Genomic DNA, 143,007 nt, shown 5'->3' with positions numbered 1-143,007 from the left:
TGTGAAGCACTTGGCATCATGGCTGCAATCAGTCAGCATTAAGTATAGGATCTTTTCACAAAATAATTTTTATTACTGCAAAAGACTATTTCAAGAGTGGCGTGGAGGATGCACTAGAGGGGCCAAAAGCTGCACACTGCAGGCCTGAACAGTGGTTTTAAAGATTTTGAAAACTGATTGCCAACCTTTGAAAATTGTGAAACTTCATCTAAAACTCAGATTTGGGCTTCTTTTTAAAAGATTGATGGTCTGGGAAGCTTGTGTTTCATAAAGTGCTATTGGCTATTGTGCTAGAGGCAGTCTCTTTATTTATAGTGTGTTTTCCTATGTCTTTTGCAAAATGCTGTTAATTGTTTTACTAGAAAAAAAAACTCTTGGGCAATTGCCCTGTTGCAAGGGTCTGTAAGGCAAATTTATTTTGAAAGCCAGATATTATATTTAAGTTGTGGTTATTGATTGCCTTGGTTTTAAAATGTTGCCTTCTGGGACATCTCCTTTAAAAAAAAGATTTCTTAAACATGTCAGAATGGGGCAGTTCATGTCATTTGCGTCCCCTGAACCAAGAAAAGATCTGAAGTCCTTTGCGTTTTCACAGCTGGGCTAGAGGCCAGAAGTTAGTGATTAAGTGGAAGGTGTCGAGACCTTACTAGGAAGTGGAGTGGAGATGGAGCGAAAGAGCAGACAGGTGTCAGGAATTTCAAAAGTAGAATTGACAGCATGTGGGGAATGGGGGAGAAAGAGGAGACAGGTTAACTCTTGGGTTTCTGGCCTGAGGGAATGGGTGGAAGGTAGACCCATTCACTGACCCGAGGGTCCAGAGGAGGGGAATGAGTTTGTTTTTAGCCATGTGGGGTCTGAGAGTCAGCATCAGTCATGAGATCAGTGAGGTATCTCAGATCTGGTGCTCAAAAGAGAGAGCCAGCACTAAGACACACCGTTGGTGAGACAGGAGGCCTGGTTAAATCACCCCGGGAGGGGGGGTACTTCCCTGGTAGCGCAGTGGTTAAGAATCCACCTGCCAATGCAGGGGACAGGGGCTGGATCCCTGGTCTGGGAAGATCCCATTTGCCGTGGAGCAACTAAGCCCATGCACCACAACTACTGAAGCCCACGAGCCTAGAGCCCGTGCTCCGCAACAAGAGAGGCCACTGCAATGAGAAGCCCATGCACTGCAATGAAGAGTAGCCCCAGGCTTCCCTGGTGGCGCAGTGGTTGAGAGTCCGCCTGCCGATGCAGGGGACATGGGTTCGTGCCCCGATCTGGGAGGATCCCACATGCCGCGGAGCACCTGGGCCCGTGAGCCATGACCGCTGGGTCTGCGCGTCCGGAGCTGGTGCTCTGCAACAGGAGAGGCCACAACAGTGAGAGGCCCGCGTACCGCTAAAAAAAAAAAAAAAAAAAAAAAAAAAAGTAGCCCCGTCTTACCACAACTAGAGAAAGCCTGCGTGCAGCAACCAAGACCCAATGCAGGCAAAAAAAAAAAAAAAAAAGAAAAAAAAAATCACCCCAGGGATGTGTGGGAAGAACAGAAGGCCCAGGATGGATCCTGAGGACCTGTTTACATTAAGGGATGAAGGCACTGAAGGAATTGGAAGATGTAAAAGGAGGAGGAGAGGAGCCTGCAAGACTTTGCGGGGTCCAGAATCTCTTCCTTTTACGTCCCCTGCCTTGCCAGGGGGACTTATCCTCCATCTGCAGCGCTAGACCTCTCCCCAGTATCTCACCGCAGAGGTGGACTAAAGAATAGTTAAGGAGGAGGGGTCCTGACCAGAGCCTGATGTAGCCTGAATGGCAAGATGGGGGCAAGACCCCAGTCAAGTTCAGAACACCTAAGTGCCCTTCAGAAGCTCCTTCCTGCCTCCCAGGGTCACTTGGAGGGCCTCTAGAACGCTATTGGGAAGGGGAGCTCCGAGGAAGGGCCCAGTTGGGCCCCTCTGGCTGCAGAGTGAGCAAACAAGGCACCTAGGACATTCTCAGCTGTGGGGAAGTTGGGAGTCCAGAGGTACCTGGAGCTGCCACATGGTAGGATAACAGGTCAGGTGAGGGGACCCCAATCCTTGTGACCAAAAGGTATTGCGACTGTTATTGGTAGAGGCCAGTGATCTTACTTGGAAGCCAGAGATCCGGGCTGGGGCAGGGCTGAGCTTTGAAACATGCATTGCCTCTTACTATGTGCCAGGCACCATCACGCATGTTTTATCTGATCGTCATAAAAACGCTATGGAGGAAATGCAATCTTCTCCATTCTACGGAAGGAGAAACTGAGGTGCAGAGAACATAAATAACATGCCAAGGACATTCAGCTGGTGAGAGGCGGAGTTGGGAGGACAAGGCTGGAGCTCAGGCTCTGTCCCTACGCTTTCTCCTGGGGTGGCCCCACTTCTGTGATGGCTTCTCAGTCTCCCTGACACTTGGGCTCTACCTTGGGTATCCTCCTAGGCCTCATCGTCGCCCTCACACTCAATCAAAAACTAATTACTAAATCCTGTCGATCCTACCCCTCTACAGACCTTGTATCTGTCCGCTTCCCTCCAGTCCTTGAGTCACTGCTCCAGTTTGGGCCTTGTGATCTCTTGCATTGGCCTTTCCATCAGCCTCTTCCTTGGTCTCCCTGACTTCCAGTTCTCCCACCTCCACCCCAGTCCCTCCTCCACATGAGCAGCCGGCGGTCTCTCCTAAAACCCAAGTCTGGCCACGTCACTGTCCTTAACACCCGCCAACGATATCCCGTTGCCCTCTGGATAAAGTGCAAATTCCGTAGCGGGTAACCAGGCCCTCTGGGCTCTCATGCTCACTGCTCCCCGGCCTGCTCCAGCCAAACAGGATCTACTTCACCCTCCTCTGAACAGACTCTGGGCTGGGCTTTCTTGACTCTGGACCTTTGCACCCACTGCCTACTTGGCCTACAACAATCTCCTTCATCCATCTCTGCTGACTAAAGTTCTAGCCATCGTCAAAGGCCCAGCTTCATGGAGGGCCCCTTTGCCAGAATCAAGTTACCTTGGATTAAAGTTCTTGGTGTTCCTGACTCTCTCTCCCCTACTGGGTAGCATGAGCTCCTTCCAGCGTGTCTCTCCCTTTGCACCTAGCACAGTACCTGACGTACTGGGGAGGTTCTGTAAGCACGAGCTGGGACTCCCTTAGCCTCCATCCCTCAATCCCACTATCCTGGCTCTGGCTGCAGTTTCAGTCCTTGATCTGGCCTGGATTCACTCCAGCAACAGCAGCTCCAGGTCCACCTCCTGGCTCAGTCCCAACACTGATTCTTACTCTGACCTGCTTCAAGCTGTAGCTCCACCTCCTGGCCTAGCACCAGCTTTGGCTCTATATCTAAGACAAGTATAGGCTTAGCCTATAGCATTGGGTCCAGACTCACAATCCAGCCAACTGTTTCCTACCCTCCCAATCTCCAGCTCCACTTTCCTGGACTGAGGTTTCCTGCCTCAATACTCCCCAGTTAGAAGGAGGGAGAGAGCGTGGGAAGAGACTAAACAGAGCCCCATACAGCCTGCTCACTTCTGGGGTTACCCCTGCCCTCAAGCCACATTGCTGCAGTATCCCAGCTCAACGTCAGGGCCCTGACAAGTGCTATGGGGACAAACAGTCCCAAGTTCAAAGCACGAGCCTGCCATTTACTGGCTGTGATCCTTGGGGCCCCGATTCTCTTGCCTATAAAATGGGACAACAGTGATGTGAGACTGGCAGGAGACGAGGCTGTGGAGTCCCCACAGGCATGGCACCTAGAGGAGAGTAGATGTCAATAACCATGAAAGCCTTTCTTCTTCACCTTTCCCCAGGTCCATTGGGTCAGTTCCTTCACATTCCCGTGCCCGTTGCATAAGGGTTTTCCTGCCACTATGACATTGGTAGGCCTGGCCCAGCCTTGTTTCTACGGGACAGAGCCAAATCACCCTACTGGAATACTGGAGCCCCTGCCCAGAACTACATGTCCCTGACGTCAGGTGCAAACATGAGTCCATAGAGTAATAGGGGAAAGGCCAGTCTTCTTTCTTTGTTGGGGGCTGAGTATATATATCTCGGTTGGGGAGGTAGGGTGCCTCCTTCTCCCCTCTGATTGCTTCACTGAGTCTCTGTCCCATCAAAGCTCAAAAGGCAAGGGTTCCTATGGATAAGGGAACTTGGGGACCCTGTCCCCCAGACCCAGGAACCACCATCAGTGGGGGTCTGGGTGTGATGTGCAGGTGTGTGCATGTGTAGGTATTGATGCGTATGTGGCATGGTGTGTGGTGGGTATAGGCATGTTAGAATATCATGTGTAGTGTGTATATGTCTGTAGGTAATGTGTGTGTCTATAAATGATAGGGGGTAGTTGGTGGGCTGTGCCTATACCTAGCATGTGTGTGATGTGTATGTGACTTTTGTGTATGGATAACTGTATATGTGGAGATAGGTGTGTGGACCTGAGTATGTGGTCCAAGCAATGTGTGTATGTGGTATGTCTGTATGTGATGTGGGACAGGGGGAGAGTGTGAGCTGGAGAGCTCTGTTGGGCAGTGGGCAGTGGGGAGGTGTTGGCATATCTGGAATTCCCCGCTGAATTCTCTGAGGTGACCCGGGCCAGGGTCATTGTCCACTTGCTGAAAGAGCAGAGAAGGGCAGCATGCGCCGAGTCAAGGGGGTTGGGTCTATTCTCCAGAGAGCCAGATGCTCCATGCCCAGCTGACTGCCCTGCCCTGATATCTGCAAACAACCCGGGGAAATAAATATAACCTTTGGAAGGCCTGGTGATGTGTCTGGGGAGGATGCTACAGCTGGTAGCTCATGTGTGCAGTGCCCTGCCTTTGACCAGCGGCCGAGGCTGCTGAGGCCAATGGCCTTGCTGCCACTAACAGGTCCTAGATGATTATCTCGAACTGCAGCCCAGCTCCAGAGCTTCCAGAGCCTCCCTGCTAAGCAGGGCACCCAAGTGCAAATCAGCATCTCTTGGACCTCCAGGCCGGAGAAGGCAAGTCCAAGCCATATTCAGGCAGCTGATCTCTGGAGGAACCTAATTTTAACTCAGGCTGGTTCCTCCCTGCCCTTCCTCTAGGTGTGCCTCTTTCCTCAGAATGGGCCATGCCTCCCCTCTCAGAATCATTCTGTAGATAATGTGATCTTGTGTCTTCCCTCACTCCATGATGGAGACACCCTGAATCACTTGCATTTCCAACAATGCACTCTGCAGCCCACTGCCTAAAAGACCCTACTCTGCCTGGCTGACTCTGACTCATCCCTCACAATTCAGGTTAAGCATCAGCTCATCAGGATGCTTTCTGAAGTTGAAGCTACTACTTGTCCCCTAATATCCATTACCCTGCTTGTCCTTAGTCACAGAACATTGCTCTTTAGCTGGGCACAAAGTTTGCCTGGAGTAAAAGCTCTATTTTCCAGAATTCCTTGCAGGTAGGTGTGGCTCTGTGACTAAGTGCTAGTCAGCTTGTGAGCCAGAAGGATTTTGTGCAGCCTCCAGGAGCTGTTTCTAAAGGGAGAGCGTGCTGCTTTCACACCTTCCTCCTTGGGACTGACTGGAATGCAACCGTGATGACCAGAGCTTGAGCAGCCATCCTGGACAACGAGGCAGAAGCATTGTGTTAAGGATGGCAGAAGATGGTAGAGCAATAAAACAGAAAGCACCGGGTTTCTGATGGTCATGGATCCACCATACTAGCTCTGGACTAGTTATTTCCAGACTTCTAACTGGTTGTAATGACTGTGATTTGGAGTTTTCTGTCACCTACAGCCAAATCCAATCCTAACGGATACACTTTCCTTGGATCGGCTATCTCTCTTGTCCCCTCAGCTCTGTCTGCCAACACCCTCCATTCTAATTGCCTAGTTCTATTTGCTCAGCAGATTGTGAGCTCACGAGGGCAGGGTCCATGTCATCTACCAAGCACAGTGTCTAACAAATCAAAAAAAGTTAGTTTTTATCAACAACCGTATGAAATATACATTGAGGCATCCAGATTTGGGTGGAGCTGTGATTGAGGAGTTATTAGTATATTAGTATAGAATATAATACAGTCTATTAGTATAAATATGGTCACTGAAGTGGTGGGAGAGGATGGGGTAAACAGAAAAGAGGGTTAAAGGAAGAGGTCCTTTAAGGTCATGCTGAGGGGGAAATGCCCTAGAATGAGGCTGAGAAAAAAGCCTGAGAGCTGGCAAGGATCAAGCAAAGGGCTGTGGAGCAGGTGAGCTTGGAGACCACATGTGATTCTGGGGTTTCCTCTTGCAGATTGCAGTAGCCTGGCATAGAAGCAGAGAAAGCAATCAGTTGGGTTTGACCCAGGATGAGGACAGGGGAATGTGTCTGCAAAAGAAATGCCAGCCCTGTGGAGGAAAGACAAGTAAAACTAGGAAGGGATGCTAGGTTGGGAGAGGATGGGGGTGTGTCAAGGGATGGGAGGTCATGATGGGGTTGAAAAATAGGTGGCATGGACATGCAGACATGAGAGACCTGAAGAGAATTTGACATCTTTTCAGGGTGTAACCATGCCTAGGATAAAAACACAGTCACCAAATTGTGTGTGTGTGTGTTTTTCTGGTTCTGCAGGACCCCAGCCTCCCTCAAAGTCCTCCTGGGAGCTCTGGGAATCCCAGGGGCTTCTCACACATGCCCGGAGAATTCACTCATGAGGCTCCCTCCTCTTTTTCCCCTTCTGCTTAGGATCTCAGTGGAACCATTGACTCTTGTCAATGCCGATGGCCAGTGAAAGCACTGCTGCTGGCGAAGCCCAAAGGGGGGCTAATGTGACTGCTGGTGCCCACCTGGCTCTGCACTGAGGCCACCCCTGCCCAAAGCTAAGGGAACTAGTGTTGAGAGAAGCAGTGGTCAATGGCTCAGGGTTCTAGAGTCCAAGACATCTGAGTTTCCATCCTGGCTCTGCCACTAGCTCTGTGACCTTGAGCAAGTTAACTAACTTCTCTGTGCTTATCTGCAGAGGAGAGGATATTAAAGAACTTACTTCACGGGGATGTGGTGAAAATGAGAAATTCACTGAAACCACTTAGTACAGTGCCTGGCGTAGAGTGAGTGGTTAACAAATGTTGGTTATTTATTTATTTTTTTTTTTTGTGGTACGCGGGCCTCTCACTGTTGTGGCCTCTCCCATTGCGGAGCGCAGGCTCCAGATGCGCAGGCTCAGCGGCCACGGCTCACGGGCCCAGCCACTCCGCGGCATGTGGGATCTTCCCAGACCGAGGCACGAACCCGTGTCCCCTGCATCGGCAGGCGGACTCTCAACCACTGCGCCACCAGGGAAGCCCCAAATGTTGGTTATTATGATTTTTGTTATTATAGTCCTTCCTGCATTCATTAACTCATTTAACAACAAGCTCTCGGCATTTCCCCTCATGTGCTCTGTGCTTCAGCCAAAATGGATTTCCTGACACTTCCTAGCACTTAGCATCTTGCCTCACCCCTCTGTGGCTTCATACATGCTGTTTGCTCTATCTGGATGGTCCTTCACTCCTCGTCTGCCTGGCAAACTTGCCCTTCGAGCTCCAGCTAATGCCTGATATCCTCAAGGGACTTTACAGACTGGATCAGATGCCTCCTCTGGGCTCGCACATGACCTGGGCAGTCTCGTTGCACAACTCTGGAGGGACCCATCATATAGACCCCCAGACTTGTGCAACGTGGCAACCCTGCCCATATCTCTCCTCTGTTTCCCTCTATCATAATTTTTAAAATCAAATCCTTACTGTAATGATTTATTTACCTGTTGGTTTCTCCCTCTAGACTCTGAACTCCTTGAGGACTCTGCCTGACACAAAGTCAGGGCTCAGTGAATGCTCATCTGAATGAGGGGATCTCGGTCTCATCCTTGTATCCTGGGGCTCCTGAAGACTGGGAAGACAGAATGAACAAACATGAAACATGTTAAGAACTGAGCATGCCCAGGAGGTTCACAGCCCTGTGTGTTTTAGGTTGAGACTTTTTTTTTTTTTTTTTTTTTTTGCGGTACGTGGGCCTCTCACTGCTGTGACCTCTCCCGCTGTGGAGCACAGGCTCCGGACGCGCAGGCCCAGCGGCCACGGCTCACGGGCCCAGCCGCTCTGCGGCATGTGGGATCCTCTCGGACCGGGGCATGAACCTGTGTCCCCTGCATCGGCAGGCGGACTCTCAACCACTGCGCCACCAGGGAAGCCCCCGGTCGAGGCTTTTTTTTAAGACAAACAGAGCTGTAAGGGAGGATGCAGTGGTCACAGTGGGGGACAGGAGCTGAGATGTACAGAATGAGTATGTACTTGGAAAACCCAATGCCCCACACTTCTGGAATGCTTCGCTTTGGGACAGGAAGAATTCAAGCCCTCCATTCCCCATGATTTTCATCTGGTCCAAAGTGAAGGAAGTAATCATTTCAAAGCTCTTAACGGGACTTGCCTGGTGGTGCAGTGGTTAAGAATCCACCTGCCAATGCAGGGGCATGGGTTTGAGCGCTGGTCCGGGAAGATCCCACATGCCACAGAGCAACTAAGCCTGTGCGCCACAACTACTGAGCCCACACGCCACAACTACTAAAGCCTGTGTGCCTAGAGCCTGTGCTCCACAACGAGAGAAGCTACCGCAATGAGAAGCCTGCACACTGCAACCAAGAGTAGCCTCCACTTGCCGCAACTAGAGAAAGCCCATGAGCAGCAACGAAGACCCAATGCAGCCAAAAATAAATAAATAAATAAATTTATTTTAAAAAACCCAAAAAGCTCTTACACGGACATTAGATACCCAAGAGGAACTATCATAGGTTAATGCTCTTTGCAGGCTTGTTGTTTTACATGGTAGTCTGGGGCATAGCCTGAAACAAGAGGATGTGCTCAGAGGATCTGTCATTGCTCTAAAAGACAATTCGAGTTATCCCCACTATGGGCAGGGACCCAAGTATAGGGCTCTTAGGAAAGTGTTTTTCTTCCTCAATATGGATTTAGACTATACTGTTGCTGAGAATAAACACTTGTATTTTATAGGCGTATGTGTGTATGTGTGTATTTGATCTGCATTTAACCACTCCATCCCCACCCCGCCATCTCCACTCACCCAAAAGGCCAAATCTGAACAATGAGGAGGAGCCATAGCTTGTCCCTTACAGCTCTGTTTGTTACTTCTCATTGGTGGAAAGACTTTAAAGGGACAGGACACTGAGAATCAAAATTGCCAAGCCCACCCTAGGCTGTTTGGTGAAGGCCATTTCCTGTACCTTTGCATGCTCTTGCTGTGAAATTCGTCTAGACTGAATAATTCAGACTTTGGTGAGTATTCAGCTGAGTGTTTCTTTTTTTTTTTTTTTTTTTTTTTTCCGGTATGCGGGCCTCTCACTGTTGTGGCCTCTCCCGTTGCGGAGCACAGGCTCCGGACGCGCAGGCTCAGCGGCCATGGCTCACGGGTCCAGCCGCTCCGCAGCATGTGGGATCTTCCCGGACCAGGGCACGAACCCGTGCCCCCTGCATCAGCAGGCGGATTCTCAACCACTGCGCCACCAGGGAAGCCCAGCTGAGTGTTTCTTATCCTGTTGATTTGATCCCATGTGGTTTAGGGGGTGAGGTTTCCTGCACAGAGCCTAATGGAGACTTTGCCCAATGGAGAACTGAAAAGGTGGTCTCTTTCTGTGGGTGTAAGGGAAGGAAGATCTGAGACAGGAGAATAAAGTTAGGAACTGAGTGTACTCATGAGGGGACATCCTGTTAACAGGTCTTGGTTGTTTTTCCCCTCGGGCAGTCATGTGTCATGTACAATTTTAAATGATTTTTTCCAGTTGTATTTCCCTACAGGAATTCCTGCTCCTTCAGTGAATTCTGTCACCAGCACATGGGCCTTGCATTCATGGCAGCGTCATGGAGTGAGCATGTCCAGCATTGGGGCTGGGGAGGAGTCCTGCTGGGCAAAAGGCTCCAGAGCAGATGGGGGAGGAAGGGGAATAAAATGTGGAGAGGTCCATTGTAAGGGAGAAAGCAGTCAGGGTAAGGGGATGGACTTGAGCAAAGGCTTCGGTGAGCCCTGGAAATTACCTCTTCTGGGTTCCAAGAGCTTCAAGCCCAACTCCTGGCTGGAACAGAGGGTGGGGTGACATCTCGGGGAAAGGAAAGGAAAGGTGGGGGTAGGAACCCCTCGCTCTCACCCCATGGTTGCTATGAGCTGCACCTGTGCTTCCTCCCTACACTCTGCTGTGTGGGAAGGTCCTTGATAACAAGCAGAATAGATCCTGCCCACCTGAGGACACCTCCACATGCCACCTGCCCTACCCCTCACTTCTCATTCTTCCTGGTGACCAGGGAAGTCTTCGGCACCTCAAGGAAGGCTACTACCACCTTCACTTTGGCCTTCTCCTCTGGCAGGAGGAATTAAAGCTGAAAATCTCCAGGAAGAGAAGTGGCGCAAAGGGAGAAGCTCAAGAATTTGCTACTCTCCCTTCTGTAGCCCCCTCCTCCCACCCAATGTAAGCCCAGAGCCTGGAGTTCAGAGGACAGAGATCACAGCTTACCACCTAAGTTTTAGTACTCAGCCCACCCCAGCCCCAAAGTACAGCTCAGAGCCTTGAACCCAGAGCCCAAACAAGCCCAGCCCTGGTCCAAAGTCCAGCCCAGAACCCAGACCACAGAGCCCAGAGCATAACCTGGCTCAAAGGCCAGCCAGAGCCCAAGATCAGAGCTCAGAACTTAGAGCTGGACCCTCAGCCTATAACCCAGGTCACAGCCTAGAACCCAGAGCCAGAGGACCCAAAGCTCAGAGTCCAGAATTCAGGTTAAAACAAAGCCCCAAATCTAGAGCCCAGAGCAGCCTAGAGTCCAGCTCAGAACCTGCCCCAAAGCCTAGAACCCAGCACAGACTCATCTTAGTTCCAGAACTGAGTCTAACCTACTTAGTTAGGGTGGCCTAGAACCCCACACTCAGCTCAGAGCCTAGCAGATATTTGACGCTCCTCCTAGAGGCAGCCCCAAAGGCAGAGATCAAGACTGCAAGCTGAGGTGGAAGAATTCCAGATCTCAACCCTACTCCTGGCAGGAGGGAACAAGGAGCTGGTGTCTGTGTGTGTGGCACGGGGACTGTTCTGTGGTCCTCCCAGTCCTGGTCTGGAGGGTCCATCTTGGGGACTCAGATACCAGGCAAAACATGGCCTGGGGCTTTCTCTGCAAGGGCTGGCCCTCAGAATCCCAATGGGATGGGAAACAGAGTCCCACCGCTGCTGACTTGCTTTGTGACCTTGAGCAAGTTCCTTCCTTTCTCTGGTCTCACTTCTACCAGAAAGGAAATTAGGAAGCGCTTTATGTAGACCCATAGGCCCAGAAACATGGAGGAAGGGGCTATTACAGCCCCTTCACTCATTTAGTCTTTCACTCATCAAACATTTATTGAGGACTTCCCTGGTGGCGCAGTGGTTAAGAATCTGCCTGCCAATGCAGGGGACACAGGTTCGAGCCCTGGTCCGGGAAGATCCCACATGCCGCAGAGCAACTAAGCCCGTGCACCACAATTACTGAGCTTACGCTCTAGAGCCCATGAGCCACAACTACTGAGACCACGTGCCACAACCACTGAAGCCCACGCGCCTAGAGCCTGTGCTCCGCAACAACAGAAGCCACCACAATGAGAAGCCCGCGCACCACAATGAGGAGTAGTCCCCACGCGGCACAACTAGAGAAAAGCCCACGTGCAGCAGTGAAGACCCAATGCAGCCCCCAAAAAATAAATAAATAAATTTAAAATAAATCAGTCAACAATAGGGGGATGAAAAGGTCATATTTGTTTTTAAAAAATTCATCTGTTGGGGGATTCTTGGCAGTCCAGTAGTTAGGGCTCCGCGCTTCTACTGCTGAGGGGATGAGGGCCCGGGTTCGATCCCTGGTCGGGGAACTAGGACCCTGCAAGCCACATGGTGAGGTCAAATTAAAAAAAAAAAAAAAAAGATTCATCTGTTGTTGGAGATTGGCTCAGAGGGGACCAGTTAGGGCATTGCTGCAACAGTCTAGGAGAGATGAGATGAGGGTCTGAGGATGGCTAGTGACAGTGTCATCTTTATAAAGTACAGATGTGGTCATTTTACTCCTCTGCATTTAATCCTTTTAATGGCTTCCCAGTGTCTTCAGGATGAGAATACATGGCCTCTTTCCATCTTCTCAGCCTCAGGGATTACCAGATCCCCAGCCAGCAAATGCGCAGCCAGTCCAAGCTGCTCAGTGTTCCTGTACCCACCATCCTCCAACACACTTCCATGTCTGTGGTGTTCCCTGTGGCTGGCATACCCTTCCCTGTCTCAGGAACTCTTACTCATTCTTCAGGGTTTGGTTGCATCACCACCTCCTATGAAGCCTTCGCGGACTTCTACCCCCCAGACAGAAGCTGATGTTTTCAAATGTGTACTCAGACAGATCTCTATGAGGCCTTTGTCACATCATTCCATAACTTAGTCTGCTTACACTTGTCTCTATGATGAAATGTTACTTTCTCAGAGGATAAGATTATCCATGCTTTATTCATCTCTGTGTTGTTGGGTGGACCCGAATAGTCTCAGTGAAAGTACTGACAAGACCACCTTTACAGCTTCCTCAAGTATCCCTTTTTTTTTTTCTTATTTTAGACCCTCAACCCTTAAGTTTTAAACCCAGATCAGAAAGTGTTTTTCCACTGTCTATTAATCAGACATCTTGCCAATCAGAGAGATCAGAGGAAAGAAATTAACATTGAAAAAAATAAATTTATTTATTTTTGGCTGCGTTGGGTCTTCGTTGTGGCACGCAGGTTTTTCATTGTGGTGGCTTCTCTTGTTACGGAGCACAGGCTCTAGGCGCGGGGGCTTCAGTAGTTGTGGCTCGCGGGCTCTAGAGCGCAGGCTCAGTAGTTGTGGTGCACGGGCTTAGTTGCTCTGTGGCATGTGGGATTTTCCTGAACCAGGGCTTGAACCCGTTTCCCCTGTATTGGCAGGGGGATTCTTAACCACTGCACCAGGGAAGTCCCAAAATTAACATTTGTTGAGAGCCAACTGTAAGGTTTGTTTTGTACACATACATTGTCTCACCTGATCTTATAGCAAGATGATCTGATAAATTACAGATCAGATAAATGAGACTTAGAGAACTTAACTGACCTGCCCAAAGTCACAGAGCTGGCTAGAGACAGAACTAGATTCAAACCCTGAGGAGCCTGACTCCAGGCCACACTCTCTAAGGGCCCCAGCTATGCTTATCTCTTGCACCTAATCACCAGGAGATCACAGGGTGACGTGTCTGAAGGTAGCCACCAAAAGCTGGAGGTCTCTGCATGCCAGTGGAAGTGGAAGCAGCCACTGCATGGTGTTGGGCTGTCCAGAGTGCTTTTTGTATAGATAGGTAAAAGGAGGTAAAAGGAGGCCCAGATGGGAGGTGGAGCCTCGGGCAGGTTCTGCTTCTGCCAAGTTGGTCTGAGTCCAACAAGTCACTTACTCTGAAAGAGTCTTCCGGCTCTCAGAGGGTCAAGACCAGCAGACCAAGGCACAGCTGCTATGCAGGAATATGGAATGAGCATAAAGAGAAGGAGGGCAGAGGCCTGGCCAGCCTGTAAGAGAGAAGTATCACTCAGGCTTCAGTCCCCAACCCTTCTTCTGAGGCCAGGCTTTGGGCTTCTGCCCAGAGAGCACCTTGCTTGATCTTGTACCCCACAGCCTACCAGGTAGGTTGGTCCAGACCCTGGGGTTCCCTCAGAGCTGTGCCACGGCGTGGCTTTCTGAGCCAAGGCTGACCTACCCAGCTTCTTCTACTCCATCATTCTCATGTCACCTCAACAGTCATAGTCTTCCTGGGAAATAGGGCTGTCTCTCTCTTCTGGAGAGGACCTTGAACCTGGGGGAGTCGAGGATGAGAAGATGCAGAGGCACTAGGTAGGGAAGGGGGCACCAAGTATCCCAAGGAGTCTCTGGGCACTCTCCATGTCCCTCAGCCCCAACTGAGGCTCAGAAGTTAGACCCATCACCCAGCCCAGTCCTGAAACCCAGATAGGAGGCTTCCCTGTGGAGTGATCAGCCTTGAGTTGGGGGATCAGCCTTGAGGCCTCTCCTGTCTCTCAATTGCCCAACCAACATCCAGGCAGGAACTGGTAGCCTCAGATGACTTCAAGGGCCCTCAGCTACTTCCTTCCCAAAGAGCCTCTCTTGGGACCCTCAAGAGTCCCTCCTTCTTACTTTCTGCCCTTCCATCTCCCCCAGGGCAAACAAAAGGGCTACGTGGGGGAATAGGCTCAGGCAATAGCTTGCCCAGCCCTAAGCTCTTCAACCTGGCCATTCCCTGGCCTCAGGCCTCAGACCACCACCACCACCTAGAGTATAAACTTACTGGTGGCTCTTGAGATAAGTATGTTTTAAGGCGTGGGCTGGGCTCCTTTTCTCCAGAAGTCAGGGTGGTAGGTCTGCCAGTTAGGGACTAAAGAGATCTTACCATTGGATAACAGGCTGCAAGCAAACTGTCCCACTTGGCAACACTGGCATATGACAACACCTTCACTTAGCAACAATCTCCTAGCACCAACACCCCAACAGCTCTACCTGGTAATCCTGCCCTTGGAAGCATCCCACAGGGCTAGAAATACCACCTTGAATCACCAGATATAAATCTAGCCCCTAGTCATTTACATCAAATTTTCTTCCCTCTGACTTAAGTGGCCTTACTTTGTGTGGCTTCACCCAGGATACTACTAATGATGATGATGGTGGTCATGATGTTAATGATGATGATAAAACTTTTTAAATGCTTACTATAGGCCAAGCACTGTTCTAAGGACCCTACTTAATCCTCATGATAACACTGTGAGATACACAGAATTATTATCCCCATTTGACAGGTGAGGAAAGTGAGGCTCAGGAGATTTTGTAATTTGCCCAAGAGTAAACTGTATGGTAGAGATAGGCTATGAAGCCAGGTGACCTGTCCTGGGAACCTTTGCACTTAATTCTGCTGCTCTGTCTCCCAAAAAGATCAGGGGACCTGGTGGCCTTCCCCAGAGGCCTTCCGGGGAGTACGCTAGGGTATGATGAAGCCCACCAGGCTGGGCATGGTGCCCTGTGAGGGCACAGACAGGTGGAGAGCAACAAGGGGGTCTCTGAAATGTATATATCCTTGACTGTGAGGCTGGGCTAGATCCAGAAAAGGTCAAGGTTGGCCGCAAGGATAGTACCCCTTAGAGCGGGGAGCTGCCTTTCTGCTCCTAAGGGAGAAGCCCTTGTCCTCACTGCTCTCCTAGATGAAAAGAATGTTGCTATGAAGAATGGGCCCAGGTCTCTGCTCCAGGCTCCTGGGGCTAATGGAGCTGATAAGGTTGCCCTCTGCCTACCTTGGACCAGAGCCTCAGCAAAGCCTCTTGGGCCCCAGGCCTGGTGGTGTGGGGGAAAGGGGGTAGGAACGAGAGTAGCCAAGAGGGCCATGGAGACATGTGGTCAAGACTGTGTGTAGCCAGAGGACAACATCTCTAAGTGATGAGTTTACAGCCAAGCTCATGGTCTGAAAAAGAGGCCTGACTCTGGGTGTATAAAACTGGACGCTGCTTTCCATCTCTTAGCCTCAGGTTCATCATCTATAAAGTGGGGGTAAAGAAAACTACCCTCCCCAGTTATGTTGTGAGTAAATGAGATGGTATATACCTAAAGCACTTAGCACAGTGCTTGCCCAGCAATAATTGGGAGCTGTTGTATTAGCAGGGCCCTGATTCGGTCAGTGGTGAATGAGTGTCTCTAGTGATGTGTTATGGGGCTCTGCCTTGACCAGCAGGCTGGATGGTATAGTTGGAGTCGCAAGGAGCAGCCTGGATCTAAACTTAGAGAGGGAGAGAAAACAGGGGGCAATAGAACCAGCATTCAAAACAATTTTGACAGGCTGGAATAAGCAAGATGACACTGTTGTTCTGTGAGCTTCAAGAAGGGGGAGACACTACACAAAGCAGAGGATGAGGGAGAGACCTGACTTGACCCCAGCTCCAGTGAAAAGGATCTGAATGATTTAGTTGACCACAACCTGATGGGAACTAATCATGGGAGAGAAAGGCTCCAAAGCCCAGCAGTCTTAGGCTGCATTAACAATGTGTCGTGTCCAGACTGGGGAAAATAATAGGCCTATTGTGCTGGCTTGGTCAGGCCATATCTGGAATCTTATACTGCTATGCTGGCAGTCTGGAATCGGGCCAGGAGGGGGAACCAGCCCAGCCTCAGCTCCCAGGCACTTGTGCTAAGCACTTCCCCTGCATTTTCTTGTTTCATATCTGCAACAGCTCTATTAGGTAGTCACTTAATATCTCCACCTTATACACAGGGAGGTTAACTGAGTTGCCCAGGATCAACCACACAACTAGTAAATGGAGGAGCCTGGGGCTTTTCTGAATGGGCTGCCCTTATGCTTGTACCTGAGGGAGGCTGAGAAGGCATCACTGAACACATCTGAGTCAGGCCCCCGCTAGTCAATGGGGATATGGCCGTGAAAAAGATGTGGTTCCTACCTTCCCAGAGCTCACGGTTTGGTGGGGGTCTAAATCATTTGTGTTGTAGTGTGATCCCATAGGACTGAGGATGTTAGGGCTGGAAAGGATCGTACAGTCACCTCAGCCAACTCAAGCCCAGAGAGGGGAAGAGACAGAACACTATCACACAGCTCATGGCAGAACCATGGGGGCCAGTTCAGGCCCTTTTCACAGAATTCAGCTGCCTCATCTTGGCTCTCTTAGGCTCAGCAGTGGCCAAGATCTGTGTGCCAAGATGGGGATCTGCTAAGGCAGATGAGGAAGCTTGGTGTGGCCATCCTGGGGCAGCCAGACCTCATCTCTCCTGCTGGCAATCAGATTTTATGAAAGAAAAAAGGAAACTGACACTGAGCAACCACAGGCACAGGAGTGAGTAGCCTTTGAGCATCCCAGCAATCACTTCACTCGTCAGTGCCAACTGGCCCCCTCTCAGCCTCTTGAGTGCCTGGGAAGCCAGGGCTGATGGTGACATAAGGGACCCAGAGGTGGTAGAAGACTGTTTTCTGGCATCTGGGTCTGGCCTTCCATCTTCTTTCTTTTTTTAATAAATTTATTTATCTTTGGCTGCGTTGGGTCTTTGTTGTCACATGCGGGCTTTCTCTAGTTGTGGCGAGTGGGGGCTACTCTTTGTTTCCGAGCGCGGGCTCTAGGCACGTGGGCTTCAGTAGTTGTGGCAGGCAGGCTCAGTAGTTGTGGCTCGAGGGCTCTAGAGCTCAGGTTCAGCAGTTGTGGCGCACGGGCTTATTTGCTCCGTGGCATGTGGCATCTTCCCCGAGCAGGGATCGAACCTGTGTCCCCTGCATTGGCAGGTGGATTCTTAACCACTGTGCCACCAGGGAAGTCCCCCATCTTCTTTCAAGGACCAGATTATTCAGCACTCTTTCAAACCTTTCCTTGATTGTTTCAACCCAGAGCTTTGTATCTCCCGGGGCTTCTTTTTGGCCATGCCCCGCAGCTTGTGGGATCCCAGTTCCCCGACCAGGGATCCAGGAATTGAACTCTGGTCCTCGGCAGTGAAGGCACAGAGTCCCAACCACTGGACCGCCAGGGAATTCCCTCTCCCAGGGCTTCTTCTTGGGGAGACAGGTTTAGCCTTCTCATAATTTTTGCTGAGAGGGATAGCGCGGGGCTGTGGAGAGGGAAGGATGTGAAATGGGGCAAAACCTTATAGGCCTGGCTCTGCCACATGAGAGCTGTTTCATTTCTCTGAGTTTTCCTTCCCTCAGCTGTAAAACGGGGATAATAATAGCACCATCCTCACACGGTGGTTATGAAGGTTGAGTTAGATCACGTTAAGCATGGAGGAAGCTCTCCGTAAAATGCCTCTGTTATCATCATTGTGTGCTAATGGCTGTGGTCCCCACTCCTCTCCACAACTTAGGAGCTTCCTGCCGGCAGCGACTGCGTTGCCTCGTCTTTCTTCCCCATCGCGAGGGCCCCACAGGTGCCCATGTCAGGAAGAAGAAGAAAAGGTCCGTCTTGGGGGAGGGGAGAGGGGCGTCGGTTAGGAAAGTGTCAGCGCTATCTGCTCCAGGTTTGGAGCAGAGGGAGACTCGAACTGACTCCAGACGTTAAAGGGGGCAGTGGGTTTCCAAGCCCCTGCCTTTCCTAGGCCTGGGGGCCGGAAGTCTTGGGGTGTAGATCTCACTCAGGTAGAACTCACTCTGGGGGACCAAGGATAGGTCACTTTTAGCCTTGGACCTCAGTTCCTCGTGCTTGTCAAGTGGGTCTCCGGCTTTAACCCCGGGGTTGCGCGGAAACGCGCAGCCGGATGCGGGTTCCAGGCTGGAGAACATGGCTTGGTGGCACAAGCTGCAGAGGGGTTTGGGACGGCGGGAGGACCGACGGGCTCCAGGACTGGCTGGCGGCGGTGTAGCAGAGCTCCAGGATTGGCCAGTTAGAGAGGGCAGGGCCCAACCTTTTAAGAGGCGCGTGGGGAGTGCAGTGAGCGAGTCAGCGGCGTTCGTAGCGGCGGCGGCGGCTACAACTACAACGCGAGCCCGGGCGGAGCGGAGGCCCGCGGAGCAGAGGAGCATCGCGGAGCAGAGGAGCATCCCGGCCTCCCGGTCCGGGGCGGCGTGGCCGGCGGCTCATGGCCAAAGGAGAGGGCGCCGAGAGCGGCTCCGCCGCGGGGCTGCTGCCCACGGGCATCCTCCAAGCCGGTGAATGCCCGGTCCAGGTGAAGGTGAGGGCCGGGCACCCCGGGTGGAGGGTCAAGGGTGGGCGGCAGGCTGAGGTGGGGGCGTCACGGGATAAACCTGGTTCTGGGACACCTTGGGCTAAGCCGGGAACAGGAGGACTCAGAGGCAGGAGAGGGCCCTGGGGTGCCCTGGAGGCAGGGAGTGATGCAGAAGGTTTGTAGGCGCCGGCCCCCTCTTGCCCACCCCCCAGGTGCCTCTGGGGAGCGGGCCCACCGGGGGCTCCAAGTGGTGCCCGGCTCTGCTCTGCCTAGTCGGTTTCCGTTCCTCTGTGATGAGCCGCTTAATTTTGCTGCCCTAGACGCCAGAGAGACCCCAGAAATCTGGGAAACCCACCTTGGTCCCCCCATCTCTTATCCCCCTGCTCTCCACCCCCACATGCTATGCCTGCTTCTCAACTCCGCTGTGAGGGCCGCTCAAGTTCATTCATAAGAGCAAGGGCTCTGCTCTTAAAGGAGCCGCATTCCGCAGGCGTTTGTGTGAGTGTAGGTGTCGGCCCGCGCTCGGCGCTTTGCGCGTCTTGACCTTCGGCCCCATTCCCAGCTCTCTGGAAATAATGAAGGACCCAATGACATCAGGCGGCCCCAGGGAGGGATCCCAGGCAAAAGATATCCGCCTAGGAGGTGACTGCCTTTTCGTTTTAATTTTATTAACCGATCCTTGGAAGAAGCCTGGGTAAGCAATTATGCTGCTCCCATGTATGAGTAATCTACTTTCCCTGGGCAACCTTAACCTCCCTAGTGCCCCACCCAGAGAGGGTCCAGCCCTGCACCTAGTGGCCTTTCCTCCCCTCTCCAAGATCCCCTGGGAACTGGGGAGGGGGACAGGGAGAGAGGGAGGGTAGGACAGCTCCTGGGTTTGCCTGAAGGTCTGGCTGCCTCCAGGGGCCAGGGAGGCTCTGGGACAGATATAAGGAACAGCTGGGCCTACAGCCAGCTGGGCTGGGCCCTTCGGGATCTCTAGAGCCCTCACTCAGTAGGCAGGTTCACTAGCCTCTGAACCAGGGCAGAAGCCAGGGCTGGGCTTAGGCAGCTCTTGGCGGCAAGAGGATTTTCAGGTTGTGGCAGCTGGTGCCAGGTGGGGACAGGTCCATTGCTGGAGCGTGCTTCCCCTCCAACTTGGAAAGAAACAGAACTGAGGTCTTGGGGGGAGTCATTCAGTGGAGACGGGCTGATAAGGATCTGGGTTTGGGGTGGGGTGGCTTAGGTGCTAGTTCCTCAGTATGGATTCCCCTTTTCCAGATTTTTAAGAACAGAGAATACCTTTCATTTCTTGTGGGAAGTGAACTCTCCCTGGGTGGGAATAGGGCAAGGCAGACTTGTTCCTCCTGGCAGAGTTCCAGAGTTTCCTGTCTCTGGAAACTTCTAGGATGAAGGCCAGGATCGTGGATCTCTTTTTCATTCTTTCCTCTTCTTCCCAGAAGGAATCGAAGAAGAATAACCAGTTGTCCATTTGCAACAAACTTTGCTATGCAGTTGGGGGGGCCCCCTACCAGGTGACGGGTTGTGCCCTGGGGTTCTTCCTGCAGATCTACCTGTTGGATGTAGCTCAGGTGAGTGAACTGAGCTCGCTAGGGCTCCTCCATCACCCCAAGGTGGGAGAGACTACGGAGTCCAGGGTAGGGTCAGTGTCCCCAACTGTGAAGTGGGACTGGGAATCCCTACTCCCCTGCCTCTCAAGAGTCACAGCGGATGGAAATAAGAAGGCTTTGGAGAGTATCCAGAAGGGGAGTCTCTGCCCCAGGAGTCTTAGCTGGCAAGGTCAGCTCACCCCTCCTTGCCTGGCAAGAGCAACAGAGCCTGGAGGGGTAGGCGGTGGTGTGATAGAATGGAGCCTGCTGTGATGTTCTTAGAAGAGACTGGCACACAATGCCCCAGCTGGACAGCAGTAGCTGGCTTGGCTCAGGGGTTGGTGACTTTGCAAGCAAGTCATCTTGTATTCACTTAATAGATGGGGAATCCTAAGCCCCAGAAAGGACAAATGACTTCATTTAAACAGCTGGTTTTTGAGCAACTCCCACGGGCCAGGCCCTAAATGTGGTGCAAATATGGGGAAACTGCTGTCAAAATGTAAAAAGTTAGAAAGGTCAGACTGGGGAAACTGCAGTGTGGGAGAGGCCTCTCCAGCTTCCTGGAGTGATGGCAATAGTAGAGCCTTGATGGATGAGGAAGAGTTCAGAGAAACTGTCTATTTAGGCCTAGAAGGTTTGGGGGGAGGGGGATAGCTTGAATGGGTAGTGATAGTAACAGTCTACTTTTTCAACATTTTGTCTATTGATTCCTTTTTCCACATCCAAGATAGAGCTTGACCCTGTAAGATAGGGATCATAACCCCATTATACAGATGGGGAAATTGAGGGCCACTGCGGTGACCCAGCAAATGCTATTTCTGATATCAGGTGGTTGGGGCTTGTGAGAGGGAGGCAAGGAACTGAATTCTGGATTCATTCTAATAGATGGGAGTGTTTTCAAGGGCAGTGGAGGGGAGGACGTAAGGGGAAATATCTGGGAAAGTTTCCAAGGAGACACACAGTGCTACTTCTATTGGGAAACTGTTGTTGTCATTATTAACAAGGCAAGTAATGATGCTTAAGGCCTGGGTGGGAGCAGCACAGGGTCCTAATGGCCAGGCTGAAGTGGGGAGGGAGCCCTGCTTTTGCCCGTCGGTGAGGGTGGATGTTGCCCATCAGCTGAAGGATGAGGGAGTCATCTTTTGCCTGTTCCCCATCCCAGGTGGATCCTTTCTCTGCTTCCATCATCCTATTTGTGGGCCGAGCTTGGGATGCCATCACAGACCCCCTGGTGGGCTTCTGCATTAGCAAATCCCCCTGGACCCGCCTGGGCCGCCTCATGCCCTGGTGAGTAGAAAATGCTCCTTCTGAGGTGGTAGAAGGCGGGGCTTCTGACATGTCTGCTACCCTGTGGTCCTTCCACATGGTTTGTCACAGGCTGGGGGGTGAGGAGAAGGAATGATGCAAAAACCCCAGCAAGGCCTCAGCTGCCCCAGGCAGGGCACTGGAACTCCTGCCAGTTCATACCCAGGCTGGTCGAATTGCTAGACTGGGCAGCTTCCCCTGGCCCAGGCCCCATTCCTCCCCAAGGTCCTTTTCCTTTCCATGAAGCTGGAATTCTAACTTCTCCCGCTCCGTCACTCCCCATAATCGTTGAAAGGTTACACTCTGGAGCCAGCCTGCCTCAGTTTGAATACCGACTTCGCCACTTAGAGCTGTACGACCTTGGGCAAGACATTTAACATCTCAGCCTCAAGTTTCTTCATCTGCAAAGTGGGGATAATGATTATGCCTGTCTCACAGGGTTGTGGTGAGAATTGAATTTTTTAATACGTAACGTGCTTAGAACCATTTCTGGCACTTATTAAGTAACGTATAATTTGGCACCCCTGCAGAGTGGCTCCTGGTGGAGGGGTAAGCGTGGAAGGTAAAGCCCAGAAGGGACAGCATAACCTCTGTCTCCTTGGACCGTGAGAACTACCTTTTCCTTTGATACAGAGCCTACACGCCTCAGCCTCAGGCTTTGAGGCAAGGCTGGGGGTGGTGGTGCTACAGATCAGATGGCAAAGGCAGGCGCAAGGGACAGGCTGACAGGCCAGAGCTCTGGTTCCCTCCAGGACATCCTGCTTGGTGGTTGGGGGGCGGGGGGGTGGGACATGCCCCTTTCATCTCTAGCCCATCCAGGCTCGAGTGGGCGCCTTCCTGCCCCAGGGGCGCCCATACCTGGTCTCCGGCCTTCAAGGCCTTCAAAGCTCTTCCCACAGTCCCTGCCCCCCAGCACAGCTTCCTTTCCCACGAGGTCCCCCTCCCACTGAAATCCCGCCAGCCCCTGGCAAAGGCCCAGCTTGGGGCCTTTGATCCAAGCTTCAGGGCCAGGGGGCAGGAGAGTCTGCCTTACCTGCACAGGCTGCTGGGGCTCCCGGTGAGCCAGCCCCTGAGACTGGGCCTTGTACCCGCCTCCCTGGCAGCCACCCAGGGGCAAGGCTGCGCTGCCACATCCCCTCATGAGACACAGCCAATGGCAGTCAGCTGCCCCGGCCAGCTTGAAGCAGCAGCAGCAGCCCGGGTTACTCCCAGTCACATTTGGTTCCACAGCCCCGGCTGCTTGGATGGAGTGTTTGGTGAAGGCTGCCAGAGGAGCCCTGGTTCTCTGAGGATTTGGGAGGGGTGGGGTAGGGCAAGGTGGGGAGAGCAGAGGAAGCCCTTCCTTTGGGAGGTGAGATCTGAGGACGCCTCGCCCACGCAGGCACGTGTGGCAACCAGCTTGGTGAAGTAGCTGAGGGCCCTTCAGGCTGGTTTGTGATTCAGCACATGGCCTCAGCTGTCGGGGTGGGAACTCCTGGCGATACCTCTGAGTGGTACCCCCACCCCTGTCTGAGCGCATGCTGAGCGCTGCCGTGTAATGTGCATGACCCTCCTCTTCATCCACCCCCCGTTAGGACCTGGGACCTGGCACCCCTTCTCCTTTCGGTGTAGAAAGAGGCTGGGCCTTCCAGGGCTCATGAGCCCTGGGGCCCCCTCTCCTCCCAGGCCTCAGACCAGCCTCTGCCCTCAGCCAACATTTAAATCCTCCTTTTAAGACCTGGAGGACTCTGACGAACACTTTCCTGGAGTTCTCGGCCACCCATTGAGAGGCAGGGTCAGCAGGGTCACATGGGAGGTGCAGCAGGGATGGGTCTGAGGTCTGATTCCCAACCCAGTGCTCTGGGCAGCTCCCTGAACTCTCCCACTGAGCTTTCCTGGTGTGATAATCACAGCAAACACTTGCTGTGTCCCAAGAACTGTTCTACATTTTAATATCAACTTAAGTCTCAAAACTACTTCAACCCTGTGAAATAGAGCCAAAGTCCTCACCATGGCCTATTGAGCCCTGCATGACCTGGCATCCCATTTCCTGTCCAACCTCATTTCCTAATTCCATCTCCCATGCTCACGCCATTCACTCTGGCCCCCTGGCCTCCTTCCTACTCCCCAGGCCTGCTGGGGCACATTTCCCACCTGAGCACTGTTGCCCCGCGAGCTCTGCCAGGCCAACTCCCTCCTCTCGTTCGAGGCCTGGCACAGAGGTCACCTTCTCAGTGAGGGCTACCTTGGCCACCTGGTTGTGAATTGTACCCACATACTCCTCATCCCCTTTAGCCTGCTTTCCTTCTTTTTTCTACAGCACTTAATCACCGTCTACTACGTTATATAGCTTTTTTGGTGTGTGGTAGAATACACTATTTAAAAATTTTTTAATTTACCATTTTAGCCTTTTTCAAGTGTACAATTCCGTGGCATTAAGTATAGTCACATTGCTGTGCAACCGTCTCCAGAACTTGTTCCAAACTGAAACTCTGTACCCGTTAAACACTAACACCCCATTCCTTCCTCCCCTCCAGCCCCTGGCAGCCACCTACTTTCTGTCTGTGAATTTGACTCATCTAAGTGGGATCATGCCAGATTTGTCTTTCTGTGTCAGGCTTATTTCACTTAGCATAAGGTCTTCAAGCTTTATGTTGTAGCAAGTGTCAGAATTTCATTCCTTTTTAAGGCTGGACAGTGTATATCTTAAGTTTATTTTTTGTTTGCCAACTAGGATGTAAATTCCACAAGGGCAATGACTTGTCTGTTTTGTTTACTGATACGTCCCAAGTCATTAGAATCGTGCTCAGCACAGAGCTGGCACTTGAATATTTCTTAAGTAATTGTTGAAGGTAAGGTAGGTGCTATTACTATTATCGTTTTACAGATGTGAAAATGAACCTCAGAAGTTAAATAACTTGCCCAAGACCAAGTTATTTATAGTTACTGGTAGAGCCAGAACTGGATCCCGGAAGTGTGGCTCCAAAGGCCTTTTCACCATGGTTCTCTGCTGCCTTTCTATACTCATGTGTGCAGTTGGACCATCCTGAGATCTAACTAGGATGGTGTGGGGCTCACATGTGGGGAGGCACTGGGCCCAGTCCTCCCCTGTGGCTGCTCCAGAAGGAGCGCCTTCACCTGGATTTGACCTCCCCGACTCCTGTGTATGCACACATGGGTGAGATCCCACTGGGATAACTCCTCCCCCGCTGCCTCCTTGCCCCACTATCTGAGGTTGAGCCTGAATTCTCAGCCCCTTGACCCACAGTAAGCCCCTGTCTTTGGAGCCTTCACACATGGGGAGATGCAGGCAAGACTCAGGAGGGTCTGACCTCATACCTTATGCTCAGGATTGTAGGCCGGGGGCCCTGCCTCAGTGTGCCCTTCTGGGCTGGACCATCAGTCCCTTCCCAGAGACCCTGGGGCGGGTGCATCCAGGGGGGAGGAATTGCCTTCCTGCCGGGTACCCTGTGAGGCTGCAGAGCAGTCCAGCCTGGGCCCTGTTCCTGGGGTTTGGGCATCCTGCCTCCACTCAAACCCTCCCCTTCCTCAGGATCATCTTCTCCACGCCCCTGGCCATCATCGCCTACTTCCTCATCTGGTTTGTGCCTGACTTCCAACAGGGCCAGACCCTGTGGTACTTGCTTTTCTACTGCCTCTTTGAGACGCTGGTCACGGTGAGTATGGGCAGGGGTGCAGGAAGTCCCTGAGGCCTCCGGGGTTGGTGCCCGAAGCCACATCTGTCTGTCCATCGCCTGACTGGCCGAGGGCCTCTCTTCCATACCAGTGTTTCCACGTTCCCTACTCAGCTCTCACCATGTTCATCAGCACGGAGCAGGGGGAGCGGGACTCTGCCACTGCGTTTCGTAAGTCTCCCCAGCCCACTGGTCCCACCCACCGGGGGCCCAGGGCCCCCCACTCCCTGACCCTCCTAGCATATTTCTTCCCTCGTGGGCCCAGCTCCCTGCTCTCGGGAGTGGGTGTGAAACCATCTTAAAAATAACTTATTGCTCTGGTGAGACCAGGGAGGTGGAAGGACCAGGGAGAGGTCACACAGCGAGGCCATGAGTTTAGGCCAAGGTACCATCGACCCCAGTACCCAGCCTATCTGGAGCTGCTCCTATCACCTGTGGCTAGAGCTGGGCTTATATCCCTCTGACCTTCCTCCCTGGGGGCCCACAAGCCGTGCAGCCCCTCAAAAGGACTTGCTTTTTCCTGCTCAGGGATGACCGTGGAGGTATTAGGTACAGTGCTGGGCACAGCAATCCAGGGGCAGATTGTGGGCCAAGCACATACACCTTGTGTCCAGGACGCCAATGCTTCTACGGTAGCCTTGGAAGGTGTCAATCGCACGCAGAGCGCCACCTCGCTCAGAGAAACGGTAAGCCCCTGGCAGGGCAGGGGTGGGGGAGATGAGGAACGATGGGGGTGATTTTGCCGTTATCCTCAAAATATTAATAATGGCTAGTGTTTGTAAATGTTGGGCATCTGTTCTACAAAGTGTTAACACGTCCACTTCGCAGATAAGGAAACTGAAGCACGGGGAGGCTAAATAATTTGTCCAGAGTGATCGAGCTAGTGAGTTGCAGAAACTAGATTTGGGGAGATTTGAACTGTGGGCTCTCAGACTCCACACCCTGGCCTTCTTAACCTTTTGTTCATCTGGACTTGGCCTTGGGAAGCAACAGCAGGCCCAGGCTGATTTTCCCATTTCGCGGATAGAGACAGTGAGGCCCCCAGAGAAGGGACTGATCCGGGGTCCTTGGGTAGAGCTGCTGGGAGCTGGGATGAAATCAGACTGACTGTTTCTCTATGTCACCTTTACCCTCTTTACAGCAAAACGCATACCTCCTGGCGGCAGGGGTCATTGCCTCCATCTATGTCATCTGCGCTATCATCCTGACCCTGGGTGTGCGGGAGCAGAGAGGTGAGGGGTCCTGGGGAGGGGTGCAGGCCCCAGCGTGGGGTGGTTTTGTCCCTTTGCCTGGGTCTCAGGCTTGGGGAGGGGCCTCTGCTCCTGCCTCACTGTCCCCTCTGGCCCCCAGAACCCTACGAGACTCAGCAGGCCAAGCCGATGCCCTTCTTTCGGGGCCTCCGGCTGGTCATGAGCCATGGCCCGTACATCAAGCTTATTGCTGGCTTCCTCTTCACCTCCTTGGCTTTCATGGTGAGTCGGGCTCACCATGCTCAGCCTGGGCAGGAGGGGGTATATGGAACGAGGGGCGGGGTAGGCCTCGGACTTAGGATGGGACAAAGCCCAAGGGACAGGTGGAATGGAGGCGGGGTGAGCAGGGGTCCCTGGAGCATGCGGAATGTCATGGAGGCTCAGCCCCGACTACATCACCTGTTTCCTTACCTTTCCTTCCCACCACGCTCTCCTGTCCCCCAGCTGGTGGAGGGGAACTTCGCTCTGTTTTGCACCTACACCTTGGGTTTTCGCAACGAATTCCAGAATCTGCTCCTGGCCATCATGGTGCGTGTGGGGCCCCGAGGGTGGCCGAAGTGGCTTAGGCTGCGAGATGGTTCTTTGGATAGCCAGAGGACGTTTCCCAGACTGGCCCAAGGTCATGAGGGATGAGGGAGGCTTCTCAGAACGTTTGGATCTGACCTACCACTGCTTAGGTAGGACGATGAAAGAAAGAGTTTGGGTACATATATCAAACCTTTATGTTGTACACCTCGAACTAGTACAATGTTCTATGTCAATTATATCTCAATTACACTGGGGGAAGAAGAAGAAAGGGTTCGGGGTTAGATGGTCAAGTAGAGAGCATAGCAAAAGCAAAGGTGTGGAAGGCAGAACTTCCGGAGCTCTGTGCTCAGAGAAGGCAGGAGATGAGATTGGGACTCGCTCTCAGCTCCCCTGAAGAGCTGTCGGGTGCCTGTCCTCAACTGTCCAGATGATGTCATCTGTCTCTTGAGCAGCGCTGGGAGCACCTTTAGAGCCCTGGGAGGAGCAGGGGGGATTCCATGGCTCTAACCCACCTCCCTCTCCGCCCCCTTTGCCCATCCACAGTTCTCGGCCACAGTCACCATCCCCATCTGGCAGTGGTTCCTAACCCGGTTTGGCAAGAAGATGGCTGTGTACATTGGGATCTCAGTGAGTGGGGCTGAAGGACAGAGCCTGGGCTGACTTGGGGGCTGCTGATGGGAGCCTCCCAGCTGACTCATATTCCTGTGCCCGCTCCCCTAGTCAGCAGTGCCATTTCTCATCTTGGTGGCCCTCATGGAGAGTAACCTGATTGTCACGTATGTGGTAGCTGTGGCAGCTGGCATCAGTGTAGCAGCTGCCTTCTTACTACCTTGGTAAGTAAATATAGGCCCAGCTGGGTATGTTCCCCAGCCTCCCACCGCCCAGTTCTGAAGCTCCTTAGGGAGAATCCTGTGGGGCTTCTCTCCCTGTAGGCCATTCTGTGGGTCCAGGTTGGGGGTGGGGCAGGTCTTCCCAGTACAGTTGTACAGGTTGTGAACTGCACAACCACATCTAGTCAGGGTGGGAAATGGGGGCTCAGATCTAGCCTGCACTCTATACTTGCCTAGCTGAGCAACTAGATCTGGGGCTACTTCATCTTGGAGGAAGGGGCCTTCTTTTTTAATTCACATGAAGTTGCCCACTCCTCACTGAACTGTGTGTGAGCTGTGGGACTGCAAACTCTCAGAGGACCACTCTTATTGACACGGACCACATGGGCTAGTGGGGGTCTGGGGTTGCTAGGTGGAAGCGTGCTCACGGTTGCCACCACCGTGTACAGGTCCATGCTGCCTGACGTCATTGATGACTTCCACTTGAAGCAGCCCCATATCCATGGGACCGAGCCCATCTTCTTCTCCTTCTACGTCTTCTTCACCAAGTTTGCCTCTGGAGTCTCCCTGGGCATCTCCACCCTCAGTCTGGAGTGAGTGGGGTGGGGGTCTGGGCAGTGTTGGGCAGGGGTAGGTCCCAGGTGCCCCATCCTCACCACTCCCCTAACCACTGGGTCCCACAGCTTTACTGGGTACCAGACCCGTGGCTGCTCCCAGCCAGCACGTGTCAAGTTCACACTGAAGATGCTGGTGACCATGGCTCCCATAGTCCTCATCCTCATAGGCCTGCTGCTCTTTAAGCTGTACCCCATTGACGAGGAGAAGCGGCGGCAGAACAAGAAGGCCCTGCAGGCCCTGAGGTGAGTGGGGGAAGGGACAGGGAGGTAGACGAGGGGACATCATTCCCTCGAGTCTAAGCCCTCGACTAGTGCCTCCTGGGGTCAAAGCCAGATTTGCCTTCTGCACATCTTCCCTGGACAGCTCCTCCTCTGCCCTTTCCTCCAGCCGATTCATCACCCTGGCAGTTAACATTTCTTGAACACAGGCTGCCTGCCTGTGCTGAGTGGTTTTACATTTATTCATTCAACAAGTACTTAATGGGACGCCTATGTGCCAGGCATTGCTCTAGTGAATGAAACAGATAAATCCCTGCCCTCAAGGAGTTTACATTTTAGAGAATGTACTCATGATCTCCTATGGTCATCCAACAACCTTGGGTGTCAGAGATTCCTATGATTCCCACTCTGCAGATGAAGACACTGAGGCTTAACCAGGAAGAGTGACAAGTGATAAGGGGCAGAGCTGGGGTTTGAGCCCTGGTGTTCTGACTCCAGAGCCCACACTCTTCTCGGCTCTCCTGGTGTGCAGGACCTCAGGTGCGGAACCAGAGGGCAGGGTGGAGTGAGTTGTGCCAGCTCATCAGCTCGCCCAGGCCAGAGCGTGGTACTGGGGCTTGGGGTGCCTTGTGGGCTGCAAGAACAGCAAACAAGCCTACCAGTAGTTTCTGGGCTGAGAGTGGGAGTGAGCAAACTACGTCCTGTGATTTAGACCAGCCTGACAGTGAGCTAAGACCTCAGAGCCAAGATCCTGCGGGGAACAAGCAGGTGGGTAAGGGTGCTTCCTCCAGCCCGTCTCCTCTGGGTTTTGCAGGGAAGAGGCCAGCAGCTCGGGCTGCTCTGACACAGACTCTACAGAACTAGCCAGAATCCTCTAGGGCCTGCTGGGTGGCCCGAAGCCACCATGCACAGGGCCTGGGTCACCAGGCCACATGAGGAATCTGGGCCTGCTTGCCTGCTCACTGAACAGCTGGAAGGGAGCCAAAGACTCGAGAGTGAGCGACCCAGGATGCCTCCTGTGCCCATCGTGAGGTGGGCTGTTCATACAGCCACCAGCCTCCCTGTGTCCACCCCAGGGGCCAAGCCCAGGGGCTGCTGCTGTGAATATGCCGCAAGGACTGATGGGGCCTAGCCCGGAACACTAATGTAGAAACGTTTTATACAGAGACTAATTAATAACTTAATGACCATGTACATAGCAGTGTGTTTGTATATGTCTGTGAGCTATTAATGTTATTAATTTTCATAAAAGCTGGGAAACGGAGCTGCCTGTTTTCTGTCTTTGTCCTGACACTGAGCCCTTCTGTGCCAAGGTGCAGAAAGTGAGAGGGAGTGCTCAGCCGCAGGTGCCCTAGGGGGCGAGAATGTGTGTGGAGGTGTGATAACAGCATCAGCTAACATTTACTGAACACCTGTCTGTACCAGGCCCAGGTGTGGAAGCTTTCCTCTCACTTTGCTGATGTTCTCACTTAATCCTGGGAACCATCCTGCTAGGTCAGGACTGTCCCCATTTTAAAGATGATGAAACTGAGCCCCAGTGTTGAGAGGGACTTGGCTAAACTCACACAGCCAAGAGAGACCTAACTGGAGTAACATCCCAGGTCTTTGAGACTCTAGTACCTTAACCACTACCCACTGCTCCCGAGTCTGAGAACAGCCAGTTTGCTCTGCTCAGGCCCGCATGCTCTGCTTCCCACCCTAGGCTTGCCTGAGCGTGCGGCGCTGGCTGAGCTGGGGCAGACTCTGTGACTGGGCCCCTGTGGGGTCCCCAGAGACCTGTGATTCTTCCTCCACCACTGATAATGACAGGGTTGGAAGGTGGGAATGTACCCAGCTGGGTGTATGTGTCGGTTTAGGGGAAGGTGTCTCACCGCTGGTGGCGGGGAAGGCCTAGTTTGTAGCATTTGCCTATTTCCAGGCTGTAAATATTCTCACTATAGCCAATTTCAAGTTACCAGCAGTTGTGCTCTCCTGCAAAATTCCTGAAAGTTTAATAACTTGCCCTCAAAAGCTGGTAGGAACTTGCCTCAGCAAGTCATTGGGTTTTACACACTTAGATGAAACTCCAGAAAATCAGGAAAGTAACACTGTCAGGATCAAGAGGCTACCAATCCAACCTCTTTATTTTATATAGATGGATAAATGAGACCCAGAGAAGAGGCATGCTTAGACTATTTAAACTTGGTTTTTACTTTGGGTTTGAGGCTTTTTTTTTTGAGTTGGAGCTCCATTTTTTTTTTTTTTTGAGTTGGAGCTCCATTGTGTGTGTGTGTGTGTGTGTGTGTGTGTGTGTGTGTGTGGTACGCGGGCCTCTCACTGTTGTGGCCTCTCCCGTTGAGGAGCACAGGCCCTGGATGCGCAGGCTCAGCGGCCATGGCTCACGGGCCCAGTCGCTCCGCGGCAGGTGGGATCCTCCCAGACCAGGGCATGAACCTGTGTCCCCTGCATCGGCAGGCGGACTCTCAACCACTGCACCACCAGGGAAGCCCGGAGCTCCATTTTTTGTATGAAGTTCTACTCAACCACTTTAAAAAAAATTTATTTCTTTATTTTATTTACTTATTTTTGGCTGCGTTGGGTCTTCCTAGTTGCGCGCAGGCTTTCTCTAGTTGTGGTGAGCGGGGGCTACTCTTCGTTGCAGGGTGTGGCCTTCTCATTGTGGTGGCTTCTCTTGTTGCGGAGCCCAGGCTCTAAGATGCATGGGCTTCAGTAGTTGCAGCACGCATGCTCAGTAGCTGTGCCTTGCAGACTCCAGAGCGCAGGCTCAGTAGTTGCGGAGCACGGTCTTAGTTGCTCTGCGGCATGTGGAATCTTCCCGGACCAGGGCTCAAACCCGTGTCCCCTGCACTGGCAGGCAGATTCTTAACCACTGCGCCACCAGGGAAGCCCTCAACCACTTTTTAAAATTTATAAAGTGTTAATAACAGACACTGTTACACATGCTTAATAAATATAAATTTAATTAGTCCTCATAATTTCCCTCTGAGTGAGGTAGGTACATTTCCATTCAATAGTTTTGCCACCACAAAGCCAGGTCCTGCTGCTGCCTTTGGAGCTGCCCTCAGGGTCAGAGGCTGCTCTGGTCTGACCTCCATAGCTGGAGCGTTCGAGGACTCCAAGATGACATATGCAGAGGTCCACTCACACCTCCCTTCTCCCTCCACTCTGATCACTAACCACCAAACCCCATCTTTAAAACAGAAATTTCCTAAACCACCCAAGCTTACTTCTTTTCCATCCCTGCAATTACTTCTCAGGTCTTATCTTCTCTCACCTTGGATGATTATACCAGCGTCCTCACTGGCTGACTGATTTGATCTCCTCAAATCAGATTTGATTCCTTCTGCAAGCTATCCAAGATAACCTAGTAGATTTCCTGTTTAGAAACTCCTTTGAGTCCCCATTGTCTTCAGGAGGAAATCCAAGACCCCTGCCGACTTCCCCAGCTCTAGATTTAGATGCAGCCCTTTTTGCAGGTCACCTGCCTGGCCCTGGAACACACCTCTGGCCCTTGGTCCCCTTGGCAGGCTCTGGTCCAGTGTGCCTTGGTTCCAGCATGCCTCTCGGAAGCTATACCTGTCCCTTGCATCTTCGGGGCAGCTCTGGGAATCCTTGCCCTCATCATGGTTGCCCACATGGCACCCAGGGCCAGGCATGGAGGGGAGGGGTGGGGCGTGTGGAGCTGAATGAATGAGCTAAGACTAGAGAGGGCTTTGTCAGCCAGACCCAACTCCCACTGACCCACTAGGAGGCTTCCCCGGTCTCAGTTTCCCTCCATTGTACCATGGGGATTTGGAATTGAAAACACTTGCCTCTCCAGTTTCATGTTCACAGAAAATTGTTCTCCTCAAGGACCCTTTGCTGACTCTTGCGGGTGCGATTTAGGAGGCTGGATAGGTGGGGGAAGTGGGAAAGCGATCTGGGATCCCAGGGACTCCTTGGATTATTGGCTGCTCCAGGTGGCTTCTGGACAGCTCATAGCTTCCTGTGCTTTGGGAGACACTGTCACCTTGACTTCCTCTACGCTTGGATCCAGCAACACTACAACAAACCCTGCCTCTCCCTCTTCACTGTCTTGCTGCCCTCAGCCAGGCAAAGCACATACCCCTCCACTTCACCTCTGCTGAGGACCAGATGTGGCTTTGACTCCACCTGCTGGAAGAAAGGGAAAACACCTTTTAACATTGCAAAGAATGATTTCCAGATCTGTCCTTGACTGGCTCTAGGACCTTGGTTATCCATTTATGGAACAAATATTTATAATGGGCCTACTATGTGTCATGCATCGATTAGGCTCTGAGGATAGAGTGGTGAACAAAACAAAGCTTACATTCTTAGTGGGGACCAATGACAAATAAATGGACATGCAAATAAGATAATTTCAGATTGCAATAAGCACCATGAAAGAAATAAGCAGGGTACACTAATAGAGGGAACTGGTATGGAGGTTATTTTATTTATTTTATTTGGAGGTTATTTTAAATCAGGTGCTCAGGAAAGAATGTTCTGAGAAAGTGATGTTTGAATCAAATCACAAAGGAGGAGAATTAGCCAGACATTTGAAGAGCTTGGGGGAAAGTATTGCAGGTAGAAGCGACAGCTAGCATAAAAACCCAGAGGTAGGAAAAAGCCTACTGTATTTGAAGTACTGAAAGAACACTGTGCAGCCAGAGAGTTGTGAAGGAGAGGGTAGATGGTGTGATGTGGATTTGGAGAGCTAGGCGGGAACCAGCTCGCCCAGGGCCATGCAGCCCACAGTGAGAGTTTCAATTCTATTTTGAGAGCAGCCAAAGCCATTGAAGAGGTTTAAAAATTGATTTACATTTCTACAAAATTGATTTACATTTCTAAAAAAGTGTAGGCAGAGGCAGATGGCACAGGGCTTTGTGAACCATGTGAACCAAAAGGATTTTTGTCTTTATCCTAAGAGCAGACAGAAGCCATTGACAAGTTTTAAGTAGGGGAACCATATGATGATTAAGAGTTTAGAAAGACTGTATCATCTGCTTTGTGGAGAAATGATTGAAGGAAGTGAAAGTGGAAGCAGGATGACTAATGAAGAGGCTGCTCTTGAAATATTCCTGGGTAATGAAGACCAGACAGAGTTGGTGGCAGTGGAAACAGAAAGAAGACAGATTTGGCAGCTGTTTGGCCTGTATAATTGACAGAGAAAGGGTGAGAGAGGGAGTGGGAAAGAGAGAAATGAAGGTGATGTCTAGATTTCTTTTTTTCTTAACAAATTTATTTATTTATTTTTGGCTGCATCGGGTCTTCGTTGCTGTGAGTGGGATTTATCTAGTTGAGGCGAGGGGGGCTACTCTTCGCTGTGATGAGAAGATTTCTCATTGTGGTGGCTTCTCTTGTTGTGGAGCATGGACTCTGGGCGTGCGGGCTACACTAGTTGTGGCACGCAGGCTCAGTAGTTGTGGTGCACGGGCTTAGTTGCTCCACGGCATGTGGGATCTTCCTGGACCAGGGCTCGAACCCATGTTCCCTGCATTGATAGCCAGATTCTTAACCACTGTGCCACCAAGGAAGTCCAATGCCTAGATTTCTAACTTAAGGAACAGAGAGGGAGCAATAGAGGAGCTCCCTCTGAAATAGAGGGGACACTGGAGGAGGAGCAAGCTTGGGGGACAAAACAATTCATTTGTCACCTGTTTGTATCATTTTCATATAAAAAAAGGAAGAAATCACACGTAGAAATACGACTAAATCAGAAACAAAGATATGCACTATTACCACTATTACTGTGTAACCTTTCATTGGAGATATTAGCCAATGCAATTAGATAAAAAAAGAAATAAAATTGGAAAGTAGGTAAAATTCTATTTATTTGTCAATGGTTGTATTTCAAGAGAACCCAAGTGAATCAACAGAAAAACTGCTCTAAACAAGAAAAGTCCAGAGCTTCCCTGGTGGCGCAGTGGTTGAGAGCCCGCTTGCCGATGCAGGGGACACGGGTTCGTGCCCCGGTCCGGGAAGATCCCACATGCCGCGGAGCGGCTGGGCCCGTGAGCCATGGCTGCTGAGCCTGCGCGTCCGGAGCCTGTGCTCCGCAGTGGGAGAGGCCACAACAGTGAGAGCCCCGTGTACCACAAAACAAAAACAAAAACAAGAAAAGTCCATAAGGATATGGGATATAAAATTAACATACAAAAATAATACAGCGAGGGCAGACAGCAGAAGCAAGAAGAATTACAGCTCTGCAGCCTGTGGAAGGAAAACCACATTCACAGAAAGAGAGACAAAATGAAAAGGCAGAGGACTTTGTACCAGATGAAGGAATGAGATAAAACCCAAGAAAAACAACTAAATGAAGTGGAGATAAGCAACCTTCCAGATAAATAATACAGAATAATGATAGTGAAGATGGACCTCAGATAAACAATGGAGGCAAAGATCGAGAAGATGCAAGAAATGTTTAACAAAGACCTAGAAGAATTAAAGAACAAACACCTAGAAGAATTAGAGAACAAACAGAGATGAACAATACAGTAACTGAAATGAAAAATACACTAGAAGGAATCAATAGCAGAATAACTGAGGCAGAAGAATGGATAAGTGACCCAGAAGACAGAATGGTGGAATTCACTGCCACAGAATAAAGAAACAGAATAAATAAAGAACAGAATAAAGAAAAAAGAATGAAAAGAAATGAAGACACCCTAAAAGAGCTCTGGGACAACATTAAATGCAACAACATTTGCATTATAGGGGTCCAAGGGGAGAAGAGAGAGAGAAAGGACCAGAGAAAATATTTGAAGAGATTATTGTCAAAAACTTCCCAAACATGGGAAAGGAAATAGCCACCAAAGTGCAGGAAGTGTAGAGAGTCCCAGGCAGGATAAAACTTAGGAGAAACACTCTGAGACACATAGTAATCAAACTGGCAAAAATTAAAGACAAAGAAAACTTATTGAAAGCAACCAGGGAAAAATGACAAATAACATACAAGGGAACTCCCATAAGGTTAACAGCTGATTTCTCAGCAGCAACTCTACAAGCCAGAAGGGAGTGGCACAATATATTTAAAGTGATGAAAGGGAAGACCCTACACCCAAGATTACTCTACCTGGCAAGGATCTCATTCAGATTTGATGGAGAAATCAAAAGCTTTACAGACAAGCAAAAGCTAAGAGAATTCAGCACCACCAAACCAGCTCTAAACAAAGGCTAAAGGAACTTCTCTAAGTGGGAAACACAAGAGGAAAAGGATGTAGAAAAACAAACCCACAACAATTTAGAAAATGGTAATAGGAACATACGTATCAATAATTACCTTAAACGTGAATGGATTAAATGCTCCAAGCAAAAGACACAGGCTTGCTGAATGGATACAAAAGCAAGACCCATATATATATGCTGTCTACAAGAGACCCACTTCAGACCTGGGGACACATGCAGACTGAAAGTGAGGGGATGGAAAAAGATATTCCATGCAAATGGAAATCAAAAGAAAGCTGGAGTAGCAATACTCATATCAGATAAAATAGACTTTAAAATAAAGAATGTTACAAGAGACAAGGAAGGACACTAGATAATGATTAAGGGATCAATCCAAGAAGAAGATATAACAATTATAAATATATATGCACCCAGCATAGGAGCACCTCAATACATAAGGCAACTGCTAACAGCTATAAAAGAGGAAATCAAAGTAACACAATAATAGTGGCAGACTTCAACACCTCACTTACACCAATGGACAGATCATCCAGACAGAAAATTAATAAGGAAACACAAGCTTTAAATGACACAATAGAACAGATAGATTTACCTGATATTTATAGGACATTCCACCCCAAAACAGCAGATTACACTTTCTTCTCAAGTGCACACAGAACATCCTCCAGGACAGATCACATCTTGGGTAGCAAATTAAGCCTCGGTCAATTTAAGAAAATTGAAATCATATCAAGCATCTTTTCCAACCACAATGCTATGAGATTAGAAATCGATTACAGGGAAAAAAACGTAAAAAACACAAATACATGGAGGCTAAACAATAAGTTACCAAATAATCAAGAGATCACTGAAGAAATCAAAGAGGAAATAAAAAATACCTAGAGACAAATGACAATGAAAACACGATGATCCAAAACATATGGGATGCAGCAAAAGCAGTTCTAAGAGGGAAGTTTATAGCAATACAAGCCTACCTCAAGAAACAAGAAAAATCTCAAATAAACCATCTAAACTTAAAGGAAGGTTAGAGAAAGGAACTAGAGAAAGAAGAACAAACAAAACCCACAGTTTGTAGAAGGAAAAAAATCATAATGATCAGAGCACAAATAAATGAAATAGAAACAAAGAAAACAATAGCAAAGATCAATAAAACTAAAAGCTGGTTCTTTGAGAAGTTAAACAAAATTGATAAACCTTTAGCCAGACTCATCAAGAAAAAGAGGGAGAGGACTCAAATCAATAAAATTAGAAATGAAAAAGGAGAAGTTACAACAGACACCCCAGAAATACAAAGCATCTTAAGAGACTACTACAATCGACTCTATGCCAATAAAGTGGACAACCTGGAAGAAATGGACAAATTCTTAGAAATGTACAAACTACCAAGACTGAACCAGGAAGAGATAGAAAATATGAACAGACCAATCACAAGCACTGAAATTGAAACTCTGATTAAAAATCTTCCAACAAACAAAAGTCCAGGGCCAGATGGCTTCACAGGTGAATTCTATCAAACATTTAGAGAAGAGCTAACACCCATCCTTCTCAACTCTTCCAAAGATTTGCAGAGGAAGGAACACTCCCAAACTCATTCTATGAGGTCACTATCACCCTGATACTAAAACCAGACAAAGATACTACAAAAAAAGGAAATTACAGACCAGTATCACGGATGAATATAGATGCAAAAATCCTCAACGAAATACTAGCAAACAGAATCCAACCACACATTAAAAGGATCATACACCATGAACAAGTGGGATTTATCTCAGGGATGCAAGGATTCTTCAATATATGCAAATCAATGTGATACACCATGTTAACAAAATGAAGAATAAAAACCATATGATCATCTCAATAGATGCAGAAAAAGCTTTTGACAAAATTCAACACCCATTTATGATAAAAACCCTCCAGAAGGTGGACATAGAGGGAACCTACCTCAACATAATAAAGGCTATATATGACAAACCCACAGCAAACATCATTCTCAATGGTGATAAACTGAAAGCATTTCCTCTAAGGTCAGGAACAAGATAAGGATGTCCACTCTTACCACTATTATTCAGCATAGTTTTGGAAGTCCTAGCCATGACAATCAGAGAAGAAAAAGAAATAAAAGGAATGCAAATTGGAAAAGAAGAAGTAAAACTGTCACTGTTTGCAGGTGACATGATACTATCCATAGAGAATCCTAAAGATGGTAACAGAAAACTACTAGAGCTAATCAATGAATTTGGTAAAGTTGCAGGATACAAAATTAATGCACAGAAATCTTTTGCATTCTTATACACTAACAATGAAAGATCAGAAAGAGAAATTAAGGAAACAATCCCTTTCACCATTGCAACAAAAAGAATAAAATACCTAGGAATAAACCTACCTAAGGAGGTAAAAGACCTGTACTCAGAAAACTATAAGACACTGATGAAAGAAATCAAAGATGACACAAACAGATGGAGAGATATACCATGTTCTTGGATCGTAAGAATCAATATTGTGAAAATGACTATACTACCCAAAGCAATCTACAGATTCAATGTAATCCCTATCAAATTACCACTGACCTTTTTTACAGAACTAGAACAAAACATCTTAAAATTTGTATGGAGACACAAAAGACCCCGAATAGCCAAAGCAGTCTTGAGGGCAAAAAACGGACCTGGAGAAATCAGGCTCCCTGACTTCGAACTATACTACAAAGCTACAGTAATCAAGACAATATGGTACTGGCACAAAAACAGAAATATAGGTCAGTGGAACAGGATAGAAAGCCCAGAGATAAACCCACGCACCTGTGGTCAACTAATCTATGACAGAGGTAGCAAGGATATACAGTGGAGAAAAGACAGTCTCTTCAATAAGTGGTGCTGGGAAAACTGGACAGCTGCATGTAAAAGAATGAAATTAGAACACTCCCTAACACCATACACAAAAATAAACTCAAAAAGGATTAGAGACTTAATGTAAGACCGGACACTATAAAACTCTTAGAGGAAAACATAGGAAGAACACTCTTTGACATAAATCACAGCAAGATCTTTTTTGATCCTGCTCCTAGAGTAAGGGAAATAAAAACAAATATAAACAAATGGGACCTAATGAAACTTAAAAGCTTTTGCAAAGCAAAGGAAACTGCAAACAAGACAAAAAGACAACCCTCAGTATGGGAGAAAATATTTGCAAACGAATCAACAGACAAAGGATTAATCTCCAAAATATATAAACAGTTCAGGAAGCTCAAGACCAAAAAATCAAACAGCCCAATCCAAAAATGGGCAGAAGACCTAAATAGACATTTCTCCAAAGAAGATATACAGATTGCCAACAAACACATGAAAAAATGCTCAACATCATTAATCATTAGAGAAATGCAAATCAAAACTACAATGTGATATCATCTCACACCAGTCAGAATGGCCATCATCAAAAAATCTACAAACAATAAATGCTGGAGAGAGTGTGGAGAAAAGGGAACCCTCTTGCACTGTTGGTGGGAATGTAAATTGATACAGCCACTATGGAGAACAGTATGGAGGTTCCTTAAAAAAACAGCAATAGAACTACCATATGACCCAGCAGTCCCACTACTGGGCATATATCCTGAGAAAACCATAATTCAAAAAGGGTCATGTGGGCTTCACTGGTGGCGCTGTGGTTGAGAATCCGCCTGCCAATGCAGGGGACACGGGTTTGAGCCCTGGTCTGGGAATATCCCACATGCCACGGAGCACCTAAGCCCATGCGCCACAACTACTGAGCCCATGTGCTGCAACTACGGAAGCCCACATGCCTACAGCCTGTGCTCCACAACGAGAGAAGCCACTGCAATGAGAAGCCCGCGCACTGCAACGAAGAGTAGCCCCTGCTCTCCACAACTAGAGAAAGCCCACGTGCAGCAATGAACACCCAACACAGCCAAAAATAAGTAAATAAAACAAATAAATTTATTTTAAAAAAGCGTCATGTACCAGAATGTTCATTGCAGCTCTATTTACAATAGCCAGGACATGGGAGCAACCTTAAGTGTCCATTGACAGATGAATGGGTAAAGAAGATGTGGCACATATATACAATGGAATATTACTCAGCCATAAAAAGAAATGAAATTGAGTGATTTGTAGTGAGGTGGATGGACCTAGAGTCTGTCATACAGAGTGAAGTAAGTCAGAAAGAGAAAAACAAATACTGTATGCTAACACATATATATGGAAATTAAAAAAAAATAGGTCATGAAGAACCTAGGGGCAAGATGGGAATAAAGACGCAGACCTACTAGAGAATGGACTTGAGGACATGGGGACGGGGAAGGGTAAGCTGGGACAAAGTGAGAGAGTGGTAGTGTATATATGGACATATATACACTACCAAATGTAAAATAGATAGCTAGTGGGAAGCAGTTGCATAGCACAGGGAGATCAGCTCTGTGCTTTGTGACCAGCTAGAAGGTTGGGATAGGGTGGGTGGGAGGGAGACGAAAGGGGGAGGAGATATGGGGATATATATATATATATGTATAACTGATTCACTTTGTTATAAAGCAGAAACTAACCCACCATTGTAAAGCAATTATACTCCAATAAAAATGTTAAAAAAAACAACAACAACTGCATCGTTTGACATGATAACCACTACCATGTGTGACTATTTGAATTTAAATGCAAAATAATTAAAATTAAATGAAACAAAATTCAGTTTCTCAGTCCTACTGGTTACATTTTAAGTTCTCATTAGCCATGTGGGCTTAGTAGCTATTGTATTCATGTAATTATAGAACATATCCATCATTGCACAAAGTTCTATCGTCCAGTGCTAAGTTAGAAGATAAGGTGAAAGAGAAGACCACACTTATGAGAGCAACAAATTACCTAGGAATAGGAAAAAAATAGCTCTCTGTTAAACCACATGACTTATTTGGTCACAGGCCCCCTGTCTAGACCTCTCTGTATTTCAGGTCACAGCCAAAGTCTCATCTCTTTGGGAATCTTCCCTGACTCTTCCAGGCTGACTCAGAGGTTACTCCAGTACCCCCCAGTGCAACATACAGTTGATTCTCATTATTTGCAGATTCCATGTTTGCAAATTTTCCTACTTGCTAAAATTCATTTTTAACCCCAAGAAGGGGGGCAGGAGAGGGGAGAAGAAAGAGATGATTTATTGTACACATGTTACACTCAGCCACAAGTGAGAACAGAACTAGTCCAGAATGTCAAAGGTCCAGGGCAAAGGACCAAAAGGGACCGTTTTGATATGAGCAATGAGGTTCTCTCAAAGGTGGCCATCGATGTTCCAGATCCACTGAGACAAATTCTAGACAGTAGGCAAGCAGTCCAACAATTCGTACCAGTGTCCCTGGCCTCTGGCTTCCCTTGTTTCTGCTCCTGTGGCTTCCTAGAGCCTCTCTCTTTTTCTCCAGGGCAGCTGTGAGAGGCAGGGTGGGGCTCACATCTCCAGGGCAATCAAGGAAGTGCCTGATTGCTATGGCCTAAAGTGCTTTCCATTTTCCGGGGTGCGGCCTAAGCCCTAAAGCGACCCAGCCTTGAGTAAGTTCTGATTGCTCACCCATCCGGGAAATTACCTTCTGTCTGGCAGAGATTCTGTTGAAAATGACTTGGGGTGGGTGGAATGGGTCCCCACTCCAAGGTGATCCAATATGGCCTGGATAGCTTGGAAGGAGTCTGGGATATCTTGGGGTGACCTAGGTCAGAGAAGCAAGGAGTGGGCAGGACTGTCTGCCCTTATAGTGATTCATCAGAGATGAGAGATGAGGCCTGAAGCCTCGCTGTCTCCCGTGGCAGTGACCACAGTCACTCAACCCAGTACCTTTCCCTTAGGACCCCCATGCAGCCTCAAAGGACATCTGCAATGGGGAAGGTAGGGGAACCACCCAGGGCAGCCCGCAGGTTCAGAGAGGGCAATGGAGTCACACAAGGTCACACAGCCAACCAGAGACAGAAGCAGAATGGAATCTAGTTCTCACTCCCACACTCAGTTATTTTTGTTTTCCCTCCAAATTGTCAGTTTCCTTTTTTTTGTTTTCAGTATTAATGCTTTATTTCCTAAACAGGGTAGTGGTTTCACAGGTGTTTATTACATTAGTCCTTATAGCCTCTGTATGTCTGAAATACATCATAATTTTAAAGGGGGTAAATGGTTAAATTTGTAGAATACAAGAACAGTTTAGAGGAGAGCTTGCTGAGGGAGGGGGCATAGGGGTGAATAAGTAACAGTCGTGTCTCAGGGCTGAGGAACTGATCTCCATCCCCTTCCTCCCCACTGCAGTTTCCTTGGTTCAGGTTTTCATCTTTTCAGTAGCTTCCTGTTTGTTTTTCCTTGTTAAAGTCTTGTTCCCCAGAATTTATTGTTTATAGTTCTGAGTGGAATTGTCAGTTTCTGAAGGACCAAGACTCTTGTCCTGTGTCAGTCCCTTCTCCTTTACTTCCACCAGGGCCCAGACTCCAGAGCTAGTTTCCTAGCAGATGGGTTTGGTCATTTCTGTTAACACCCAGGCGAGATGCAGATCCACTCCCTGCTATTTCTTTTTCTTTTCTTTTTTTTTTTTAAACATCTTTATTTGAGTATAACTGTTTTACAAGAGTGTGTTAGTTTCTCCTTTACAACAAAGTGAATCAGTTATACATATACATATGTTCCCATAACTCTTCCCTCTTGTGTCACCCTCCCTCCCACCCTCCCTATCCCACCCCTCTAGGTGGTCACAAAGCACAGAGGTGAACTCCCTGTGCTATGCTGCAGCTTCCCACTAGCTATCTAATTTACATTTGGTAGTTTGTATATGTCCCTGCCACTCTCTCACATCGTCACAGCTTACCCTTCCCCCTCCCCATATCCTCAGGTCCATGCTCTAAGGGACTCACGCACAGAGGCCACAAGGAAAGAGACTAGGTTGTCTAATCCAACTGCCACCCGATGCTTGGATGCCGCAACGACATTCCTGCCTGTGGGTGGCTGGCTGCATTTTGCTCACACACGCAGACAGTTCATTATGGTTCAAGTCAGTCTTTGTATTTCTAAAGAAAGGTGTAAAAAAGATGTTCCTCATCCTAAATGGAAACTGGGTGCTTGTGGTTTGCCCCCCACATACCCTGGATCTGCCTTTGGAGTCTGCACAAAACACAACCTCCCTCAATCTCATCTCAAACGTGCAGAGAGTTGAAGATAGACTCATGTCGCCAGAAATGGGTTCAAGGCTTGGTTTCACTCCTTTGGTTTCTTTAATTTCCTGTAAAGAGCATGCGTTTATTTGCTTTTGTAATTATAAAGGAAGCTCCTTATTTAAATTTTTTTTTATTATGGTAAATTTCATGTAGGAAAATGCACAACTCTTAACTGTATAGCTCAATTTTTCCCTTTGTATACACCCACATAACCTCCATCCAGTTCAAGATATAGAATATTTCTATCTCCCTGGAAGTTTCCTCGTGCCTTTTTCAATCAATACCCAATCCACCAGAGGTAGCAACTATTCTGATTTCTGTCACCATAGGTAAGTTTTGCTTATTCTTGAACTTCTTATGAATGGAACCATATAGTATGTATTCTTCTGTGTCTGGTTTCTTTGTCTTAGCACAATGTTTTTGAGATTTATCTGTGCTGTTCTATGTACTAGAATTTTTTAAAATTTTGATTATTGCTAGTAATATTTCATTTTGTGAATACATCACAAAGTGTTTTATTCTCCTGTTGATGGATATTTGGATTTTGTCCAATTTTGGCTGTTGACTAAAGTTGCTATGAACTTTCCTGTACCAGACTTCTGACAGACATGTGAACTAATCTTTCTTGGGTGTATGTCTGCATGTGGAATTGTTGCATCATAGTGTAGATGTATGTCTGGCTTTTTAAGAAATTGCCAAATAATAACATATGAGAATTCAAGTTAGTCCACATCCTCAGCAACCCTAGATGACAGGTTTTTTTTTAAAGCCATTCTTCTGAATGTATCAAGTATTGCATTGTTGCTTTGATTTGCTTTCTTTGATGAGATATTATTTTAAGCAGTTTCATACATTACTGGCCATTTGTCCTTTGTGAAATGCTTGTTCCAAGTCTTTTACTCATTTTGAATTGAACGTTTGTATTTTTCTTAACGATTTATAAGGGTTCTTTCTATATTCTGGATATGATTTATCAGTCTCTACCTTGCTGATTTGTTTTCTTAATGATATCTGTTGATGATTAGATGTTTTTAAGTCCAATTTATCAATTTTTTAATAGCTAAGTGCATTTTGTGATCTGATTAAGAAATCTTTACCTACCCCAATATTAAAAAAAAACCTTTATATATTTATTTAGAAGTTTGAGTGTTGAAGTTTTTACATTTAGGTCTATGATCCACCTTAGAATTATTTTTTGTGTATAGTTTAAGGGTCAGGGCTCTTTTTTCTCCATATACATCTAATTGTTCCAATATCATTTATTAAAATGCCATCCTTCCTCTACTTAATTACAATGACACCTTTGATGAAAATCAAGAGAGCATACACGTGTGGGTCCATTCTAGACTCTTTATTCTGTTCCAGTGATCGTATTTGTCTATTTTTGCTCCAAAATCTCCCTGCTATTAATTACTATAGCTTTATAGTAAATCTTGAAATCTGGTGATGTAAGTCTTCCAACTTTTTTTCAAGAGTTCTTGGATATTCTGGGCTTCCCTGGTGGTGCAGTGGTTAAGAATCCACCTGTCAATGCAGGAGACACGGGTTCGAGCCCTCGTCCGGGAAGATCCCACATGCTGCAGAGCAACTAAGCCCATGTGCCACAACTACTGAGCCTGCGCTCTAGAGCCCACGAGCCTCAACTACCAAGGCTTCGTGCTGCAACTACTGAAGACTGCACGCCTAGAGCCTGTGCTCCGCAACAAGAAAAGCCACCGCAATGAGGAGCCCGTGCGTTGCAACGAAGAACAGCCCCGGCTTGCCACACCTAGAGGATACAACTAGAGAAAGCCCGCATGCAGTAACAAAGACCCAACGCAGCCAAAAAAAAAAAAAAAAAAAGTTCTTGGATATTCTAGGTCCTTTAATTATCACATAAATTTTGCTATCACCTTGTCAATTTACACACACACACACACACATACTACACACATGGCTTCTTGTGGGAATTTTAATTGGATTGCATTGAACCTATAGACCAATTTAGAAAAAATCAATAACAATATTGAGTCTTCCAATTTATGAACATGGAATATCTGTCCATTTACTGAGGTAATCTTTAATTTTTCTCCAGATATATTTTATAGTTTTCAGTGTCAAGGTCTTGCACACCTTTCAATAGATTTATTCCTAGGTATTTAATATTTTTCATGCAGTTACAAATAGTAGTTTTTAATTATGAAATTTATTTTCTTATATAAATTATGTATTTTTCTGGGCAGACAACCTTTGCCTTATTGCATTAATAGCACATCTGTAATACCAAGCTACAGGACAAGTCTTAACAAGGTCTGTATTCAACATAGAACTTGTCTACCAGGCACTGTAGAAGAAGATGAGGAAAAGCCAGGATTGATCTCAGGTGAAGAATGGGGAGGGGGCAATGTGTCTCCCCTCTGACAGTTGGTTTTCTCCTGGGAAGGGGAACATGCAAAGTTATGTCTGGATTCTGGAAGGGGGAGGAGATCTTGGAGGCTGAGAAGCCCAATGCAACACTGCAGCTCAGCTCCCTTTATCTCTGAGGGGAACAGGGACTCCTCTTTCACTCATCTGTAACACATCACTCTGGCCTAGCTGATGCTTTGGGGAAACAGGGACAGGGGTCATCCTCGAATTAGCAGCAATTAAGAACAGGCCATACACTGTCACAGTGTGCCACAGTCCCTGGGGGTCCCTGGTCCCAGGGACCTGAAAGCTGTGTATCCTAGGGAGAGGTGCCACTCAAGACTCAGAGATGGCTCTGGAAGCCTCTATCTAATGGAGCTGGAGATGATGCTTGGACCTCCCCATGACCACACTTAGCTAGCAAAGCTCTGGTGTTGGATCTTCTAACCATTGGTCAAAGCTGTAATGAGACTGAGTCTGTAGGCAGAATGAAGGGATGCCTGAGTAGGAAGGGGGAGGAGCGTGGGGATGGGGGCGGGTAATGGGCAGTGATTGTAATATGATTAGGTCCTTCTTGCAGATGGAAGCTGGGCTGAACTGGGAGTGGGGTTAGGAGGGGCTGCAAGCCCCCGCCCGGAGCTCCTTTCACTATGCCTTTGAATGACACTGAAGACAAGTTGCTCACATGCTCTAGAACACGTTCTTGATACAGGGATGGGGGTTTGGGGGGGAAGTGGTGATTTGGTATTGGCCAAGAGCCACATTAAGCCTTTATGAGGGCAACCACCACAGTCTTGGCATTGAGACAGCATAGGTCACAGTAGATCTGGCCAGTGCCCACAAAGACGATGTGTTTGCTTGTGATGTAGGTCATAGAAATAGCAGCTCCCACCTTGTGATCGATGGTATCAAATTTGGTGATGACACCGAGGTGTCTGGGCCATAGAATGGTCAGCCAAGGTTCTGTTGAACTTGACCAGCTGGTCCATGGCCTCATTGCTTACTAAGGCCTCCCCCACAAACAGCAGCAAGTTGGGTGCGTTGACAGTAATGAGCTTGGCCAGGGCAGTCATCAGAGGGGCATTGTCTTGCATGCGGCCAGCTGTGTCCAGTAGCACCACATCAAAACCTTGGTTATGTGCAAAGGCAACGCTTCCATGGTAATGCCAGCAGCATCCTTGCCACAGCCTTTCTCAAACAACTGCACCATGGTGTGGCTGCCATGATTCTCGGGGGGGTGTAGGGCACTCAAACGCCGGGTATGTGTCCGCAGCTGCTCCACAGCCCTGGCTCGAAATGTATTGCAGGCAGCAATGAGGACACTGAAGCCATTCTCTAACATCCAGAAGGAAATCTTGGCAAGATTAATAGATTTCCCCACATTATTCACACCACAGAAAGTGACCACATAAGGGCGCTGATGGTGCTGTGCATCCAAGATATACTGGAACATGTCTACACAGCGCTGTGGCTGCAGAATCTGCACCAGGGACTCCTGGAGAGCTTGCTTTACGGTGGAAGTCACCATGCTGAACATTCCCATCAACTTCCCTTCCAGCTTGTTGGCCACAGATTCACAGAGTTGCACTACAATGTCTGCTGCCACGTTCTTAGCAATGAGATGGTCATGCATCTTGTCCAGCATAGATTCCATGTCTTCACAACTCAAGCTCTTGGAATCCTCAAGGCCCTTCAGCATCCCAACCATGCCACCCAGTTTCCCCTTGGTAGCACTAGGTTTGATGGAGTTTTGAGCAGCCCCTTTGTCATCTGAGCTGCTGCAGTCCAGATCCTGAAGCTGCCTCCCAGACCCAGTCCCTTGAATCAAGTTGATGCCCTCGGCCGGAGCCACCTTGGGGGCACCATTGGTGGTGGGAGTGCAATAGTCCAGGACTTCTCTGTTAGCAGAGCCACCCAGTGCCCACACCCCGGGCACTTTTTTGTCCTTCTCCTTGGGAGCATCTGACTTACTGGACTTGCCGGACTTCTCCATACCCCTCCCATGCTTCTGAATGAACTCTTTTCACTTCCTGCGGATCAGTTCCTCTTTGGAAAGTTCTATCCTGTTCTCAGGCCCCACTGGGAGACCTGACTTTTCTGCAGGGACTGCTTTGCTGGTAGCCAAAGGGCCATCAGAACCTTCCTTCTTGGTCCCCTTGGGGTTTTTTTGTTTTGTTTTTTGTTTTTTTGCTGTTCTTGGCTTTTTCCTTAGGCTTTTCACCCCTCGTCTCAATCATGGACCTCACAGGTTTCTTGGCCTTTTCAGAATCTTCAAATTTCTTCATGGTTGTGGCAGCACGTATCTTACTGCTCTCCTCTGCTTCACGAAGGAGCCGCAGAAAGTCATTCTGGCAATTGAAAGTGCCATTCAATAGACTTAAGGCACTTTGCTGTTGGATCTCATTGCGGTACTTGTCACAAAACAGCCGGTGCACAGCGTCTATCACCTTGCCTGCGTATGTCAGTGTTAGGATCTTCTGAAAACCTACCACAAACACCAGCTCAAACTGGTTGTCCAGTTTATACCCGAGCGTGAGTGCCTCATGGCTGAAGGAGTTGTTACCTCCCCTTTCCTGCCGCAGTACCAAACGAATCAACGCGTTAATGAGCCGGGTGCATGAGTTGCTCACGCCCCGGAAGCACCAGAGCACGAGCCGCCTTTGGAGAAAATGGTGACGAAGTTGAGCGTGGCGGCAGCGGGAAAGGAGACGGGCCGGCGCCGGGAACTCAGGCCGAGATCGTCGTTGCTTCCTGCTGCGCCAAGCGCTGGACACGTCCCACCAGTGGCCCCGGACACCGGCTCCAAAGGTATTGTTTTGTAAGTTTCATTTTCCAATTGTTTCTTGCTAGTATGTATCGACAGAAATACATTTGTTTTGTATATTGACCTTGTATCCAGTAGCCTTTTTCAATTCACTTATTAATTCTATGAAACTTCCACATATTTAATTTGAAAAACATCTTAATCGATCTTAAAGTTCCAGCTGGTATTTTCATTATTTTAAAGCATCCCATTTATTGACCACCACCGCTTATCTTTCTGGCTCACTCTCTTAAATATCCTGAATCCATTAACTTTCTAACCTCTTCAGGACCTCCAGCCCATTGACCCTACTACCTTTTCATTGCCCTTCACCTTGCCTACTTACCACTTGGTTTCCATGGTCTCATCATTATCATTACTTTCTTGCCCTCTTTCCTCTATATAGATCTTGCTTGGATACATTCCTGTTTAAATCCAAATCCCAGGCTCAACATGGTTGAGAAAAAGACACAACGATATTGGCTAGTTTCACTATAAATGGGCCTGTGATGCTACTCATTTCCCCAGTCCATTTGTTCGTCTACTCTTAACCGACTATCTTATACCCTCTGTCTTCTCAAACCTCCAAAGCCTCCTCTCCACCCGCACTCTCAAGTGGTGATCTTGCTTCTTATTTCATTAGAAAAGCAATCAAAAGAGAACTTCTACATTCTACAACCACCACATCAACCTACCCACCAGTATCTGCACTCCTTTATTCGAGCACATTCCTCCTACAATAGTTTTATCTCTCTCTCTTTCACATCTTCCATTACTCCCTCTCTAATGATTCATTCTCAGCAGCTTACAAACAGGCCATGTTATCTCCTGTCTTAAAAACCAAATCCAGGCTTCCCTGGTGGCGCAGTGGATAAGAATCTGCCTGCCAATGCAGGGGACATGGGTTCGATCCCTGGTCTGGGAAAATCCCACATGCGGTGGAGCGACTAAGCCCGTGTGCCACAACTACTGAGCCTGCGTTCTAGAGCCCGTGAGCCACAACGACCGAAGCCCGCGTGCCTAGAGCCCGCGCTCGCAATGAAGAGAAGCCCCCACTCACCGCAACTAGAGAAAGCCCACACACAACAACAAAGACCCAACGCAGCCAAAAAAAGAAAAAAAAAAACAATAACCAAATCCCTCCTCTGACAGCACACTTTTTTCTAGGTACCGTCTCATTTTTCTAATCTACTTTATAGCAAAACATCTCAAAAGATTGCCTTTATCCTCTCTCTCTACTTTGTCTACTCCCATTCTCTCTTGGACCCACTCCAGTCCACTTACCCTAGCCGCAGGGAGTGCTGTAACAGGGAGCAGAGAAAAGAGCAGTGTCTAGAGAGAGGGATGATTGGACTCTAATCCAGTCAGGCTTTGCCCCAACTATTACACCAAAACTGCTCTTATCAAGGTCACCAATGACCTCCATGTTGCTAAGTCCAGTGGTCAGTTGCCCTCTTACTTGCTCATCTACAGCCCGGATGATCACTTCCTCCTTGAAACTCATTTGACCTCACAGGGACACCCTTCTCTCTTTGTTCTCTTTTTCCCTCCCGGGCTTTCCTCCCATCTTCCCAACCTCTACCTGAAGTGCCCAGGACCCAGTCTCAGACCTCTTCTCTTGTCTACACTTGGTTGATGATTCTCAACCCTATCAGATCCAATGTTCCCTTTTAATTTAATTTAATTTAATTTTAAAATGTTTTATCATAAATAATGTCAAACATACAAACGAAAGTGGAGAGAATAGTATAATGTATTCCCATATATCTATTACCTGGGTTCAATATTTAACAATACTTCTCCCCATTTGCTTTATCTATCCCTTTTTCTCTTTTTCTTTTTTCTTTGCAGAAGTCTGGGATTTGAAAGCAAATCCCAGACACCAGTCATCATTTCACTCCGACCTACTTCAGTATGCATTTCTTTTTTCTTTTTCTTTCTTTCTTTTGTAATTCAAGCAAGATCGATATGCATTTCTTAAAGACATGGGCCATTGTCTTGCAAAACCACAATGCCATGACCATACCTAACAGCATTTAAAATAGTTCTTTGGTATCATTTAATATCCAGTCCATAATTACACTTTGCCTAATGTCTCAGATATGCCTTATTACAGTGGATTTGTTCAAACAGGTCTCCACATTACATTTTGCTGCCGTATCCTTTCAACTTTATTCATTGTCAGCAGTCCTCCTCTTCCCTTTATTTTTCATACCATTGACTTATTATAGAAACCAGCTCAATTGTCCTGTAGAATGTTCCACATTCTGGATTTATTTCTTTTTTTTAATAATAAATCTTTTGTAATTTGCCCTTTACTGTCCTGAAATCAAATTGAGAAATAATGTAGCTACTGTATTAGTTAGGGTCTGGCAGGAAACAGATGGCACACTCAAGCTGAGTCCAGTCAAGGCCAGTTTTATGAAGGGATTATTGACAAAAATTGGGCAAAGTTAAGGGAACCAACAAGAAATGAGGAAGCACTAGAGGACGTGTCTGCCATCCCTGGGCCTGAAGAACCAAGATGAGGGAGTGGTATCTCCCTTTGGCTGAACCCCACAGGAAGCCACTGGGCAAGGGAGCTGGTTGATGTCATTTATGAAAGTTGGCCTTCTGGGGCAGGTAGCAGGGTGCAGAAGAGCAGAGAGTAGGTCGGGTCCAGAGGGACAAATGAAGTATACCCCTCAAAGCAATCTACACACATAATTTCAAAATAATGAATTGAATTTCCTGCATTACAAGGAGAAACAAGAGGAAACTAATGTATAAAGTATTATATATTTGAATACGCAAAAATTTTGCACAACTTCACCAGAAGCCTTAATGGAATCATCAGATGCTTGCAGCCGTTTCTAGAATCACTGTGTCTGCCAAAGCCGCACATGCAGACTGATCCAGGAGAACTGGAGTGGCATTTCAAATACAGAGAGAAGCCGTGTTGTTGATTTTCGAATCAAGACCAAGCACCCTCTTGCATCAATTACAGGGAAATGGCGTTCCTGGGAAACTTGGTGAATATTAAAACAATACCCTGAATACTCGGTGTTTATGTGGAGAATAGATTCAGGCTCTACGTTAAGATAAATAATAAACATATTTTTTACCAAATGAATGTCTGATAGAACATTTGAAAATCATATGGAATGTGGGACAATTTCTGTTATGCAGGACTGTCCCGTGCATTGCAGGATGCTGAGGAGCCCTGGCCCCACCCACTAAAGCCTCATAGTGCTCCCCACCTTAATCATAAATACATAACCTCCCCCCGCAAAAATGTCCTGGCAATTTTCCAAATTTTTTTCTAGTGGGTGGGTCATCCTGTTGGAGAATCATTGGCTTAAGTGATCTCCTCCGGTCTCATGGATTTCAGTACACTGACGGCTTCCAAATTATTCATTGTCTCATCCTCTCTCCTGAGTGTACACTTGTAGATTAAATTTCTACTTCATGTCTCTTTTTACACCACTAACTGGCATCTCAAAGTTTACATGTTACAACCAAAACCTTGAACCTACTCCTGAACACAGGCACCCCCAACCTTCTCCTCCCCAAGATTTTTTTTTTTTTTTTTTTGGCTGCATTGTGTCTTCGTTGCTGCGCATGGGCTTTCTCTTCATTGCGATGCGCATGCTTCTCATTGCGGTGGCTTCTCTTGCTGCAGAGCATGGGCTCTAGGTGTGCAGGCTTTAATAGTTGTGGCACATGGGCTCAGTAGTTACGGCTCGTGGGCTCTAGAGTGCAGGCTCAGCAGTTGTGGCGCATGGGCTTAGTTGCTCCAAGGCATGTGGGATCTTCCCAGACCAGGGCTTGAACCCATGTCCCCTGCATTGGCAGGCAGATTCTTAACCACTACACCATCAGAGAAGTCCCAAGATTTATTTTAGTTTAATAAGTAACAATTTAATTCTTCTAGTTGTTCAGGCCAAAAATATTAGAATCATTCCCAACACCTCTCTTTTTCTCATACTCCACATGGGATCCATCCGTCAATTCAGTTGGCTCCACCTCTGAAATGCATTCCAATCTGATCAATTTTACCATCCCCACCACCACTTTGGTCCAAGCCATTGTCATCTCCCAAAACTGTTACAACAGCCTCCAAAAGGGTCTCCTTGTTTCCACCCTGGTCTCTACTTTCTATCTGCAACATGGCAGCCAGTGAGATCACTTAAAAAATGTGAGTTAGATCAGCTCATGCCTCTACTCAAAACCCTGCAAGGTTCTAAGTGAAATGGGAACCTCTGGTATCTCTGTGTCTCCAAATTCCTTCTTCCTGTAAGGACGCCAGTCAGATTGGATTAGGGCCCGTCCGAACAGTCTCTTTTAACTTAAACACCTCTTTCAAAGTAGTCCATTCTGAGGTACTGGGGATTGAGCTTCAACATATGAATTTTGGAGAAACACAATTCAGCCTATAACAACATCCCTATTCATATGAGGGATAGTTGCATTGTATTAAGGAAAACATTACTGTTCTTTGAAAGTTAAATATGGACAGAAGAATGTATATGAATTTCACTGACTAGCTAAAGGGGTAGACCATATCAGATTGTTGGCATCTCAGCACCATTCTCACTTCCTTCTAAGATTCATCCTCACTTCCCCTATATTTTGGAGGCTGGAAGCCTCAAGACTGTTTCCCAGATTCCCTCGACAGCACAGTTCTGGGTTGTGTCCTGCAAATGAGAGGTGCACGTGTGAGATTTTCAAAGCAGAGGAAAGGAGAGACTGTTATTACTCTGTCAGTGGTGACCAGGCTAGGGCTTCTACAGGCGGCAGGTGGAGGTTTGGAGTGTAGCTTCAGGCATCCTCCTGTGAATCACCCACTTTGTGTCTCTGGTAACTGAGATCATTGGTGTTGGTTCTTTATGATTTCTGCACTTCCTGATTGCTTAATCATTAGCAGACATGTTTTTGGCTGCAGGATTCTTTGCAAGATACTTCTCAAAATCTTGTATTATCATTACCAAGCCCTCTTCTTCTTCCTCGATTGTACAGGCATGGAGGCCCAGCTGGGCAGGCCAAGTTGCAGTAGCCTAGTTCTCCAACTGGGAGCAGAGGAAGAGAGCTGTTCCTTACCAGCTTTCATAATACCCTCAAGGCTTGAGTTCTAACATTTTTCCCAAGGAAACTCTGCACTGGTGGTTGGTTGCAGGACATTTAGGGTGATGAATTAAATATTGCACATAGGATTGGAAGACTTTTAGTTCTAGGCCCAGCCTAACTATGTGATTACTACATGGCCTTGGACAAAACCCTTGACTTTTGGGGTCTTACTTTCCCCATTTATAAAATGGGAGAAAGAAGAAGAAAACAAATTTGAGTAATAGCTAACATTTACACATTACTTTCTATGTTCCAGTCATTATTCTGAAGACTTTTCACATAGCCACTCATTGAATCATCATAAAAATCATATGAGAAAGGTACCATTTCTATCTTACATTTGAGGAAACAGATATTAAGAAACTTACCCAAGTCACCCAGGAAGTCTGTGTCCTTGTTGGGGCTTTTAGCCATTAAGCTGTTTGGCCTCTTGTTTCATGAAAATGTGTGATAAATGGCAATCGATTTACAGTTTGGAAATGACTAGTTTGGGATGTAGTGGCCTTTGTCCCAAGTTCTTTGGCCTCCCAAAGTAGGAATTCACTGGATCCGGGAACTAAAGACATTAGGAATTGTCCTATGTCTTCCTCTCGTGTGACTCTCTGCATAACTTTGCTCAGCATTTTGTTCCACTGGCAGGAAGAAGACGACCAACCCATAGCTCTGAAGCATATTTCTCTGTTCAGGTGACTCCACTGATTGAGTTGGTCACTCCTGATTCTAATTATGCGTTTCCCTGAGAGAGAGAGAGAGAGAGACCCCATTAGCCCAGCTAGAATCTGGAAATGACTGCTCTCCAATCACTTGGAGGTGGTACGTTCACTTGCTGGACTCTAGAGATATTTAGGTCCTTTTTCACCAGCTCAGGGACAGTAATATGTCTCTGTCCTTACGGCAAAATCTCTTTCTTCTCCAAGCCTGGCAGCCAGCCTCAAACTTCCAGGAATAGCTCATTTATAGTGGAAAGAGCCTTCCATGCAACCTGAAGTCCTGGGATAGGATCGACGTCCAGATCACCGCTTACTGACTATGTGACCTCAGGCAAGTTATATAACCTCCCTGAGCCTCTGTGTACTCATTTCAGAAAAATCAGAAAATGCAAACAGTTATAACTAGAAAAAGAAAACCACCCTCTTTGTCCCCTTCTTTCTCCCTTTCACTAGGCTCCTTTTGATGTAACACACACAGGCACAGATGGGAGGAGTCTAAGAGTTTAGTTTCAAAGCTTTGGCAGGGCCTTTGTGTCTTTGTAGAAAAAGGAAAAGGCATTAAGAAGTACCTGGCTCTTCAATAGCCTTGCTCATTATTCCCAGTGGCCTAAGTGAACACAGTTTGGGAGGCCAAGGATCAAAGAAAGAAAATAGAACTGTTCTGCATTGCAGATAGAAGTCCTACCCATTGTGAGAGAGGTGGCCTTGAAAGTTACGGGGGTAGAGGGGGTGAGGTAGCTAAGTCAGGAACAATTACTGAAACCCAAGAGCAGAGAATTGTATAAACCTCTAAGGGAAGGTAGGCCACTAGGACAAGTATGGGAGGGGTAGGTTTCCCCTTCCTGTTCTGACCCAGTCAGTGGCAGCAGGCCACCTCTAATCTAATCTAAAAGAGCCCCTTAGAGGAAGTCAGTAAAGAGCACCCCCTCCCTGAGTGGATGCAGCTCTGTGCCAGGGTGCAGGGTTCGGTGAGCGGAGTGTGAGCTGTGCACCTTACACACGTTCATGGTCTCCATGGCTACGCTCAGCAACCCTGAGTGCCAGTCCTCAGTGTAGACTAGTGAGCTGCAAGGAAGGTCTGCTGAGAGGACGGACCCAAATGGAGCCCAAACAAGGGTGATGCCCAGAGCTCTCCCCGCATCTCAAGACACACCTGGTGGGATGAGAAAAGGAGAGGCCAAGCGAGCAGCCCAGCTCCCTATCCTCTGAGATTACATAAAATTGCCTCTACAAAAATAAATAAATAAATATTTTTAAAAAGTAAAAAACAAAACAAACAAGCAATTGCCTCTAGCCTCCAATCCCAAACCCTTTGAAAGAAATCCACAGGGCTTCCCTGGTGGCGCAGTGGTTGAGAGTCCGCCTGCCGATGCAGGGGATACGGGTTCGTGCCCCGGTCTGGGAAGATACCACGTGCCGCGGAGCGGCTGGGCCCGTGCGCCGTGGCCAATGAGCCTGTGCGTCCGGAGCCTGTGCTCCGCAACGGGAGAGGCCACAGCAGTGAGAGGCCCGCGTACCGCAAAAAAAAAAAAAAAAAAGAAAAAAAAAGAAATCCACAGCCTTCTTAAGAATCCTGTGAATTCCTAGGGATTACATTCTCAGGTTATCCCACTGGGTTCCTGATCCCTTCCACATGTATGACCTCACTTCTTTCTCCAAGTTTTACAAAAACTACTCATACTAAACATTAATTTGAGTAGTAGGTATAAGATTAGAGGCGGGCAGGGAAATATTTACATTGAAGAAGGGAAAACTCCAATCTTAAAATTCTTTTTTTTTTTTTTTAATATTTATTTATTTGGCTGCGCCGGGTCTTAGTTGCGGCATGCAGGATCTAGTTCCCTGACCAGGGATCAAACCTGGGCCCCCTGCACTGGGAGCTCAGAGTCTTAGCCACTGGGCCACCAGGGAAGTCCCCTGGTCTTATTTATTTATTTATTTAGTTTTGGCTGTGTTGGGTCTTTGTTGATGCACACCTGCTTTCTCTAGTTGTGGTGAGCGGGGGCTACTCTTCGTTGCAGTGGGCTGGCTTCTCATTGCAGTGGCTTCTCGTTGCGGAGCAGGGCCTCTAGGCGTGTGGGCTTCAGTAGTTTTGGCACGCGGGCTCAGTAGTTGTGGCTGGCGGGCTCTAGAGCACAGGCTCAGTCGTTTGTGGCTCACGGGCTTAGCTGCTCCGCGGCATGTGGGATCTTCTCAGACCAGGGCTTGAACCCGTGTCCCCTGCATTGGCAGGCGGATTCTTTTTTTTTTTTTTTTTTTTTGCGGTATGCGGGCCTCTCACTGTTGTGGCCTCTCCCATTGCGGAGCACAGGCTCCGGACGCGCAGGCCTAGCGGCCATGGCTCACGGGCTTAGTTGCTCCGCGGCATGTGGGATCTTCCCGGACCAGGGCACGAACCCGTGTCTCCTGCATCGGCAGGCGGATTCTCAACCACTGCGCCACCAGGGAAGCCCTGCAGGCGGATTCTTAACCACTGTGCCACCAGGGAAGCCTGGGGAGTCCCCCAGTCTTAAAATTCTTTTCAGTTATGCTGCCATTCTATGGGTTTCTCATTAACATTTAACCCCATGTACCTCCAGTCTTCCAGAATTTTGCTGGCTCCCCTCACTCTCCCTTTCCTATATATCCCTCACTCTAGAATTACCTTCTGTACTCCAATTTGCCTTCCTCTATTATGCAGACCAATTCAGCTCTCCCCAACTCTGAATCTGCAACATGGATATCTAGACTCATCAAGTGGGAGATCTTATATTTAATGGAATCCACTCTTCCTATAACACCATACATGTGATACAGTTGTGAGAACCTAAGGGGAAAAAAAATGTTAGCTTAATTTACAATGAAATGCTGGTGAACCTCCTGGGTAATGTGATGTTTAGTAAATAGGAGGCATAGCATATCAGGTAAAGTTGAAGTAGAGTGATTTTTTTTTTTTTTTGGTACGCGGGCCTCTCACTGTTGTGGCCTCTCCCGTTGCAGAGCACAGGCTCCGGACGCGCAGGCTAAGCGGCCATGGCTCACGGGCCCAGCTGCTCCGCGGCATGTGGGATCTTCCCGGACCGGGGCACGAACCCGTATCCCCTGCATCGGCAGGCGGACTCTCAACCACTGCGCCACCAGGGAAGCCCGATTTTTTTTTTTTTTTTTTTTTTTTTTTTGCCAGACTGAAAACTTGAGTTGATACCTGGACCTCCACATTGCTGGGAAATGTGAAATATTCTGCGTATCTAGCTTAGTCAGAAATATACTGATCTTCTATTAACTTGATCTTTAAATAGAAATTAAGGTCTCTCAATAATGAAGCCTTCAAGTTGCCACTCCCTGAAGACAAAGATGGGTTTTGTGGGCCCTGAGGATTATATAGTTTTACTGGGTACTTTTAAATTTTATGTTTTATTTTATTTTATTTTTTTAACCACATGGCATGTGTTATCTTAGTTTCCTGACCAGGGATGGAACCCATACCCCTGCAGTGGAAGTGTGGAGTCTTAACCACTGGACCGCCAGGGAAGTCCCATTACTGGGTGCTTTTTTAAATGGTGGTTCTTAAACATTAAAAAATTATTAGTATAAATATGACTCAGTGAGACTTCAATGTCCTGCGCTGGAGATGATGAAGGAGAGGGGAAGTGGGGAAGTGCTGACTGACACAAGTTAAGTTACTTGTGCAATTTTGCCTAAAGATGGAGCTATCGAAGTCAATGCAAATCCAGAGTATTTTGATTGTCCATGACTTGGGGACAGAGATCAAAGCAAAAAATCTTACTTCTAGTTAAGTTTAATAAGTCAGAGAGTCTGCTGTGTTCCAAGAAGTTCAAATATTGATACATCCTGCCCAGACTTCAGTGAATCACAATTTGTACCTTAGATGGTAGAGAGGGAGGGCCAAGTGGAACTACCTATTACAAACTGGTCTCTCTCTGTTCTGTGGAGAAGAGATGGTCAAGCTGACATAGAAATTCCTAATAAAGATATTTAGGATCATTTTTTTTCAATGGGGTCTTACGGATGACTACACAGCTGGCAATCTGCCAGGATTCTTGGGAATGACAAAAAGTGGTGATTGCTGAGTTAAGGGTGTGCATGTTGAGTGGCTTGGAATGGTTGGGACAGAAGTTCTTTCAGGGTGTCAGCAAAATAGAAGGTCCCAGGGATACAGTATTTGCTGCTCTTTTCCCCCAGCTCATATCATCAACATCCTGAATCTCCTTTTCCTGGTAGCTGTCACAAAACCTGGGGATAAGAGTTGTAAACTCTGTTGCAAATGGCGGGGAGCAAAAGAATACATAAATAGGAACACAAAATTGGGTACAGGATTTTGGAAGGCTCTCAGACAAGGAAGGGGTCCTAAATCTTAAGCTTCATTAATTTTATGTTAAATGTGTGTCCATTTTGACCTGAGTCAGAGAACATTTTTCTGCCCACTGTATTTCTGGCCATTGGTCCTTCTGGAAGGCATCATAGAAGAGGATCAAAATCCATCATGTTCATTCCTGCCAAGTGATGGCATAACATCAGAGCAGCAACCCTGGGCCATCATAGGAGCTAGCCTTTTACTAGTTCATCAAAGGTCAACTTTGTAATGAGAGAAGCAAGTAGAACAGCAGGGATGTATCTGGAAAACACCAGGTTACTATGACTATTTTTTCAGCATTCTCGTGCTGATTGCTCAGAGGTTGTTTGCGCTAGCTGCACAATGAAGGATAGAGGGCAGCCAAGATAATCAGGCCAAGCTCTGCAATGTATAACTTCCCATAAAGTTCTCAGGAAGCAACACTTCCCTCTTTTTTTTTTTTTTTTTAATTTGTTAGGGATGGAAAGTCACACCATTTTTTTTTAGGTGGCCCCTGGCTTCCTACAACATAGCCAGGGATGACACAAGAGGATATGTTTTCCAGTTGCCTTTTAAATTAGTCCATAACTGTATATCTGATGTGATCTGATTTATATTTTGAAAAGTTCTCTCTGGCTGTTGTGTGGAGAACTGATAGTGGGGACATGAGTGATAGCAGGCAGGTGAGTTGCGGGCTCTGCAGTAGTCTAGGCAAGAAATGATGGGGGTTTAGACTTGATAGGTAGGACTTCAGAGAAGAGGTTAGAGTCTTTAAAAAGGAGAGTCGGGCTTCCCTGGTGGCGCAGTGGTTGAGAGTCTGCCTGCCAATGCAGGGGACGCGGGTTCGTGCCCCGGTCCGGGAAGATCCCACATGCCGCGGAGCGGCTGGGCCCGTGAGCCATGGCCGCTGAGCCTGCGCGTCCGGAGCCTGTGCTCCGCAACGGGAGAGGCCCGCGTACCGCAAAAAAAAAAATTAAAAATAAAATAAAAATAAAAAGGAGAGTCAACAGGATTGCTAATGAATTGGATGTGGGGTGAGGGCTGTAGGAAAAGAGGATTCGCAATTACTTCCCAAGGTTTTGGCCTGAACTACTAGATAAGATTTCAGAAAAGGGGAAGATGGGGGCAAGTGTAGAAAAAAGAATCAAGAATTCTCTTTTGATCATGAAATTGATCAAGTCAAGCTCCACAGACTATGGAACAGCTATTCTAAACAATGAAAAATTTCAAGTCAATCACTAAAATATCCATCCATTAAAGAACAAGCTCTATAAAAACCAATGCAAATAATATATTTATATGAATAAATTTTATTTCTTTTACCCTGACACAGAGAAGTTCATGTCCTGTCAGTGTTATAACTAGGTCAACATAACCAAATTCCACACCCTCTGGAGACTTTCAAGATTAAAAAAATAGTAAGTATAAGAAGAAGTAAAACTACAGGAGAAATTAACACAACACTGTAAATCAACTATACTTCATAAAATAAATTTTTTAAAAAAAGAAGTAAAACTCAAATGACCACCATGTTTGCAGGCCAAACAATGATATCTAAAAGGCAAGTCTCAAGGTTTAATTATCAACAACAGAGAATTCTGAAAGAGAATTTTGTTAAATGGGGAAAGTCTTGGGACTTCCCTGGTGGCACAGTGGTTAAGAATCCACCTGCCAATGCAGGGGACATGGGTTCGATCCCTGGTCTGGGAGGATCCCACATGCCGCGGAGCAACTAAGCCTGTGCGCCACAACTACTGAAGCCCGTGCGCCACAACTACTGAAGCCCGCTTGCCTAGAGCCTGTGCTCTTCAACAAGAGAAGCCACTGCAATGAGAAGCCCACACACTGCAACGAAGATTAGCCCCCGCTCGCCACAACTAGAGAAAGCCCATGCATAGCAACGAAGACCCAACGCAGCCAAAAATAAATAAAATAAATAAATTTTTTTTAAATGGGGAAAGTCTTTTACACACCTTCTCATTAACTGATTGATTAATAAATTATTAATAATCTCACATGCAAACAAAAAATGCACTCAACTCCTTCCAAAAGGAGACAATCCATGTCCAGTTATGGCATCCATTCCTTCCCTGGTTACATGTGCTCATTTAACAAACATGTAATGAATGTCTATTATGTACCAGGCACATTGCAAAATTATCGAACATAATTATGAACAAAATATCTTCCTTGTCTCTGTGGAGCTTGTAGTCTAGTTGGGGAGATAGAAATGTAAACACAAGGCAACTTTCAACTTCAGCAATCTGGAATACTAGATAACCTGAAAATGTTCAGATGATAAACACTTAGAAATGCTGACTAAAATTTAAGGAAATGCATAACTGAACTGGTAAGAAGAAAGAGTAATTTCCAGGGTCCAAAGTAAAGAGAGAGCTGAAAACCAGAGTGGTAAGCATGAGAGCAGATGATGGAGCGACCCTGGGAGAAGGCTCAATCCCAATAATCTAAAATATTCTAGGATCTATTCAGTGTGGGAAAGGACTAAACAAGGACATGAACCCCAGGGGTGAGAATCACTGGGTGCTACCTTGAAGGCTGACTACCACAACCCACCTGGCAAAGCACTAGTCCAACCAAGGTACTGACCAATGACAAGACAATCTGAATTGGTGGGAGAGGAGAGAAGTCATAAATACCACAATCAGCTCCATTAAGCGAGGACTGCTGCCTCTACTTACATTTCCTTCCTTGCTGTGCCATGGATATTTTTTCTCTTTTATTTAGATATAACTGTGAGATAACAGAAAATATATATACTGTTCTCTACCCCTGGTTCTTGATACAGAGCTCTAAAACCCTTGTAATATCCTAATCTCAAGGAATTAATTAATTCCTAATTAATAAAGCACTAGAAGCATCTTTCATTCTAATATTTGGTCTTTGACCCCAGGTCCTGACAGAGTTCCTTGGAATTTCCTGAGTGATAGCAATGCCTTTGTTCTAATGAGGTGACTCAGTGGGCTCCTGGATGGGGGCTGATCACCAGAAAGACCAAGCCATGATTAGAATCTTGGAATTTTCCACTCTCTAGAGAGGAAAGAGGGGCTTGAAATGGAGTTAATAATTGATCACGTCTATGTGATGAAGCCTCCATAAAAATCCCAATAGTATGAGGTTCTGAGTGCTTCCAGGTTGGTGAACATGTAGAGATATAGGGAGAGGGGCATGCCCAGAGGGGGCATGGAAGCTCTGTGTCTCTTCCCTGATGCCTTGCTCTGTGCATCTCTTCTATCTGGATGTTCATCTGTGTCCTTTATCATACCTTTTATAATAAACTGGTAAACAGTAAGCGAACAGTTTTCCTGAGTCCTGTGAGCCACTCTAGCAAATTAATCAAACCCTATGAGGAGGTCATGGGAACCTCCAACTGAGAGCCAGTTGGCCAGAAGCACATGTGACAACCTGGACTTGCAATTGGCAGACGAAGTATGGGGGGAGGAGAAATCTTGTAGGACTGAGTCCTTAACCTATGGAATTTGAAGCTAACTCCAGGTAGATGGTGTCAGGATTGAGTTAGACTGTAGGACACCCAGCTAGCATTACAGAGAATTGCTTGTTGTGGAGATAAACCCCACACATCTGGTGTCAGAAATGTTTTGAGTGTGGTACAGGTATGAAAGTAAAGGAGAAACACAGGAGGAAAACTGGGTTTTTCCTTCTCAAGCTGACATAGAGTAATATGCAGAAAGTCAGATATATTTAGAAAGTAATTATCCTTTTCTTTCCTTTTCCCTTCCCCTAGACTCATGTATGATGTGAATTGTGATGGTTATATTCATCATTTTGTCCACAAGTTGCAAAATATGGAGGGGGATCATGATGGAACCAGGGGAGAAACGGATGCCATAACTGGACATGGGTTATTGCCTTTTGGAAGGAGTTGAGTGTATTCTTTGTTTGCATGTGAGATAATTACATTATGTTAGGCAGAGGCATTTAAAAATTGTATATGGTATGAAAAAAAAAGTGGGAGGACGTTGCTTGGCAACCATGGTTGGAATGCAGAGGACATCTGTTGTTTTCCTCTATCTCCTTCTTTCGGAGAATGCCTCCTCCCCCACTATACGCTGGCTTGGTGGGGCTGTCAGTCATAGTTCTCTGCCCTTCCCCAGTCAGGGGATGGTGTCTCATCCCGACTAGGCCACTTGGAAGTGCTTTCTCTGGAAGAATATTTTAGTGGGAGACAAGAGAACAAACAACTCTTCAAGTTGATTCATTCTGGGGCAGTATCCTGAAGGGCCTTTCTGTTTGCTTCTGTTACCTGCATATCCAGAACTGCCCTGATTCCTGATTATCTTGATACTTAACTGTTCAGACTGTCTTTTGATTTTGTGAATTTTCACATTTTCTTTCAACAAATCCTTTGATGTTCCCCCTTAAGTTAGCCAGAGTTGGTTTCTGTTGCTTGTAGCCAAAGAACTTTATTTGGTAGTTGATTCCTTAGTGTTAAGCTCAGTTGGAAGAATCCCACTAAAAAAGAACACTAAATTCAGTTAGAATGGTTTTGTAGTAAAGAGGACCCCCAAATAAGCTGATATTTAGTGATCCAGCTTTTTCAACACATGCATATAGCAATTTCCTCCCCGGGCATACCTCCATAGTGTCTGGACTGAAAAAGGTTTCAGGAAGGGTACCAGTACTTGCTGATACACTATATTCAGAACCACTAACTAGGATATGGCCTTATAGGTTTTGCACTACAAAAAGCTCCAGGGAGTGCCATTCACATAGATTATGATGTGAACGGTGCCCTTGATGTTGTGTAGTGCAGTGACCTATTACTGCCCTCTCATAGTCCCTGTTGCTGGATTTGGCTTTTTGCGTAAGCCCCATACAGTCTCCTCCTCTTGAAATTTCCCCCAAGTGCATAGTTGAATTTCCTTCCAATCAGTCAGGGCTAAACCAATACATCAGATAAGTTTGCATGTGTACGAATCAAATAGTGGACATAGATCAAGACTGATTCTCAGGAGGTTCCGAGGAAATCAGAGAATACACTGACTATTTATATCACCCCCCAATTCATATGTTGAAGCCCTAAACTCAGGTATGGCTGTATTTGATGATGGAGCCTCTAAAGAAGTCATTAAAGTTAAATGAGATCATGAAAGTGGGTTCATGATCCAATAGGATTAGTGTCCTTTTAAGAAGAGATACCAGAGAACTCTCATTCTCTCTCTCTCCACACACATACACTGAGGAAAGGCCATGTGAGGAGGTAGCAAGAAGGTGGTCGTCTGCAAGCCAGGAAGAGAGTCCTTACCATAAAGTGAATTAGCTGGCACCTTGATCTTAGACTTTCCAGCCTCTAGAATTGTAAGAAAATTAATTTCTGTTTTTTAAGTCACCCAAGTCTGTGGTATTTTGTTATGGCAACTCAAGCCAACTAAGACAGATTTAAATAGGTATGTGGAGGTGGAGAGAAGGGCATTAATGACTTTCACTTATCAGAAATACTGACTCCCAAACTGTGTCCAATCGAGCCACCTTGCTACATGAAGAAGATAAAATGAGTTGATTGGGTGTCTTTTTGTTTGTTGTCGGGGAGGACAGGTGAATGGAAAACGTGGGAGAGAATAGAATCAAATCGTTCTATGTTTTATGTTTTCTTCAACATACAATCCATAAATACCTTGTCACTATAGCAAAGTAATTACTATACCATGACCACCACCACAATCACACACACATAAGCATTAGAACAGAAATTGTATTAATCATCAGGGAAATGCAAATCAAAACAACAATGAAATACCACTTTACACCCACTAAGATGGTTATAATAAAAAAGACAGACAATAACAAGTTTTAGAGAGAATATTGAGAAATTGGAACACTGATCCATCGCTGGTGGGAATGTAAAATGGTGAAGCTGCTGTGGAAAATAGTTTAGCAGTTTTTCAAAAAGTTAAACACAGAGTTGCCAAGTGATCCAGCAATTTTACTCCTAGGTATGCCCAAGAAAGTTGAAAACATATGTTCATACTGCAACTTGTACACAAATGTTCATAGCAACACTATTGGGACTTCCCTGGTGGCACAGTGGTTAAGAATCCGCCTGCCAATGCAGGGAACACGGGTTCAATCCCTGGCCCGGGAAGATCCCTCATGCCACAGAGCAACTAAGCCCATGCGCCACAACTACTGAAGCCCACATGCCTAAAGCCCGTGCTCCACAACAAGCCACTGCAATGAGAAGCCCATGCACCACAATGAAGGGTAGCCCCCGCTTGCCACAACTAGAGAAAGCTCGTGTGTAGCAACGAAGATCCAACACAGCCAAAAGTCAGTAATAATAATAATTTTAAAAAATTTTAAAAAAGATATAGCAGCATTATTCATAATAGCCAAAAAGTGGGAAAAAACAAATGTCCATCAACTGATGAATGAATGAACAAAATATGTTACATCCATAAATGAAATAATATTCAGCTACAAAAAAGAATGAACTACTGATATATGCTGCAACATGGATAAACCGCAAAAACATTCTGCTTAGTGAAAGAAGCCAGATGCAAAAGGCCACATGTTGTATGATTCCACTTGTATGAAATGCTTGGGGACTTCCCTGGCGATCCAGAGGTGAAAACTCTGCTTCCACTGCAGTGGGTGCGGGTTTGATCCCTGGTCAGGACAATGAGATTCTGCATGCCACGCTGAGTGTGGCCAAAAAAAAAAAAAATCAGAATAAGCTAATTCATAGACAGGAAGTAGCTTAGTGGTTGTCAGATGCTGAGTGGGAGACATGGGGGATGACTGCTAAGGGGTGTGGGGTTTTTTCTTTTTTTTGGCTGCACAGCATGCAGGATCTAGTTCCCCAACCAGGATCGAACCCGTTCCCCCCTGCGTGGAGTCTTAACCATTGGACCGCCAGGGAAGTCCCAGTATGGGGTTTCTATTTGGGGGTGATGAAAATGTTCTGATTAGATAGTAGTGATGGCTGCAAAGCCTCTTAAATATACTAAAAATGACTGAATTGTACATTTAGAAGGGTGAATTTTATACTATGTGAATTATATCTCTATAAAGAAAACCAGAAAGGATAGCAAGCTGACTTCTATACTTATAGATCTTGGACAGTCAGCCATTTGGTAACACCATTCAACTTTGCATTTTCTATCAAAATGCAAGAAGGAATTACTCAGAGAATAAGGAGAAAGAATTGATTATAAGCCACAGAACATTAATTTTAAAAAATCTATATTGTATACAAGGCTAATTATAGATGCCATATAAAATTCTACAAAATATGAACAATACCTAAATGCATAACGTAGAAAGTTAAAGTCTCCTAAATCCTATTTTATGAGCTAATGTATGGTGGTAGTTTAACAAATCCTGACATCTCAAGTCTAATAAAATAAAAGTTTTATTTATTTATTTATTTATTTATTTTTGGCATGTTGGGTCTTCATTGCTACCCGTGAGCTTTCTCTAGTTGTGGCGAGCGGGGGCTGCTCTTCCTTGTTGTGCACGGGTTTCTCATTGTGGTGGCTTCTCTTGTTGCGGAGCACAGGCTCTAGGCGCATGGGCTTCAGTAGTTGTGGCATGAAGGCTCAGTAGTTGTGGTTGTGGTGCACGGGCATAGTTGCTCCTCAGCATGTGGCATCTTCCCAGACCAGGGCTCGAACTTGTGTCCCCTGGATTGGCAGGCGGATTCTTAAACGCTGCGCCACCAGGAAAGTCCCCTTCCCATTTTAAATGTTGAAAAAAATTGCTGTATTTTTTTTTGTTAGTATGCAGGAGCTCCTTGTCTTTTCTAGATTAAGGACCAGTAAACTATAGCCCATAGACCAAACGTGGCACACCTTTGGTCTTCGTAAATAAAGTTTTATTAGAACACAGTCACACCCATTCACTTACTGTCTATGGCTGCTTTCCTACTACAACAGTAGAGGTGAATAGTTGTGTCAAAGATCATCTGGACTACAAAGCCTGCTTAAATTTTCACTATTTGGTCTTTTACAGAAAGAGTTTGCCAAATCCTGCCCTAGTTAATAATCTCTTATTGGTGTGAGACAAGGCAAATATCTTTTCCCATTTTGTCATCTCTCTTTTGACTTTGTCTATACAGTCCTTTATTGAACCAAAAAGAATCTTGATTTAATGTAATCAAATCCATTGATTTTTCTTTTTTACCTCAAGTGACACTTTTTTGAAGTTTAAAAAACAATTTCTGTTGTGTCTCTAGGTTACAAAATATCTTCCTACTTTTTTTCTTATTAAATTCATAATTTTACCTTTTATGTTTAGGTGTTTAACCCATTTGGAACTCACCTTTATATATGGTATTAAATAGATATCTAGTATTTTTCTCCATATAGTGAGCCAATTTATCAAAAACTATCTACTAAACAATCCAGTTAGCCTCTGTGCCAGTTTTCAATGTACTGCCTCACAATTCCAAATCTACCCTTCATTGCCTGCTCAGCAAAACTTAAGATGATCCCTTCAAATATTTCTCCCTTCTCTATTAGCATCTGGCATAATGTTAAGCTAGTCAGTAGAGGATGCTGGAGGAACACTGAGGAAAAAGATTTTTCCTGATTCCTTCTCTCATCAGGCTCTTGCAGTATGCAGTTTCTCTGACACTGGGCTTGCAGCACATAACTTCTCCAGCACCTGGTTCCTAGATTGTGCAGTGGGCTGCAGTGCCCAGTATGCAGCAGCTTCCCCTGGCACCCTCTTGGGTAGATTTCCAGAAAAATTCACTGGTGCAACTTCATCATCCAGTGAAGAGGACACTCTTTTGTCAACCCATTCTGGGTCTCAGGCTGCCCACTCTTCTGTGGGCATTGTCCTAGAGGTAGTAGCTATTCCTTACATCTGAGATTCTTGTATTCTTTACGTGCTCTTTTTATTTCTTACTACTCAATCTCCTGTTATTTCATCCCCTGATATAGTTAATAGTTCTCTATGTTAAACTTTTTCTGTCCATATTACTATCTGGTGTCTGTCTCTTGCTTGGACCCTGACTGATACAGTCATATTCTCATTTATTTGTGCTATACTTTTATCATATATTAAATTCCCATATATATACATAGATCTATCTCTGAGATCTCTCTTTTGTTCTATTTGGCCTATTGGTCTAATTTAATCTTAAGTGAGAAAATAGGTGCAAAGTATCTAGCCATTACCTATCATATAGTCGGTACTCATTAAACGATATTGATTATGGTAGAGACTGCCCATCTTTGCCCTCAAAGACCAATAATCTGACTTTGGTTTAATTTTATGGGCTGGAAAAAGGGAGTCAGGTTGAGTAGAGGAGAGTGGACTATTTCTCAGTTCAATCAACTTAAGAATGAATGAAAATCCAGAAGTCACTGGATTTTTCTGACTTTAAGCCACTGCTTTAGCCATCAGCCATAATTTAAATTCATGCAGACATTTATTCCCACAAGGATACTGATAGATTTATTCTATAATCTTAAAAATTTCTTAAACATAATAATTATAAATCTGTATAATGTAGCCTCATATAGGAACTCGGATGAATATAATGTATTCCAAGTATACACAATGCTTTGATCCCTTTACATTCTTGTTCCAAAAAGAAAGTTTCTCTCACCAATTAAGTATGACTGAGTTATAAGACAAAATCTAAACAAACAGAAAAACATCTCCTATTCTTGGAAGGGAAGACTTGAAATGTCCAGTCTACCAAAATTAATACATTTAATACAGTTATAATTATAAACTATTTTTTTTGAAATGGACAAAATAATTTTTTACTTGATTTTGTAGACAGTCTCCAGAGATGAGTGTGATCAATTCCCTCCCTTGATGATGCGGAGTTATCTCTCCCCTTAAACCTGGACTGGACTTAATGACTCACTTAATCAAAAGAATAGAATGCTGACTTGCTTAATCAATAGAATGCAGAGAAAGTATCATTCTGGGACTTCCAAGGTTAGATCATAAGAAATACTGCAGCTTCCATGGGGATCTCTTGGAATATTTTCCCTTCAGACACTCCCCCTCAGAACCCAGACACCATGGTGTAAGAATCCCAAGCCACATGGATAGGTCACTTGTAGGCACTTTGATTAACAGCCCCAACTAAGCTCCCAGTAGAGAGTCAACATGAATTCCCAGTTATGTGAGTGAGCCATCTTGGATATCTAGCCCAGTCAAGCCTTCAGATGGCTCCAGCCCCAGCCATCATCTGACAGTAATCACATGAGAGACCGCCCAAGTGAGGAATGCCTAGCTGGGCCCAGGCAACTCACTGGAGCATGAGAGCTAATAAATTATTGTTTTAATTTACTAAGTTTTAGTGTGGTTTGTTATGCAGTAATAGATAACTGGAAAAGAAATTGATACCAGAAGTGTTATCCTGCTGTGACAAAAACCTAAAACATGTGGCAATGGCTTGGGACCAAGGAGTGTTTGGAAGCTGGAAGGGTCTCAGGGAGACCGTTAGTGAAGACTTGAAGGAGAGAAAGGAAATTGTTATTGGAGGCCGGAGAAAAGATAACTCCTGTTAAGTAGTAGCAAAAAGTTCAGAAGAACGTCACCTGTGGTAAAACACAAAATAGAAAATGTAGTTAATGCATAGGTGAATTTGGCTAAGGAGATTGCTAGGTAGACTGTTCCGAGTGCCAACTGGTTTCTTTTAGCTGTCAATGATAAGGTACTGAAAGAGACAGATATGTTAAAAGGGAACTAGTTGGCTTTTAAGAAAAATTTAGAGGCTATTTGAAGGGCTCAGGACAGTTTTTCCAGCCATTAAAAGTTTCTCAAAGGAAGAATACTCTTAAAATAAAGAAGCGGTCAAGAGTGCGTTTGTAAGACTTTTTGTTAAGACTTTAGAAAGTTTTAAGTGCGTGTTTCATAGATTCTCTCAAGTAAATGAAGTGGCTTCTAGGAATGGTAGAATGAATGCCTCTTAGACTTTTTTTTTTACTAGACAAGAGAGCTTTTAAGAATCTTAAGGGTGTTTCCTATAGCATACTGAATCTCAGACCAAGGTAGAGAAGTGCCTATCTTGAAGATATTTGTGGATGTGACTTTTGAGAACCTAAATAAAATTCCCAGAAAACACAACGTTCAGGAGAACTGCATTTTTAGAAGTACCACCAGCTTCAAGTAAAAAGGATGGTTCAAAATGAAAAGAGCCCTTGGAACACCCAAATTCCTATGGGCAGGAAGCAGGCTGTAAAAGCTACACAGCAGAAAATAAAAGCCACTTTTTATGGGAAAGGAAGGATGACTCAATGTGAAGAACCAAGAGTCCAGAAGGCAGACCTCAAAGCCACAGAGAATCACTCCCTGGGAGCAGGACTGAGTCCCAAGCAAAGAAATGGAAACATGTACCTGGCTGGGATTTCAGAATTGCCGTGGAACACTGATTGTTATGTGTGCCCTGTTTCTCCCTTTTAAACAGAAGTATTTATTGCAGTTATTTTATCTCTATAACATCATTGTATGTTGTGTTTGTGTTGCAGACAACTTGATTATTTTTTCATAGATCTTCAGATCAAGAGGAACCACACCCAAAGAGCCACATCTAAAGAGCCTCATCCTGAACTTTGAGCTGATGCTGTAATCAAATGAGATTTTGGGAGTTGTGGGAGAAGGGTGAGTGTATTTTGCACATTCAATGGATGTGAATTGTGCTGTCCAGAGGGTGGGCTGTGGTAGGTAGTCTTAACATATGTTACACCATCAGTCTCTCCTGTAGCTTCTTTTCTACTCCAAAAATTTTGTGTGACTTCTCTTCATCATTTCACCAGAGATTTATCTATTTCATTATTCTTCTCAAAGAATAAACTTTCGGTTATGTCAATCTTTTAAAATTCACATGTATTTGTTTCTTGCTTATTTAGTTTCTCCTCTTACTTTTATTAACTCATTACTTCCATTTTCTTTGGGTTAGTTTTGTTGTTCTTTGCCTAACTTTTCTCTCTCTCTCTCTCTCTCTCTCTCTCTCTCTCTCTCTCTCTCTCTCTCCCTCTCTCTCCCTCTCTCTCTCCCCCCCCCTCTCTCCCTCCGTCTCTCTCTCTCTCTCTCCCTCCCTCTCTCTCTCTCTCTCTCTCTCTCTCTCTCTCTCTCTCTCTCTCTCTCTCTCTCTCTCTCTCTCTCTCTCTCTCTCTCTCTCTCTCTCTCTCTCCCATGCCCTGAGGCTTGCAGGACCTCACCTCAGTTCCTCCACCATGGATGGAACCCGGGCCACATCAGTGAAAGCCCCGAATCCTAACCACAAGGCCACCAGGGAACTCCCTCTTTGTCTAACTTCTTGACTTTAACATTTAGCTCTTTAAATTTTAGCTTATCTTCTTTTCTAATATAAGCACTCAAGACTTTGCATGAAGTACATCCTACAAGTTTCAAAGTCATTTCATTCTAAGTGTTTTCTGATTTCCTATCTGATGTCTTCTGTGATCAGTTAAGCAGTATGTTTAAAATTTTCCAAACATACAGGGCATTTTTAGTAGCTGCTGTTATTGTCCTCTAATTATAATTTAGACACACAATGTGGTAAGTATAATACTTATTCTTTGGTATTTGAGATTTGTTTTTCAACAAGGCTAGAGCATGGCCTAGAGTATGGTCAATATTTACAGAGGCTCCATGGAAATGATCAATGAAAATATATACTCTCTAATATTGGGTAAGTTTTCTAAAGAAAATCTATTAAATCACACCTTAAAAAGAAACTGTGTCTTAGTCTTGGGTCCCCTGTCATGACTGTATGCCATTTGTGACATCTTTTGCAGGGGTAATCCAGTTTTCCTTTTTTGTTAATGTGATATAAAATATTTCAAAATTTTATGGTGTAGGCAGTATGCTTAATATTAAATTATGAATTTATGGAGTTTTACACTTAATAGTTTATTAATATTTTAAGATACTGGTATTTGATATCTTTTTTTGTGGGGGGTGCTGCACTGCCCGGCTTGCAGGATCTTCTTTCCCTGACTAGGGATCAAACCTGGGTCTTCTGCTGTGGAAGCCTGGAATCCTAACCACTGACCACCAGGGTATTCCCCTGATATCCCCTTTATATGAAAAAGTTGAATCCAAATTTTAAGCTGGAAAGTCATTGCAAAATTGTAGAAAAAAATATTACAACCATGTAACTTATAGCGCTTTTCAATACTTAGATTTAGAGTTATGTGCAGGGGCTTCCCTGGTGGTACAGTGGTTGAGAGTCCGCCTGCCAATGCAGGGGTCATGGGTTCAAGCCCTGGTTGGGGAGGATCCCACATGTCGCAGAGCAACTAAGCCCATGCGCCACAACTATTGAGCCTGCGCTCTAGAGCCCGCGAGCCACAACTGCTGAAGCCCGCATGCCTAGAGCCCGTGCTCTGCAACAAGAGAAACCATTGCAATGAGAAGCCGGTGCACCGCAACGAGGAGTAGTCCCCACTTGCTGCAACTACAGGAAAGCCTGCACGCAGCAATGGGGACCCAACGCAGCCAAAAATAAGTTTATTTTTTTTAAAAAAGAATTATGTGCAAACCAGTCATAGTGTCTATGTTCTGATCATCAAACAAAAATAATAAAAAATTGGCAGTGGTTGAGAGTCCGCTTGCCGATGCAGGGGATGCGGGTTCGTGCCCCAGTCCGGGAAGATCCCACATGCTGCGGAGCGGCTGGGCCCGTGAGCCATGGCCACTGAGCCTGCATGTCCGGAGCCTGTGCTCTGCAACGGGAGAGGCTGCAGCGGTGAGAGGCCCGCGTACAGCAAAAAAAAAAAAAAAAAAATTAATTAGGCAAAAATAATAAAAAATTGGTTATAAAAAAGTATATAGTAGTATAGAAATAGACTGAATTCAGGTATACAGGAATTTTAGGAATCACAAAATGGTCATCCTTCCTCAGGGAGGAAGGTATAGTTTATTTAATAAATGGCACTGGGGCTTCCCTGGTGGCGCAGTGGTTGAGAATCCGCCTGCCGATGCAGGGGATACGGGTTCGTACCCGGGTCCGGGAAGATCCCACATGCCGCGGAGCAGCTGGGCCCGTGAGCCATGGCCGCTGAGCCTGCGCGTCCGGAGCCTGTGCCCCGCAACGGGAGAGGCTACAACAGTGAGAGGCCCGCGTACCACAAAAAAAAAAAATAAAAAAAAATAAAAAATAAATGGCACTGGCACAATTAGCCATCCATCAGAAAAAAAAATATAATCAGACTCCCAAACTCACTGCATTCAGAAATATATTCTGGATACATGAAACAAAGGTAAGAAAAAAATTTTTTAAATAATATTTTGGAGTCTAAACATATAATTTAAGATTTAGAAAGACCTTTTATTTTTTTTTTATTTTATTGAAGTATAGTTGATTTAAAATGTGTTAATTTCTGCTGTACAGCAAAGTGATTCCGTTATACATATATATATTCTTTTTCATATTCTTTTCCATTATGGTTTATCACAGGATATTGAATATAGTTCCCTGTGCTATACAGTAGGACCTTGTTGTTTATCCATCCTATATGTAGTAGTTTGCATCTGCTAATCCCAAACTCCCAATCCTTCCCCTTTGGCAACCAAGGTCTGTTCTCTATGTCTGTGAGTAGAAAGACCTTTTAAACAAGAGAAAAATTCAGAAGATCAAGAAAAAATTAGGTTTATTTGAACTCATAAAAATTCTTTTTTTTTAATGGGAAAAGATAACAGAGCCAAAAGATAGATTGGAAAGATATTTGCAATGCATGGAATTGAAAAGGGCTTAATACCTGCAATACACAATGAGAGTCTATAAATTAATATTTTTTAAAAAAGGCAAGTCAACCCTCTGCAGCAATGGGGGCTACATTTCATCCCATTAACCTCCCTCTTCTAAGTTTGCCCTCAGGAAGAGGGGCCTGTGAGAACCGCAGAGGAGGAGCTGCTTTCCAAAGCTGTGTGGAAGAGTGGATCCCCGAACCGTGCAAGGAATGGACTATGTCAGTAAGGGGTGGACTGTTTGCATGACCTCTCAGATCTACATTCAAAAAGAGAAGTTCTGTGAGGAGTGTAGGTGGCTGACAGCTTCCAGCTAATACACTGCTGGCATGTGCCACAACACTCATGCCAAGGCACACTCTCCCTGGATTAGTCCCAGTCATGACTGAGTCCAGTGGGACTGGAGCTGGGCCATTTGTGCCTCATGTAGGGCCCCTCTAATGGGAAATCAGCCTGGCCAAGGCTTTCTCAGAGCTGTCTGCACGGCCTTCTGAGGCTCTTTTTTTTTTTTTTTTTTTCCGGTACGCGGGCCTCTCACTGTTGTGTCCCTCCCGTTGCAGAGCACAGGCTCCAGACGCGCAGGCTCAGCGGCCATGGCTCACGGGCCCAGCGGCTCCGCGGCATGCGGAATCTTCGGACCGGGGCAGGAACCCGCGTCCCCTGCAGACTCTCAACCACTGCGCCACCAGGGAAGCCTGAGGCTCTTCTTCCTCATTCTTCCTTTCATGGGTGCCAGTCCTGTGTCACGCTCTGCAGATCCTCCCTGTCTACTCCTGCTTCCTCTCATTTTTATCTTTCACTGGCATTTACCCTTGAACTTCTAATTCCATCTTCGGCACCTGCTTGCTAGAGGACTCAGATTTAGTTTGGGGTGATTCACTGCACAACAATGGATAATGAAACAGCTTGGTGTGGGTGCTGCCAGAACAAAAGCCTAAAATACTGGCTTTGGAACTGCCCGGCAGAGAGGCTGGAAGGGCCTTGAGGGAAACGGCTTTCAAAGAGCTTCAGTAAGAGTGTGAGCTGAAACCTAAAGGGTCTGAAGGGGGTTGTTGGGGGACACAAAGGAAAGAGAGGAAAGGGGGTCCTTTCCCAGAAAGTCTGGCAATACTGTCACATGAAGTAATACAGCAAATAAGAAATGTCCCTGTTGAACTCAAGGAGCCAATCAAGATTTCTAGGCAGAATACCTGCTACCTGCCTTCTACATGTTGCCTATGATAAAACATGAAAGGAGAGAGATAAACTAAAAAAATAAACTTAGCTATAAAGCAGACCACATATTGTATGATTCCATTTATATGAAATGCCCAGAATAAGCAAATTATAGAAACAGAAAGCAGATTAATGGTTGCTGGGCATTGAGACTGGGGGGAAATGGGGAGTGACTGCTAATGGGTACCGGGTTCCTTTGTGTGTGATGAATATGTTCTAAAATTGATTGTGGTGGGACTTCTCTGGTGGCACAGTGGTTAAGAATCTGCCTGCCGATGCAGGGGACACAGGTTCTAGTCCTGGTCCGGGAAGATCCCACATGCTGCAGAGCAACTAAGCCCATGCACCACAACTACTGAGCCTGCGCTCTAGATCCCATGAGCCACAACTACTGAGCCCACGTGCCATAACTGCTGAAGCCTGTGTGCCTAGAACCCATACTCCACAACAAGAGAAGCCACCGCAGTGAGAAGCCCACGCACCGCAATGAAGAGTAGCCCCCGCTCGCCGCAACTAGAGAAAGCCCATGCGCCGCAACTAGAGAAAGCCCGTGCGCAGCAACGAAGACCCAATGCAGCCAAAAAAATAAAATACAAAATAAGTAAAATTGATTGTGGTGATGATTGTAAAGCTCTGTGAATATACTAAAAACCACCAAACTGTATGTTTAAGTGGGTAAATTTTATGCTATGTAAAGCCTCCCTGTATATCCAGGACCAGGACTTACTAGGCTGAACAAAGATCTGGCAAGCCATGCAGTATGCCTTCCACCCCCCCCCCCCCCCAAAAGTGTCCTTTGGCAAAAATAAAATCCAAGACACAGTTCGGAAAACATTACCTAAAAATGAAGTTAAGGGTTAAAACTTCAAAAAGATCTAAGGAGGGGCCCCATAGAACCTGTCAGAGAGAAGTCTCTCTGAAGATCTTAAGGATGTTCACTCACAGCAGTCTCTCAGGGAGCCCAGGGTAGAGATGAGCTGATCTCAAAGACAGTTGTGTGTGGTTTTTGTTGAATGGAGTGGGTTAAAAATCTATACACAAACCCCCCACAAATCCTTTAAGGGAATTGTCCTGGCAGAAGCATTATCAGCTCAGACTAACAGGGACATAGTACAGAATGAAAAGAGTCCTTTGCATCCCTTTCATGGGCAAGAAGGAGACTGAGAAGGCTACTCAGTTGAAAACTCAATTTACTTTCGGAAAAGTAAGGATGATTCAGAGGGTGGAACCAAGAGCCCAGACACTGGAGCCAAAAACCACAGGGAACAAGAATGACTCTCAAGCAATCGGGCAAAGCTCTAATCCAACAAGCATTTCAGAGTTGGCTCTGTTGTGTACCTCCCGCTTTCCCTCTTTTTGAGGTTATCCTTTGCCTTTCCCACTATGGTATGTACGATGTGTGTAGGGGAGAGATAACTTGCCCCTTTAGTTTACAGATCTGCTATATAGGGAAGGGGTGCGAGGGAGAGACCAATTAGGAGATAAATTCAGAAGCTCATAAGATAGCCCAGGCAAGAGATAGTGGTGGTTTTGAGTAGGCAACAGTGGAAAAAATGATACGTGGTGAGATTCAGAATGTATTTTGAAATTAGAGCCAACAGGCTTTGTTGATATATTGGATTAGGACATGAGAAAAAAAGAAAAGTTGAACATGGCTTCATAATCTCTATCTGGAAGAACAGGGTGAATGAATGCCCCCCTTCAACCTCTTTTGTCTGCCTCTTTTCAGAGCAGAATTTTCCAGAATGACCTACACTGTTGTCTCCATTTTCTCACCTCCCACTTGTCATCCCACTCCTAGCTAGGCTCTGCCTATTACCTCTGTAAAATTGCTATTGACAATATCATCAATGACCACCGTGTTTCTAAATCCAATGGACACTTTCCCATCCTCTTGTTATTTGATCACTCTATTGCTTTGGTACAGGTATCCACTGCCTTTCTGAAACATTTTCTTCTCTTGGCTTTCTTGAACCATGTATTTTTCTGATTTTCTGCTACCCCTCTGGTTGCCCCTTCTGATTCTCCTTTTCTGGCTTTTCTTCTAATTCACTATTAACATAGATCAGTAGCTCTGAATGACCCTTTTCTGGTTTCACTTGATACTCCATGAATCCTAGGATTCCTGAACCAACACCTCCTGGCCAGACTTGTCTTCTGAGCTCCAGTTCTATATGTCTACTTGCATATTCGGGAAATCCCACAGGTACCTCGAACTGAGCTTGTCAAAACAGAAGTCATCACTTTCCCCAACAAACTTACTCTTCCTCCAGGTCCCCAGTCTCTGTAAGGAAATACCATCTACCCAACCACTCAAGCCAGAAAACTAATAGTCTTGGCTACTCACCCTCTCTTACACGTACCCCCATTGATAATCAATCAAGAGCTCCTATACTCACTCTCAAATCTGTCCATTTCTTTTCATCTACTGCTGCCATTGTAGTCCAAGTCATTATCCCTTGCCTGGACTTTTGCATCAGCCCCATACCTCTATCCACTGGCCTCCTTGTATCCACTTTGGCCCTCCATGCTATGTTCTTGTTCAAACACAAATAGGACCGTGCACTCCCTCGGTTTAAAGTCTTTCAATGATCTCCTATATCCTTGGAATGTACTACAAATTGCTTAATATAATTCATAAGACGTTGCATGATCTGGACCTTGCTGTCTCTTCCACCTCAGTCTCATATCATTGCCTTTTTTTTTTTTTTTTTTTCTGTGGCCAGTCACACCGATCTGATCTCAGTCTCTTGGACCTGCCAAGGTTTTCCCACATTTGGGCCTTCACACTTTCCCTCTGCTTAAACAGCTCTTCTCCATTCTCTTTGTCTGGCTCTCACTCATCCTTCAAGTCTCAGATTAAATAGCACTTCCTCAGGGCAGCCTACCCTAACACCCCAGAGTGACTCAGCTCACTCTGTTGTGTGTTTTCTTAACCTTCTGAACTTCTGCTGGGCAGCACTTTGCTTGTGATTCTTGTAATCATTGTAGAGTATCTGTTTCATGTCCATTTTCCCCACCAGAGCATTAGCTCCATTATGACAGACCATGCTTATTTTACTCACCATTGTAGATGAGCATATAGTTAGATGCTCACTAAGTATTTCTGGGCTGGCTGACAATTGGGGAGGGCCCAAGTTGCACTGTTGCCTGAGGTTATAACCCCTCCACCATCCTTTCCTCCCTTAAGGGCAGTTATAAGACCCAGGGCAAATGGAAGTACTGCATGACTTCATGCACTGTCTAGTACAATATGAAAGAATATTCATCACAATTTTACTTATTAGAGTGAAAAATCGGAAAAAGCCAATAGCCCCTAAATATCCAACAATGTGGGAATGGCTTCATATATTACACCAGTGGTTTAAAATAATTGTCTAGGGCTTCCCTGGTGGTGCAGTGGTTGAGAGTCCACCTGCCGATGCAGGGGACACAGGTTCATGCCCCGGTCCGGGAAGATCGCACATGCCATGGAGCGGCTGGGCCCATGAGTCATGGCCGCTGAGCCTGCGCGTCTGGAGCCTGTGCTCCGCAACAGGAGAGGCCACAAGAGTGAGAGGCCCGTGTACCGCCAAAAAAAAAAAAAAAAAAAAAAAAAAAAAAAAAAAAAATTGTCTAATAGATCTAATCCCTATTTTTCAAATAGAACCTGGAATAGGACCCCAATGTAAAATGCACTAAAATGGGGCTATTCTAGTTGAATGTGGGATGGGGCAGAGCTTCATCTCTTAGGCCTCCCTAGCTTTCCCTATCTTTTCCCCTCTCTCACTTTTCATCCTTTCTCCCCCAGGTCTTGAAGACTTTCCAGTTCCTGGCTCTATTCACTCTTTTAAAGCCAGGACATCATTTCTGTTTAGGTTTCCATGAGACACTCCCAAATGCTTTGTTGTGTTGTTGTTATGCTGGCTCAAGTTGGTTTTCTGTTACTTGTAATTTGTAAAAAACAAAACCAAAAAACCTTAAATAATACTGTTGCAGCTTGAGATTCATTTATGTAATGAAAAGAGAATTGGGTTTGGAGACAGAAATCTGGCTTTAAATCTAGGTCCTGACTTCAGGCAAATTAATCATTTTCAACTCAGTTTTCTCATCTGCAAACGGGACTATACTTTTTCAAATATTAAAAACAAACAACACTAATATATTAAAAGGATCTGTATCGAGCAGGCTCTCAACAAATGTTAAATAAATAAGATTAAAGTCTTATTAGAAGTCCCTCCTACCCCCTCCAACTGGAAGGAGTGCATACAGTGTGGCCAAAGTTAGCAAGGTTGCCATCTTGTGGAGATTTACTGACACACTTGTCCAATGTCACTAAGCACATTTGAAGTAAAATGTTCAAGAATCTAGAGCTCCCTAAAAGGATGGCAAACACACCAGAGAGACATTGGAATGAAGCTGATAATAAAAGACACGAGACAAGGGTAATTCACCATTGGAAAGAGCAAGGAATAAAAAACCAGGACTGAACTTTCAGGAACTGTCACGTGCAGCAGAAAAGTCAGGGGAAGGGGCAGGAAGGAGTGACTGATGGAGGACAAGTGCACAAGCATAGCCTGGTGTAACACTCAAGCCATGGTTGACATACCTATCTTCAATGTTAGCTAACCTGATCCTATCTTGTTTTTTTCCAAGATCTCAAAAGGTATTAAGAAAAGCAGTTGGGGCTTCCCTGGTGGCGCAGTGGTTAAGAATCTGCCTGCCAATGCAGGGGACAAGGGTTTGATCCCTGGTCTGGGAAGATCCCACATGCCGCGGAGCAACTAAGCCCATGCGCCACAACTACTGAGCCCGTGTGCCACAACAACTGAAGCCTGCGCTCCTAGAGCCCGTGCTCCGCAACGAGAGAAGCCACCGCAATGAGAAGCCTGTGCACCGTAACCAAGAGTAGCCCCCGCTCGCCACAACTAGAGAAAGCCTGCGCGCAGCAAAGAAGACCCAACGCAAACAAAAATAAATAAATAAAATAAATTTAAAAAAAAAAAAGAAAAGCCAGCTGACACCATAATCCTTATAATACCATTGCTCTGGGCCATTCAAATGCTACCTTTGTCTCTTAAATCAACGCTTCACCCTCCTTTTACACCTTATTACAAGATACCACTGGTAAAGATTTTAGTAATTATGAGGATACTGCATGTTAAGGGTTATCACCACTGCACCAGGAATGGGGTACTCATTAGGGTCTGATCTTGTGCCAGAATCCCATCCTAAGAATCTTCTTTCTAGGGTCACTTCTACCACCAAAACTTTTAGACTTGATTTAAAGCAGAGCCTGAACAAGGGCTTGCAAACAGGTATGTAGTTTATTCTCAGAAGTGATCCCAAGGGACAAGAGTCAGAGATTGACTAGGAAGAATAAAATGGGCAAACCAGGAAAGCCAATCTGAGGAGGAGTGCTCCAGAAGGTCACTGCTTTGGGCACGTAGGGCTCGATTTCCCTGAAGAGGCAGTGTAGGATGTGACTCTCATTTGTTCAACCAAGGGAAGGAAGAGTCGAGTATTTATTCACCAGCTCCTGTTCTTTACTGGTCAAGGGTTTCCTGACTGCTGGTAAACTCCCTTGCACTCTCTCAAGTTGGCACTTTTAGGCTGACACATGAGTCAAAATTATTGTGCAAGTTCTCCCAGGCAAACCCTGAGATGAGTTCCATGAGTGAAGCCCGAGAGCAGAAAGCGAGATATTTGGAGAAAGCAGATGAAGATTTGGACTGTTAGGTCACACTTGCATCCACCTGGTTGCCATAGCAATAGCTGGAGTAGAAGCTGCACCCAGAGGCAAAAAAGTGCCCAATACATGGCCATAAGTAAGAGACAACATCTTGCCAGATTGAAGTTCTAGCCTACATAGGATTCACTATTTGTTCTGAACCAGTAACCAACGTGTGGTAGCACTTCACTCATAGCCAAAATAGATGGATCCGAGAAGAAAAGGGTATATGTGGAGTGACACTTCTATTATACTTAAATGATTACGTTTAAATGTTTATCTTCATGTCTCTGTGAGTCTGACTATGGATATTGACAAGTTTTATTACCCAAGGGAAGAATGCGTCTACTAGAGGACATGAAAATAGTTCCACTGTATTGGAAGGTAAGGCTGCCATTTGCCAATTTGGGGCAAATTTGTCATGCCAGTAGGTGAACAGACCAAAAAAAAAAAAGATTATTTCAGTGGTCTGCTAGAGTCAGCTCATACAGACTTACATGAGTTGATTGAGTATATGTATTAGTTTCCTATTATTGCTATAACAAATGACCACAAATTTACTGGACTAAAACAAAACAAATTTGAGAGGACAGACAGCAGAAGCAAGAAGAACTACAATTCTGCAGCCTGTGGAATGAAAACCATATTCACAGAAAGAAAGACAAAATGAAAAGGCAGAGCACTATGCACCAGATGAAGGAACAAATTAAAACCCCAGAAAAACAACTAAATGAAGTGGAGATAGGCAACCTTCCAGAAAAAGAATTCAGAATAATGATAGTGAAGATGATCCAGGACCTTGGAAAAAAGAATGGAGGCAAAGATCAAGAAGATGCAAGAAATGTTTAACAAAGACCTAGAAGAATTGAAGAACAAACACCCAGAAGAATTAAAGAACAAACAAACAGAGATGAACAATACAATAAATGAAATCAAAAATACACTAGAAGGAATCAACAGCAGAATAACTGAGAAAGAAGAACGGATAAGTGACCCAGAAGACAGAATGGTGGAATTCACTGACACGGAACAGAATAAAGAAAAAAGAATGAAAAGAAATGAAGACACCCCAAGAGACCTCTGGGACAACATTTAACGCACCAACATTCGCTTTATAGGGGTCTCAGAAGAAGTGAGAGAGAAAGGACCCGAGAAAATATTTGAAGAGATTATAGTCAAAAACTTCCTGAACATAGGAAAGGAAATAGCCACCCAAGTCCAGAAAGCACAGAGAGTCCCAGGGGATAAACCCAAGGAGAAACATACTGAGACACATCATAATCAACTTGACAGAAATTAAAGACCAAGAAAAATTATTGAAAGCAACCAGAGAAAAACGACAAATAACATACAAGGGAACTCCCATAAGGTTAACAGCTGATTTCTCAGCAGCAACTCTACAAGCCAGAAGGGAGTGGTACAATATATTTAAAGTGATGAAAGGGAAGACCCTACAAACAAGATTACTTTGCCCAGCAAGGATCTCATCCAGATTAGATGGAGAAATCAAAAGCTTTACAGACAAACAAAAATTAAGAGAATTTAGCACCACCAAACCAGCTCTACAACAAACACTAAAGGAACTTCTCTAAGTGGGAAACACAAGAGAAGAAAAGGACCTACACAAACAAACCCAAAACAATTAAGAAAATGGTAACAGGAACATACATGTCGATAATTACCTTAAACATGAATGGATTAAATGCTCCAACCAAATGACACAGGCTCGTTGAATGGATACAAAACAAGACCCATATATATGCTGTCTACAAGAGACCCATTTCAGACCTAGAGACACATACAGACTGAAAGTGAGGGGATGGAAAAAGATATTCCATGCAAATGGAAATCAAAAGAAAGCTGGAGTAGCAATACTCATATCAGATAAAATAGACTTTAAAATAAAGAATGTTACAAGAGACAAGGAAGGACACTACATAATGATCAAGGGATCAATCCAATAAGAAGATATAACAATTATAAATATATATGCACCCAGCATAGGAGCACCTCAATACATAAGGCAAATGCTAACAGCTATAAAAGAGAAAATCGACAGTAACACAATAATAGTGGGGGACTTCAACACCTCACTTACACCAATGGACAGATCATCCAGACAGAAAATTAATAAGGAAACACAAGCTTTAAATGACACAATAGACCAGATAGATTTAATTGATATTTATAGGACATTCCATCCAAAAACAGCAGATTACACTTTCTTCTCAAGTGCACACAGAACATTCTCCAGGATAGATCACATCTTGGGTCACAAATCAAGCCTTGGTAAATTTAAGAAAATTGAAATCATATCAAGCATCTTTTCCAACCACAATGCTATGAGATTAGAAATCAATTACAGGGAGAAAAAAATGCAAGAAACACAAACACATGAACGCTAAACAATACATTACTAAATGACCAAGAGATCACTGAAGAATCAAAGAGGAAACCAAAAAATACCTAGAGACAAATTACAACGAAAACACGACGATCCAAAACATATGGGATGCAGCAAAAGCAGTTCTGAGAGGGAAGTTTTTGGCAATACAAGCCTACCTCAAGAAACAAGAAAAATCTCAAATAAACAATCTAGCTTTACACTGAAAGGAACTAGAGAAAGAAGAATAAACAAAACCCAGAGTTAGTAGAAGGAAAGAAATCATAAAGATCCGAGCAGAAATAAATGAAACAAAATAAACAATAGCAAAGATCAATAGAACTAAAAGCTGGTTCTTTGAGAAGGTAAACAAAATTGATAAACCTTTAGCCAGACTCATCAAGAAAAAGAGGGAGAGGACTCAAATCAATAAAATTAGAAACGAAAAAGGAGAAGTTACAACGGACACCACAGAAATACAAAGCATCTTAAAAGACTACTACAAGCAACTCTATGCCAGTAAAATGGACAACCTGGAAGAAATGGACAAATTCTTAGAAATGTATAACCTTCCAAGACTGAACGAGGAAGAGATAGAAAATATGAACAGACAAATCACAAGCACTGAAATTGCAACTGTGACTAAAAATCTTCCAACAAACAAAAGTCCAGGACCAGATGGCTTCACAGGTGAATTCTATCAAACATTTAGAGAAGAGCTAACACCCATCCTTCTCAAACTCTTCCAAAAAATTACAGAGGAAGGAACACTCCCAAACTCATTCTACGAGGCCACCATCACCCTGACACCAAAACCAGACAAAGATACGACAAAAATAGAAAATTACAGACCAATATCACTGATGAATATAGATGCAAAAATCCTCAACATAATACTAGCAAACAGATTCCAACAACAGATTAAAAGGATCATACACCATGATCAAGTGCGACTTATCTCAGAGATGCAAGGACTCTTCAATATATGCAAATCAGTGTGAAACATCATATTAACAAATTGAAGAATAAAAACCATATGATCATCTCAATAGATGCAGAAAAAGCTTTTGACAAAATTCAACACCCATTTATGATAAAACTCTCCAGAAAGTGGACATAGAGGGAACCTACCTCAACATAATAAAGGTCATATACAACAAACCCACAGCAAACACCATTCTCAATGGTGAAAAACTGAAAGCATTTCCTCTAAGATCAGGAAGAAGACAAGGATGTCCATTCTCGTCACTATTATTCAACATAGTTTTGGAAGTCTTAGCCACAGCAATTAGAGAAGTAAAAGAAATAAAAGGAATGCAAATTGGAAAAGAAGTAAAACTGTCACTGTTTGCAGATGGCATGATACTATACATAGAGAATCCTAAAGATGCCACCAGGAAACTACTAGAGATAATCAATGAATTTGGTAAAGTTGCAGGATACAAAATTAATGCACAGAAATCTTTTGCATTCCTATACACTAACAATGAAAGATCAGAAAGAGAAATTAAGGAAACAATCCCTTTCACCATTGCAACAAAAAGAATAAAATACCTAGGAATAAACCTACCTAAGGAGGTAAAAGACCTGTACTCAGAAAACTATAAGACACTGATGAAAGAAATCAAAGATGACACAAACAGATGGAGAGATATACCATGTTCTTGGATTGTAAGAATCAATATTGTGAAAATGACTATACTACCCAAAGCAATCTACAGATTCAATGTAATCCCTATCAAATTACCACTGACCTTTTTTACAGAACTAGAACAAAACATCTTAAAATTTGTATGGAGACACAAAAGACCCCGAATAGCCAAAGCAGTCTTGAGGGAAAAAAATGGAGCTGGAGGAATCAGGCTCCCTGACTTCGGACTATACTAGAAAGCTACAGTAATCAAGACAATATGGCACTGGCACAAAAACAGAAATATAGATCCATGGAACAGGATAGAAAGCCCAGAGATAAACCCACACACCTATGGTCAACTAATCTATGACAAAGGAGGCAAGGATATACAATGGAGAAAAGACAGTCTCTTCAGTAAGTGGTGCTTGGAAAACTGGACAGCTGCATGTAAAAGAATGAAATTAGGGCTTCCCTGGTGGTGCAGTGGTTGAGAGTCAGCTTGCCGATGCAGGGGACACGGGTTCGTGCCCCGGTCCGGGAAGATCCCACATGCCACGGAGTGGCTGGGCCTGTGAACCATGGCCGCTGAACCGGCGCGTCCGGAGCCTGTGCTCCGCAACGGGAGAGGCCACAATAGTGAGAGTCCCGCGTAAAGCAACAACAACAACAAAAAGAATGAAATTAGAACACTCCCTAACACCATACACAAAAATAAACTCAAAATGGATTAGAGACTTAATGTAAGACCAGACACTATAAAACTCTTAGAGGAAAACATAGGAAGAACACTCTTTGACATAAATCACAGCAAGATTTTTTTTGATCCACCTCCTAGAGTAATGGAAATAAAAACAAAAGTAAACAAATGGGACCTAAGAAACTTAAAAGCTTTTGCAAAGTAAAGGAAACTACAAACAAGATGAAAAGACAACCCTCAGAATGGGAGAAAATATTTGCAAAGGAATCAATGCACAAAGGATTAATCTCCAAAATATATAAACAGCTCATGCAGGTCAATATTAACAAACAAACAACCCAATCAAAAAATGGTCAGAAGACCTAAACAGACATTTCTCCAAAGAAGAGGTAGAGATGGCCAAGAAGCTGAAAAGCTGTTCAACATCACTAATTATTAGGGAAATGCATATCAAAACTACAATGAGGGGCTTCCCTGGTGGCCCAGTGGTTAAGAATCTGCCTGCCAGGGCTTCCTTGGTGGTGCAGTGGTTAAGAATCTGCCTACCATTGCAGGGGACACGGGTTCAAACCCTGGCCTGGGAAGATCCCACATGCTGCGGAGCAACTAAGCCTGTGCACCATAACTACTGAGTCTGTGCTCTGGAGCTCACGTGCTACAACTACTGAAGCCCACGTGCCTAGAGCCCATGCTCCACAACAAGAGAAGCCACTGCAATGAGAAGCCCACGCACCTCAATGAAGTGTAGCCCCCGCTTGCCACAACCAGAGAAAGCCGGCACGCAGCAACAAAGACCCAACGCAGCCAAATATAAAAATAAATAAATAAATTGATTGATTAATTAAAAAAAATTAACTACAATGAGGTATCACCTCACACCAGTTAGAATGGCCATCATCAGAAAATCTACAAACAACAAATGCTGGAGAGGGTGTGGAGAAAAGGGAACCCTCTTGCACTGTTGGTGGGAATGTAAATTGATACAGCCACTATGGAGAACAGTATGGAGGTTCCTTAAAAAACTAAAAATAGAATTATCATATTACCCAGCAATCCCACTACTGGGCATATACCCAGAGAAAACCATAATTCAAAAAGACACATGCACCCCAATGTTCATTGCAGCACTATTTACAATAGCCAGGTCTTGGAAGCAACCTAAGTGCCCACTGACAGACGAATGGATAAAGAAGATGTGATACATATATACAATGGAATATTACTCAGCCATAAAAAGGAATGAAACTGGGTCATTTGTAGAGATGTGGATGGATCTAAAGACTGTCATACAGAGTGAAGTAAGTCAGAAAGAGAAGAACAAATATCATATATTAACGCATATATGTGGAACCTAGAAAAATGGTACAGATGAACCGGTTTGCAGGTCAGAAATAGAGACACAGATGTAGAGAACAAACGTATGGACACCAAGGGGGGAACGTGGTGGGTGGTGGTGGTGGTGGGATGAATTGGGAGATTGGGATTGACATATATACACTAATATGTATAAAATAGATAACTAATAAGATCCTGCTGTATAAAAAATAAATAAAATAAAATTCAAAAAAAACCCCCCAAAGAAACAAATTTATTATCTTTCATATCTGGAGATCAGAAATCCAAAATGCAGCTTACAGGGCTGAAATCAAAGTGTCAGCCCAGCTGTGTTCCTTCAAGAGGCTCTAGGAGAAAATCTGTTTCTTGCTTTTTCCAGCCCCTAGCGGCCACCTACATTCTTTGGTCATATCACTAGGACTTCTGCTTTCATTGTCACATCTCTTTTTCTGATTGACTCTCCTGCTTCCTTCTTTCTCTTATAAGGTTCCATGTGATTGTATTTGGCTTACCTGGATAATCCAGGATAATCTCCCCATTTGAAGATCCTTAATTTAATCACATCTTCAAAATTCCTTTTGCCATGTAAGGTACTACATTCACAGGTTCCAAAGATTAGGATGTGGACATCTTTGGAGGGCCACTATTCCACATACCACAGTGCATTTTTCTTCAGTAATATAACATTGGTAGCTTAAAGCTGGCCATGGTGGGAGTATTTACCATACAGAAATCGGCAAATGCTACAAATCCGGTATTTTACCCATGGAGGGCATATTGTTAAAGTTTAAATGTATACCTCTGATTATGATGGTTGGTTAGGTGAATGAGCCATTATTAAGGCAAAAGAGAATTGTCACTATGCAATAGAGAGAGGGAGGATTATGATATAATCCAGAGGATACCTAGGGCACCTCCTAGTTCTGCCATGCTCAGTGCAAAAAATTATGGAAATATTATACAGGCAGGACCACCAAGTTCTTCAATCCCTCAAGAAAAAAGCTTTGGGTGACCTATAGAAAATGAGTTATAGCCCCAACTAAGTTATGTGATTAAGTTCTAGCTAATGAAGTATAAGTGGAAGTGATACATGCCACTTCTGGGTCAGGAACTTTAAGACAGTAGCATGCTTCCTTCATGCCCTCTTTTCCCATCGCTATGGCCCTGATGAACTTAGGTGTTGGTTGAAGACAAAGAGAATATGGAATGGGTAGTGGATATGTGAAGTCACAACTATCAACTAAAGCCTTGTGATCAGTTACAGAAAGGTTTCGTGTCATGTCAACTCAGCACCGCAATGAGAAGACTGTGCACTGCAACAAAGAGTAGCCCCCACTTGCCCCAACTAGAGAAAGCCTGAGTGCAGCAATGAAGACCCGATGCAGTCAAAGAAAAAAAAAAAAAAGTTAGTGATATAAAGAGAATTCCCTGGTCCAGTGGTTAGGACTTGGCGCTCTCACTGCCGAGGGCCTGGGTTCAATCCCTGGTTGGGGAACTAAGATCTCACAAGCCGAGTGGCCAAAAAAAAGGTTAGAGATATAAAGAAGCAGATAAGGACTTCCCTGGTGGCACAGTGGTTACGAATCCGCCTGCCAATGCAGGGGACATGGGTTCGAACCCTGGTCCAGGAAGATGACACGGAGCAACTAAGCCCGTGTGCCACAACTACTGAGCCTGTGCTCTGGAGTCCACGAGCCACAACTACTGAGCCCATGGGCCACAACTACTGAAGCCCGCGCACCTAGAGCCCATGCTTCACAACAAGAGAAGCCACTGCAACGAGAAGCCCGCGCACCAAAACGAAGAGTGGCCCCTGCTCACTGCAATTAGAGAAAGCCTGTGTGCAGCAACGAAGACCCAACACAGCCAAAAATAAATAAATAAATTAATTAAAACAAACAGAAAAAGAAGCAGATATTTTTGGTGATGGGGCAGTAGTGGCAGTGCCTCTGGTGGCACCATCCAGTGTGTTGACCCTTCAGACCTTATTTTGCCTCCTGGTGGCCTTCACCAGGGACACAGACAATAGACTCTCTGTATTGAATAATAATTGTTACTACTCATTGCATATTTACTGTGAGCCAAATGTTTTATAAATTTTCTCTCCTAATTGTCATCTCAACCATTCAAGATGGATTTTATAAAAATTTATTTACTTAATTTATTTTTTGGCTGCATTGGGTCTTCGTTGCTGCTTGTGGGCTTTCTCTAGTTGTGGCGAGAGGGGGCTACTCTTCATTGCACTGTGTAGGCTTCTCATTGTGGTGGCTTCTCTTGCTGCGGAGCACGGGCTCTAGGTGCATGGGCTTCAGTAGTTGTGACGCATGGGCTTAGTTGCTCTGCAGCATGTGGGATCTTCCCGGACCAGGGCTCGAACCCATGTCCCCTGCATTGGCAGGCGGATTCTTAACCACTGTGCCACCAGGGAAGTCCCTCAAGATGGATTTTAATATCTTTTTCTAAGGCTAACTGACTTGACCAATATCACACATTAAGTGGAAGAGCTGGGGTTCAGGTTCAGGTCAGAGTGATGCCAAAGCCAGATCTTAACCACTACATTATTATATTGCCAATATCTCTTTTGCCTACTTGTAATTTTTGGACCTGAGACCTTAACTCAGGCTGGAGCCAGGGACTCTAGCCTAGGAGGAGAAGAAAGATGGGCTCACATAGATAGTTGTCTGTCATCAGCCCCTTCTGGCAGGGGGACACAGGATCTGCCCAAATGCAAAGAGGCTCTGGGCCAGGCAGCACAGATGCAGGCGCTCCTCTGAGCCAGGCTGGGAAACACTCCAGATGAACCACCAGACTTCTGTGTCTGAAACTCTGAGCGATAAGGAAGAATCTTGGGTGGCACCCTCAGAGACAATGCGATTCTGCAGGTTTAGAAGCAAAATACATGAAGAGGGGGCATGTGTGAGAATCAATCAACTCTCTGCTGACAATTCTTGTTTGAAAAATGATTAACTGCACTCTTCTCCCTTTCTCTCCCCAGGCTGGATTTTGAAGGTCTGAGGCTGAAAACCCCCAAATCTAGTCTTCCACCCATCTCCCATTCACCCATCTCCCAGTCTCAGAGCCACCCAGGCCCTTCCCACCCTTTTCACTTAGTCACAACTTTCCTGAACTATCCATTGAGATAGATTTTTGTGCTAGAGAGGCAAGGACTCTAACTCCAAGGTACTTAGAGAGAAGAAGATATTAAAAAATAATTGCACAAATAATTATTTAATTAAGATTGTGATATCTGCCAAGAAGGAAAAATAATATTCAATGGGAGTGTATCCCTGGGGAACTAGATCGAGTCTGAAGGTTCATATTCAAATCATCCCGTTTCCATCTGTCTTCCTCCTCCTCCCTAGTCCCTTTATAAGAATGCTATCTCCTGCATTGTCCCCTTTGCTGCATCCCCGATACCATAGCTTTGATTCAGACATCACTACATCTTTGCATCTGTTTTCTGACAGGTCTCCCTGCCTCTTTTTTTTACTCACTCAAGCCCATGCTCTACACCACAGCTAGAATTGTATTTCTAAAATGCGATCTGACCAGCTTCCTCTTGCTTTCACACTAGGGTTTCACCTCTCCTGCCTGGCACAGCTTGCTCAACCTCTTTTTTTTTTTTTTTTAGCCTTATCTCCTATTCCTCTCCTACAGGAACCTCTCACCTCATCTAGACACAGATTCCCATCTCCACTACTGTTTACTCACATTTGCCCTGCAATGTTCTACCCATCCATCTCAGCCCAGGATATGACTGTTCTGAATTCAAGGGGCTCACTGAACATGAGCCTGATGAGAGCCCACCATGGATGAGGCACTGAGTACTGGGCACTGGGCAAGATCAGTGAGGAGGAAAAAACCTGGAAGCCAGTAGTCAGCACATCTAGTGATGCCCTCCCCAGATGGTGATACTGGTTTCTACAATAGACTGTGGAAGGTCCACAAGGGCAGTGACACAGTCTGACTTGTCTACTGCTGTACTCCTAGTTGTGCCTGGTGTAAAGTAGCATCGTGCTTAGCACAGAAGAACTCAGTAATTTTTTTCCGTGTATAAATAAATGAATAAATAAAAGTCATGGACATCCCTGGTGGCACAGTGGTTAAGAATCTACCTGCCAATGCAGGGGACACGGGTTCGAGCCCTGGTCTGGGAAGATCCCACATGCCGCGGAGCAACTAAGTCCGTGCGCCACAACTACCAAGACTGCGCTCTAGAGCCCGTGAGCCACAACTACTGAGCCCGCGTGCTGCAACTACTGAAGCCCGCGCGCCTAGAGCCCGTGCTCCACAACAAGAGAAGCCACCGCAATGAGAAGCCCGCGCATCGCAACGAAAAGTAGCACCCGCTTGATGCAACTAGAGAAAGCCCGCGTGCAGCAATGAAGACCCAATGCAGCCAAAAATAAAATAAATTTATTTTTAAAAAAAGTCACAGATACTGTTCTTAAACTGCCTCCCATTGGAGTTACAAGTACCTGTGTTCAGACTTCTTAAAAGATTAGAAGTTCCTGAAGGGCAGGCATTGTGAACATTGCTTGTTTCTCATTACAACCCCATGAATTATTATCCCCAATTTACGCATAGGGAAACTTTCTTCCTTCTCCTTCCTGTTTCCCACTTTCTCTCCCCTTCCTCTAGGATGCATGTATGGTTTTGGTATTTCCTGTCTCTAATCCGGAAAGAGATTTAGAAGGGCTAAGTGTAGAGCTGATTACGATAAGGGACAGGGAGGCTATTTGCCCTAGGTTACACACACATGAATCACTCAACTATAACCTTTTAATTTTATGTCTGAATAGAGTTGGTGTGCGTGTGTGAGAGACAGTGTTTTTGTTAAATGTAAATATTTAAAAGTTACTGCAGTTTTTGTTCCATATTTTGTCATGTGGTCATTTTCTTGTAAATATTCTGGGAGTCATAAAATTGAGAAGAGGCCCAGGTTCAGAGAAGTCAGGTAACCTGACCCAAGTCTGACCCCTGGTAAGCACCTAAGCCATGACTGGAACCCAGGATGTCTCCCCACCAGGGGCATCACTGCTTCCAAATTGTAGCAAATGATTCCAGTTCGGTCTATCATAGGGGTTAAGTTCTGGGATTTAGTTAGATAGATGTGTCCCCTTCAAAATTCCGACACTTTATGAACTTGGCAAGTAATTCAGCCACCTCATTTGAAAACTGTAGGCCGTAATGGTACCTACCGCAGAGAGTTCGTTATAATTAAATGAAAATGCGCTTGAAGCACTCAGCATAGGCCTGGCATGTACTCAGCGCGCAGTAAATGGTAGCTGTTATTATAAGAATTGTATTTGTTGAATGAGTCACTCTGGCATATAACGCTTGCATTCAACTTGAAGCTTGCAGCCGTCACAGCCGTTCAACTGAAGGGGTGGGAACTTGCCACTTTTTTCTGTAAATAAAATCTTTGTAGGAGGATAATCACTGGTTGGAAAGTGTGAGCCTTGAGGAAACAAAGCTCTGATCCCCAGACACAAGAAGCACGGAAGAGAAGTCTTCCCCGCGCGCCGCGGCCACCGTGCAGAACCTCCCCTGGTCTGAGTGGCAGCCGGCTGGCCACGCCCAGCCGGGCAAGGTGCCTCAGGAGCCAGGTTTTAGCCGAGTGGAGCCGGATCCCTTCTAATTCCGCTCATCTTCCCCCCCACCCCGTTTATCTTATTCTCGGGGACAACACCCTGCGCGCGGAGAGGAAGGACTCCCAAACCGCCAGACGGAGGCTTCCGCGCGGCCCCAGACCTGACCATCTATGGTCACAGAGCGCACCGAACAAACAGGAAGTGGGGCGAACTTCCACCTCCCAGCCCGGGGCAGAGCGAGCGGGGCGGCGGCTGGCATGCCCAGAAACGCGGGGTTGGGACCGAGCGCCCCCGCTGACCCCTCCCCATACCCAGCCTCCGCAGGTCCTCCCGAAACACTGTCCAGAGCAATAGCCTCCCCACGTCACAAACAGGGAAACCGAGGTTTGAATACCCAGAGTGAGGCGGAGCTTAGCCTTGATCCCCCTCGGAGAGTAGACGGCCGCCCGTGATTCCCGCCCTCAGAGAATCCTCCGGCTAGACCCTAATAGGGACTGAAGGGTTGAACCCCTTCCTGACTACTGTGAAAAGGAACCGACCTTTGCCAATGAGGCCAAACTGACAGGAGAATTAACCACTCATCTGTCCTCCTCCGGGGGTGGAGCTTAGCCAGCAATTTCGGCCCTTCATTGGTCCGGGCGATTCCGGCAGCGGCAATTGATAGAAGGGAGCGGCTAGCCTTAGGCACGCCCCCTTCGCTCCCGCCTTGGGGGCGGGACTCTTTTCCCAGGCAAGTGGGGATTCTCTCTCTCCGGCATGGCGAATAGGGGGCGGAGTCAAGAGCGGAGCTGCCAGACTTCCTCCCCGGTCCCTCCTCTGGGCCGGCGTTTCGGCCGGCGGTTCATTTCCGGTGGGGGTGCCGCGCCCAGTGAGGGCACGGAAGTGGGTCGCGCGAAGATTGCTGGGCGGTTCTTGCCGGAAGTGGAGAGCGGCTGATCGCAGTCCCGAGGTGAGGCAGATCTCTGAGGTGAGTGTGCGCGGCGGGGTAGGGACTATGGTCCTCTCCGCGGCCCACTGGCCCCTGGCGTTGTTAATGACCCTTCTGGCCTAGGCGCACGCGGTGAGCCTCCCTGAGGCGGCCGGCGCCGGGGCCCTCAGGCCGACCCGGGATCCTGGGCGCGGTCTCTTGAGGTGGGGCCGCGGTGACCAACTGAGCCAGGCTCTCCTGGGGAGGCCCCTTCCGCTGGACTTAGCGGTTCTGGCCATCAGCCTCAGCGGAGGCCTGATTCCTAAGGTGCTCTGACTGAAAGGAACCTCCGAGACCTTAGAATCTTCTCTATCCCTGGTCTCGCTCCCATTGCTTGGATGGGTAAACTGATCCCCGGAGAGAGGAGGCTGGTCCAAGATCTTACAGCGAGCGACGGAAACAATCGGAATATAGACCTCAGCTCCTTAGATTACCAGCCCCAGATCCTTCCCCCGTTCATTTCCCAGGAACCTTTCTCTACCTTGGGGTGGTCTTCCAATAGCTATCATCTCGCGGGCAGTTGCAGGTTAAAGGCTACCGCTGCGTGGAACTTTTTAAAAATGCAGCCTGTTCGGCACACCTGGGCAGTTTTTTTAAAAAGAGAGGATCGGGTTTTTGTGTTTGCAATCAGAGAGCCTCCCCTTTCTCCTAGTCTATAGCTCTGATCCTGAAAAGCCAAGTTAACTTTGTTGAAGGTGTTGCATACTTTTGGACGTGAAACCAGTTGGCTCAGTTTTGGTCTGGTCCCACTTCCAAGCATCGGTAGCCATAGGCGCTTTGTTTAACTTGTTTGAGCCTCATTTTTGTCATCTTTTAAGTGGAGATCTCTGCTCACCTCACAGGATTAAATTCAGTGTAACAAATTGTGTCTATTCTTTGTTAGGCACTCTGCCACATCCAGGGAAGGCAGAAACAAAACAAGGTAGACCCTGCCCTCACGGAGCTGACAGTGTTTGCAGGGAATTTAACAAATAATTATAAATGTGATGAATGTTAGGAAAGAAGAACAGGGTGCTTTGGCAGTATGTAATGAGGGGCTCAGGAAGATCCCTTCTGCAGAAGCAGGGTTTAAGATGAGTTTCGAAGCATGAAGAGCTCAATGAAGAGAGCAATGAGAAACTTAAAGCAGAAGCTAGTATCAGAACTGTCAGTTGAAGCTCTTTATAGGGATCCCTGTTCAAGTGAAAACAGGGGCAGCCCAGCACATTAATCATTCACCAGCCATTTATTGAGCCCTTGATACGGGTGAGGCACACATTAAATGAGGCACCTAGCCCTGGTGACTAAGAATACAGTAGTTCTCATGGAGTGGAGGAGGAGGCAGACAAGTAAATCAGGGGTGGCTTACAGTGTCATAGTGTGTGAGCACAGGGCTCTTGAGAGGAGGAATACCTGAGCCAGCTTTCCAGGCTTTGGGGAGGAAGTGGGAGGCTAAGTCCTGCAGGATTTGTTTAGCCGTATGGTGAATCTGGGAAAGGGATTTCCAGCCAGAGGGTCCAGTGCAAGGACATGGAATCTGGACATGTGAAAGACCATGACTGGAATTCCAGTAATGCTCAGAGAAGTGAAGGAAGTGGGTGGGGGTGGATCACATATGAAGGCCCTTGTAAACCATGCTAAGGAATTTGGAGCTTACCCTGAAAGCTGTGGGGAGGCTTTGCAGGCTCTTATGTAGGGAAATGTTGTGGTCAGGTTGATGTTTTAGTTCAGCCTGTCAAGGGGGAAGGAACATAATGGGGAAGTAGACCAGTGTTTGGAAGCTTGAACATGGCTTGAACCATGAAGACAATGAGAATGGGAAGGAGAGGAAGGATCGAATTTGAGCAATATTAAAAAGATGGAATCCATAGAGTTGAAGGCTGATTGTTTATGGAAATGAAAAAATAGCAGTAGCTTAGGATGATTGTCTGGTTTTCTGGTTTAGGGAACTGGGTAGCACCATTCATCAATATAGTTACTGTGAGAGGAGGGTCAAGTTGGAGAGGTGACATGGAAAGAAAATGAATTTTGGACATATTTAGTTTGAGGTGTTTGCAGCACATCTAAGCAAAGATGTCTAATAAGGTATCTCAACTAGAGAAAGGTGTGGAGGCAGGAGAGGGTTTATATTGTTCAGGGAAGTACTGGAGCCTGGGGTTTGTAGGAGAAGATAAGACCAGAAAAAAAGGTAGGTGCTGCCAGGTTTGAAGGGCTTTTGATGCCTTGTATGAATGCGTTTGGATTTATTCTGTGGTTGGTATTTTGCTAATTGTTTGACTTGCTGCTGTCCAGTATAAAGAAATTTCTGTTGGAATTTCCCCCCTTTTTCTTCCCCACAAATAGTTCATCAAGCAGATGGACATAATTTATGTTCAGAGGAGTTTAAATAAAATGGTAACTGTGAAAGTACTTTGTCAAGTACAACCTGTGGTATTGTTAAGATTCAGTGAGTATATTTTTGCTTTGAGGAGGTTAGCTGTTTAGTTTGTAAAATGTTGTTTCCAACCTGAAGGATGAACTTTTATTTCACCCCTTTTCTTGCTTATATATACCTTTGTTTAGTTGCAGTTATTTTTTTAACTAGGGACTGAGCCTTTAAAAAGTGACTTCCTCCTTTCAGTTTTCTGTTTAGTATGGTGAGTCAAAGATTCATTTTACTTAAACAAGCAAATGCAGTGTCATTGAAAGTTGAACCCTCTGGTTTGAAATTTAATCCTGAGATTTGAAATCTGAGTATCCTCAAGCTATATCTTAGCCACTCCTAGTGATTATTCCTTTGACTTGTCCTCATCAGTTTCTTTCTTTACTTTCTACTAAACTGGCTTTCGTATCTATACTTCAGCTTCTCTACCATAACCAGACTACTCTTTTAAAAAGAACCATTTTCATCTTGTTAACCCTTCACTGGCTTCATTTTCCCAGAGAATCAAGTCTAAACTCTATTGTCCAATTTACAGAGTTCTCCACAGTCAGACCCTCATCTTAGTTTTCATTGGGTGGTACAGAGTGACATTCTAATTTAGAAAGTTCTAAACTATTACATCAGCATTTTATTTGTACCTCTTGCACTTACCTTTTGCTCATTTTTACATTAGAACAGGGTTTCTCAACCTCAGCATAACTGACATTTTGGGCCAGGTGATTCTTCATTTTGTGGGGTTGTCCTGTGCATTGTAGGATTTCAGCAGTATCCCTGGCCTCTACCCATTAGATGCCAGGGACACTCCCTCAACTGTGACAACCAAAAATGTCTTCAGACATTGCCAAATGTCTCCTGGAGGACAAAATTGCCCCTGCTTGAGAACAATGCATGAGAAAGTATCATAGCTCTGATTGTGCAGTGTCTTATCTCTCCAACTCAGTTCTCTGAGGGCAGGCTCCATGGCCGTGGTTAGCAGTGTATGGCACATGATAAACGATGGGTACCTTGCAAGGAATAAATCATGGGTTTCACTGAGGCATCAAGAATTATTGTTCATTCAAGGAGTTTCTGGGTGGGCCTTGAAGAACTTGCCTTTTTGTGTTTTTTTTCCCTCAGAGGATGTGATCTTAATAGAGAAAGACCATTGTTTAGGCACTCACTAGAAATGAGGTTGGTGTTAGTTGACAGCTCAAGTCAGCAGATTTATATTTCCCCTATACTGAGGCTATATAAATTCCTGTTTTCTTTGCCTGCATTTAGACAGCTTGGTTTAGTGGATAGGGATTATCATTTATTTTACATTGGATGTAGTTTATGATGTTGTTACTCAAGATTTTTTTTTTTTTTTGGCGGTACACGGGCCTCTCACTGCTGTGGCCTCTCCCGTTGTGGAGCACAGGCTCCGGACGCACAGGCTCAGTGGCCATGGCTCACGGGCCTAGCTCCTCTGCGGCATGTGGGATCTTCCCGGACCAGGGCACAAACCCGTGTCCCCTGCATCGTTAGGCGGACTCTCAACCACTGTGCCACCAGGGAAGCCCTCAAGATTTATTTTGACTGATAAAATTGTTATACAGTTGACCCTTGAACAACATGGATTTGAACTGCGCAGGTCCACTTGTACAGGCAGATATGGAGGGCTGGCTGTAAAGTTATTGGAGGATTTCCCACTGCACTGAGGACCAGTGCCCGTACCCCCGTGTTTTTCAAGGGTCAACTGTAGTTTCATCATCCTTAAATTAATGCAGCTCTAGCATTCACCATGAAACTATTTGTTCTTGATATACCATCATGTAAACCTAATAAAAACCACCAACTCTAAAAATACTCCTCAGCTACAGTGCAGCTTTGTTTGCCTTGTATTACCAGACCTGTTGTATCAAATTTTTCTCTTCTGCTCGAAAGTAGTTATAGTTGAAATGTTTAATGGAAGAAGTGAGCTTGCTTTTTTGTTTTATTTTTAATTTTTTTTCCCTCCAGAGGTCATTAAAATTCCTACACGTAAGTTAATTATAGACTTACAGTCGCAGATCTTTTTGTATCTCTAGCTGTAGCTGAATCATGACTAGGGACAAATGGCATCCTTGAATCTATCTTTATGCATGAGAATGGGAAACGCTGTTCTGTTTACAGCAACTACCAGTTGAAATCAACCAATGCAGTTTTTCCTTATACAATATAAAAGATGCCTGCTGAATGCTTGAATGTGAGAGAGAGGGGAACCCTTGACCACACGAAGTTATCTATTTGCATTGAAACAAATAGAGCATAGAAACAGCTAGTTCTCAAGTCTGACTTCAGCTTGTACACTATTACTAGCTTTACTCACTCCTGGAATTTTAGATAGAGGACCATGTTTAATGGTCAGGAGACAAGTGCTGATATTGGGTAGAATTCTTTGCCTCTGCAGGAGACAGGCCTTTCTTTCTGTTTTAATCTAAACCTCAGGTGGCAGTGACTCAGGCACTAAATGTCATTGGTTTCATCAGAGAAACCAAATGCTTGGGGAAGAACAGTGGCTCCTGATTTGGGTTAGATTTAGATGGCATCTTACTGGGGCAAAGTGGTGTCTGTTCTTTGGTTTCTGGGTTAAATCAGCCAACTTGTAAGTATCCTATTAGCATGTGTAGGTTTTGCTCTGTAACATGTTAGAGTCTAGTGATGAGAATTTCTATATTGTTAGGAGTAGAACTAATGCCTTATAGTTTAGTGGTAGCTTAGGAGAGATATCCAAGTGGAGCTGTTTTGTTTTGTTGTCTTCTATTATAAAGAAATTATATTACTATGTTTAAAAAATTTTGGAAAATGGGGAAATTGTCTAAAACGCCATCGCTCGAATGTGACAAATACTGTAAATTTTGTGCTCTTTTTCAGGTCTTTTTCCACAGTGCATTTAGCTCTTCCCCTGTAACTAGAAGTCTAAGCTAACACAGCATTGAACATCTTCATGCCTATCAGTTTTCTCATGTTAGTATTATTTTCTTAGGATAACATCTAGGGAACAGAATTACAAAGCAAAGGCCAACAGAAGCATTTTGGAGCAGATCAGTTAGGCTACCGTAGCATACAGGGTGACTTGTGTAGTTGCTTTCTTTTCGATTTTACTTAAGGGTATGACTTAGAGGAACAACTACCTGACAAAGTAGAAAACATTTTAAGCGTAGCAACTTCTTATGAGTAGAAATTCATTCCACTGCCTTAATTGCCTGGTGAGGAGAGGCAAGAACTGCAGGAGTAACCTGGTTCCATTTACTTCTGAATGACACAGGCAGAAGGAATTGGGTTGCTTGGATTGTTAGAATGATGAGAATATGAAGCAGCTTCAGTAGGAATCACTGACAGTTTCTGATTTTGCTTGGTTTCAGACCACAAAAGAAATTGCTGGAGAATCAAGCTCCTGGTTTCTTTTCGCTCTGCATGATATCCCTCCAAAAGCCTATGCAGTCTCATGACTTTATGATGTTTCCTTGCTGATGACTTTGTAAACATTGATCGCTAGCCTTGATCCTTCCCCAAGCTCATTTCTAACTATTTACTGGACATTCCCACTTGGAAGCTTCATCTTCTGTTCAAACTGTGTATCCGAAACTGACCTCATCTTCTTGCCTTAGCTAGAGTGTGCCAGAAACCTGTTTTTTCCTATAGTGTCATCATTCTCTTACTCCCCTGGATTTGCAACTCTGGAGTCATCTTTGACTCCCTTCTCTGAATGCTACTGTAACTCAGTAGTCAGTACCACACAATTAATACTTGTTCTGTGTTTAATGCTCAGTTGTTTTGTGTGACCTCCAAGGGCAGAACCAAGATCAGTGGGTGGAAGTTGCAGGGAGACTGGTTTTGCCTCCATATAAGGAAGAACTTTTAAATACTTTGAGCTGTGTGAATGGAATGGGCTGCCTCCAGAAGTCTTGGGTTCTCCAAACTGAAGGTGTTTGAATAGAGGCTACCTGACTAATTGCTGAGAATGTTGAAAGGTCTGTTCTGTCATCAGATGGTGCTTTCTAGACTCCCTCCTGATTCTGAGAGCCAGTGATTCAGTGGAAGGTAGCTTTGTTGCTCCTGCTAGACTCCCTCAGGGTAGAAAAACTATTTTACTGTTAATTCAGGTGCCGGTCACTTAGCGGCCTAAAAGTGATTGTTTTTTTTCCTTTGCAATACCAAAAATATTTTTTGCAGTACCCCTTTTTTATTTTGCAGCTAGTTGAGCAACTTTCAACCTAACCTAGACCCTAATATCTTCCCTTTTTTCTCCCCAAACCCATTCTATCAGACAGTACTTGTAAAAATTTTGCTTTCATCATATTATTCCTTCTCTCAAAACCCTTGAATGGCTTCACATTTATCACAACATCAAATTCAAATACTGCCCAGGTTTCAGTGCCCTCCATAACCTAGCCCAGCTTGCTTATTTCCCATGAGACTATGTGGGCTAACCTTCTCTTACTTTCTGTACATAGCCTTCTTGGTCTCTCTTTGCTTTTGATTGCTCTGGAATGTCTTCCCTTTTTTCTTTTACTTTTTCTGTCAGAATGTCCCACGTCCCTCCTGAAACCTCCTGAGACTACCTTTAGTCCTCATTGATTTCTTCTCCAAGCATGTAGTCATTTATACTATATAATTCAGGACCATACAACATTCTGCAAAGAAAAAGCTCCACTGTATTAGTTGGTAACTTTAACTTTTCCCAATCCAAATGAAATTAGTTAATCTCTAACAGAACTTTAAAAAATATAGTCTTCAGTATTTAGTCCACTGGCATTTCATTTGCGTTGCCCTTCCCAATAAGAGTGAAAGCTTCTAGAAGGCAGAGACAGCGGGTCTTCTGTTTCTTCAGTAGCTGTCACAATGCTAAGGACTTTCATGTTATGAGTGTCTTCTGTGTGCCAGGCTGTTCTAGGTGCTGCAGGTTTTGGGGGTGGGGGCAGCTGGGGGAGCAGGGGTGGGGAGAATGGATAAATTGCCATGTTTCTGGAGCCTGTATTCTAGTACATGGTATGCAGCGATAACATTTTACATTTGAACTGCATTTTAAGGCTCCCAAAGTAACTACTCATCTATAAAACCAACTCCTTTGATCCTTACATCTGTGTGCTAGGTGAGGGTCCATTAAATGACTGTCCTAAACTTACACAGTTAATACATGGCAGAATTGGGACTCAAACCTTGGTCTCCTGAATCCAAGTTTTATTTAGCCTTGGGTAATTAGGACTGCCTCTCCTTCTGAAGCTTTTATGATGAATGCTTAAATAGTTGGGAATCTGTACCTTCATTTACAGAGGATTGCCTATAGTTCTTGGCTACTGTCAGTCAGAAATGGCAGGGAGCAAGATTAGGTAGAGCTTTAGTTTTCTGCCCTGGCAATTCTGTATTCTTGGGAAAAACCTTATTTTAAATATTTGCTTTCCAAACATGTGTCGTCTGTACTGAATGTGAAAAAATATTGGCCTCCATAGAGGAAATTGAGGGCAGAGGAATTGAAAGCTGCTAATAATGTGCCTAAACTAAAGACACCATAAAGAGACCTTGAACCCACAGTGCTGTGCTCAGCAGACAGCTGGGGCTGGATGCTGTGATGAAGCCGTTAGTCACTTAATTGCTTAAAAGAGCCTCAGAAAATTTGTGCTGAAGGCTAGGTTCTCTCCCCACCGGTTGTTTGCTATCTAGCAAGCTTTTTAACTTCTGTCAGTTTCTTCATTCTAAAGATGGGGATCAGTATCTTTATAACATACATCACAGAATTATTTTAAGTCTCAAAAGACGCAGCAGTTTGATGATATAAAGCACCTACAACTCTAAGGGAGTTCTGTTTTTAATTAATATTATATCATCTAATAAACAAGGTTATCTGCCTTATGGCACTTGGTTTGAAGATCTCTATATCAATTTAATTTGTGCCCAAGAAGGCAGCATTTATTTGAAAGATGGGAATGTTTGTTAGAGCCTACAAACAGGCAAAAAAAAATGTTTTTTTAAAGAAAGGGAAACCCCTCCCCCCACACTTCTCCCCAGATTTGACACAGAGAGGAGATAACCAGGCCTTGAGGGGAGAGGGGGTAAAGGCACTTAATGTATTTATTTTTCCCAAGGACCTTTACTAACCTATTGTATTTATAGTGCCTACCATGTTTATAGTACTGGAATTACAAAGGCTCTAAGACATGGTCTCTTCTGTAGGGTGACTGATTGCCTGTTGACTATTAAATGATTTTAAACCAGTGTGTTAAAGTGTGGTAGAGATAAGTACACAATGATATGTGGGAGTACATATTGGAAATGCTTCTTGGGGAGGTGATACCTTGGCTGAGACTGAATGGACAGTAGGAATTCTGGAGAGGGGGCAGATTGAGAAGGGAAAACATACCAAACTGGAAAAGCTTCCTAGAGGAGGTGACACCTTAGCTGAATCTGAAAAAGGCAGTAGGAGTTATGAGAAAATGAACAGGTTGGGAAGGGAAAGCAACCAAGCAGAGTGGATAGCACTGTAAAGGCTCAAAAGAGAGAAAGCATAACTCTTTCTGGAAAATGCAGGTAGTTCTGGGTTGCTGTAGAATGTTGAGGAAAGGTGTGGCAGGAGAGAAAACTGGCAGAGTGGTAGGAAATAAGGCAGGGCCAGATTATGGAAACCCTTGCTTGGACTTCACTCTGAATCACTGTGGTAATAAGGAGAATGGATAAAGAGGGTGTGTAACTGGAATTAGAGGAGACTAGTGAAGAGGTTATTGCAGTGATCTAGGCAAAGTCATGATGACCAAATTTTTATCAATCAGGATGAAGACAAGGGGCATCTATTTATTTTTATTTTTATTTTTTTTTTGCGGTATGCGGGCCTCTCACTGTTGTGGCCTCTCCCGTTGCGGAGCACAGGCTCCGGACGCGCAGGCCCAGCGGCCATGGCTCACGGGCTTAGTTGCTCCGCGGCATGTGGGATCTTCCCGGACCAGGGCACGAACCCGTGTCTCCTGCATCGGCAGGCGGATTCTCAACCACTGCGCCGCCAGGGAAGCCCATGGGGCATCTATTTATGATACGCAAGATAGAGCCTATGGATTTTGATGACTGATGAGATTAGTAAGAAGATCATTTAGTTAACGTTTATGGAATCCTAACCATTTTTCAGGACTGAGCGAACCAGTCACTTCCACATGTATTTCCTCTTTTATTCTCACTGCAGCCCTCTGGATTTTATATTGTTGTCCCTGTTTTACAAATAAGGAAGCTGAGGTTGAGAAAGTTTGGTAACACTCAGACACAGAGCCAGTGAGTACCACTATTCAAACTCCCAGTCTCTCTGACTTCTCCAAAGAACAACACTCTTAACCACTAACTATACTGTACTGCTTAACAGTTTCCAGGTTACTATCTTGATTGCTGGTAATGCTGGATTACTGAGACAGTGAGTCTGTGGGAGCAGTGCTAGGGAAAATGATGAGTTCTGTTTTGGACATTTCAGATGTCCTTTGGGACATCCAGGTAGATATGTCTAGGTGGAAGCTGGATCTAAAATTCTGAATCCCAGAAGGATGGCCTGAGCTGGATACACTGCTCTGGGAGTTGTTAGTCTATAGGTGGTTGTGGTGGTATCACTCAGCAAGTGGACTGGATAGTAACGCAATAATGATAGTTGACAGCTTTGGAGTGGACATGACCACCTAAAGAACGAATACGCATACATAAAGAATAAGACAAGCTGTGTCTTTTGGTCCTTCAATTCTAGACATTCTTTCCCATAACATCTCAAATTTCACTCCAGCCCCACCAAAAACAAAAAACTAGGAACTGTTCTCCTATTAGTGGTGGAATGAGATTAGCTATAATGATAGCTGTTTTGTCTTTTCTCATTCTGCTTAAATTAAACAGCAGAACCATAGCTTGTTTAGCATTGAAAGCTTAAAGTACAAGTAAAAGATGGAAAAGAAGGAACCAAAATCCATGAAGCTGTATTATTAAGCTTTTCAGATTGGTAACTATTCACGAACCCTGGCAGCCTTTAGAGATGCTTGTACTGTGTTACCATGTTCACACTGGCTGCAACTTATAGTATCCATTATGTCCGAACGAACATGTTTTATAACAGAGTGGGTGGTATTTATTAATGCAAGGTAGCTTGGGAGTTTATTGCAGTCACTGCCTTTTCCCCTGGGATTTACAGAGTGTGGTGGATTATATGTGTGTGTCCCTGGATAGTACCCAGAATGAACAGGGCAACAGTTTGGATATTTGGGTGATTGTGCCATAACATAAGGGAGAATATATTGGATGCTTCTAGTCTGCTCCATAGTCTGTTCCATTTTGAGTAGAGTACATATTTGGAGGCTTCTGTTACCTCTTCAGGCTGGCGAATGGAAAGGTTTATTTGGTTCGCATTCTTATTTTTTTCCTTGATTCTTTTTTAAACAACATTCTCTGGCAAATCACTGGGCTCTGAGAGATCAGAGCCTGTACATGGAAAAGAATGGACAGGGATGATATTGTCTTCCTTAGTTTATCTTTTGAGTTGCTTCTCTCTTCCACGGGGAAGACAATGTGTGTTAAATGAGATATTCTGTCATGTAGCTGTCTTTGAGGGAATTATAATCGCTATGGTCATTTTAGGTGGCTTCAAGGGAGTTGAGTTCATTCGGCTTCAGTTGCCTGAATAAATTCATGCTTTGAAATGGAATCTCTCCAAGTCAAGTCTTTGATTGTGATTACACTGACTGATTTTGATGAGATCACCTATAGTCTAAAGCACTTTATGTCAATGTATATTGATAACATTAAACTCATTTATGTATATTTGTGGGTAACTTTCAGAACCCTTGTCTCTCTGGAGTTCTGGGATACTATACTTCAGGTTCATTAACTTCTAAAATATTTATTGAACACCTTCTACCTGCCAGGTAGTGGTCTAGATGGTAGAGGATAAAGCTTGTTTAGGAAACAAACCAGAGAAGGTCCCTTCTGTTTTGGAGCTTACTTTCTTTAGGATATTAGACATTGAATGAGGCTAGTTCAGATAAGTTGGTACTTGTGAAAGATCTGTAACAAGCTCTCTGGGTGTGTCTGTTCTCCTTCCCTGCTGCATGTCCAGATCCTACCCACCCTCATTTGAAGCCTGGTTCAATTGGAAGCTTTGCCATAATAGCCTTATCTGATCCTTCCAGCTGATATATTCTTCCCCTCTCTGAAATCCTGTGTTATTCTCTCTGCAACTTATGTCACCTTACTTTTTTTTTTCTATTTGTTTTATGGTTGTTAGTGCACATGTAAAGTCTCCTCTATTAGACTGTAAGTTATTGGGGGCAGGATAAATACCCTATTCATCTTGATTATGGGCATTCCATATGTAGGCAGCAGGATGTTGTAGGAAAAAACACAGAACTTAGAGCCAGAAGGCTTGAATTTGAGGACTGGCTTCCCTACCAGCTAACTGTGAGACTATAGGCAAGTCATTTAACTTCACTGAAATTGTTTCCTATCTCTGAGAGTATAGTAATTATCTTTCCATTCCTAAATAGTTGTTGAGAGGCTTAAACTGAGATAATATATGAGACTGTACTTTGTAAATTCTAAATTCTTATACAAATATTTATTTGGTGATATCATAGTAAATATTCAGTAAGTATTTGAATGAGTAAGCATTTGCTTTCAGTTAACACTGTTTCCTGGGTAGTTCTTTTGCTTAATGAAGTCTCTATGATTTTGCAAATATGCTAGACTATCTTCCATCTTATTCTACTGTGAAATGATTCTGTTTCTCAGAATTGGCATTCTCTTCGCTCCCAGGGCATTCTTTTTTTCTTTTCTCCCTAGGTTCTATGTAATATTAAAACAACAAATGACATTTGATCTGTTTCAGCAGGTGCTACATTATGGCTGACATGCAAAATCTGGTAGAAAGGTTGGAGAGAGCGGTGGGCCGCCTGGAGGCAGTCTCCCAGGCCTCTGACATGCACTGTGGGTATGCAGACAGTGCTGCAAAAGGTAAGCAGCATACAAGCCAGCAGAATACCTTGAGTGGTGAATACTTTGTGTCCTGGCCAGAAATTCTTCTGTCACAGTATATTCCTTCCTTTGGAGCTAACTACCTAAAATGTTTAATCTAGAAAGTTCATTGCCTATAATTCGTATTGCTGTGAACAGATAGGGGAGGAAGTGACTTGTGCAGGGAGGCCTGTGGTTAAGTTATTTTAACACGAGAACTTCCTGCTTGTGTGATATTTCCTGTTCTTTCTTTAGCAAAATGACTCTAGTATAAGTCAAATGACAAGTGATATTAAATTTCCTCTCTCCAAACGATTGGCAAATTGGCCATTTTGCACATGCCCAATTGAATCAGAATGTTAGAGCTAAAAGGAACTTTGAGGGGGATTCCTTTTGAGGGGGATCATTTTGTTTATTTTCATTCTATTGACAAAGAAAATTAAGCTCGGCAAGAAAAGGGGACTTAGCCAGGGTCGCACAAGAAGTTAATGGTGGTTCTGGAGCTAGAACCCAGGCTCCTGACTCATGCTCCAGCCTTCTGTTTACTGTGTTACCTTGCCTCTCTGCTTTCAAGTGGAAGTGCCTTTAACAAATCCTCTTTCTGATGTGTGACCAATTCTTCGTGGTGTGTCTGTCTTCAGCAGGAACGACTCCATATGTGCAAGCATTTGACTCACTCTTGGCCGGTCCTGTGGCAGAGTACCTCAAGATCAGTAAAGAGATTGGGGGAGATGTGCAGAAGCATGTAAGGAGGTTTGGCCCTTTTTTCCCTCTTTTAAGGACTGGTGGCTTTCTTCAGATCCTACTCATCCTTGGTTGAAGAGCCCCTTGAGAGGCTCCTGGCTCCTTCTCTTCTACCTGCACTGAGGAACTCAGTCCACGCACTGGAACATTTCCTCAGGTTTTTCCAGGCTCCCTGCTTTTATCACATATTCCGCATGGACTTCTTTTATACAGATAGTTTGCTTGGTGCATAAAATGTGGCTTGGTTCATCTTTGTAGTGAGAACATGCTATCAGTCTGATCCCAGTGTGTTATATAACCAAGCCTGGGGTGGCTTATTCAAAGGAGTCGTCATCATGACTTAGCATTTATAAAACTAAGCATGGTACTTATGCTAAAGCTATGCTAATGTGAGTTATTTTCACACTTAGCCCACAGTAAGAATGTGAAGTAGGCAATGACAGGTGCCTCTCCACCAACCTCCCTTCATGTGCTGCTCCCCATGTTGTCACCCCCACCCCTACTCTGTCTTTCTCTCTCTGAGACCCAGAGTCCTCCTGCTAGTCTTCTAAGTGATCCTTTGTCAGCAAGAACCATGTTTAGGATCTTCCTGACCCATCAGCAAAACTGGTTGCTTGATCTTTGGAAGAGCTATTTGGAGCCTCTTATATACCATCTGTTGGCAATGGTGTTAACTCTAGAGAGTGGGACTGGGACTTAGGTAGGAGTGTGGGGCTTGCATTTTTACTTTATACAGTAGGTCACATTTGAAAAGGTTTTAAAACGTATCACTTATATATATATATATTTTACTTTTATATTTTAAAAATACAAATCCAGAAAAAAATGTATGATTTCAATATGAATTTTTATATTTGTAGTGCTTATAGCCTCATGTTTCTTAAACCCTTGGTCATGACCTTCAGTAAGAAATACATATTTGTGGGACTTCCCTGGTGGTCCAGTGGTTAAGACGCTACACTTCCACTGCAGGGGGCATGAGTTCGATCCCTGGTTGGAGAACTAAGATCTTGCATGCTGCACGGCGCAGCCATAAAAAGAAAGAAAGAAAGAAAGAAAGAAATGCATATTTGTAACTAAGATATAAGTTTCACATTATGCTACTTGTGTTGCACTTTTTTTTTTTTTTGAAATAATTTCCAGTTGATGTATTGCACTCATTGTTCTATTCTCCTTCACTTAATGAAGTGCAGGTTATGGGGTCACAAAGTTGATTTAATTATCTGTGGTAGGTCATGGTCCAACATTTGAAAAATAGCTTTAACACAAAGGAGTAAATACCTTGAGAATCTGAGGCATAAATTTAGGCTTTTGCTTTAACTCTTACCTCTAGTTCTTGAGAACAGATTTGGGAGGGCGGGGGAGGTGAGGAGAGGTAAGAGGGATTTTCAGTGCACTTCATATCACACTGCATGTTCAGTTGCTGACTTGACTTCATCGAAAGCTCGCCCCAGTTATCTTCGTTTCCAACTCTGGATTATATCCCTGATTAGTTCCAGCAGGAACATTGATATATTAGTCTGCCATCAGTCCCAAGAATCAGGAGTACGTGAAGAAATCAACATGAAGTGCCTGGGTTGCTACCAGAGTACATGGAAGCGGAGGTTTCAGGTTATTCTTACCAGGACCTCTCCAGCTGTAAAGTGTCATTGATAGCTGATTCTTCTCCTTTCCTCTCCTTTTCAGGCGGAGATGGTCCACACGGGTCTGAAGTTGGAGCGAGCGCTCTTGGTTACAGCCTCTCAATGCCAGCAGCCAGCAGGTGTAAGTTCATTACTAGTTGGTTTGATGCACAGGACAGGTTGAGAGCTTTCTGCTAAGCTATCACAACATACTAAGATAGACCTACTAGGCTCACGTATGTTCACACCAAGTCCCAGAGGGAGAGTCAGATTTTAAGCGCCACTGTGGGAATGTGCCATTCAGTATATATTTATTAGGCTCTAATAGCTTTTTTTCTGTCATTTTACTTAGGACTGTAGTTATCCCTGGGACTTTGCTGCTTCTCTCAATAGACATTCTTAGCCCAAGTTCATCATATTGTCCCTTATGCCCTCTGGGACCTAGAGAGTGGTTCTCTTGCTCCACTATGGGTGGGCTTAAGTAAGGCTGCTGGGGAGATCCTAAAACTCCTAAAGTACTGCTTCTCCCCTCACCCTTCAGTGGTTAGGCATCTCTCTTTAACTTTATTCCTACCTCAAGATTTTATGCTGCCACAAGTATGAAAATAAATTAGAGAAAATTTAGATTTTTCTCAGAGCCAAACATTTTAGTTTTGTTTCATTTCTTCTTTTTGCATTTGGCTTTCCTAGGCAGAAGGCTAATACAATAAGTCTTCTTACTAATGCTGTATTAAAACCTGTGAACCCTTGGCATGCCTAAATAGTGTAAAAATAGCATAAGATAATGTTAAATATGTTAGACTCTAATTTTTAATCTGTCTCGAATAGTTAAAGCATTTTGTCTAAACCTGTTTTCCAAGCCCACACTTTCCACAACAAATCAGGCAGCTGAGACATTATTATCTTTCCCTTGCTTTAGATTGAGGATTGGCAGACTGTAGTTTGCAGGCCAAATCTGGCCTGCCACCTATTTTAAATGAAGTTTTTTTTGGAACACAGCCATGTCCATTCTTTTAAGTATTGTCTGTTGCTGTTTTGTGCACTACAACGGCAGAGTTGAAAAATAGCAACAGAGACCGTATGGCCTGCAAAGCCTGAAATATTTACAGTCTGGCTCTTTACAGAAAGTTTGCCGACGCCTGCTTTAGACTGTTCTCATGCTAAGATCTGAGAAATAAGATGTTCAGGAAACCAAGCTTCGCATGAAGGATGAAAACACAGAAACACAAGATTCATCCATTTTGCTAAGCTGTCTGCTCAAGTGCCAAGCCCTCTAATTACATTTGATTCAATAGATCTCTTCTCAGCAGCTTCTATATGGCTAGCAACATGTTGAGGGCTATACGGATTATAAAAGAGGGCTAAGACAAAGCCCTTGTCTTTGAAGAATCAATGACAAAGAAAAGCATGTTTACATGGGTCCATTAATAAATTGTGCTGTTGTGTGATAAGGTGCCAGAATGGGTTATGCTGACAATAGATGCTGTAGGAGGCCGGTGTGGTTGGTGGGAGTGCTGTTCCTCATGACGCAGAGGAGCACACAGATAGATGGAAAGAGAGGAGCCCAGAAATGAACTAGTGTCTCCTGTTAGTGGGACAGAAAAGAGGCAAGTGGCAGAAATGGTAGAATTTTGTGGTACAGCTGGAGTATGGGTCCTGATCATGAAGAGCCACAAAATCCAGCCTGGGGAGTTAGAACTGTCTAAGGAGAGTGAGATGATGAGCAGTATTGTAGCCATGTGAATCTTTGCAAGATAAATACAGAGTTTATTTGCATGCTTGTTGTAGTTCGTGAAGAATTCTTGCCTTGAGGATCAGAGTTGAGCAACATAAACAAAGCCTTCAATAAAAATACACTAACCTCAGTCTTTTCTTGCATCTTTTTCTAGAATAAGCTTTCCGATTTGTTGGCACCCATCTCTGAACAGATCCAAGAAGTGATAACATTTCGGGAGAAGAACCGAGGCAGCAAGTTGTTCAATCACCTGTCAGGTGTCAGCGAAAGTATCCAGGCCCTGGGCTGGGTGGCTATGGTGAGCAGCACAGCTTCCATGGAAGGGAAGGGACAGATTGAAAGAGACAAGGAGATAGGGCTGGAGAGGCCCCAAGTCACTGACAGCTTCTCTTTTTCTAGGCTCCCAAGCCCGGTCCCTATGTGAAGGAAATGAATGATGCTGCCATGTTTTATACAAACCGAGTCCTCAAGGAGTACAAAGATGTGTAAGTCCAGCCTGTCCTCAAGGGGTAAAGGACAAACCCAGCTGGTTACTTGCTGGAGTAGTGCTTTGGGTTAAGTTTAGACTGCCTTTGGCTGCTGTGTTGGTTCTCTTATCTCAGGGCTGCTTTTTGGAAAGTTTGATAGATATTGGCTCATAGAAGCTGTATTTGCACGCAGGAAGTGTTTCTGTTTCCTCTTCTGCTTTTTCTCCAGGGTTTGTAGAGGACTTTTGAGTCTTCTCATCCTTACCCTTCCAGGTTTAGGAGGTAAAATGGACTAATGCCCTTTTATTTGCCTGTGTGGTCAAGATTTTGTTCCTTTGTTGAAAACTTCTAACTGGCCCAGTTGCAAAAGATTCAGTAAGATTTACTAGAAAATGACCCTGACTATTCACGTGGTCAGGTAAAGTGAGATGAAGGCTGCCTGACCACTGCAGATATTGCACAAGGGGAGTAACTGTACGTCCAACCACACGAGTCCACCAGTGCCTACTTCTCCATTGCTGGTTTTGAGCTGGAGTCACTGCAGGCAGCTATTACTTAGCTGCATAACTCTCCAAACCCTTCCTTTCTTCCGTCCATCATCAGTTAACCAACATCTGTGAAGGAATAAGCCTTCATGTGGGTGAAAAATGTCCCAGAACACCAGGCCGCTCCTTGATCCTTCCAGTAACCTGGGATTAAGCATCACAATGTTTTCATTATACTCCACTGTATACTCTGCAGTTTACAGTTGAGGAAATTAGGCTTTATGCTAAACAATCATAAACTCTTCCAGCTAATAATGTATAAGAAGAGAGGAGGACTTCCCTGGTGGCACAGTGGTTAAGAATCCACCTGCCAATGCAGGGGACACAGGTTTGATCCCTGGTCGGGGAAGACCCCACATACCACAGAGCAGCTAAGTCCATGCGCCACAACTACTGAGCCTGCGCTCTAGAGCCCTCGAGCCACAACTACTGAGCCTGCTTGCCACAACTACTGAAGCCCACATGCCTAGAGCTCGCGCTCTGCAACAAGAAAAGCCACTGCGATAAGCCCACGCACCGCAACGAAGAGTAGCCTCCCACTCGCCGCTACTAGAGATAGCCCACTCTCAGCAACGAAGAACCAAACGCAGCCAAAAAAATTTTTTTTAAATTAAAAAAAGAGAGAGAGAGAGGAGACTTGAACTATAATGCAATGCTGTTTCTATAATTTAATACTGATTATTTCCTCCTAATGGAAGTTTTTATTTTTAATTTCTTAGGAGGAGGGCATATTTTTGACATAAGGCATTGTGCTATGAGGCAGTTGAGTCTCTTGGAGTTCTAGAGATCCACAGTGATGCTCGAGAGACCTCTCTACCATGGCTTCATGCACGGAATGTCCGCTTTTATCAGTTTTGTATATCAGGTTCTGCCTAAGGTCTACTTTGAAATAGTGGTTTTGCTACTTTTAAAAAAAGTTTGAGGAATACTGCTCTAAGAGATAGAAAGATATAATCTGGAGTCCCTATCCATATGGACTTTGGTCTAATTAGGGTAAGAGAATAGGTTCAAAAAAAGAAGGAAAGCTCAGTTACGATAGAAAGAAACGCCACAGGCAAGAGAATGTGAGTTCACAGATAGGAGGGGAATCCGGAATCACTATTGTAATGTACCCTGACTGCCTGTGATGAGTTCTTCTGTAATTCCCCTAGGGATAAGAAGCATGTGGACTGGGTCAAAGCCTACTTGAGTATATGGACAGAGCTGCAGGCTTACATTAAGGAGTTCCATACCACTGGACTGGCCTGGAGCAAAACGGTGAGTGCTCCTCCCCTCCCTTCATCCCTCCACGACTGGATCTACAGGTTTCTTAGACTTTATTAGCACTACCAAGGTCTAAGAAGGAATGTTAGTCTTCTCAGTGGAGGGCAGAAAGAAAAAGGAGAGAAGGAAAGGGGGAAAAAAGAGTAAAGGAAGCAAGAGTCAGAGAAGGAATAGTCAGTTCTATTCAGCGTCAGTAAACATGGGTCAGGGACAGTGATTGGGCTGGAGGAGAGATAGATGAATGAGTCATACTGTGCCAACCCTCAAGAAGCTTAAAACTAAAGATACGAAACCCCACTACAAATCACCAAGCTAAGTGCTATAATAAAGGTACACACTACAGAGTATGAAGAAGAGAAGAATGATTCTCACTGGGAGAGACTGTACTTTGAAGAGGTATACTCAGACTTTTCAGGTATAGGACAGAAGTGGGAGAAATGGGAATACTAGTAAACAGCAAAGCTTAAACTAAGTAAATGCAGAGTAAATGTAGAGATTGGTCATCTGGCTTCAATAAGGAGAGACAGTCACATATTTAGGAGGAAAGGCTGGAAAGGAAGGTAGTTGAGACTTTTAGACTTTATAATAGGTGATAAGTAACAGAGGTATTTGAGCAAGAGAGTGATAATGATGCTATTTGTCCTTAAAAGAGTCTTAGTATATAGGTTAGGGGTAAGGGCTTATGCTCAGACTGTGGAAGTGCTCATGGCACTAGGGGCTGGTACAAAAAGGAATGACATACAACCATGGCAATAAACGGATTTAATGAGATTGAGGGGGTTGGAAGACTCAAAGAAGATTGAATGGTCAGGCTTGGATGATAATATCTCTCACTGAAATAGAGACATGGGTGTGATGCTGAAATCAGTCTTGGACTTTGTGAGTCTGAGGTACCAGTGACACACTAAGTAAGTGTTTAGAACTATAGGTTCAGAGCTGGAATTAGGTAGAGGCCAATGGAAAAATGTGAAAGTTGAAAAATGGAGTTGCGTTGGATCCTTGGGAAAGGGTGAGAAAGAATAAAGCCAAGTTGGGTGTGGGTAGGGAGCATTAATTATTGCATCAAGGGCCACAGTGGGTACCCCATGTATCTTGGACACATGCAGGGCCCTATTGGGGATGGTACAGAGGGGAAGAGAGGCTGACTGTGTTACCTACACTTACTGTTCCAGGGGCCTGTGGCAAAAGAACTGAGTGGATTGCCATCGGGACCCTCTGCTGGATCGGGTCCTCCTCCCCCTCCACCAGGCCCACCTCCCCCCCCAGTCCCCACCAGTCCAGGCTCAGATGAGTCTGCTTCACGCTCAGCACTGTTTGCACAGATTAACCAGGGGGAGAGCATCACACATGGTAAGTGAATGCTTTGGCAAGAATAGTTGGTAAATAAGTTGTTTTGGCAAGAACTTACCAACTAGAGACCTGACAGTCTGGAAACCAGAACCGTGGTTTGTATATGGGAGATTCATTTGGGGTGTCACATTCCTTCAGGTTGCCTAAAGGGATAGCAGAGCTGGCTCAATGGATCATTATAGTTGGGGGAATCTCTCTCCCCAGAGGAAAGTGATTTAATATTAAGGGGCATATACAGAGTACCTACCCTGTTGTGCCAAGACATGGTGCCGGCAGTTTTCCCCAGAGCTTTTTCCAAGTTACCATGCGGTCTCTTCAGGAGGTCATCGTGGAGGAGGTGGTTCACGTCCTCAGAGGGTGTATGTTAGTCATATGAAAAATTTGCGTAAGAATGACCTGATGTTGGTGTAGAGAAACTAGACGCCCTTATACACAGTAGGTGGAAGTCTAAATTATACAGCAGTCTCCTAGGAATCTACCTATAAAAACACTGAAAGAACAAGTTTTATACATTGTTATTCATAGTATCTAAAAATGGTGTAACAACCTGTATATCCCACTGTAAGAGAAATGGTTAACTGTGGTATGTTCCTCTTGACGCAATACTATGCAGCCATTAAATCTTTTTCTGCAGTGAACCATGCAGTGTTTAGGAGTGGTGGAGCTAAAACGCCAGTATTGGTTATATAGATTGGGCCGTGTCCACAAGCAAGGCATGTGTCAGCCTGTTGAGGGTGATTATGGAATGTTTTTCCTTAAAAAAAAAGATATTTTTATTTATTTATTAAATTTATTTATTTACTTATTTTTGTCTGTGTTGAGTCTTCGTTGCACTCAGGCTTCCTCTAGTTGGGGCGAGTGGGGGCTACTCTTCGTTGCGGTGCACGGGCTTCTCATTGTGGTGGCTTCTCTTGTTGCGGAGCATGGGCTCTAGACGCGTGGGCTTCAGTGGTTGTGGCATCTGGGCTCAGTAGTTGTGGCGCAGGGGCTCTAGAGTGCTGACTCAGTAGTTGTGGCGCACGGGCTTAGTTGCTCCATGGCATGTGGGATCTTCCTGGACCAGGGCTCGAAACCATGTCCCCTGCATTGGCAGGAGGATTCTTAACCACTGCGCCACCAGGGAAGCTCCCCAAAAAATATTGTTAGAAACTATAGGTTAACTTGAGAAAATTTTTATTGTGTTAATTGGTTAAACCAAATTTCTTAACAGTGTGCATGCTTATATCTAAGTAAAAAACAACTATGAATAGAAAAATTATTGGAAGGGGAGTTTCAAATGCTAACACTGATTGGGGGTCATAGGTTAGCTGTGGTGAGGTTTTTTTCCTTTTACCAAATTTTCTTTATTATCACATACTACTTTTTCTTCCTCTGTTGCTTTAAAAACTACATATGTATTTTGTGAGTATATACTGATACTTAGTATGTGTCTTTCTAGATCTTTTTACATACACATCCCCCCATACACACACATTCCACTTTTTTTTTTTTTTAAGTGGAACTTTATAATTTAATCTTGAGGTAGAAGAAAAATTATAAAAGTGCTTCTCCAAAGCTGTGTGTGAGAGAACATCTCAAAGGCTCTGGTTTTGGGCTTTGAATTTTTTCTTAAGGATCAGTTTAACTTCTTTTAAATAGCAGAAGTTGGTTATTGCCTCAGCCCAAAGCCCTGGTATGAAGGACAGGAACAAGGCAGCTGTTGTTCTTACAGCCCTGAAACATGTATCTGATGACTTGAAGACTCACAAGAACCCTGCCTTGAAGGCTCAGAGTGCTCCAGTACGAAGTGGCCCCAAACCATTCTCTGCATCTAAACCAGGAGTCAGTCCTTCCCCCAAACCAGTCACAAAGAAGGAGCCAGCTCTACTTGAACTGGAGGGCAAGAAGTGGAGAGTGGTGAGTTAAAAATGCCAGGACTAGGGGAACAAAGAGTGGGGACAAAGCGGTTAAACGGAGCACAGCCAAATGAGTCCAGGGTTCTGGCTTAGATTGCAAGAATGAAAGTTTGGCATAGTCTGTGTTTTGGGGTGGCATGTGCTTAATGATGAGATTCCTAAAAGGGGTATGTCTTTAACAGGAAAATCAGGAGAATGTTTCCAACCTGGTGATAGATGACACAGAGCTGAAACAGGTGGCTTACATATTCAAGTGTGTCAACTCAACATTGCAAATCAAGGGCAAAATTAACTCCATTACAGTAGGTGAGTTCTTGTTGTTGACCTAGGCAGGCTCTGTCCCAGAGCTTGAGAGGGCTGGAACCATACCTACCCTATTTCTAGAGATTCTTAAATTCTTAATTCTTAAATCGAGTACTTTCCTTTAAAGTTATACTGTTGACCCACTCCCTTTCTTCTCCTAGATAACTGTAAGAAACTCGGTCTGGTGTTCGATGACGTGGTGGGCATTGTGGAGATAATCAATAGTAGGGATGTCAAAGTTCAGGTAACTTGATATCTTGGCTCCTTCCATTAGTCCCTGAGGAATTAATTGAAAGAGACACAGCCGACCCACAGATGTTGCTGTGGTGGGAATCTGACTCTACAGAGTCTGTAAGCTGAGCTGCTTTGGATGTGGCAGGAAAAGAGTTGGCCCTTATCAGGAGCTCTTTCCAGTACCCATTCTCACCCGCCCCTAGTATCCAGTATCTGTTGTACACCTGTGAGTTTTTGATGTAATCCTGTGAAACAGTGAAAGCTTTTCCCACAGCTAACTTGTTCTCCTGCCTGCTGGGACTCAGTGCTCTTGGTTTCCCCTGCAGGTAATGGGTAAAGTGCCAACCATTTCCATCAACAAAACAGATGGCTGCCACGTTTACCTGAGCAAGAATTCACTGGATTGTGAGATAGTCAGTGCCAAATCTTCTGAGATGAATGTCCTCATTCCTACAGAAGGCGATGACTTCGTAAGTTCCTTGGTCTCTTTAGTAGTACGATCTGAAATCAGAAGGGAATGAAGAGTTGCGTTGGAGGAGAAGTCTTCCAACGCAGCTGATGGACACTCTGCACCAAGTGGGAGCAGCCCAGCAGTGCACACCTCAGGCACACAGACACGTGAGGTAGTCCCACGAAGTAGACCCCCAAAGGAGGGTGGTTTCTGCCTTTCTTGGGCAGAGCAGATGCTCAGGGTAGTCAAAAAGGAATGGGATTGAATCACAGCACCCTGTTGGGCTGGTGCCATGAAGCCATACACATTCCCACCTACGCCTCGTAGGTTTAACAGTCTGCAAGGTCACTGATCAGTGAACAGTAAGAAACAGACTCAAACCTACATCTGTCTAGCTTTGGAGCCTTTGCTCTCGTTCCTACACTGCGCTGCTCCTCCACTGTCAGCAGTGGGGGAGGTGGTCTAGAAGATGTGGTGCTGCCAGTTCCACAGCCTTGCTTTCTCAGGTGGATTCAGTTTCTCTCTCATTACATCCTACTTGCTCTCAGAGTGTAGTTCAAGCAAGCATTGGGAGAAAGTTAAGATTTAACTAACCCCAGGGTATTGCCTAGCTTGGGACAAAACCTGTTGTTTCTTTATTTGCAGAATGAGTTCCCAGTCCCTGAGCAGTTCAAGACCGTATGGAATGGGCGGAAGTTGGTCACCACAGTGACAGAAATTGCTGGATAAGCGAAGTGCCACTGGGTTCTTTGCCCTCTCCCTCACACCGTGGGATAAATCTGTATCAAGATGGTTCTTTTTTAGATTTCCTCTACCTTTCTGCTCTTAAACTGCTTCTCTGCTTTGAGAAGCATAGCTACCTGCCTTCACTGAAATATACCTCAGGCTGAGATTTGGGGTGGGATAGCAGGTCTTCGATCTTCTGCAGGAAGATGCAGCTTTTCCGTATCAGCTCAACCATTACAGCCAGTCCATTCTTCAGGAACTGCACATCAGGACAGGTGTGTTTTAGCTTTCAGCCTTTGGGGTTATTTGACCAACAAGTAGTCTTTGGGGAAGGATAAAGCAGCCCCCAGGAATTAACAGATCACAATGTTCACACAAGTTAATCTTTTTCTAACAATGAGCGTGAAGGTAGCAGAAGCTGGTGTGATCCTAGTTGGTTCTTCTAACTTAAACTAATTTTCACTATTGACCAGTGAGGCAAGGGTTTGCACAGGACCAAAGGCTGAAGCTTGGCCATCTAGCATTCCAAGCAAAATGATTTCCTGTAAGCATTCCTTTTCTTCTGCATTCCATCCTGCATCTGCCTGAACCTGAGATAGTAGGTTGTCCTGTGTTAGCTGCTGTGGTGGTGCCCTGCACCCAGGCCAGCTAAAGGAGTCTTGGACCCTTCCTCTCTCTGGGGCTTCTGCCCAGCACCTTCCTACAGAGATGACTTAAAAAGAGAAAAAAAAGGAAAACCACACCATTTCCCAGGAATCTGGCTTCTCTTTCTCCTTCCATGCTGGGTGCCCATCATCCATCTTTATTGCTTCCTTTGCCCTGTCATGCTCAACAGCTTTTGGCTTCCTTCTGTCTGGGCATCTGAACAGAGGACTAAAATCTCCATTGCAGGCTGGTTTTAGGTCTTGTGTAAAAATCTTGCACAGCATTGCTAATGTAAATTTCAGTTTTTCCTCTAGGACAAACACTTTACCAAAATATGCAACTTTTTTTTGGTGGGAAGAGAGATTGTCCTGTGATTTCTACCCATTTCCTGAGGCCTGCGGAAATGAACCTTTATGTACTTAAAGTTATACAGAAAATAGAATAAAATTAATACCAAACTTGCTTAGTATTTATGTATGATATTTGCTGTACAGAGATGTAAGGACTTTGAAAAGAAAAATGACACCAAGGATAAGAAACTACTCTTTATTTTAAACAACTTCATAAAATTATTTTCACACGTCCCCACTTCTTGCCTTTCATCCTCTTAATTGAAAAGTCTTGAGAGAGGCGAAAGAAAAATCACAGAGGGTAAACTTTGCAGCACTAACAAAGTGCTTCCCTCAAGTATAGCTACCCATTTCCGCAAACTGGCATTCTGCAGAACAATCTTCCAAAAAGTGTTGCTAGGTTTTCATGGGATAAGGGATTGGGGGTTAAGACGTCCATGCTCAAATAGCGTGGGAAACGGTAGATTAAGGTTAGTTTTCTTTACTGTAACAGGAATTTTCAGAGTCCTTAATATTCTAAGGTGGGTTGATCTTCAAGAGGAGAAAAGGGAGATGGCATACTCCCTAAGCTTTTTGAGCACTCTTTTTTTCAAAGAACACATCAGAAGCAGTTTGAAGTGTGCGGTAATCTCAAATTTTTGAGATGGAAGTTAGAAAGCCTGATCTCTTCGCATTTTTCCTCCCTTTCTTTGCTAATGCCAGCAATAGAGTGACTCTAGAATCCACACCACTCGTCATATTTAGAAAGGGCAGGTTCATCAAGGATGGAATGGAAAGAACCAACTACCTCCTATTTTTCTTTAAACCTCCCCTGCCCCATCTAAGTTAAGCAATATGTATACTTCCTCCCTTAAGCAATCCAATTGGGTGCTATTTCCCTCCTTTTGTGACAGAGCAACGAATTCATCACTACCTGAGGAGACAAAAAAAAGTGCTACCAAAGCAAGATGGTGGGCTGCCCAAATTTGTCTAATAATAGCTAAGACACCACAGAAAGCAACACACTCAAAGAGAGGAGGACAGCCTCAAGAAATTATGTGGACACATCATCCAAGCAATACTTCTCCAAGCACTGGTCAAATCTCCACCAGCACAACTGAGAAAGCATTTATGTGAATACCTTAGGCCTTGGTACAGGCCTCTTGGTTTGAGATGTGGCTAGATTTTCCTGAGAAGGGCATCTGCCTTAGACTCTATCTCATTGGTTTAGTTTGTTTAGTCTCTTCCGGGCCTGGGCACAGTTCTGCCACTGACCTGCAGCAAACTCCTGATTCCTAAAACAGTCTGACCACATCAAAGGGTTGTAAAACAATCTCCATGGTTATTAGCTAATTAAACTTGCATTCAACACCATATGCTGATAGGATGAGGCAAAGGATAAGATTCCTATCTTGGATCTTTCCAAGCAGGGCATGTTAGACAGTGACAAGGGAAGGATTAGTTTCTAGCTGGATCTGAGCTCTGGCTTGGGCATGGAGGGAACTGGTTTGGAAGTGTGAGGGGTTCTCTGAGCTCTGGTGCAAACTACAAGGGTTTCACTCAAGGAAGGGTATGATGTGGGCATAAAACCATGCTTCAGACAGTTGAAGATGGTCCCCTTCGAGAGCCAGGAACACCAGCTGTCCTGCGTTGTCCATTGCCTTTAGCCCCAGGCGGTCCTGTAGAGAGAAAGGCCATAATGAATCAAGAGGCTTAATGAAAAGCTTCATAGTGAAATCGTAAGGAAAGTTAACTTGAGATATATTCTCAAAATGCAGTCTTTTCTCTTTCGAGTATTAAAATTCAGGTGTATTGTTGAAAATGCCCCAAAGGATACTTCCCTCCAGTTTTTTTCCGAAGCATTAAAAATGTATGTACAGTTGAGGTTATTCTATACGGTTTTATATTCTGCTTTCTGAAAAGTTTCCCAAAGCTTCTGGAGGACCACCTATGAGTGGGCAAGCCATGGACAGAACTGCCTCAAAATGTCAAGTTAAGTGGGACTGAGCCAAAGACAGGAGAACATTAGCTAGATAACTTACAACAGATCCAACCCTTAGATAACAAAACTCAGACACTTTCATATCCTGCAGCTGAACATGTCATGACCCACAGCTGGGGTGCTGAAGAACAAGTATGGGTGAGAAGATGAGCAGTTATGATGGTGCCAGAATGTTGCTTCTGCTGTAGCTATACCATCAGTTTGAGTTTCATGACAGGTTCTTAGTTGTAATATCCACAACTCTTTAACAGATCCTAGCTTCCCTGTCCTTTCACCTCACCCAAGATGGGGCACCAGATGCAGGAGAAAAGCCAAGAGGTGACAATTGGCCTCTGAAATTACTTGGAGGAATCTGAATAGAAAGAAGGCAAGTGGTTCAGATGTAACACTTCTGCATTTTGGGGACAGTATCTCCCAAGATGAAAGCCTTAGAGTACGGAAGGTCTCGGAACTGGAGGTGGTGAAATGCTGCCACCTCTGCTTGAGAAACAGGACCTACTGCTGAACAAAATTCACAGCTCTGTTCCTCTCAGTCTCCTGCAGGAGAAGCTCCCCGTGTCAGTGCCTGATTTAAAAACAGGACTTGTGCATCTGTTGTTTTAAAGTAACAGCCCTCTATGTTTCTGTCACGCGTGGGGGCTTCTTGGATTTGTAGTGGACTACACCTCAGCAAAGGAAGCTGGTTCTAAACCTTGTTATCAGAAGGAAGGAGTCAGAGATGATGTGTCCCTTGTACATGCCTGAAAACATATGACATACAGGTCCTTCAACCTTCAGGATGTAGGCTTCGGTAAAGCAATGCCTGATAAGCTAGTGCAACAATCAACAGCCTAACAAGCCTTGCCCACATCAGACACGAGTCAGACGCCTCCTGAGCACCTGCTGTGCTGGGGTGTACAAGACAAGGTCTGTCATCAAAGCACCTAGCAGCTTCCGGAAGCAGGAGCCGAAAAGGACTGTGCCTCTCTTCCCCAGTTACCTGTGTGTACAGGGTGCTCTCCTGTAAGGGAATGGTTTCCTTGGCTTGGCCACTTCTGTAAAATCCAAACCACTGCAGGAGAGAAGGAAGAAGTGAGGTCAGATCAGACACATGGCGCATACTGCCAAACTGGTTTAAGACTGGCTAGTAGCTAAGACTGCCAACAAACTGAACACCCTAACACTGCAGCAAGGAGGGAAAACAGTGTGTCTTGAGTCATCTTTTCTTAAGGGTGGGTCCTGAGGTATGAGTTAATCATTCCAAAGAGCTTTCCAACTCCCCAGAATTGCTGCTTCCTACAATTACTGAGCACCTACTCTGTGAAAATCCTTGTGCTGAAGTCTAAACATTCAAAGATGAATATGTATACAGTCCCTGTTTTCAAGAAGCTCTAGTCCAATGCACAGAAACAACTAACTGTTCAGCATGGGGGTCAGCAAACTTCCATAAAGACCAGATACAAAATATTTTAGGCTTTAAGGGCCACGTGGTTGCAGCTACTAAATGCTGCCATTGTAATGCAAAAGCTGCCACAGGCAATACTTCTGAAATGAATATGGCTGCATTCTAATGAAACTTTATTTATAGACATTGACATTTGAATTTCATTTAATTTTCACATCATCCAATATTCTTTTGACGTTTTTCTACCATTTACAAATATAAAAGCCATTTTTAGTTTGTGGGCCATACATATGCATGTGGCAGGCTGGATTTGGCCCACAGGTGTAGTTTGCTAGTCCCTGGTGCTCTGACAGAATGTGATGAACTCTGATAGAACAGAGGCTGGTGATTCTTTAAAAGAGGGAGCAAAGGCAGTCCCCTGGCAGTGCAGTAGTTAGCACTCTGCGCTTCCACTGCAGGGGGCGTGGGTTCGATCCCTAGTCTGAGAACTAAGATCACACATGCTGTGTGGAGCAACCAAAAAAAAAGCAGGTGGGTGGTAGCAAATTCTGCTTGGAAGAGGGGTGGCATCCTGGATGGAGGAAGTGACATTTGAGATTGGCCTTGACAGCTGAATAGAAGCTTGTCAGGCGGAGAAGCCCACAGAAGGGTGTTTTAGAGACTGAAAAGCGTGAACAAAGGAACAAAGACACACAAAAGAAAAAGCACATGCCAGGCCCGGGGCGTTTCAAGTAGTACAGTACGGCTTGATCAGAGAGGATATGAAGTGGTCATGAAGTTAAGATTAGGTTGGAAAGACAGGTCGAAGACAGGTCAAGGCAGACCTTGAATGTGAACCTCAGGAATTTATAGACTTTGGACTTGTACTTCTGAACCTTTTTTGGATCACGGATCTCTGAAAATCTGATAAAAATTATAGACCCTTCCTCAGAGGGTGCTACTACAGCTGACCCTTGAACAACATGGGTTTGAACTGCTCTGGTCCACTTATACGTGGATTTTTTTCCAATACTGTGGATGCTGAGGGCCGACTATAAGTTATATGTAGATTTTTGACTGTGCGAAGGGTCAGCGTCCCTAACCCCGTTTTTCAAGGGTCAACTAAGTTTGCACACAATTAGGAGCAGTTGGGGGGCTACAACCCTCAGTGTCCCATTTATAGACCTCAGAACCCCTGCTCTACACAAAGGTGGGTGAAAGGGACTGACAGCTTTTCCCAGCAGGCAGCTGTGGGCTTTTTTTCGTTTGTTTTGTTTCTTGTCTTTTTTCAGTTTAGCCGCACTCGGTCTTTGTGGCGGCGCGTGGGCTCTTCTTTGCGGGTTTCTCTCTAGTTGCAGTGTGCAGGTTTCTCTAGTTGTGGCAATGTGGGCTCCAGGGCGCATGGGCTCAGTAGTTGCGGTGTGCAGGCTTCTCTCTAGTTGCGGTGCGTGGGTTTAGTTGCCCTGCGGCACGTGGGATCTTAGTTCCCCGACCAGGGATCAAACCCGCGTCCCTTGCAGCATTGGAAAGCAGATTCTTAACCACTGGACCACCAGGGAAGTCATGCAGCTGTGTTTTAATGCCATGTACTCTGATGGTCTCCTGGCATGTTGTGGCCTAAGCAGCATCTCACCTCAGAATCCACGGGGTCCACAATGGAATCATTGAGGAATTTCACCATCACAAACTTCTTCAGGGCCATCAGGTTTTTCTTGTAGGACTCATTGACACCCTGGAGAAAAGGCGAACAGTAAGTACCTCAGGGACACCACCATCAGGTTATAGCTGGGGAATTAAAACCTTTCAGTGCTCTGGTCTCCCTGACCCTGGGCCACCATGTTTCTTCTCCATGGTATGGGCTGCTTTTCTAGCTTCCTTCCCAGAATATACCAGGTACAGCCTTTTCTTACTATCCTATCTGACTGACAATGCTCCCACCAACCATGGCATACTGGTGCCACCATGAATCCGTCACTGTACTCCAAAGGCCTCCATCACATAGGTTAAAGGCTTCTAGCCAGAGAAAGCCAAGGCAAAATAAGAAACTACAAACTCTGAGTGGTTCTGCTATACTCTTCTATTCCCACCACCCGCTTCAAATTCTGTTTTTGTTTGTTTTAAACCTCCAGATAAGCCCAATATAAACTGAGCCACCTAGTTTACCAGAATCTCCCAAAGCATGCTCATCTTTGGGACACACTCAGTCCCGTCTGCAGTCTCTCTTCTAAGTAAATTACTCGAGAAACTATGACCCAAAAAGGATCCACTAGAAAGGCTTCCCTCAGTAAGGCAGCAGCTGAAGTTCCATGTAAGCCAGCCAGCACCTACTGAGCTCACCCTGCTGCTTCAACACTAGGAAAGAGGAAGAACCTACAGGAAGAAAGCCACATGAATTTCAGCCTCCCTAAAAGGAACTGAATCTCATAAGCACCGCCTCCCAAAAAACAGAACTTCCTGTTTCCTGGATTCTGCCTGGGATATTCTGAATAAACGGTCACTGCTAATCTGTTTATAATGCCCCAAACAGGAAAATGAATGCACATCTATGGTAGCCTGGGTTGGGTGCTTACTCTCTCCTGATTAATATCTGCCAAGAAGATGCTGTGGTTGCGGTATATGTCCTCCTTTATGGGGTCGTGCCAGTATTCTGCTTGCACCAGGCTGTGGGAGGAAAAGAAAGAAAGGTGACCAAGCTGCACTTCGGTCAGCACTCCCGGGGCATGCCCCTGTGCACAGGCCACCCAGAGACTTTAAAGGGACCAAGGACCAGAGCCTTCTGTTCCCTCTGCCTGATCCATTTCTTCTTAGCATCTCCTATGCTCCTCGTCGTTGAGATCCCAGCTTAAATATCTTTTCTTCAAAGACCGTTCTGTCCAAAGTAGGCACCTCCTCTATTACTGTCCATTGCTGCACCCTGTTTCTTTCTGCCACGGGCTTAGCACTGTTATCTCGTGCATCTGTTTACTTGGAGACCCCCTTTCCCCAAGTAAGCAGAGTATGTTACCCTAAATATCTTATTTGCAAGACCATGTTACCCTAATTGTCTTATTCTCCCCTGTATCTGCAAGACTTACAATGGGGCCTGGCAAACAGTAATAGTTCAGTACTTGATTAAATTATGAACAAAGTATTTTCAGTGCGACTAAAACTTAGAGACAACACAACCACTGCAATACTTATAAATAAAGGAAAGAGAGAGCTAAAGTTGAATAAACATTTTCAACACAGCACCACTAGTGGTACCAGCCCAACCCTGCCTACTATGAGCTGAGCACTGCCCTGAGAGCTTCACACTCCATTGGTCTAATCCTCACAGCAACCCTGCAGGAAAGCACTGTTAGCCTCATGCTGGAGGTGAGGAGAAGTGGGCTCAAGGACATCCAAGGCCACACAGCTGGACAGTGTAGCACTGAGCGTCTCCAACAACCCCCGAGAGAGAGAATATGGAAGGCCATGTCTTTTCTTTTTACATGTCTGAAGATGTCTTTACTTTCCCTTCACATTCGATTGCTACTTCCAGGTTCAGTAGAGAATTCTACATTGGAAATCACTTTTTCTCAGAAGCCAAAGGTACTGCACCACTGCCTTCTAGCTCGTAGTTTTGCTGTCAGGGAGTCCGTGTGCGGCCTCACGGGGGTCTGCTCTTTACCCCCAGTGTTCTGACACTTCATGGGAATATACCTGGATGTGGGTCTTTTTTCACCCCTGACTACTTGGTGAGCCCTTTCGATGTGGAAACTCATGTCCCATAATTCTGAGAAGTGTTCTCATATTACTTCTTTGATAATTCCAATCCACTCTTTCCTCTGTTCTCTTTTTGAAACTCTGATCAGGTAGGTATTGAACTTCTTGAATGGCTTCTCTAATTTTACCTATTTTTCTACCTCATTGAGATTTTCTTCTAATTTCCAAGAAATTTCCTCAACTTTATATTCCCATACTGCTAACACATTTTTGTTTTGGTTATCTTATTTTTAACTTCCAGGATCTCTTTCTCTCTGACGATTGGTTTTATTTGCATTCTCTTCTAGCATCATGGATGATCTCTTGTCTCTGAAGATAATAATACAGGCTTTTTTTTTTTTAAGGTTTTCTTCAGCTCCTTGAATTGCCATCTGTTTCTTCCAAGTTCCTTTTTACTTTTTGCTTGTTTTGGTCTTTCATTTTGGAAGCTTTCCCCAGATGTCTGACTGGGGGTCCTTGGCTCACTGTTCATATTTAAAGAAGCTGACTGAAAGTTCTTCACGCAAGAACAAAGCTTATCTACTGGTGGCTTGACTACGTAGTAGTCAGGAGGAGTCCTAACTTGTTGAAGGATTCCAAAACATGAACCTGTAGGTCTTTTCTCTGGGACCAATCAGTTTTTTCAGAGAGGGATCCGTCAAACTTCTACCTAGCAGGTAATAAGCCTGGCTGCTATCATTCTAGGAGCAGAATAGGATGGGGTGGGTTTTCAGTATGGTGTCTTACCACTGTCAGGTGCCTGTTATGTCGAAGTCTGGCACTACATTTTTTTTAAATTAATTTTTTTGTTTTTTTGGCCACATGACACGGCATGCGGGGTCTTAGTTCTCAGACCAAGTATCAAACCCATGCCCCCTGCAGTGGAAGCATGGAGTCCTAACCACTGGACCGCCAGGGAATTCCCCTGGTACTTCTTTAGTCAAACTGCTCCAGAAAATAAATTTGGCTTCTCTTGTCAGGGTGGGGGAGGAGCAGTCACTTGGATGTGCATTTCAGGGAACTAAGGAGTTTGATCATTGTTTATATAGATTTTCAACAAAAAGTCCCATGCACTTACTCTACCTTCCAAGGTATCTTAGGCATCTAATTCCTGAGTCTTTCTGGGACTGTAAAAAGTGAAGCTGGTTCCTTCTTGTCAGTGTATCCCTCCACAGACATAAAGGTTTCAGAATTTTCTGCTCTGCTAAAACAGTTATCACTCATTAATTTGCATTCTGTCTTTCAAAAAAAATGTTGACGTCTTTTATTATCTCTTCTCTCCTTTCCTGTTCTCTTTGCCCTTGTGGGTTTATCACTTTTTATTCTTTTGCTACCAGTTTATTAAAGGTTAATAAGGAAGTAAAGATAAACACATCCATGTACCACTTTTAATCAGTACTTAGGTGTCACTGTCCCCCCACCCCCCAGCTGACTGCTTCTCTACAGTCAATAATAATTCCAATTGTGTTTGGTTCACCAAAGAAGGAAACACAAAGAAAGAAAAGGGTGGATTCTTTCTGAGGCATCTGGGCAATAGTTAGAAGAATACAGAGTAAAGAATAAAGAACAATGTAGTTTAAACAGATCATACATACCCATGAGAACAGAGAATATTTGGACATAAATAACCAAGCTGTAACTAGTCAAACCAGGGAAGGGGTAAAGCTTAGCAGTGGTTTGAGCTGCCTGACTGGGTAGGAGGTAGATAAAGTCTCTTAGTTTCCTTCACTGACCATCAGGTGGCACTGTTGACCCAAGACAGCTTTGTGGCTACACGTGTAGCCAGCCAATAGGTAGGAAAGGAAAAGAGAGCTAGCTGCAGGTCTTTTCTACAGGCCAGTCATTCACAAGGCTGTACCTTGGACAGGCCTTCAAGGAAGTGTTGTATTGAAGAGCTGCTATCAAACAAGAATCATACACTTGGAAGACCCATAGGATAGATACCAAAACCATACTAGTTGATCCCAAATCTCAGTTATCACCCAGAATACTCCAGACCTACTGAATTCAAATTTCTAGGGATGGAGCCCTGGAATTCATTTTTAATGAATTCCCAGGGGGTCTGATGTATAATTTAAGTTTGGAAACAACTGAAGGAAAACACACTCTGAAAGTGATTCTGTATACTTTTAAATACCCAAACACAGGTAGCTAAGGACACTGACGTAGGAGGCGAACCCCTCACTGTTGACAACAGAAAGAATCTGTCCTCCAAATATTAACAGCAATTCCTTGGGCTTACTACTTTCTAAAGGCTCTTTTTTTTTTTTTTTTAACAGATGAAAATGTATTGTTGTGGGGACTTCCCTAGTGGTCCAGCAGTTAAGACTCTGCACTTCCACTGCTGGGGACCAGGGTTCAATCCCTGGTTGGGGAACTAAGATCCCACACGCCTCGCGGCATGGCCGAAAAGTAAAAAAAAAAATTGTTGTAATTACATTCTTCTTTTATAGAAAAATGTCTTCCCTTCCTTTAAATTAATATTAGAGCAGTTTTAGGTTTACAATAAAATGAAGCAGGTAGTATAGACATATTTACAATAAATATCTCATTTGAAAATCACTAGCAACTACTCCTAGAATCACGGTTAGCATGAAAGTCAGCATGATATTTTCATTAGTGACAGTTCTGTATCCTTTTCAGCTAACCATACATACCGTTCTTGTATAGCTTTTTTGTAAGCTCCAGCATTCAGTGTTTTTCTGATCAAGTCACAGATGTGAGAGCTCTCTCCTGGGCACCGAGGGAGTCCAAAAACACCTATAGTAGTAGAAGACAAACATCCATGCCTTCAGTAGTCATGTACTGAATACCTACTATGTGCAGGGCATTGCAAGAAACAAAAACCAGAACTAGACCCTGATCTTGTTCATTTATTCCTCAAGAAAATAATGTTTTGAGAATTAATACTATAACCAGCTTCCTCCTGGTGTTCCCCCACACTTTTCTGCCTCAGGACCTTTGCATCTGTTTCTCTCTGGAGTATGTACTTCTCTTACTGCTTCAATGGCTGGCCTCATTCTCATCTCTTGGGTCTTGGTTTAGAGACGTCATATCTGAGTGCCCTAACTCAAGCAGTGCCCAATCCCAGTTCCTTCCCCTCCCCCAATTATACTTGCATCCTCATCATCTTCATTAATAACATTTTGGGGGATACCAGACATACCAGTTCTAAGCATATATTGGCAATAATTAATTTAATCCTCACAACCACCCTGTAGAGTAGAATCATTTGCAGCATATTACAGATAGGAAATTTTTTTTCTTTTTTTAAGGAAACTTTCAAACAGAGAGGTTAGATACCTTGTCCAAGGTTAGACAGTAAGTGATGGAGCCAGGATATGAACAGAGGCATTCTGGCTCCAGAGCCCACACCTTTCACCAATACAATCACCATTCTTCCTATTATCCTACTTTTTTTCTTTATCATAGTTACCACTATCTGTATTTATTTTATTTGTTTACCCATTTCATGTCTATTCTCCCCCTGACTAGAATGGAAGTTTCATGAAGGCAGAAACCTTGTCTGTCTTGTTTCTAGGTTTTTAATAAATATTTGTAGAATCAATGAATGAATGATAAAGCTGTTCCTACCAACTTGCATTTAAATAATACGTGTACTTTTAAAAAGTATTTTCCTACCTATTATTTCATTTCATCCTCTGAAAAATTTCCACAAGATGGGCAGGGTCTTATTTTAAATGTTTCCCTCATCTATGAAATGAACCTACGATACCGCACTACTTGCCCATCAGTAACCATTAATTGGGTGAAGCCAGTTTCCTGATTATAAGGAGAATCCGTCTGTCCCTACACCCTACAAGCTAACAGCTATATCCATCAGAATAGAGATAACGTTCTATCCCAAAGACACATCTTCCCCCAAAAGTAAATAATTCTGTCTAAATAGCAAACCTGTTGTTTTTTGAAAGATTTAATCTCTACTGTTAATTATAAAATTAACAAAAAGCCTAGACACTATTCTTTGCTTAAGTCTAAATTCAGTAGGACATCACTTATGTCAGAAAACAGGAAAGGTTGTTGGGGGACTTCCCTGGTGGCGCGGTGGTTAAGAATCAGCCTGCCAGCGCAGGGGACACGGGTTTGAGCCCTGGTCCGGGAGGACCCCACATGCTGTGGAGCAACTAAGTCCGTGCGCCACAACTACTGAGCCTGCACTCTAGAGCCTGTGAGCCACAACTACCGAGCCCACACGCCACAACTACTGAGACGACGTGTCACAACCACTGAAGCCCACGCACCTAGAGCCCATGCTCTGCAACAAGAGAAGCCACCGCAATGAGGAACCTGTGCACTGCAACAAAGAGCAGGCCTGCTCGCCGCAACTAGAGAAAAGCCCGCACACAGCAACGAAGACCCAATGCAGCCAAAAACAAACAAATGAATAAATAAATAAATTTTTTAAAGGAAAAAAAAAGGAAAGGTTGTTGGACTTTCCTAACTCCTAAACCACCACCTGCTATGTGGCTGCAACCATCTCACCTCCATGAAATCATGTCAATTAGAGAGAAGTAGGTGGTAACCTAATGATTCACCTGTGTTCCAGGCCTCTGGAATCCTATTTCGTCATCTCTCCTGGCTAATTTGTTATAAATTAGAAAAACAGGATTTTTTCAAGGATGGCTGACTTCTTGTACAAATAGAGCTGCTAGAATTTTTTAGACAAAGGGGACAAAGTTACCTTGATGTTGTCCCCCAACTGATATGAGATTGATCATAGGAGGTGATGGGCATCTCTGAGCCACTGCCCTCCTGGAGAAAAAAAAAGGAATATCAGTTCCAACTGTCAGATGGAAATGTATCATCAACAATTAACTTCCCAGATTAAGCTACTTAATCCTCTGTGGCTCCCCAAAGCCACAAAGTTTCAGGACTTTCCTCTGATGCCACCAAACAAATCTTTATTCCTTCACAGAAAATAAGTTAAGCTCCATAGAACTTCTTCCATGGGGATATTTAAAAGAGTTTCCCTTCCAAAATCGGTGAAGATTCCAAAAGAACTGAATGGGTAGATCTATCTGAATCAAATGAAAAAAAATCAGTTCCACGTAAGTGATATAACAAAAAGGGACTTACAGAAATTGGCCTCCCTGGGAGAATCCCATAGCATTGTAGCCTTGCTGCAATTTAGGATCCTTAGCAAGAATCTGACACACCGTTGTTACTTGGGAGTTGACATTCAAAAAGAAGCTGTTCTCCACATCCTAAAAGAAGAGCCACGAGAAGTGAAAGGATGGGGCTGAAAACTGTCACTGACACCTTCTCTAAGAGCAAACTTGTTTAGTTTGGTACCCTCACAGAAGCCACTCAAGAACTAAAGTATCGCTGTATGATCTACTGTTAAAAATACAAGGTTAAGCATCTTAATAGTATATCCTATGAAATCAGTCAGCAAACCTTCAAAGGAACAGAGCTGTGAGGGGCCTCACCTCTACCAGGGTCTTCCCAATCTCTAAAGACAAGACGTAAATTCCAGGTATTTTCTTCTCGACCATTTTTTTAATAGCGCCCATGCTTAAGGGATTACAACAGCTGTCTCCTAGACAACAAAGGCAATCGTGGAAACTCATGAGTAAAAAAGACATTATTTTTTTAAAAAAACTTCTGTGCTTTAAAGGCATTAATGAAAATGTGAAAAGACAACATACAGAATGGGAGAAACTATTTGCAAAACATATACTTGATAAGGGTTTAATATCTGGAATATAAAAAGAACTCTACAACTCCACAACAAGAAGACAATCTAATTAAAATGGGAAAAGGACATGAACAGACATCTCTCCAAAGAAGATATATACAAATGGCCAACAAGCACATGAAAACATGTTCAACATCAGTGGTCATTAAGGAAATGCAAATCAAAATCACAATGAGATACCACTGCACAACTACCAGGATGGCTTTAATTTTTTAAAAAATTAATTCATTTAAAAATGGAAAATAACAAGTGTTGGCAAAGATAGGGAGAAATTGGAACCCTTTACATGGCTGGTGGAAATGTAATATGGTGCAGCCACCATGAAAACAATTTGATGGTTCCTCAAAAATTTAAACATACAATGACCATATGACACATCAGTTTCACTTCTGGATACATACCCAAGAGATGTGAAAACGTATGTCCCTACAGAGATTTGTAGAAGACTATTTAAAGCAGCATTATTTGTAATAGCTAAAAGGTGGAAAGGGGCTTCCCTGGTGGCGCAGTGGTTGAGAATCTGCCTGCTAATGCAGGGGACACGGGTTCGAGCCCTGGTCTGGGAGGATCCCACATGCCGCGGAGCAACTGGGCCCGTGAGCCACAACTACTGAGCCTGCGCGTCTGGAGCCTGTGCTCCGCAACAAGAGAGGCCGCGATGGAGAGAGGCCTGCGCACCACAACTAGGGAAAGCCCTCGCACAGAAACGAAGACCCAACACAGCAAAAATAAATTAATTAATTAATAAACTCCTACACCCAACATCTTCTTAAAAAAAAAAACAAAAAAAAATAAAAAATAAAAAAAATAAAAGGTGGAAAACACCCAAATGTCCATCAATGGATGACTGGATAAACAATTATGGTACATATATACAATAAAATATTATTCCACCATAAAAAGGAACAAAGTATTGACACATGCTACAATGTGGATGAAGCTCGAAAACATTATTATAAGTGAAATAAGCCAGAGACAAAAGGTAACATATTGTATAATTCCTTTTATATGATACATCCAGAATAGGCAAATCCACTGAAACAGAAAGCAGACTGAACATTTCCTGGGGATGATGGAAAGTGGGGGCTGAAGAGTGATTCCTTAATGGGTACAGGTATTTTCTGGGGTGATGAAAAAGTTTTGAAACTAGAGAGAAGTGGAGATTGCACAATGTGAATACACTAAGTGTCACTGAATTGTATACGTTAACATGGTTAATTGTATGTTATATGAATTTCCCCTCAGCAACAACAAAAAGAGAGAACAACATTTTTTGCTCAGCTCATGTTTATCAGGTAATAACAAACTTCAAAAGCCCACACAATATAATGGGGACACAAAATTCACAACTGAAAATAAGCAGGGGTGCAGATTCCCTTATCATCTAGAACATTTGGGGTTCATAGACTCAAAAGCACTTTGGAATCTGATTTCTCTTTAGGGCCAGGACTCCAGTAAGACAAGTAAAGCGCCTAGGACACAAAATTTAAGGAGGTGCTAACTCTTGCCTTCATGTAAGTGCTGGCCTTGAACTTACATTTTGCTTTTTTTTTTTTTTTTTTTTTTCCTGTTTCAAGGAACCAGAACTAAGAATAGGGAGCAAAGTGGCCGCTGAGTGGGAGCACTGGGCTGAGATCATTTTCCATTTTGAACTTAATCATCCCATTTTCAACCTGAGAATAAGCTTAAGAATTTGTTTTTAAAGAAGGAAAAGGCCTCAGGCATCTTTGATTTCTTGCACTCAACTATAATCGTGGGTTACTTAACTGCCTCCCATACAGACTGACTGTGCTCTGGGACGGCACGGAGCTCCCCTGTTCTCCTTTAACTCCACTGTAGTAGTCCCAGGCCCTGGCACAGAGCCTTGAAAGAACTGTCTCTATTTACTGACTCTAATTCCTCTCTGAACATTTTTATTTAAGCCATTTCAAAAAGGCTCTTACTCTCACCACTCCCCTAAAAGTGCTTTTGTTAAGGTCATTAGTGATCTTCCTATTCCTAAATCCAATAACCAATTCTCAGCCCTCACTGTATTTGACCTGTCATCAACATCTCACAGTTTTTTACTCCCTTCCTCTTGAAACATTTTCATGTGGCTTCCAGGACTCTGCCCTCTCCTGACTCTACTGCCTCCCTAGTTGTTCCATCACTGCCTCCTTTGCCAATTCCTCCCCATCTCCTCAACCTCCAAATGCTGGGACTGCCTCAGGTCTTGGTCTTTAGACCTCTTCCCTCCTCTGTGTACACTCACTCCCTAGGTGATCTCGCCCAGTTCCATGGCTTTAAATACCAGCCATATGCCAAAGGCTCCCAACTTTAATCTCCAGCCTGTATCTGTCTTGGACTCCACACTCCAAATGCCTTTACATCTGGATGTGTAACAAACAACTCAAATTTAGTAAGTCCAAAAGCAGACTCTTGGTTTGCATCCCAAATTTGCTCACCCTACGGGCTTCCCCATTTTGGTAAAATGACAACGTCACCCTTCTCACTGTCCAGGCCAAAACCCGTGGAATCACATCCTTGACTCCTTTCTCACCCCACATCTAACCTGTTAGCAAACCCCATTGGTTCCATCTTCAAACTATATCCAAACTTTGACCACTTCTCAACATCTCCTCTATTACTAAACTGTTTCAAGTCACCATCACCTCTTGTTTAGATTACTGCAAAAACTTCCTAACTTTTCTCCTTGCAAAGGTCCACGACCCCCTACAATCCATTCTCAATATAGCAACTAGAGTGCTTTTAAAGTGCAAATCAGATCATGTCACTCATCTGCTCAAAACCCACAAGAACTTCCCATCTCATTCTAGCCAAAGTTCCTACAGTAGCCTTAGTAGGCCCAACAACATCAGCAGGCCACCCCCATCCTCCTCCCATCCCTGAACTAAACACCTATTTTCTTCTTGCTCACTAAACACCTATTTTCTTCCAGCTACAATGACCTGAATGCTGTTCCTTGAACATACCACCATACCTGACATACTTTTGCCTCATGGCCTTTGCATCTGCTGTTCCTTCCACCAGATACTCACATAGCATCTTCCCTCATCGACTTCAGGTCTTTGCTCAGGTGTCACTTTCTCAGTGAATCCTTTCCTGACCTTGCTCTATAAAACTGCAAGCCCCCACTTGCAGTCTCTATCCCCCTCTCTGCTTTATTTTTCTCCATTGCACGTATCACCATCTGACATATTATATTACATTATATTATTATATTATATTATAGTCTGTCTCCCACTGGAAAGTTCTAAAAGAGCAAAGAATTTAGTCTATTTCTTTCACTGCTGTATCCTCAGCATCCAGCAGGTATTCAATAACTATGTGTCAAATGTATAAATGAACTACTGGTGCCAAACAAATCTCTTCAGTGTGTGAATGAACAAAAGGATGGATGCCCCGGTCATACAGCCACAGCCCAGCCTTCCCCTAGCAAGTGTCTGATGCTGCACCTGGACGCCACTGCCACGGGGATTAAACCAGGACACCACGTAAAACCCTACCGCACTGCACAGCACTCTGTGAGCGCTCACCGAAAGACAGCTCCTTCCGCATCTCCCTTTCCAATGCAGAGTAACCCCCAAATCCTAAACCGTGGGGACAGCCGGGTGCTGTGTGACCACGGTCCTCGCCCTCCACACTTGCACTTTGCAGTCACGAACACAGGTTTGGAGAGGGAAAGAGTCGCCAAAACCTTTTGACTCTCTTCTCACTCCCTCCTTCACTTACCCATCCCATGCCAGATCACCAGAGGCACCGGGGCCGGCGGGTCAAGATGCCCCAGCGCCAGGGAAGCGCAGGACCCCGGCAGGAAAGCGAGAGCCAGGAGCCACAAAGAGCTGGACGACGCCATCTTGACTCAATCACATGACCGCGCTCCCCTCTCGTGGACCTGGCGCGGGAGGGGATGAGCCGCATCCTCCACAGCTCTGCATGGGAAGCTGCGCGGACGGGTGTCTGTCCTGGAGTGTTACCCTAGCGAACAGACCGCCAGCAGGAATCAAATGCAAGCCAACATTTATTCAGCGCTTCCTACGCATCAAACACTATTCTAAGCGCTTTACATCTGGTATCTGATTTAATCCTCCTAACAACGCCGAATACACTTCTCCCCATTTTATGGGTCAGGACACTGAGGCACTGTGCATTTGGGTTAGGAAACAAGTTCACAGAGAGTAAATCGGTGGATCCAAAGTCTTTGCTCTTAACCTCTGCATTGCGCTGCCTTTCGAAGAAAAGTACTTTGTGGAAGGAAGAAAAGAAGGAAGGACTCAGCTCTCTATCAGAAATTGAAGGGGAGGGATAATTTCCAGGGTTAATCATGGCAGCGTGGTGTTCTCTATCATGAAGGAAAGATAGGACTTCAACAGGCAAAGATGAAATGAGGGAGAAGGACTGTTATGAGCTAAGGTAGACAGGAAAGCTACCTGTTTTTTAGAAATGGCAGAGCTTCCAGACTGACAAGAGCATCTGACAGTTGCAAGAGTGATGGGAAAAGCCACTGGCACTTCCTGGGCTAATCTTAGAGCTGGGTTATTGCAGGAAACTCTCATCCACCATTTTACCCTTTTTCATTTGCCTCCAGATTCATTATCTCAATCCACTTTCACCATTTTAGTTCCCTGCTCAAAAATGTTTTTTCGGAAAAACATTGAAATTGTTTAAATGGAGAATATGTTAAGTGAATTAAAGTGTATCCACTAAAAAAAAAAAAAAAAAAAAAAAGTGTATCCACTATACAATGGAATATTGTGAAGCAGATTTTATAAAGGATAAGGTAAATTTGTATATAGTGACACAAAAAATGTTTTCGATATATTGTAAAGGAAGAGCTAGTAACTGTATTTTTGCAAGAAGTTCATGTGTTGTGGTGATGGTTGTACCACTCTATAGTTACCAAAAATCATTGGGTTGTACACATGAAATAAGTGAATTTTATGATATGTAAAACCTACATTAAAACAGCTGTTTTTTAGGGCCTTCCCTGGTGGCACAGTGGTTGAGAATCCGCCTGCCAGTGCAGGGGACACGGGTTCGTGCCCTGGTCTGGGATGATCCCACATGCTGCGGAGCGGCTGGGCCCATGAGCCATGGCCGCTGAGTCTGTGCATCCGGAGCCTGTGCTCCGCAACGGGAGAAGCCCGCGTACCACAAAAACAAAACAACAACAACAAAAAACCAACTGTTTTCTAATCTATATATTCACATGTTTCTAGTGATTTTAACTGAAAGGCCAAAGAACTGACAAGCAAAAAGAAAGAAAATAAATATACAAAAAGATCAGGGAACTGTTAAGAGTGATATTCTTGGGGCTGTATTATGCGACTGAAAAAAATGCACAACATGAGAGTTGTGAGTTAAGATTTATTTGGGGCAAAGTGAGCCCTATAGCCCCGGATGCAGCCTCTCAGATAGCTCTAAGGAACTGCTCCAAAGAGGTAAGGGGGAGGTCAGTATATATGTAATTTAGGTGAAGGGGGATGCCTGCAGTCAAACACACATTTTGGCAGAGGGTTGCTGCTAGTGACAAGAAGGTAGCTGCTAGTCAGGAGGAGCAGATGTTTCTGTTAATGATTTCAGTGCTTTCCTGGGTATGAGAAGATGCAAGAAATTGGGTTCCCAAAATCTCCTCCTGAAAATATCTAACTATCTGGAGGCCTTGTTCTGCCAGGTTTTTCAAGCTCAGAGTGCCTCATTCCTGATCTCCACTCTGAACTCCTTTCAGGGGGTGTTGAAGATCAAAGACTGCAGTGGCTAGTAACTTCATTCTTGTAGGTGACATGATGAGCAACAATTTTTAGCTGAAAATTATAAGGAACTTTCATTTTTTACTTTATATGCTTTAGTATGGTTTGAATTTTTATAGGAAGGATACATAACTTTTATTTTTCCCAGGTTTTTCCTCCAGTTTTATTGAAATATAATTAAAACATTGTATTAGTTTAAGGTAGACAACATGATGAATAATATATATACAGATACATAAATTTTATAATCAGAAAAAAAGGATATATATACATTTTAAATTACTGTATTTCTCAGTTAAGATAATGGAATAAAGCTCTCATAGACTGTTTCCACCAATAACCAAGAAAGTTTTAAAAGTTAAAATTTCATCCACAGCAAGCAAAGGGTTACAGCTCAGTGTCTTAAATGTCAATAAGTGGCAGTCAAGGAAAGAACTAGAAGATCTGGTCTGGAACAAGCATGTCACAGCTTCCAATCCTGCCTCCATTTCATCAAAACTCATACTGTTAGGTCCACAAAATCCTGGAAAATAACACATACATATGAGCATGTATTCCAAGAGAGAAGAAAATTAAGTGGTTTCCTTATCTTTTATCTCTTCTCTCTGGAAAAGTGAAAATAGCTACTGGGGAGATGAAGGTGGAGTGAGAAGTGAAGAATAGACTAAGTCTTTAGGTAGCCGTGAAGACTCTAGGAAAGCATACTGAATCGGAGGAGGCTCTTTCCCATAGGAGAGTGAATTCTGGAATAGACACTTAAAACCTCAGAAGTGATTGCAGAAGTTTGTATTCTAACAAAGACTGCACCTCACCTTCCCTGAGTTCTTCTCCCTCCCCTCCTTCAGACAAGCTTATAAGTCATAGAAAAAGTGCATACAGCATAAAATAACAGCCTCAAGTTGCTGTTCATTAGGAAAACCAAACCAGTTTCAGATCAAGTGGGAAGGAATTCAGAAGGCAAGTAGAGAAACAGAAAAAATTCACCCCAAGTGCTTTGAGCACTAGAATAACCTAAAAAGAAAATGATCTCAGTAGATGAAATTCAAAAATGAGATAATAAAACAGCTGAAAGCGATGAATAGGGAAATTGCACATCTGATAAAGTGAAGACCAAAACAGTGTCATTAAATAACTAATAAATACATCTAAACAGCAAGGAACAGAACAGACATGGCTGGAGGTTGAATTATTGATGTGGAAAAAGGCTTGAAGTAATCACAATAAAGGGAAGTGAAAAACACTAAGAGATTAAAACAATCAGAGAGAAGCTACTAGATATGGAAGACAGAGTTTGTTGGTGTCCCTGGAGTTGAGAACTCTTAAATTGAACAGAAAAAGTATTCAAAAATGTTAGTACAGGGCTTCCCTGGTGGCACAGTGGTTAAGAATCCACCTGCCAATGCAGGGACATGGGTTCAAGCCCTGGTCCAGGAAGATCCCACATGCCGCAGAGCAACTAAGCCTGCGAGCCACAACTACTGAGCCCACGTGCCACAACTATTGAAGCCCAGGTGCCTAGAGCCTGTGCTCCGCAACAAGAGAAGCCACTGCAATGAGAAACCTGTGCACCACAAAGAAGAGTGGCTCCCACTGGCCACAACTAGAGAAAGCCCGTGTGCAGCAACAAAGACCCAAAACAGCCAAAAATAAATAAATAAATACATTTATTTAAAAAATATATATATATATATGTACAGAAGTTCCTCTAAAATGATGAGTTAATCTGTAGCCTGAAAGGTCAAATATTTGATACAAAATATTTAACCCTGAGACATATTTTAGTTAATTAATTGAAATTCAGACATCCAGGCAGAAAAATAGCAAATCACCTACAAGAAAAAAAGTCAGGCTTTCCTCAGATATCTCAGCAGCAACATTCAGAGACAGAAGAATTGGAGCATTGTCTACAGAGTTCTGAAACGACAAAAGTGTGATCCAAGAATAGTATACCCAGCCAAGATGTCATTCAAAAATAAAGGTACTGGACAGTTCCCACAAATATAAAAGAAGTCATAGAAAAGAGAAATACTTGAAAGTGAAATTCAGCCAATTAAGAAATAGGGCAAAATTAAGATTTTAAGAATTGAGAAGTCTTGGTAAAAGGATGTGTGATGATCATTGAATCCATTTAAATACAGAATTAGTAATGAACACTTGAATGAGTTATTGTTTTGGAGCATATACATGTTATACAGATTAACAATGTAAAATACTATGACTAAGAAATATTGGCCCCATGGGAAGGGATTATGAAAGATAGGATGAGTGTGCCAATGTCCTGATCTTCCACATCAAGGTCAATTGATTTTAACTTAAAATATGTTTTTTGAAAACAACAATAAGAATAACATAATATCAAAACCATTTTTTCTAACCTTAAATTTATATTAAAAAATGATAACTCTTGTATTGAATAAACCCTTATTTGATGTCCAGCTTTCCTTTTAGTTTTTTAAAATTCTGTTAAATTTAACTAAGCTTGAATGCAATACTTTTTAACTTTTAAATAACACATATATTATGATACTATTTTTAAAAATTAGGTATATCCATTAACACACCTATTTATCTATCATTCTATCTGTGTAAAAGCATGGAAAGATTTAGAATGATGTTAACCAAATGTTAATAATTATTATTTTAGATGGTGGATTTTAAGGGGTTTAAAATGTTTTCCGTGTGTGTGTGTGTGTGTGTGTGTGTGTGTGTGTGTGTGTTGCATTGCTTAAATTCTTTATAATGAAAATGTTATTTTTTATAAGAACAACAACCGGATTTTTCTTAAAGCAAAGCAAATTGAAAAACAAAATTTCAACACTTCTCCCTAGTCTTCAGGATATGATTGATGCTTTTGTCTTCAAAAAAAAAAACAAACTATCTTTCCAAACCTATCTCTCTTTAGTGTCAAATTAACAGGGCTGATCTATAAGAGATATTCCCTGAAAATCCCTACTCTGCTCCTTTTCCCAAATAATTTATACCATCTTGAATGGGGTCACCATCCTTATTCCTGGCAAATACAGTCCATCACACAAAGCTCAACCTCTGGTCTGTCTCTTCCATTGACCTCTTCAGAATTCACCCCCTGCCCAAGCATTTTTTAATCAAATAATTAAAGGTATCCATGTAGAGAAGTAGCAGTAGAGTTCTTACTTCCTCTGGATTTGGTTTTAAGGGAACCATTTAGAATGAGACAAAGTTCTTTCAATTTAAGTCAATTCCAGGTTGTTATTTTAATAAGTAGCTTCTGACGCTTATTAATATTATAATAGGAAGTGAGAGCTTGCAAAGTCCAAATTTCAATGTAACTTCAAAGAGTACTGAAAGTTAATAAGATATGTATACATTCCCTGAGTAGGCAGGGAGCAATGAGAACTTAGAGGAGTATCCGAACACTCATAGGTTTCAGTTTTCTTTTTCGCAGACAAGAAATGAAAATGCTTTGTTGTTGTTGTTGTTAAAGTACCCAATTTTTAAAATATAAATTTATTATTTATTTTATTTTTGGCTGCATTGGGTCTTCATTGCTATGCATGGGCTTCTCATTGCAGTGGCTTTTCTTGTTGCGGAGCATGGACTCTAGGCACATGGGCTTCAGTACTTGTGGCGTGCAGGCTCAGTAGTTGTGGCTCGTGGGCTCTAGAGCACAGGTTCAGTAGTTGTGGTTCACAGGCTTAGTTGCTCCGCAGCATGTGGGATCTTCCCGGACCAGGGCTCGAACACATATCCTCTGCATTGGCAGGTGGATTCTTAACCACTGTGCCACCAGGGAAGCCCCAAAATGCTTTCTATAGATTAAAAAAAATTAATAAAGTTGCTTGCTACTAAAAAAATGATTATTGATAACCAAGATCTAGACACCCATTGACTTTTCAATAAAGTAAACAGATATTTCACCAAATGACAGCATATTATAATTCTATAAATATTAACTGTAGAACCAAGTAACGTGATTAGATCCTTAGAGATGGAAATATACTCCTATGTCATTAAAACTTTGTAACTCAAAAGGGAGCCTTCTTCCATGTATCAGGATCTTATGGGTCTTTAATTTTTTTCCAAGGTTTTTTCACTTTGCTTAGTCTTATACCTCTATTATTTATATCCCATATGGTCCTCTTTGTTAGATTCCATTTTCATTTTGCTGAAGTATATCTATGAGTAATTTTTCCACATAGAATATATGGTGTCAAGCATTTTGAATTCTACATGTTTCCTATTTTGCCCTCACATTCAGTTGGCAGTTTGGCTATGTATAGAATTCTGACAAAGACTCTCTTCTTGACCAAACTTTAGACAGGCTACTCTGAGCCCTCCTTTTGACTACTCCTCACCCTTGGGCTCTGTACTCAACTTGTCTAGCCCAGTTTTAGCAAGAATCCTGCTAAATTAGTTTAGCAAGAATTCCCTCATTCTTAATATCTGATCACCATTGATATCTGATGAAGTTATTCATTCCCCACCCTTGATGTCTAAGTCCTTGTCCTGCCCTTAACAAGAATCCTGTTAGGCAAGTTTAACAAGGATCCCCCTACCCTTCAGGTCTCTCCTCTTAGTAGTTTCCATCCACTGACTCCCTCACTCTGCTCTTTGCCAGCTGTCTTTGCTGTATTTGGAGTTGAGCTCAGTTTTACTGAAGCCTCTCTCCCTTGCTGCAATGGTACTAAATAAAATCTGTCTTTACAGCCTTTAACTTGTGTCTGGCTCTATTTCTTTTTAACAATTCTAGGTTCAAATAATTATTTACTCACAACTTTGAAGGCATTCATTGCTAATGATGACAAGTCTCATTTCTTTATAAGAGAACCTGTTTTGTTTGTTTTCTTTTCTTCCTCTTTGGATGCTTGGTTGCCCATTCATATTCCTACATAGGGAGTTAGCTTGAATTTCCTCTGCATCTGTGTTTTTCCAATAGGCCTATCCCTTAACTTCGGACTCTATGTGAGCAGGAGGTGAATATCATATCATCAGGCAGTCTTCATTGTAGCATGCATGGTGAGTAGGCAGGTAGTCTGGTGACCTCTAAAACTGACTCCATCATGATGATGGAGTACAATATGTGAATCATTCCTGAGTGAAGCTGCTGTCCCACCCACCCGCCCCTTCCTTTTATACAAGATCTACCTTTTGTCAGACGAAATAGTCTCTCTAGGAGCCTGCTCCAGTCAAGTCCCCACTGTCTTCAAAGAGCAGGTATGATGTGATTAGCAGACAACCCCTTAAAAGAAAATAGTTAGGTTCTTCCTTTGATGAATGGCTGTGTCAGATTGTCTGTTGGAAATTCACCAGTGGAGTTCAGGTTACTGCCAGTCAGTGAAAGGCATTCAGATGAGATTTGGAAAGCAAACAAGAAGCGGAAGCTGTATATTATTGCTTCTTGGCCAGCAGCAGGGAGACAAGAGGTTTTATAGTAGCCTCCAAGTAGTTCCCCACAGATTGCCCGCCTTGGTGCTGCATGCAGGAGTAATCATTGCAGTTCCTAGAACTTCTGACCCTTTGAAAGCTAGTGACAAGTCTGAGAGCAAAGGATGACTTACTCTGACCTTCAGTCCTCCAGCTCTTTTAATGGTTTGATTAAAAGATTATTTCCCTGAAATAAATTCCTTCCTGCCTGAAATATCTAAAATAGTTTCTGTTTCCCTGACTGATCTCCAACTGACACAGTGACAAAGACAAGGAGAGCTGGGAAGATAAACATGCTTTAAGACAAAATTAGGGGAATTCCCTGGCGGTCCAGTGGTTAGGACTCAGTGCTCTCACTGCCGAGGGTCCAGGTTCAATCCCTGGTTGGGGAACTAAGATCCCACAGGTGACATGGTGCAGCCAATACAACAAAAAATTTTTTTAAAAAGACGAAATTGGCTAGAGAAGATCCCATGTGGTCAAGGCAGGAGGTGACAGCTCTGAGAAGAGAGAAGATTGAATCCCTGGGGCTCACACAAAGAGTAAATAACTCAAAAGCCCTTCAAGAAGAAAGTGCCTGGGGGGTTGCTTTTAGACTGTGAGGACACATCCTTGTTTACTACTATATCCCTGGAGCATAGCACATGCTTGACACAGAATTGGTGTATGATAAACATTTCTTTTAAAGCAGCCCTAGGGGTTGAGCTATTCTTTTTTTTTTTTTAATTTTATTTATTTATTTATTGGCTGCGTTGGGTCTTCCGTTGCTGCCCGCGGGCCCTCTCCAGCCAGCGAGCGGGGGTCACTCTGCGCTGCGGTGCGAGGGCTTCCCACTGCGGTGGCCCCTCCCGCTGTGGAGCACAGGCTCTAGGCACGCAGGCTTCAGCAGTTGTGGCACACGGGCCCCAGTAGTTGTGGCTCACGGCCCCAAGAGCGGAGGCTCAGTAGTTGTGGCACGCGGGTCCAGCTGCTCCGCGGCATGCGGGATCCTCCCGGATCAGGGCTCGAACCCATGTACCCTGCATCGGCAGGCGGACTCCCAACCACTGCGCCACCAAGGAAGCCCTCATAAACATGTTTAACAAATGCATACCCCAGTAGAGAACTGTGCCTTTCTTTGTGCTTCAGTTCAGATGCTTTTGGTTGCAATTAATAGAAAGTCCAACTCAAACTGGCTTAAGCAATAAAGGGGATTTATTATTCCACATAACTGAAAAATTTTCAGAACTGTGCTGAAACTTACTATCAGAACTTCAGGCAATACTTAGTCCAACAGCTCAACAAGGATGTAATTTATTTTCATCCCTTAACTCTGCCTTCTAAAATGTTGGCTTCATGGTAAGACTGACTTCTTTTGTTGATTGATTGATGCCCAGAGCTCCAGAATTACGCACTTCCTCTTTTTTTTTTTAAAGTAAAATCACTCATTTTATTCATTCATTCCATGAGCTGAGAATAGCTCTATTGTAGAAATACAGTACTGTACAAAAAAAATCACAGGGCTTCCCTGGTGGCGCAGTGGTTGAGAATCCGCCTGCCGATGCAGGAGACACGGGTTCGTGCCCTGGTCCGGGAAGATCCCACGTGCCGCGGAGCAACTGAGCCCGTGAGCCATGGCCGCTGGGCCTGCGCGTCCGGAGCCTGTGCTCCGCAACGGGAGAGGCCACAACAGTGAGAGGCCCGCATACCGGAAAAAAAAAAAAAAAAAAAAAAAAAAAATCACAAAACATTACAAAATTAAAAAGTACAAACTGCCTTACTTAATAAATATGACT

General features: G+C 44.6%; 3 protein-coding genes, 1 long non-coding RNA gene and 1 pseudogene across 15 annotated transcripts; 2 read left to right on the top strand and 3 right to left on the bottom strand.

Annotated features, from left to right (window-relative positions):
* Positions 1-18,022: 18,022 nt before the first annotated feature.
* MFSD2A (MFSD2 lysolipid transporter A, lysophospholipid) lies at positions 18,023-29,926 on the top strand. 2 transcript variants are annotated; one of them, XM_059043936.2, is made up of 14 exons: positions 18,023-18,656; positions 20,093-20,221; positions 21,402-21,526; positions 25,077-25,200; positions 25,311-25,389; positions 25,747-25,904; positions 26,360-26,450; positions 26,569-26,690; positions 26,913-26,996; positions 27,540-27,623; positions 27,717-27,829; positions 28,276-28,419; positions 28,510-28,686; positions 29,477-29,926. In XM_059043936.2, the coding sequence occupies exons 1-14, from the start codon at positions 18,564-18,566 to the stop codon at positions 29,538-29,540; spliced, it is 1,587 nt and encodes a 528-aa protein (XP_058899919.1). In that variant the 5' UTR covers positions 18,023-18,563; the 3' UTR covers positions 29,541-29,926. The 2 variants fall into 2 exon arrangements, with proteins under 2 accessions (XP_058899919.1, XP_058899909.1); XM_059043926.2 differs by having other exon boundaries at positions 18,395-18,656; positions 20,090-20,221.
* Positions 29,927-42,961: 13,035 nt separating this feature from the next.
* Positions 42,962-92,273, bottom strand: LOC136791978 (uncharacterized). The gene is made up of 3 exons (XR_010836392.1): positions 92,172-92,273; positions 53,691-54,058; positions 42,962-43,093 (listed from the first exon to the last, which is right to left on the bottom strand). It is a non-coding gene; the product is annotated as an uncharacterized lncRNA (long non-coding RNA).
* Positions 46,177-52,366, bottom strand: LOC131765581 (signal recognition particle receptor subunit alpha pseudogene; annotated as a pseudogene).
* A 106-nt stretch (positions 92,274-92,379) lies between the features above and the next one.
* Positions 92,380-117,405, top strand: CAP1 (cyclase associated actin cytoskeleton regulatory protein 1). 9 transcript variants are annotated; one of them, XM_059044054.2, is made up of 13 exons: positions 92,380-92,599; positions 104,842-104,963; positions 105,608-105,708; positions 107,394-107,471; positions 109,219-109,362; positions 109,464-109,549; positions 111,228-111,333; positions 112,512-112,689; positions 114,401-114,585; positions 114,767-114,890; positions 115,049-115,131; positions 115,448-115,591; positions 116,218-117,405. In XM_059044054.2, the coding sequence occupies exons 2-13, from the start codon at positions 104,852-104,854 to the stop codon at positions 116,299-116,301; spliced, it is 1,425 nt and encodes a 474-aa protein (XP_058900037.1). In that variant the 5' UTR covers positions 92,380-92,599; positions 104,842-104,851; the 3' UTR covers positions 116,302-117,405. The 9 variants fall into 9 exon arrangements, with proteins under 9 accessions (XP_058900037.1, XP_066866764.1, XP_058900028.1 ...); XM_067010663.1 differs by having other exon boundaries at positions 92,395-92,581; XM_059044045.2 differs by having other exon boundaries at positions 92,451-92,581; positions 105,605-105,708.
* Positions 117,406-117,475: 70 nt separating this feature from the next.
* Positions 117,476-134,051, bottom strand: PPT1 (palmitoyl-protein thioesterase 1). 3 transcript variants are annotated; one of them, XM_059044393.2, is made up of 9 exons: positions 133,812-134,051; positions 129,811-129,920; positions 129,458-129,585; positions 129,063-129,133; positions 127,018-127,120; positions 123,208-123,298; positions 122,271-122,369; positions 120,254-120,325; positions 117,476-118,951 (listed from the first exon to the last, which is right to left on the bottom strand). In XM_059044393.2, exons 1-9 carry the CDS (start codon positions 133,933-133,935, stop codon positions 118,829-118,831), a joined length of 921 nt encoding a protein of 306 aa, XP_058900376.1. In that variant the 5' UTR covers positions 133,936-134,051; the 3' UTR covers positions 117,476-118,828. The 3 variants fall into 3 exon arrangements, with proteins under 3 accessions (XP_058900376.1, XP_066866767.1, XP_058900384.1); XM_067010666.1 differs by lacking the exon at positions 120,254-120,325 and having other exon boundaries at positions 133,812-134,039; XM_059044401.2 differs by lacking the exons at positions 129,063-129,133; positions 129,458-129,585; positions 129,811-129,920 and having other exon boundaries at positions 133,812-133,993.
* Between the last annotated feature and the right edge of the window lie 8,956 nt (positions 134,052-143,007).

The sequence above is a fragment of the Kogia breviceps genome, chromosome 1 (assembly GCF_026419965.1).
Source record: "Kogia breviceps isolate mKogBre1 chromosome 1, mKogBre1 haplotype 1, whole genome shotgun sequence".
Classification (NCBI taxonomy): domain Eukaryota; kingdom Metazoa; phylum Chordata; class Mammalia; order Artiodactyla; family Physeteridae; genus Kogia; species Kogia breviceps.
This window is presented reverse-complemented; position numbering and strand designations above follow the sequence as displayed.

Coding starts and splice junctions, on each gene's coding strand:
- PPT1 (XM_059044393.2), bottom strand. CDS start 133,935: ATGGCGTCGTCCAGCTCTTTGTGGCTCCTGGCTCTCGCTTTCCTGCCG. Junction 129,586..129,810: donor TTGGGAAGACCCTGGTAGAG/GTGAGGCCCCTC, acceptor CTCTTCTTTTAG/GATGTGGAGAACAGCTTCTT. Junction 123,299..127,017: donor AAAAAAGCTATACAAGAACG/GTATGTATGGTT, acceptor TTCCTCCCACAG/CCTGGTGCAAGCAGAATACT.
- CAP1 (XM_059044045.2), top strand. CDS start 104,852: ATGGCTGACATGCAAAATCTGGTAGAAAGGTTGGAGAGAGCGGTGGGC. Junction 111,334..112,511: donor GACTGGCCTGGAGCAAAACG/GTGAGTGCTCCT, acceptor TTACTGTTCCAG/GGGCCTGTGGCAAAAGAACT. Junction 114,891..115,048: donor AATTAACTCCATTACAGTAG/GTGAGTTCTTGT, acceptor TTCTTCTCCTAG/ATAACTGTAAGAAACTCGGT.
- MFSD2A (XM_059043926.2), top strand. CDS start 18,564: ATGGCCAAAGGAGAGGGCGCCGAGAGCGGCTCCGCCGCGGGGCTGCTG. Junction 21,527..25,076: donor CTGGGCCGCCTCATGCCCTG/GTGAGTAGAAAA, acceptor CCCCTTCCTCAG/GATCATCTTCTCCACGCCCC. Junction 28,420..28,509: donor ATCTCCACCCTCAGTCTGGA/GTGAGTGGGGTG, acceptor TGGGTCCCACAG/CTTTACTGGGTACCAGACCC.